At 40.3% G+C, this 144,179-nt stretch overlaps 1 protein-coding gene and 1 long non-coding RNA gene across 2 annotated transcripts; both read left to right on the top strand.

The window, feature by feature from the left end:
- Positions 1-45,981: 45,981 nt before the first annotated feature.
- Positions 45,982-60,596, top strand: LOC127395434 (uncharacterized). Its single transcript, XR_007891800.1, has 3 exons — positions 45,982-46,115; positions 57,841-58,001; positions 60,256-60,596. It is a non-coding gene; the product is annotated as an uncharacterized LOC127395434 (long non-coding RNA).
- Positions 60,597-88,844: 28,248 nt separating this feature from the next.
- On the top strand, positions 88,845-92,815 carry LOC127396013 (glioma pathogenesis-related protein 1-like). The gene is given in 5 exon segments (XM_051643562.1): positions 88,845-88,857; positions 88,860-89,023; positions 91,206-91,448; positions 91,858-91,970; positions 92,710-92,815. Coding segments are annotated over 5 exon segments (639 nt in total).
- The last annotated feature ends 51,364 nt before the right edge of the window (positions 92,816-144,179 follow it).

Genomic DNA, 144,179 nt, shown 5'->3' with positions numbered 1-144,179 from the left:
ACCAGCCATCCTGAGGTCCTCTGGTACCTGAGGTCAGCTGGAATGCAAAGGCGTTTAGTTTTGACTGAATTATTTTAGCCCTTTTGTAATGTGACACCATTGCATGTTATTTAGGCTATAAATTTCACATTAAAAAACCCCACAGAAACATTTTAGAATGATTTTAAAAAATATTGTTCCTATTCCTTTGTTTCATTCCACCACTTGTAGTAACATATTACTTGAAATAATTTTTACTTCTAGCATACTGAAATATTACTGGTTGAATGTTCATGAGAGCAGAATTCCATGAAGAGAAAACGTCAGACACATCTGCATTTTCTCACATTGTTCCAAATGCCACATAAATGACAAGTGGGTATGCCTCCAGTTATTTGAAGGGCTAATAACCTCTCATTCTCGTTTTCATATATGAAGTACTATGGAGGTTTTATTAATGCTTAGGTGATTTGACTTGAGCTCTCAGGTCTAAAGAAATACGCCAGAATTTTGCTTATAACCTTTAATACTGTGTTGCTGTGTGATCACCGACTCTGTATGCCCCATATTTTTTCATGTGTTTTTCTTTACCCCATCAATATTTGCTACTTTTTGGACACCTTAGTAAAAGGCTAATAGCCTTTTCACTGTGCATGGTCACTATCATAGCAAACTGAATGGGATCTCTGGTTATAAAGGAAGTAGAAATCATAATAGATTAAATGTTTTCTTTATTAAGCAGAGATGCATTTTTGCAGTAATTAACCTTGATTTCTCATAATTTTGTCTTTCTTAAAATATTTTCTTTGTGCTAGTGGAGGCTGACTTTCTCTATTTGCCTTGAAAAAAAAAAAAGACACAGCTAAATATTTCAGTACAATATTCCATTATTTTATTGAAAATCATCATTCAGTGAAAATTCTGCACCCGTGATGCTGTTTGTGATCTTGATAACAGATTCTTGGGTATTCCTTACTAACAACTTCAGCCTCATTTTCCTCACTGCTGGGTTCAAGAGTACATACAGGGATTGGCTGTGCTGGTTTTTGTGTGAGATTGGGTTGATATGATATGTGGTACTCTAAACAGATAGTAATTTGGATCAGGACCAGAATCCCATATGGTGACTGGCAAATGGTAGAGGTTCCATGTAAATATGAGGAAAATCTTTTTCACTGTGAGACTGTCAAAACACTGAAACAGATTGCCCAGAGAGGTTGTGGAATCTCCTTTGGAGACATTCAAAACCTGTATTCCTGTGTTATGTGCTCTAGGGCATCCTGCTCTGGCAGTGGGGTTGGACTAGATGATCTTTCAAGGCCCCTTCCTATCCTTAACATTTTGGGATTTTGTGATTTTCAGTGGATATCTTAATAATCTTTCATAATCTCATATTATAAAATCTGATCTCAGCAGGAAGTACTTCACTTCAAAAGCAGTGGAACCAGCTCTTCTCTTACTGTGTTTAGAAATATCTCAGGTTTGATTAATTCCATCTTAGGACCACTGGTATTCTCCAATATTCTTGATGTCTTTAAAAGCAAGTGGGGAATCTTTTAGTTGTTTTTGTTGTGTTTTTTGTTTTTTTTTTTCTATTTTTACCTTATTTAATTACTGTGGCAGGGAAATTAAGCAGGAAGATGCCACATTCCCACCATTTAGCTGAATCTTTTAATTTTTTAAGAATCGTAGCAGTCTGAAATCAGACCTCTGCCACGAAAGAGACATAGAAACAGCTGAAAGTCTTTTCTGAAGCTTACTTTTTTTTTTCTTTTTTGAAATAATTATCGTAATAGAAAATCTCGTGGGCATGAGTGCTTCTGCACCATAGCTTTGGAAATGAAGGGAATTCTTTTAGCTGCTTTGAGACTATTTCAAGGTCTCATTTTTCTAAAATAATATGCTTTGGTTCAACAACTTCAAGTTTGTTTTTTTTTCATTTATCACTAAGAAGCATAAGATTTCATAAACAATGTTGTTAACTTTTAAGGAATTAAAAATAAAAAATGAAATTTGTAATGAAATCTCAAAGTTACTACAGTATTAGACAAGTGAATATTCTGCAAAAAAATATAATGGAGAAGGAGAAAGTATACCTTTAACTAGATAGATAGATTGCAATTTATTCAACTGCTTTTTTTATAGTCTGAATAGAGATTCGATATTTCAAACTTCAAAATTTAATGAAAAATTATGGGTTTGGTTAGTCAATATAGCATAATGAATAGTGTGGCTCATAAAATTATGGGAAATTAATCTAAAAAATCTGGAAAAGTTGTGCAATTATGCAGATTTCTGCAGCAATTATCAAGTTATTTTAGAAATCTGCTATGCATATATTTTTAATGTAGATTATTATTGCCATGCAAATATTGAACTTTTTTGGTTTTCTGGTCTAATCAAACAGCTGGAAATATAATTGTCTTAGATCAACAAAAAAATAATTACTTTATTTCTTTGTGTGTTTTTTTGTTGTTGTTGTTGTTGTCTGGTTTTGGGCCAAAAAATAAATTTCACCTTTTTTCAAAGAATCTGACACCTTTGAGAATGTCAGTGGAATTTTTTTTTTTAATTTTTTATTTTAAGACTTCTGTGAATATCAGTTTTATAAAGTTTGCAACAATTCATTAAATGTTATAGCCAACTCAGGTACACAATTTTTATTTTGCCTTTTTTTTTTTTTTGCCATTTGTAGTGACAGTAAATATTTTTCTGTACATCATTAGAAGTAATTAAAGATTATGAATTCATTAATGCTCACTAGCTGATGCTAAACAGGTGTTGCAGATGAGACTAGTGTGCCAGCCAGGATTATGCTTATTAATATAAAGAGAAATAAAAAGTCTGATACTGAAGGGATATGAAAGGCTGAAAAAAAACAACCTATTTTGATTTGCTGTCATACATATAATTGTGAGACTGTTTCCTTTTACCACTGACAAAATTATTACAGCAAGCTGAACATAAAGTAGTAGGATAACCAAGTCACCTGCTTTCTTTGGAGTGGACTCTCCATTTATGCACGTGTTGGTTTTGACTTCTGAGAGCTGGGAAGTCTGGAAGGTTTGTAGTGATAAAAGCACTGGTAAAATTACATACAGCATTAGTGACAGAGAAATTAGAATAACAATTCTTCTTTGGTTATAAATAAATAAACACTCTCATATGGTAAACAGTAATAGTCTTACCTTCCTTGTGAGTTCGAAGTTTCAGCAACAAGACAATCACAGCTCATGATGGGCACTGTTTATGCAGAATTATAACCAAAATCTAGTCTGATAGAAATAAATGTAAAATATTTAATGTCTGTATTTTAACAATGACTGAGATAATAAAGAAATTCATCTCTTGTGATTAAGCAACAAAATCTGAAAGACTTTGTTGAAATAATTTGAGAATATTCAATAAATAGCTCTGTTTACTCAGCCAAAATGTATAATCTGTTGCTTACACATTGGTATTCATAGAGTATGTAATACAAACCCTACAGGACTCACAGAAGAGGCAGGACTGCAAAAGATCCTTTACTTTCTCAGCCATCTTCATGAGGCCTAACAGCATTTCATGACATGCAAATGAGCATTAAATGCACTTCAGGCAGTGTTTCAGATTGACTACCTCCAAGACTGAGCCACTTCCAAGAGTTTATTCTACATTCTTTCCAATACACTGACATCATTTTGGATTTTGCTGTATTTTTATTCTTACTTGAGTCATACAAAGTGTAACTGTCAGAATGCAAAAGACACATCGTCTAACACAACATAATAATAGCTATAAGAAGGGGAAGGACCTTTTATCCTTTGAATTATTAGTACAGGTGTTTCCTCCTATTAACTGAGTTACAGAGTCATTGAATAATTTGTGTTGGGATTGACCCTGAAGAGCAGCACCCTTGCTGAAGTAAGGGCCAGCTCTGATTAATAGCTGTGCAGGGTTGTGTCCTGTTGAGTTTGAGTAACTTCCAGGACGACAGTCTTCTGGGATCCAGAAGGGCCTAAAGAATTCAAGAGAGATATCAAGGTGCTGGAACTAGTACTGAGGAGGGCAAGGAAGCTGGTGAAAGGATAAATTTAATGAAGAATGTTTGAAGGAGCTGGGAATGTTTAGTTTGAGGAAGAGGAGGCTGAGGGGAGACTTCATCAATCTCTACAGCTACCTGAAAGGACATTGTAGAGAGGTTGGTGCTGGTCTCTTCTCACAAGTAATTAGCAATAGAACAAGAGGGAATGGCTTCAAGCTGCAACAGGGTAGGTTTAGACTGGACATTAGCAAAACTTTTTTTCACAGAAAGAGTGGTCAAACACTGGAATAAGCTACCCAGGGAGGTGTTTGAGTCACCATCCCTGGATGTATTTAAGGGTTGTTAGGATGTGGCATTGGCGGATATGGTTTAGGGGAGAACTTTGTAGAATAGGGATGATGGTTGGACTCAGTGGTCCTAAGGGTCTTCTCCAAACTGAATGGTTCTATGATTCTATGATTTCATTATCCTCTGTGTGGAAATTTGCTTTCTAACATCTGATCAGAGTTTGTCCCAGGGTGGCTGTAGAGCTGCTCAGCAGAAAAGGACCTGTGTGTGCTGGTGGACAGCCAGCTAAACATAAGCCAGCATTGTGTCCAGGTGGCCAAGAAAGCCAGCAGCATCTTGGCCTGCATCAGGAATAGTGTGGCTAGGAGGAGTAGAGAGGTGATTGCCCTTCTGTACTCAGCACTAGTGAGGACTCACCTCGAGTACTTTGTTCAGTTCTGGGCTCCTCACTACAGGAAGGACAATGAGGTGCTGGAGCATGTACAGGGAAGGGCAACCAAGCTAGTGCAGGGTCTACAGAACAAGTCATACGAGCAGCGGCTGAGGGAACTAGGGATGTTTAGTTTGGAGAAGAGAAGGCTGAGGGGAGACCTCGTTGCCCTCTACAACAACCTGAAAGGAGGTTGTAGGGAGGTGGGTGTTGGCCTCTTCTCCTAAGTAAGTAATGACAGGACCGGAGGAAATGGTCTGATGTTGCATCAGGGGAGTTTTAAATTGGATATTAGGAAGAAGGCTTTACTGAAAGAGTGATCACGCACTGGAACAGCTTGCCCAGGAATGTGATGAAATCATCATCCTTGGATGTATTCAGTAAATGTGTAGATAAGGAACTTCAGGGCATGCTCTAGTGGCTGAGATTTTAGGTTGTATGTTTATGGTTTTTTGGGGGGTGTGTTCGGTGGTAGTTTTTTGTTTGTTGTTTCTCTTTTTGGTTTGGTTTGTTTTTTTATGGTCGGACTCAGTGATCTCAGAGGTCCTTTCCAACCATGACTTTTCTGTGATTCTTTGATTCCATTACCACTCTAAACATGAGAAGTGTTTGTGTCTGTTTCCTGTCTACCCTTCTACTAGGTATGGATACAGCAGTGAGATCCTTCCTTAACCCTCTTTTCTTAAAAATGATTAAATAATTTTTTCCCAGCCTCTTCTCATATGTTTGAGCCCTGTAATTACCTTTGTGGTCCCTCACTGGACTTGTTAATGTATGTCATGTCTTTTTTGCACTGCGAAGCTCAGACATAGTCCATGATCGTTACCTAAATGAAGTCGCTCATTGAATGTTTGAGGTCTCCCTCTGTTACTAGAAATGAGACAGAGTAGGAGAAATCTGTAGTGAAATTATTAAATAATTACATATACATACGTGAAAGCAAATACCTGAAAGTTCATTAACACGTTCATGTGTTATTATAATTAGATCAACATTCCTGTTCTTTAACAACAACACACCACCAGGTTTGATGAAGGTAGTGATAGTTGTAGAAATTTACTAAAATGATGACTTTGCTGTACTAAGTTAGCTGAAAGGGTTGCATTTAAACCATGTGCTTTGTGTCAGTTTTGCCAAGGATGATGCATGTTGTGATAACATCAAGTCTTCTAAGACCAGCAGTGCCAACAGACAACAATCATGTTGCTTCTGGACCCACCTGGCCAATCTACCAGCAGGACACTGGAGACAGAAACAGGATTGGAGACAGGACAAAGAAGACAAAGGACTAGAATTAACAAAGACCGCCACAGGAGACCCTTGAACATGCATAATTATGAAGATATTTAGTTCCAGGAAATAAAATGACTATGTAAAAGAATTCTGGGAACACATTGACATAAAACTGAATATGCATGTTTTTGGTGTATATTAGCTGAGGTGTTTTGCTAACTCATTGGAGTGCTTATCGTGGAGATATTCCCAGTGTTGCCCTAGTGCTGAAGTAAGGAATGCTTGTTCAATAACAGATTGCTCTTATTGGGTTTTTATTTCAGAATCCATACCTAGCCACACCTAGCCTCCTACTTCAATGAGACATGTTAGAAAGCTAGGGGGGTTGGAAGCTCCAAATTTTGTTTCAGTAGGAAAATAATCTCTGCTCTCTGAGTTATATCTAATAGGAAAATCTCCTTCTTTATTAAAAAAAAAATAAAATAAGTGAAGGGACCAAGCAGATCTGCTGTCTCTTTGAACAGTGTCCAAGCCTTAACTTTCATAAGTGAACCTGGCAGAGCAAGACAGTCCAAAAATCTGGACAAAAGAAGCAGAAAAGTCAGTGGTTGTTTAACGCTGATTTATCTTTGTATGGTTTTTAGGGAAGAGGATTTCTTGTTAAACTGGAACTTCACAGGTATGCGCCAATACTTGTACATTTTTCCTTATCTGATGCCCGTGATCAAGCACTCCTAGACTTGTTGTGTCAGGTGTAAATTTCCTGAGAAGGCTAAGTGGGTTATAGATCCCTGTGTAAGGACTGTCTGTATAGGATAAATATTCCAATGTTAAGTGAGAAGCTTAAGTCAATATACAAACTCAGTACGTCCTATGCCCTCTTCCTCATATGACTGCTCTGTGAGGTATTTATTTATTTTGAAATGTAAACTAGAAAATACCAAACCACGCCACAAAACACAAGCACATTTTTTAATTGATCAGCTTTCTTAAAAAGCAGAGCTTTTTTGAGGTAAATGTCATTAAACTCAGCCATTTTTCTCATATCGAATGTTTCTCACAGGCACATTGATATCCTGTAGTCATTGTTGAATCAATAAAGAAATCTACCTATAGAGCATTAAAAATGGAAAATTGCTTAGCATGTTTTTTCATAACATTTACTATGCTTGCTAAAGCAAAAAATTCATAGCATGTAATTTAATATATTCATATGTGACATTCGGGATATACGGTGCTTGCCTCAAACAATTGAAGAGATAGGCAGTTTTACTCAACTGATAATGGCAAGACCCACTCCCGCCTCTTCCCCACCCCCAGCTCTGTGATGTGGCAAATGCTGGAAGGCTAACCAGAGAGTTTGCTGAGATTGCACACAAAGAGGGACACAATCGGTGCTACAGCTAGCACTTAGCAAGGACATCTAGTGATAACCAGGCCTTGAATTAATCAAGAGGCTCAGAGAGTGCTTTCAGTAAGTTACCAACTTAGCAGAAAAGACAAAAAAGTCAAGAAGTGATAAAGAATTTTTACTACAAACAGAAAACAGTGATTGGGTAACTGCTGTAGCGCATTCCAAGAATTAACTGTATAAAGGTGAAGAGCACCAGACTCATGATGCCTCCTAGGACTGGACCACCACCCTGCTTATACTAGAGACCAACAGGATGCCACTGGAGCTCTGGGTGGTGACTTTCCTTTAACTCTTTATTTCCTTTTCTCATCTTTCTCTTTTGTAGCCAAGGGTTAGTTACCACATCTATTATAAGCTTATGACAAATATATAGTTATAACTCTTTACCAGCTGATCTGTAGCTAAGTAAGAGCCTATTTGTACACCCGATACTGTATTATCTTTGTTTTGCCCAGGTGGGATTGCAAAGAATCTCCACATATCTGACTATCAGATCATGACATCATAGTATAAAGTTTTCTTAACATTTTTAAGATACTGCACTCTCCTGTAATTTCTATCTCTGATCACATGATGGCTTTATATAATTTTCATAGGTATTGTTACTTTTGAAAGGACTTTTAAAGCTGGTTTCCCATCACTGACAGTGTGCTTCTAATGTCTCTGTTCTAGTATAATTTAGAAATGTTGAGTAGCATAGCACTTATGTTTAAACAATTTTAAAACAATAATCTATTAATTAATTACTGTAAAATTTGCCAGGTTCTATTTCTATTCAGAATCCTGTATTTGTTACAGAGAGTGGAGAAGACATAAATGTTTTTGTGCATCTTAATTACAGCTACATATTAAAAAACTTTTTGCCCCCTCTCATAAAGGTTTCAAACCCTCATGTATAACATGAAAAATTATGTAGGAAGAATTAAAAATCCTGGAAACACTAAATTTAGTATATGGCTATAACTTTTTTCTGTCAATATTAAAGTTATTCCCCTAAAACAAAAAATTAATAAGAGTGATAAATCCTGTGATTTCAAGTGGCTGAATCTTAGCAGAAAGATACATCATGTAAATACTAATGTTTAATTGTAAGTGGATAAAATAATTAACTATGACTGAAGATTTGCCAAAGATTTCTCTTTAAAAGATTCATAAAATAAGGAAAGTAAAATGATTTGAGTAAAGAGGGAATAATTTCTCTCTAGTGTTTGAGTATGCTGTCACAATCCAGTATGGTGAAACTAAGACACAAATGAGATCAGATGTCATGTGCACACCAAACTTTGTTGGAGTGACACAACAAAGCCCTAGAGCAGATAGGACAGAGAGCAAAACAGAGACAGAAAATAAAGAAGAAAGCAGAAATACAGAGGACAGTAAGTGATAGAAGTTACCACCACAGTTCAGCGATGTTGTTGGTGAGGAAGCACTTCACTGCACCCATAGTGTCCCAGATTTGTATAGGTGAGGAAGCACTTCACTGCACCCATAGTGTCCCAGATTTTTATACTGTTCTTGCCCACTGACCCCCTCTTCTCTCCCTGTACAGGGGAGAAAATCCTTCCACCTTCTCTGTGCTCCTCTGAGATAGGAGGGGCGGTATGGTTCAGGGGCTATGTCCTGCAGATAGTCTTTGCTTGGCTAATTAATAAGCCATTGCAAAACAGGAGGTTGAGACAACTGGCACCACAGGATTAGTTTATTGCAGTGGAGGTTTGGTCCTAGAAGGCAGCTTAAGACTGTCACTATTTTTCCTGCTAAGTCAGTGGTTTTCATGAAATCTCAAGGCCTGGTTATTGCTGGATCCTGCTTCCAGCACCAGTCATAGAGTTCCTTTGTCTCCAATCTCAGCATGTCCCACACTGAACTCCCCAGTTTTCAGGTACATATCACAAGGAGAGTAAGATGATTTGGTGGGTTGCTGAGACATCTCTTTAGTCCACCAAAAACTCCTATTTAACTCTTAGATGTCTCAAGACAAACAACAGATATCCTGGGTGCCTAAGTACACCACCTATCTCTGGCATTGTTTGAGACAAGCACTATACATCCTGAATGTCACATCACCCCATGGACTGGACAGTTCAATGCTACATCCTGGGTGGCTCAACATTGTGTTTTTTCCTGTGTGGTGGTTTTGAAATACAGACAAGGAAAATAGGAAATATTCATGCACTTATTGCCTGCCTGCCTGCCTTGGTGGCAGCTTGCTTGTCAGCTGCAGGCTAGCACATGCACATAAACAGGAGAAGAAAGAATAGAAAAGTAGGAAAAGTGCATCAGCTAAAAAACCAACAACAACAAACAAAAAAACCTGTAAACAACAACTATATCAAAATTCTAAGAACAATTACAAAGATAACCACCACCCTCAACCCAAAGTCCCCAAAGGTCCAAATAGATTTTTTTCTCTGCTACTATGCTCCTCGGGTCAATGATGTCTCCACTTTTTTTGGAGATATTTTAATTTATTGGGATCTGCCAAGAGGTCTGCAAGCAGCGCTCGCCTCTCACAGAGAAGCAGTGAACTTTGGCACTGACTTTTTGGGTGAGACACTTGTCCGATATTCACTAATGTTTCTAACAAAAGCAGCCAGGCTCCCAATTGGAATTTACGAATATACGGTTTATTGAGAGGATAAATAACCAGTTCGGGGCAGGAGGTTCAAAGAGGTGAAACAAAGAAAGTTCACCCAACAGTCTAAGTACTGTTAAGTCGGTATTCTTTATTCACGGCTCCAGATGCACAGGCTTGTAGAGGTTTTTTTAGCGAGCAATGGACATGTGAGCAATCCAGCCTTTACTGAAAACATCTGGGCTGCCAAACAAGGACGTTTTCAAGGACACCAACTGAGAAAGGGAGCAGCAAAGTAAACAACTCCCGGGTGACAAGCAGGAGGTGAAGGCAAAGAATCATGACTGTGCATTCGCGTGCTATGAGGCTAGGAACCAATCACTGTTTAGGTTGAGGTGGGGCTTTATGCCAATTGACCAATGACAAGAGTGGTTTGAGTGCGTGTGTATAGCAAAAGGCTATAAAAGTAAGGTTGGTGTGTTTAATAAACGGCATTCACTTGATCATATGATCTGTGTGTGTCTGTCCGTAATGATCTCCCTCACAGGCTCCTCCAAAAATATGTGCGCCTTACCGTGTAAGGTGAGAGATATATATACAGCTGTTATTTAATTATGTGTAATATTTCTAAGAAACAGTTTATATATTCATTAGTTTCCTGAGAAATAATTTACATAAATGTCGGCTCATTATTACATGCATGTTAAAGTCCATTAGAGTCTCCTGGAGGTCATTTACTTCAACCTTGAGTCTTCCTCACAGGAACCTTTGGCCAAGTTCTGTCTCTTCTCCCATTTATCTCTGCTTAGTCCACGGTAGAACGGGTTACAGCAGGCATCCCTAGTTGCAGTTGAATGGCTTCTTTCTTCTTCAAGGACCCTTGCATTTCTTCCCTGAAACTACAGATAAGCTCACACAAAAGGCTTTTACAACTCACTAGCAGTAGGCCTAGATGAGAGATTTACACCCTACAAGCGGTTAACTATTTGAAGTCAGACTTTGGTTGATGCTCTGTTTCAGAGAGTAACCAGGTAACAACAGTAGCAATAATAATAAGGAATAGTGGAAAACAACAATAATACTATCCAAGGTAATTTTAATTAACAACAACAGCAACAACACCCCATTGATTTAAGTGATATCAATAACAATAAGGAGAAAGGAAAGGAATGGGAAAGGAGGAAGTGGAGGGCACATCTAACAGATGGTTAAAGGGATCGAAGAGGGAATATTGATGGGGGCTGGGTAAATGGGTAAGGAAGGATTAAGGGCATGTTTTACCCAAGTCCCGAGATGGTCAGCTGTTTAATAGGTTTTCACTGTCTTCCTGCCTCACTGGCGGACAGGTTTAACTGCGCTGTGAGTGCATGAAGAACAGTGACTGTAGAGTCCCTTGATGGTCTGTAATCCAGGTGGACAGTCACTCGTCATTCTCCTCACAGGGAGGCAGCGTTCCCCAGGAGCTCACGGGAATTGGTAGGCCTTCTCCAGCACTCCCAAGGAACAGCAGTATCTCGCTTGTTTAGGCTGTCTGATCCTATCTCCCTTAATCTCTCCAGAGAGACAGTGGACCTCTCTGTACACTGACCAGCAGCACCTCCCCTGAAGTTCAAAAGAGCCAGCATGAGACTGGGTGCTGCAGTCCTTTTTATAATTGTTATAACATATTTCCCCATGCTGGATTGGGCTTTGCCCTCTTCTCAGGGCTATAATCCAATCACTGTGGGGTTGGCAGCAGTTTCTGGACAGTTCTTAACGTTTCCAGTGGATTCCCACCATAGGGTTTTCTGTTCCCACCATGGAGTCCAGTCTGCAGTTTGTGGCAGGGAGGAGAGGGCAGACAGGCAAAGTTTATGGGCAGCCATTTTGTGCTTACTCACTGCTGTGTGAGCCATGTAGTTTTTAGGAGAGGGATACCGTCATCCTACAGCCCACAAATCCAATAATGGCATTTTAATGCTCTAGTTCATTAGCTAAAGGGCCACTCTAATGTAGCCTCTTCACATATCATGTTTTGTTTAACTTCCTACATTTCTTTTGCAAATATTTTGACTGCTTCTTCTGTGATATCTAGACTGCAACATTTCTTCGTATATCTATCATCCACACTGATAGTGAGAGGCATAGTGTTTTCTTTCAGTTCGTTTTTCTCCTTGAGAATCTCTGTAGACCACTGAAAAAACATAATGCCTCTTGCAATACCTTTCCTGTTCTCTTTGGCGCTTACAGAATTGTGCTGGTTCATGTTAAAACTTTAAGGACTGATGTTTCTTTCTGCATGGTCATGTTGCAGAACCATAAATTTGTCTTTTTTTCTTCCAAGTTTCATAACTGAAAGTATGATAAAATACATGTTTATATGAATGTCCCTTTAACAAGATCTGCAAAAGAATACCCATTGAGGATATCTTCTCTCTGCAGTCTGAATTGTGATAAATGGTCCTGTGAATACTGAAAAAAGTCATGTTCTAGATCCTTGACAAAGACTTTTCATTGAACTCAATACCTCACTGTAAAGACAGTTCTAACTGTATGATGCAAATACACAGAAAACACAGAAGAATAATTATTTTATTAAGTTAGAACTTTCCTTCTCATCAGAGAAAGAATGAGAGCTGAATCTCTACTCCCATTCCTCAGTTCTGCTCTCCTAAACCTCTATTTTTTTCCTAATTACTAGTTTTGTACTAGTGCTTACATTTCTTATTATTTTAGTTTTCTGATTGTCTAGATCCTCTACAAGCTTCATCTAATTTAGAAATACTAAGCAGTTGCTTCTTTAATGATTTTCCTTATCTATTCTCATTTTGCCATGGCCTTTTTAAGGTAGGCCTAGTTTTTAAAAAAATGTATTACAATATTGCATGTCTTCATTTATGAATATTTAGAAGCTCAGAGATGAAGAAAGTAAGATGAAAAAAGAAGGCAGAAAATACAGGGGAACACTAGGAAAACTGACAGAAGGAAAAAAATGGTGGAGTACAAAAACTATGGCCAAAATTAAAAGCATAAAAGCAAAACTAATATCCCAGTATCTTGGAGAAACAATTAAGATAAAACCCAAAACCAAAACCACAAAACCACATTTAAAAAGTGCAAGATATATGTAGGCTAAAACTGAAAAGACTCATGTTCATGTAGAACATGCTTGTGATACTTTATTATTTTTCCATTATATTATATTTTTTCAAACAGCCATTATATTTGTAATAAATTAAAATGGTGTGGAGAACAGCCCATCTTCTTCCCCCACATAGGACTAAACAAAATGCCTTTTAAGCCAGCAGAGGTGCCTTTTTGCTGATTACCCAAGGACGTCCAACCACCGGCCTGCCTGGTTTTGCTGATAAATACAAGGGCAAGAAAAGCAAAACAAAGGTTGTGATTAAGGCAGAAAAATAGTCAAAAGGTTATGGACTGCTTCTAATAATTACACCCTGGCTCTGGACCCATGAATGCTAATTGGATCTGGGCCTTATTAATATGTTGACAAGGAGAATACATTATGGTGTTAACTTGAACAGTGACACTAAATTGAACAGTGATCCTTCGAGTATAAAAGGCTATGGCATTTACTGGTCAGTGGGTGGCCTGCGGCCTGCTCCAGACACTCCCTGCCTGCTGCTCGGACAGTTGCTCTGCCATGGGGCCTAATGCTCAGGACTGTGTGTGCCTGCCTGCCTTCCACCCTGGGAATTGAACCCAGATCATAATGGTGAAAGGGTCAGGTCCTGACCACTGGACCACCAGGGACCCTTCCTGCTGCCAAGGCCAGAGCCTGCTGCCACCAAAGCTTCCCGTTGCTGAAGAAATCGCTGCTGCACTAGAGGGGGGGCCACCTGCTGCCAGAATTGCTACTGCCCAGAAAGAAGATGCCACCTGGGAATATGCCCTCTGCTGAGACCCCCCCTGCTACTGGGACCCACTCTGCCAGTGCCTGCTTGCTGGAGAGCAGCCAGCTCACCCAACAAACCACCACTGTAGAGGCTGGGCACTGCTGCGAGATGCACCACTGCTGCCTCAGGAACGAAGCCACCTACCAGCCAGCTCACTGGAAGATCTATTTTCAAACCTGCACATATCGTGAAAGAGTCATGCTTTCATAGAATAAATAACTTAATTGGAAGAAATTAAAATTTATTAATCAATAGTCTTCTCTGTTTGCCTTTTAACTAACCACTATAGACCTTAAAAAACATAAGATCAGGCTGTTCAGAATATTCCCATGGGAGCTACTTCCTATTAATATTTTTTTCTTTTTTACAGATTGCAATTTACTCACCTATTTATAAAGTAAATACTGTACAGAAAAATTACAACCTCCTTCTTCAAGAAGTAGAGAATTTTCCTAGATTGGAAAGTAAAGAACAAGCTCTCTCTTCTTCTGCCTGCAAAATTACAAGTAGTATCCACAGGAATCTGAAATAAGAAGTGAAAGTGGATTTGGCAACAGATCTGTTAATCAAGAAAGAATATTTCAACTTCTGACTTGCTTTTAATATGTGTAAATGCAAAACAGTTGAAATCTTACTATTGAAGATAAGACTCTTCCACAGAGGTATCTAGAAATACACTTCCATCTGTTATTCCAGAAAGTCTTCCACATATTTTTATCTCTGATCATGCTTATTTAAGATGATACACATAGCGTGTAAGATCACAGAGAAGAGTTCAGTTAAGTGACAGATACTGTATCTATTCAAATTTGTTCACTGCTAGTGATTTTAAATGTTGACAGTAGGAACACTGAATGGAAGTGACCAGTGTTTCAGGAAAGAAAAATATCCTTTCCTGATGGCTGTAGAGTTTGAACAGAATCAGAATCACAGAATTGTACTGATTGGAAAAGACTTTTCTGATCACCAAGCCCAACCACAACCTAACTCTACCAACCATTAACCTAACTCTACTAAGTCTAATTCTTAAACCATGTTCCTAAGCACCAGATCTATACATCCCTTCAACACTTCCAGGGATGGTGATTCAATTACCTCCACAGGCAGCCTATTCCAGTGTTTAATTACCCTTTCAGTGAAGACTTTCCTTCTAATATCTAATCAAAACCTCCCCTGGCACAACTTGAGACCATCTCCTCTTGTCCTGTTACTTGTTCCTAGAGAGAAGAGACCAACCCCCACCTCAATACAACCTCCTTTCAAATAGTTGTAGAAAGCAATGAGGTCTCCCCTCTCAGCCTCCTTTTATCCAGGCTACACAAGCCCACTTCCTTCAGACACTCCTCGTAGGGCTTGCACTTCACACCTTTCACCACCTTTGTTGCCCTTCTCGGGAATATCTCCAGAACCTTGATGTCTTTCCTGCAGTGGAAGACCCAAAACTGTACTGGAGTTGTAGCCTGACCAGTGCAGAGAACAGGGGGAAAACCATTTCCCTAATCTTGCTAGTCACACTATTTCTGATAAAGAGCAGGATGCCATTGGTCTTCTTGGGCACCAGGGCACACTGCTGACTCATATTCAGTCAGCTGTCCGTCAAAACCCCCAGGTACTTTCCAGCCACTCTTCTCCAAGCATGTAGCATTGCATGGGGTTGTTGTGGCACAAATGCAGAAACTGACACTTGGCCTTGTTGAACCTCATACAATTGGCCTGGTTAATGTTAAATGACATCCACATCCTTCCCCTCATCCACTAAACAGGTCACCCTGTCATAGAGGGAAATCAGGTTTGTCCAGTAGGATCTGCCTTTCCCGAATCCATCCTGACTAAGCCTGACCACCTGGTTGTCCTGCACATGCTGCATAACGACACTCAATGTGATCTGCTCTATAATCCTCCCCTGCACCAAGGTCAGACTGACAGGCCTGTAGTTCCCTGGATTTTCTTTCCAGCCCTTCCTGTAGAGGAGAGTTACATTTGACAGTCTCCAATCTACTGATATCTCCCCTGTTACTCAAGATTGCTGGAAAATTGTGGAAAGAGGCTTGACGAGTGCTTCTGCCAGTTCCCTCAATACCCACGGGTGTATCCCACCTGACCCCATAGACATGTGTATGTCTAAGTGGTGCAGCAGGCTGCTATCTCCTTTTGGATTATAGGGGCTTCATTCTGCTCCTCATCCCTGTCTTCCATCTCAGGGGACTGGGTACACAGAGAAAACTGGACTTGCCACTAAAGACTGTGGAAAAGAAGACATTGAGTACCTCAGCCTTCTCCTCATCCTTGATCATTGTCTTTTCCCCCTGCATCCAATAAGGGATAGAATTGTCCTTAGTACTCCTTTTCTTGTTAATATATTTGTAGAAGTGTTGCTTGTCATCTTTGAAAGCTGCAGCCAGGTTGATTTCAAATGGGGCTTTGGCCCATCTGATTCTCTCCCTCTCCAGCCTCATGACATCCTTGTACCTATCCTGAGGGGCCTGCCCCTTTTTCCAAAGGCCACAAACTCTTCTTTTTTTCCATAAGTAACAGCCAGATCTCTTTATTCAGCCAGGCTGGTCTTCTTCCCCATCGGCTCATGGCTCCCTCCTGTGCCTTTAAGACTTCCTTCTTGAATAATGTCCAGCCTTCCTGGAATCCTTTGACCTTCAGGACTGCCTCCCTAGAGACTCTGTCAACCAGTCACCGAAACAGGTCAAAGTCTGCTCACCAGAAGTCCAAGGTGGCAGTCCTGCTAACCCTCCTCCCCTATTCTCAAAAACCAGAGAACTTTTAATGGTTACCATGCCTAAAAAAGACCTTTGATCATAACATCCTCCACAACCCCACCTCTGTCGACAAACAGCGGGTCCAGCCTTCCCCAGTTCACTCCCTCACCAGCCTTGTCACAGTTATCCTCTATACGCTCAAGGAACCTCCAGGGGTGTTCCTTCTCTGCTATATTATGTTGCCAGCTGACATCTGGGAAGTTCAAGTCTCCAACAAGGACAGCAGACAGAGATCAAGAGACCTCTCTCAGATGTCTACAGAATACTTTTTCTGTCTCTTCATCCCAGTTGGGCAGTCTATAACAGACTCCCACCAAGATGTCTGCTTTGTTGGTCTTTCCTCTGATTCTTACCCATAAACATTCAAGACTATTGTCACCATCATTAATTTCCAGACATTTGCAAGCACTCTCTAACATACAGGGCAACCCCACCACCTCTTCTTCCTTATCTGTCCCTTCTGAAGAGCTTGTAGCCATTGATTAGAGCATGCCAGTCATGTGACTCATCCAGCCATGTTTCGGTGATGGCATATCATAGTTTTCCTGCTGCACAATGGCTCCCAGCTCCTCTTGCTTGTTGCCTATGCTGCATGCATTTGTGTAGATGCACTTCAGCTGGGATGATGTTCCCACCATGTTTTTGCGAGGAGAAGTCCTAATTCCTAGCAGTCTGTTCCCAGGCACTTCTTTGGTAACTAAGAAACAGTGACCCATGCATCTTTTTTGCCACAAGAATCTCCATCCTCTTCCCCCTTCAATTCTAGTTTAAACATCTGTTCCACTTTGTCACAAGCTGATGCCACAGAGGCTACCAGCTGTCAGGGTGCTTCTGCAACTTCCCTCCCCAATGTGGAGGGGTTTTTGAATGAGACTGAGGGCTTACACATGGTGCTCACCTCTCACAGAGGAACAGCCACTGTGGGACTGTGTTTTAGAGTGGTGATTAGAGTACCACCCTCACCATGCTCACAAATTGTTACTGAGACCAATGTTTAGTTTATAAATTAACTGGTTTAATTAAGGGTTAACACAAACTGAGACACCAAGGGACCAAGGGGCCAAGGGACCAAGAGACCAAGGGACCAAGGGACTAAAGCTCAGGAGGGGTAGGCTAGGTATATATCAGGAAAATAATTTTAAAATACTATGGTCTTATTAAATGTACACTCCAAGGGAGAGGTGTGGAATCAATGGAGTAAAAGGGTAAGAGTTGAGCCCGGCAGGAAAGTTAGTGTGTGTGTGTGTTTACCCTTCTGTAGCCTGTGGTTCCTGCGATGCAGCTTCTTTCTGGCTGCCAGGGTTCATTTGTGAGTCTGTAGAGGGTCAGCAGGGGTGAGGCCGCAGCAACAGGCAGGAAGGCGGATACAGCTCCTCCATGAGACACAGCATGCTCCAGTCCTGGAACAGAGCAGCCGGTGAAGAGGGCTCCGCCTCTGGAGTTAGGCTCGAGCAGGCTTAGGCCTGGCAGGCTCAAGCTTGGTGAGCTCAGGGCTCTGGTGAGCAGCAATCCCTTGGGGGGTGGGCTGGCTCCTTGCAGAGCAGCTACAGGTGGCCCCCCATTGGCTTCTCTGGGTACAGGGCAGCCCCCCCTTCTCTCTCGGCTTCTTTGGACAGCAATGCTGGCATTCCAGGTAGCTTCTGTTACTGCAGCAGAGTCTCCTCCCAGGCAGGCAGAGAGTCACAGGCCTGCAGAACTTGCCCTCTTTTATAGATCAGAAATCACTGTTTGAGTAAAGTACCACTGTTCAAATTAGCCAGTTAGCATTGGCCAGGGACGTACTCTGTCAGAGGCAGTCTTTAACCTATTGTCCATTTTTCTGCCAGTTATCATAACCCTTATGCTCTTTTCTTGTGAACTTACCTGGTAGAGCAAGGGGCCTGTTCCAGTCCATCCTTGGCTAAATCAGCAAAGAGACACCACTCTTATTTTGCTGGCTTGAAAGGCATTTTGTTTAGTTTTATGTGGGTGGGAGAGGAAATGGACTGTTCCCCACATCTCACCCTGTGGCTTTTAAGGCAGCAGTAATTTGATGGCTTTTTTGTCTATCAATGTATGTATCAATCAGGCTTTTGTTCAAACCCTTTTTCTCATTAGATCCTTCCCCTCCTCGGGTGTAGAAACAAATGTAAAAATACTAATATGGTACAATCATCTATAACAACAAACAAGAGACATACTTCTAAAAGAAGAGTCTAAGATATATATGCAGTTTCTATCAGATTTCCTGTCTCAATTAAAGAAAGCCCAGTGTTTAATGCTGTACTTGAATATTTTCTTCAGCATGATAGCTTTCCTGTGTGCCTACAGGGTACACATACATTTCTTCTTTTAAACATGCTGAAATGCTTTGCTTGTGAGAGTGATTGCACAAAACAGAGTATCTGCTCTTTTTCTGTCTTGTGCATCCTTCAGTACTGTCCCTCTGTTATAATAACAGTTAATGAATAGCTGAAGTTTTTCTTTGTGTTCCACCACTCAAACCATATGTGTAACTCCTGTTTTCAGTAGTAGGTAACTATGTGACCTGACATCAGCAAACATACCTGTAGCCTTATTAATATCAATACACTTTCAGCCCAATACTCTGAAACTAATAGCAGATGGACACATGGAAGTCTATAAAAGAAACTAATTTTTATAACCTGTTAACTGAACAAAATAAATGCTATTCTTTTGGTTGCCATTCATTAACAACATTTTAAAAGCTTAAAAGCATTTTGTGAACCACTTGGCAGTAGAAAAACTAGTAGCAACAAACTAATTCCTACATGCTGTTCTAATAATAATTAGGAGAACACAAATATTTCTGAATAAAGAGAAAAATACGGTAAACAGCGAGATCTTCTAACTTCTTCCAACTTTTTTGGGGGGGAAAAATCTAAAGGTTCAATCTGTGAAGCTAGCAGAAAAGTAATTGTTCAGAACAATATTTCATGCAATAACAAAATTCACAATGCTTAATGAAACCAGAAATGTGGAATTAATTGGACTGGTGCGTTGACAGTATGTGAGGAACCAGCCCTTAGGACCTGTACGTGCTGGAAACTATATTGTAACCCCTTGTCTTTTTTGCATCCCAAAAGGCCTGCCTGAGAGGATGGAGTCAATGAGCCTGCATGTACAACAAGCAAGGGGAGGACTGAGGGAAGGATCAAGGGGTGGAGGGGGTGAAGTTCCACTCCAGATGCTCAGTCATATGACTCAATCAGCCTTGCTCATCCTTGGAAACAAGGAAATTAAGCCTATAAAACATGGGGTGCAATGGCAGGCTTTGGGAGCCTCACTGGCACCAACTCTCTCCTATTGGCTGGTCCAACACTGGATCCAGGACTGGTGATTTTCTATTATCTAACTCTCAGAACTTTTATTCTCCTACTGTCTCTCTTTTTCTTTGTAAAATCATTAAGTAACTCAAGGCCTAATGATTATTTTTTCTCAGATTGTGCAGCTTAAACATATATGTATTGTACTCTCATGATCCAAATATCGGCCTTTATGATTGTGCAGCCTAAGGCAGTAATTGAAGTATTCATATTCCTTCTGTAGTTTTAATTAAACCAAATATTCAAATACAGACCTTGAGTGTTGTTTCACCTCAAGGGGTATTGTACGTTGAGCATTTCTTCATATTGTGACATTTTACTCACTCTCCCTGGAATGGCCAGGTCTGAGACTAAGGTTTGATACAGCTGCACCTCTCTGAGAAGGAGTTTAGAAAGCAAGGGGTTCCAATCTGAATTGCGCTACCCAGGTCATGAGACAGTAGTGTAGGATTTGCCAGTCTGCGTATTTATGTTTGATGTGCTCACAAGTGGACTTGTTGTTTGTGTAATAGTGGTGTCTATCAATTACTTATCCCATTTCTCTAATGTAAAAAAAAGGGTTCTAAGTGGGAAAAAAACAATCCAGGCAGCAGATCACTTAGTGGATTTCTTTGTTTAGCTGTTACAATCCTGTCTTTCCTTAGGCATAAGTGGCATCAAAATGTAAAATTTTTGGTGGGCTTACCTTGGCCAGCAGATAAGCAGTGAACAGCTGCCCACTCATTCCTCACCACCAGTCAGGTATAGCAGAGAACTGGATGAGCAAAAGTGAGAAAAACTCATGGGTCAAGAAAAAGATAGTTTAATAAGTGAAGGAAAGTAAAAAGCAACCAAATAAACAAATTATGCAAAAGCAATCACTCACCATCTCCCAGAAGGAGACTGATGCCCAATCTCTGAGCAATGGCTACTTTGGAAGTCCACCCTGCCCAGTTTTTTTTGGGCATGGTATTTTCACAGAATTACAAAATCATCATGGTTGGAAAGGACCTCTGAGGTCACGGAGCCTAACGATCAACACAAACAAACCCTAAACCAAACCAAACAAAACCAACCAAAATTGTGCCCCCATACTCAGCACTGGTGAGGCCACACCTGGAGTATTGTGTCAAGTTTTGGGCACCTCAATTCAAGAGAGATATCAAGGTGCTGGAGCTAGAACAGAGGAGGGCAAGGTGAAGGGCTTAGAGGATACATTTTATGAAGAACATTTGAAGGAGCTGGGAATGTTTAGTTTAAGGAAGAGGAGGCTGAGGGAGGATCTCATCAGTCTCTACAGCTACCTGAAAGGACATTGTAAAGAGGTTGGTGCTGGTCTCTTCTCACGAGTGATTAGCGATAGAACAAGAGGGAATGGCTTCAAGTTGCAACAGGGTAGGTTTAGACTGGACATTAGGAAAAAAATTTCACAGAAGGAGTCATCAGGTACTGGAATGATCTGCCCAGGGAGGTGGTTGAATCACCATCCCTGGTTGTGTTTAAGGGTCGTTTGGATGTGGCATTGGTGGATATGGTTTAGGGGAGAACTTTGTAGAATAGGGATGATGGTTGGACTCGGTGATCCCAAGGGTCTATTCCAGACTGAATGGTTCTATGATTCTATGAAAACACACAACATGGTATGGTCAGTTGGAGCTGGCTGTCTGGTCTCTGTTTCCTCTCAGCGTCTTGCCCACTGCTAAGCCTACTCCTGGGGGACTGGTGGTATGGGCAGAGTGAGAAACAGAGTGGCCTTGATGCTCTGTAGATACTGCTCAGCTAGAACACTGGTGTGTTATCAACACTGTTCCGGTTGCAGATTTAATACACAGCACTGGTCTGCTTTCTTTCCATACTTGTATCCAGAAAAAAAAAAACAACAGACTCCAATTTCAGCAGCTGCTCCATGAAATTCTGTCTGTGTTGAGATCTCACTGGAGTAAATAGATGCTGTGCCTAGGCTGTAGACAGAAAGCTAAGGACTCATGCTCTGTGGCACCCAGGTAAGGCATCCAAATAAATACAGTTTTATAAATTTGACCAACATTAAATATATAAATAGTCATACTTTAGTTTTCAGTATACTTTTATTTAAGTAGAAGAAATGGGTTTTGTATAGAAGCGTAGTAATTTAGATGCATTTCAGATATCTTCTAGTAACACTAACTTGCTTTCAGTTGTTGCTCCAAAGAAATAAATCTCTCAAAGGTCCAATGAACCATCCATCATCCTTGTGAAGATGAATATCTCATATACAAAACATGTAAATACCTGTCTTTCAGCACTGAATCACAGATAGTTTATTTGTTTAATATGTCACAAAAGGTGTTGGGGGGTCTGTGAAGGAAGAGAATGCAAATCTTGGCCATTCTTTCTTAAACTCTTAGGGAATAATATTAGTATTATATTTGGTGAGAAAATATTTGCCCTGATTTCTGTTTTCAAAGTTTTGTCCAATACCTGTGTCAAGAAAATTAATGTTAAAATGTTAATGTAATGTAATGTTAAAATTTAGTCCCCTTTTATGATTAGAAGAGCTACACAAAACCCCACATATTAAATATGAAAAAATATATACACTTACATAGATAAATACATCTATAGATATATGCAGTTACATATATAATGGACACCCCTATCAGAGCTGCCAGGTTGTGTTGGGATGGGGTCAGGAAAGTTAAGGCATGGATGGAGCTGAACCTGACCAGGGATGCTAAGAGAACAAGAACTTCTACAGGTATGTCAAACAGAAAAAGAAGATCTTTTCTTCCCTGATAAGTGAGACTGGCAAATTGCTATCAACAGATGAGGAGAAGGCTGAAGTACCCAACAGCATTTTTGCTTTGATCTTCACTGGCAGCCTCTCTTCCCACACCTCTGGAGCAGATACTAAGCTGAGCAGTGTGGCTGACGTGCCTGAGGACCAAATGCTGTCCTGAGGGACCTTGACAAGCATGAGAAGTGGGCTGATGTGAACTTGGTGAAGTTCAACAAGGCTGTACCTAGGTTGGGACAATCCCTGGCATCAGTGCAAGGTGGGGTATGAAGGGTTTGAGAACAGCCCTACAGAAAAGGACTTGGAGGTGTTGGTTGATTAAAAGCCCAACATGAACCAACAATGTGCACTTGCAGCCCAGAAAGCCAATTGTATCTGGGGCTACATCAAAAGAAGCATGGCCATCTGGCCAAGGGAGATGATTCTCTTGTGTCTATTCTTGTCTCATGAGACCCCACATGGAGTACGGTGTCCAGTTCTGGAGTCCCCAACAGAAGAAAGACATGAACCTGTTGGAGAAAGTCCAAAGGAGGGACACAAAGATAATCTGAAGGCTGGAGCACCTCTCCTATGAAGACAGGCTGAGAGAGTTGGAGTTGTTCAGCCCAGAGAAGAGAAAGCTCTGGGACCTTTTTGCAGCCTTCCAGTACTTAAAGGGGGCCTATAAGAAAGATAAAGATAAACATTTTAGCCAGGTATCTAGCAATAAGACAAGGGGTAGTGGTTTTAAACTGGAAGAGGATATTAGGAAGAAATTATTTAGTGTGAAGGTGGTGAGACCCTGGAACAGGTCGCCCATGGAGGTTGTGGATGCCTCCTCCCTGGAAGTCTTCAATGCCAGCTTGGATGGGGCTTTGAGTAACCTGGACTATTGGGAGGAGTCCTTACCCATGGCAGAAGCTTAGAGTAGATGACCTTTAAAGGCCTTTCCAACCCAAACTATTCTATATTTGTACACTGGTCAAGTAGAGGAACAGTTCCTTGGAAACAACATTGAAAATGTTCATGCTTCTTATTTATCTTAGGTTTTTTATGGCTTTACATTTTTTTACCTATACTAAGGAATTAGTATCTGTTGATTTTTGTTACAGCACTATATTAATGGATTTACTGGAGATTTTAGGGTCTTCTAAGAATAACAGTGGTTTGCTCAAATCTACGAAGTGATAGTACAGCTGTTCTGCAGTTTTTGCAGAAAAACACTTAAAAAACCCAAAAGTTAGTCACAGAATGATGCAGCTTCAAAACAGGTGAGTTATCAAAATGGTGAGCACTAGATGTTTGTTTGAGAGGGAGTCTTCAAAAATCTGAAAAAAAAACAACCAGCAAAACCAAGAAGATAGTTTGGTTCCTTTGGGGGTGAATAAATACATAAATAAAGTTTTGAGAAACTTGAAATATTTACAGGAAAACTCTTTATTTACATAAACAATTTTTAAAATAAGTATTAAAATAGAACTGTAATAGAAAAAAATCTGATATGTCAAGTTCATCAGGCCCCTTTCTACTCAATCCACCTTCTATCTGTGTTTACTCAACCTGAGTTAGCTATATTGTCTTTTTTCCTGTAGGCCAAGATATCCCAAATGATTGCACACTAGTACCACTTTCTGCTCTTGCAGTGATCCCTGCTGCTGACAAAGTAAACACCACAAGCAGGGAGGGTAGGATAACAGCAGTGTGAGCTACAGCTTCTCCTGACAACCCAGAAACTTAGAAAGCCAAAGAATAATGTTAGATCAAGACTGAACCACATCTAAACACTTTTTAAAGTGAAGAAAAAAGTAACTGGCTTTTTTTGATAGTACTGTAGTTAAACATTTTCAACTAATTTAATAATTTTTATAATATATGCTTATGAGACATATTTCTGTATATATATACACAAGCGTCCTTTTCTATATGTACTACATGTATGTCACAAAGCATGTAAGGAATATTGACTTAAAGAGGAAATTGATCTCAAGATAAATTTTCTGGAAGTATGTGACATATTAAAAATTATCTTTATTCTATGTAATTTTTTTAGTAAAACTGCTTGGAGGCACGTATATTCTTTCCAAGATATGAGTCCATTTCTGAAATTATCAGAATGGATAAAAATATTCAAATCATTCTTTGAAATGTATCCAGCTTGCTGAGCTTTGAAATGCCTGGTGCACGTGGAGAAGATAGTACGTAATCTGAACACTACTTATCTCCACTGAGGATGACTCTGTAGTTTGAATTCTAGTGGAGATCTCTAATAGAAATGGAAAAATATCTTGGCTGCCAGAAGATAGGTAAAAATGGATGAATGTAAGGCTCAAAGGTCACTAAATATGTCTTCTCTGTTCCAAGAGATAAATTTGTTGTATATATTTAGCCAAATATTTTATTGTAAAATATGTGGAGTCTGTGTTCCATTTTTATGGACCTTCAGCTGTTGTTTTATTCATTCCCTTGTCATCTTTTTTTAGCCCTTCTACTATACATGGAATTTAAGACTGAATTGAGGACTAAGACTTGTACCTTTCATCTCAGTACCATGTATTGCAAAAATTGCTTAAGGCTAGTAATAACCTTCTGAGCACCACAGAGAAAGAAATGGCATATGGATTTAAACTGCCCAGCTATATGTACTTAATTAAAGTGTTGCAGTCAGGAGTCAAGTTGCCTTTGACTTCCTGTATTATCAATAGAGGAAAATATATATGGTGCTTCTACTTTTCCCAGGAACTGTAACATCTTTGAGAAATCTAATCTCTATAAACTACTTGGAGTGCTTCAGTGAGGCACTTTGAGCTACTTATGAATCATACTTCATATATGCTATGTTTCCAGACTCCTTACAGAAAAACACCTTAGCAAACAGAAGCAGTATATAGCAAATCTTTGTAAGGTAAACTGTACAGTGAGAACAATGTGTGAAAAGAAGCACTGACACATGCATATATTTGGGTTGGGTGCATGAACCATCTGGCATAAACTAGGAATACATGCGTTAGGTACTGTTTTGCTTGATCTAAACTTGTGGAATTTGTCTTTGGAAATCTGATTGCCTATTGATTTAATGAGTATTTATAAAAATGTTCTCATTCATCTTCTATGAAATGAAAATTTCAGAAACTCTGCTTTTTCAGAGTTTGAATTTCATTTTATTCTTACAATCTTATCATCTTGTCTTTTATCTTATCTTTCTAACTGAAATACATATTTATGATAAAATTAAATGTTTTTCAATCTGTTAATTAAAGTTTTAAAAGTTATAGTCCTGCTGTGTATTATTTTTTATTACATAAATACTGGTTACATAATATTGAGAATTAACATAATATGAACAGAATTATATAAATGTTGTCATTTATCAAGATGAACTATGTAGATCCCAGTCTGTATGCACACTGTCACTCCCGTGTCTTGACATGACACTCATGCACACGGAATCGTTTCACTCATTTATGCTGTATTATGGTGACAGCAAGTCAATGAGGTGTTCAGAGGAAAATTCATTTTGTAAGCTCCAAGCTCCATGAAATAGATAATGTCAAATAACATACACCGTTGTTTGTAAAAACTGTATGTTTTTTTCAAACAGAAAACACAACTTTTTCTTACCAAAGCATTGTCTATCATTTCCTATTTTTCATTTATATTTTCAGTATAAACAAATGCCATCTGGGGAGTTCATAGAATCATAGAATGGTTTCGGTTGGAAGGGTCCTTAATGATCATCTAGTTCCAATCCCCGTACATTAGCAGGGATGCCTCCCGCTAGAAGGCTGCTCAAAGTTTCATCCAATGTGGCCTTGAATACTACCAGGTAGGGGGCATCTACAGCTTCCCTGAGCAACCTATTCCAATATCTCACCAGCCTCACACCAAGGAGTTTCTTCCTAGTGTCCAGCCTAAATCTCCCCTCTTCAATTTTTAAACCATTGCCCCTTGACCTATTAGTAAAATGTCCCTCCCCAGATTTCTTGTAGGTTGCCTTCAGGAACTGGAAGGCTCTATGAGGTCTCCTTGCAGCCTTCTCTTCTCCAGGCTGAATAACCCCAACTCTCTCTACCTGTGTGCATAGCAGAGGTGCTCCAGACCTCTGATGATCTTTTTGGCCCTCCTCTGCACTCCCTTCAGAAGCTCCATGTCCATATTATGTTGTGTGCTCCAGAAGTGGACACGGTGCTCTAGGTAGGATCTTAGGAGAACAGAGCAGATGGTCGGAATCGCTTTCAGTGAGGTCTTGCAAGCTAAATTCTATGTATTTTTCTCTGTTAGGAGTATTAAATTTCAGATTAACAAATCTTTCAGTTTTTACTTCATCTTTTGATTCTCTTTAACCTCTACACTGTGTTCATAGTTATATTTGGATTACAGACAGTGCCAGAGATCAATGCCAACATTATATGAGTAGATAACAGTTTGTTCCTTTGGAAGAGAAGATATAAAATGTAAACAAATTTCTGCTATTGAATTAAGTGAGTGAATCCAAGTCTTACCGACATCCATATTTGCCATATCAATGACGTGGTAAGAACTAAGCAGAGATGAAAAATATTGACGTGCCTTCACAGGGAGTAAAATATAACTAATATTATTTTACTTCTCAAGTCAGTTATTTAAAATGCTTCAAGTCACTGTGCAAAGTATTTTCACTCAGACTCATGGTGGTCTTAATTAAATTTTATTTCTGATAACGCCACAAATGATTTAAGTATGTGGCACTGAAGGATCTTCACTTCAAAAAGGAAGTGTTTACACAGGGATTTAATGTGATTTAACAAAGCCACATTAAATAATTTATTTAAATCCCCCAATAGAAATGAAACCTAAGATATAGCAGATATTTTCTAATGTAAGATAGTAATTCAGATGTCTGATGATTTAAAGTAATCCTTTGAGTTGTTCATATTACAACTTGTTCTCTCTTACTTGTGATGCAAAATTACTTATTGAAGTAATCTCAAAAAATTACTGAAACTTTTACAATGGAATAGCAAACAAAATGATAAATAATGAAAAACTAATAAGTAAGAATTAGTGTTCTGTTCTCTCATGAATAATGACATTTATATGAAGTAGAGAAATTGCTAAATGTTTGTTTCAATACACAGACTCACAGATTTATTGCATGATTAGGTGGTGAATTATTTTTCAAAGTCTAAGAATGCCTAGATGTCCTCACAGCTACTCTAAACAAGTGGACTGTATTAAAACTGTAAAATATGTCTGTTAAAGAAGTTTTTGTAACAATTTTCTTTATGACCAAAAAAAATTAAATATTTTCCTTTTGTTTTCTCCAATTGCCATTTAATTTTATCTTGTAGAATTCATATTAAATGCTGATGGGGAATTCCAGACTGTTATTTCTGAAACGTTTCTTCAGTGGCTGATTCATTATGAGATGATCTTGTAGCTAGCGTATTACCTGTGGATATTTTGTCTGGATCGGTTATTAATTAATTCACATAACTATTTTCTCTTCAAGTTTGTTTTTGTTTTGTTTTGTTTTGTTTTATCAGGTTTGGAAGGGACCTTAAAGACCCTCAGGTTCCAGCCTCCCTGCTATGAGGAGGCTGCAGAGAGTCGCATCCAACCTGTCCTTAAACACCTCCAGGGAGGGGGCTTCCACAACCTCAAGGTGAAGAATATCTTCCTGATGCCTAAACTATATCTCCTGTCTTTCAGTTTAAAATCATTATGCCTTGTCTTATCACTGCCCTCTCTGGTGAAAAGGCCCTCCACAGATTTCTTGTAGGCCCCCCTCAGGTACTGAAAGGTGGCTACAAGGTCTAAAGCCTTCTCTTCCCTAAAGCTTTCTCTTCTCCAAGCTGAACAGCCCCAGCTGCTCAGCCTGTCATTATAGCAGAGGTGTCCTGGCCTTTCATGGCCCTTCACGGTGACCTCATGGCCTTTCTCTGGACCATCTTCAATAGCTCCATGCCTTTCCTGTGATGAGGGCTCCAGAGCTGTACACAGTTGTAAGGGTTATGCCCCTTGCCACGAAAAATATATGTCTCCCATAAAACTATTTCATCATATGGACACTGCCCTTGCATGGTGCCTGTGGCACCAGGCACGGTTCAACATCTGAGGCACTGGCTTCTTCTTTCCAACTTCCAACTGCATTCTGGGTCACCCCAACCTGAAGAGAAGTCACAGGACAGTGGTGGGAGGATTCTGCCTCTGTTGAGATGAGAGCAGAAATCATTGGTAACCTACAGGCACGCTACTCTGCTGCTGCCTGGCAGATCTTTGTGGGACCCAAGGAGAGAAATAATGGCTGAAATCTGACTGCTATTTAAGAACAGAGAGCTAAGACGCCTGCCTGCTTCCAAAGAAGAAAGGAGGAGCCACCCAAGCCTGGAGCTGCCACAGCAGCCCCACAACCACAACCACCTGAGTTGCTGCCACCTCTAGAGAGCCCAGCCAATCCGAGTCCAGCTGAGTCAGAGCCTAGCCAAGCCAGGAGCAGGACCACACCAGAGCCTAGCCAAGCCCAGCCCTGCTGAGCCAGAGCCCCGCCAACTGAGTTGGGAACTGCCACCGCTGCCACCACTGTGCCTCTGCCTGAAGCCACTGGAGCCAGCAACGCTGCCTCCAGGGAGGCCTGAGCCCTGAGTGCTGTCATGCCGCTGCTGCCCACGTGGTGTGGGCCTGCGGCTTTCAAGTGCAGGAGCCAGCAACGCTGCTTCATTCAACGCACTGGGATTGTAAGAACCCCCATCCTACTTTCCTAGTGTTCACTCCATGGGAATAGTGGTTGGCCCATGCTCACACGGACAGCGGCGACCCCAACAGAAGGAAATTGCGACGCACTCTAAATCACCTCCCTTTATCATAACAATCCTCTTCCTGCCCTTTGCACCCCATCAGTGGCTTGTATTATAGTTATATATTTGCACACCTCTATTTTCTTTATAAAGTATCAGCACATATAAACCCCTCACTCAATGTCCTCATTCCCTTTTTGAGCAGGAGTACGTACTACCTGGGGGGTGGTGGTTTCTACGTAAGGTGGAGAGGTTAACTGCTCGAACTTTCCCTTGTTTTACTTTTGAACCCTTACAACAGTACTCCAGGTGCAGTCTCACCAGAGCAGAGAGGCAGAATCACCTTTCTGGCCCTGCTGACCACACTTCTTTTGATGCAACCCAGAATGCAGTTGGCCCTCTTGGCTGCAAGTGCACACCAGCGCCTCACGTCGAGCTTCTCATCTACTATCACCCTCAAGTCCTTCTCCTCAGGACTGCTCACAATCCATTCTCCCTCCAACCTGTATTTGTGCCTGCAATTGCACTGACCCAGATGCAAGACCTTGCACCTGGCCTTGCTGAACTTCATGAGGTTGGCACTGGCCCACCTCTCCAGCCTGTCAAGGTTGCTCTGGGTGCCACCCTTTCCCTCTAGGGTGTCAGCTACTCCACACAGCTTGGTATTGTCAGCAGACTTGGTGAGGATACACTCAGTCCCACTGTCCATGACTCCAACAAAGACGTTGAACAACGCTGGTCCCAATACTGACCCCTGAGGTACACCACTCGTCACTTGCCTCCACTTGGACACTGAATCATTGATCACAACTCTCTGTGTGTGGCCATCCAGCCAATTTCTTATCCACTGAGTGGTTTATCTATTAAACCCATGTCTTGTCAGTTTGGAGACCAGGATGTCATGTGGGACAATGTCAAAAGCCTTGTACAAATGTGGGTAGATGATGTCAGTTGCTCTGCCATTATCCATCATCTCTGTAGCCTTGTCATAGAAGGACACCAAATGAGTCATGCATAATTTGCCATCAGTGAAGCCATGTTGGCTGCTGCCTATCACCTCCTTATTTTCCATGTGCCTTAGCAGATTTTCCAGAAGCATCTGTTCCATGATCTTGCCAAATACAGAAGTGAGACTGACTGACCTGCAGTTCTGCAGGTCTTGCTTTTTCTCCTTTTTAAAAATAGGGGGTATGTTCTCTATTTTTCTCATCAGTGGGAACCTCACCAGACTGCCATGACCTCTCAAATATGATGGGCAGAGGCTCAGCAACTGCATCTGCCTGATCCCTCAGGACCTGTGGATGGACCCCATCAGGTTCCCTAGACTTGTGCACCTTCTGGTTCTTTAGACAGTCATGAACCTGTTCTCCTACACTGGGGGGGTTCTTGGTTCTAGATTATCTTAGCTACAGAAATAGTTTAGCTCTAATATAGAGAAAATATGAAATAGAACAATTTTACAGTAAACGTGAAAAACAAGAAGTATAAATGAACAGTTAATTGGACAGACATACTGTGAATGACAGAGAGCATGAAAGCTACAAACTGCTGAAGTTCTTGGTTTAGTGGGCTTTTTTGTTCGTTTCGGAAGGAAGTAGGTAAAAGTTTATTCTATTTTAGAAATACAAAGGGATTTTAATCAATAATATTCCATAAAATGTGCAATAGCTTGAATGTCATAGTTCTATCCATAAATGGCCAAGAAATAAGTATTACTCATTTGCAATAGGAATACTTCTGTATTTGATAATACTGTACAGGAATACTTTTGTAGAAAGAAGATCAGAAAACGATAGTTTGATTTTGAGTGGGAAGTGTGGAAGATGTCTAATATGATGGAATAAAATAACATACTGTCTAGAAACAAAGTATTCAACAAGTATCAGAATAGCTAAACTAGCTATACAAATATCTAAACAAAGCATAATACTGGAGATATCACTGTGGCCATGGTGGTAGAGAACTTAAACTAACACTGAGGCCCTCTGCTGCTGACTTAAAGGATGATAGAGACCAGCTTTTCAGCAGAGCATCCCAGCATATTACTTTACTGCTGCAGCTAAAAGATCAGTCTCCTCTTGGTGGTAGAAACTGTGTCACTGATCCACAAAGAACAGAAGAATCACAGAAACAGAAACATAACAAAGAGTTTCTGGAGGTTGTATATACTTCTTATACTGCCTAATGAGAAACAAAATGTGAGAATGTGGAAATGGCCCTTGGAGTAATCAGTCTCCTAATTCTGAAAACACATCTTACTTTTGAAATGTAAAGAAACTTTTGCAGATAAAAGTGGTATCACTCAACATAAGGATGCAGCAGGTTAACAAAAAATTAAAATCACATAATTGGCTGTTTATGTGGTGAAAAATACACCTTTCTCCACTCTTAGGACCAGGCAGAATTATATGTTTTGACTACCCACAGAGCAGCCTTCTTTAGGTCCTCATGGAGATCATGAAAGGGACTGACTGTCTCTCCCCTTCAGGTGCATCCTCAGGTGAAGCAAGGGTGGGGAAGATTTTTTTTTTTGCTGTGAAATGTGTGTCCTTGGCTATGGCTGGCACAAGCTGACTCTCATCCATGGACAGTGAACCTCAGCAGCCATCATTCAAAAAGAAGTGGTGCAAAATCAAAGGTGGTGGAAATCAAAGGTAAGTTTTTAAGTTTTTCATGAGGCCTGTTACTTAAAGCCACCTCTTCCTTTGTAGATTAACATTTACATAGCCCTCTGTCTGTATTTAACGGTAGTGACAAACATCAACTCAATCTATTATCATGTTCAGGTTATTGTCATCCAAGGAAAGACAAGAAGAAAGATGGAAAAGAAAAAAAAACCACATATGGTTTACTGTAAAAAGCTAAACATATCACACATATAAGTGTGCTACAGTGGAAATAACCTCTCACTTTACTAAATACATTTGTAATTTTTCCATAATTTTAAAATTAGCACTCATTTTTAATGACTGAAATTAAAAAATCACACTTTTTGTGTTAATATCCATGACGTGAATATTTCATTAATTCAAATGTGGGGTACTATTGACAATTAAGCTTTCTACAAAGATCAATTATTTAACATCTTTGTGTATTTTTGTAAGTTTATTTCAAAGCTTATTAAAAAGTGTTGTATAGGAAATACCAGGCTTCAGTTATTTTTCAGTACTTTGAACAAGTAGAAAAGTAATTTTTAAAGTCAAGCTCTAACCCGTTGAGAACTTTTTTTTTTACTATAAAGCAATTAGGCTTGTGTAGTAAAACTGGTAGTGTCCCTAACCTTTCAGTCATTATTAAATAAAAGAAAAACTTTGTATCTACTTTTTCAATGCCTTCAGCCATGACCTTCATCATTACATGAAGCATGGCTTGAATTTATGTGCAAGTGCTGAGAGCAGAGTTTCATAAAATAGTGGTATTTTAGAGATAATTATGTGAATCCTTTAAAAAGATAATAACGTGAAATGTGATTGTTAGGGAACGCCACATAAAAGGCCTGTGAACAGCAGTAATTTTATCAATACTGTTGTTCTGCAGAAACAAATACTCATTCTCTCCTCACAGTTTTATTTATATGTGAAGTGGAGAAAATAAGCAGGATGTTTCATAGAATCATTGAATGGTTTGGCTTAGAAGGGACCTTAAAGATCATGCAGTTCCAACCTCTCTGCCATAGAAAGAGATACCTTCCACTAATTCAGGTTAGTGGGAGTATGGTGGCAGTAAATAAAAGAATTAAAGGTTGCTTTGGGTTGGAAGAGACCTTAAAGATCATCCACTCCAATCCCTCTGATACAGGCAGGAACACCTTCCACCAGATTAGGTTACTCAAAGCCCCATCCAACCTGACCTTGAGTACTTCCAGGAGGGGGCCTCCACAGCTTGTCTGGGTAACGTGTTCCAGTGTCTCACCACCCTCACAGTAAAGAATTTCTTTCTAATGGTCTCTCCAGAGCCTTCTCTCCTCAAGGCTGAAAAACCCCAATTGTCTCAGCCTGGCTTCATAGGAGAGGTGCTCCAGACCTCTGATCATCTTTGTGGCTCTCCTCTGGACTCCAACAGCTTCATGTCTTTCTTGTGTTGGGGGTCACCTCGGCTGACTACCTCTCTTGACCTGCTGGCCATGTTTCTTTTGATGCAGCCCAGCACATGGTTGGCTTTCTGGGCTGCAAGCACATATTGCTGACTCATGTTGAGGTTTTCCTCAACCAACACCCAATTCCAAGTCCTTTTTCTCAGGGCTGTACTCAATAAATTCTCCACCCAACCTGTAATTATGCTTGAGATTGCTCCAACCCAGGCACAGGACCTTGCAATTAACCTTGTTGAACTTCTTGAGGTTTGCACAGGCCCAGCCTCTTAAGCCTGTCCAGGTCCCTCTGGAAAGCCTCCCTTCCCTCCACACCACACAATTTAGCATCCTCAGGAAACTTGCTGAGAGTGCAGTCAATCCCACTGTCCATGTTGCCAACAAAGATGTTAAGAGGTGCCAGTCCCAGTACTAACCCTTAAGGAATGCCATTTATCACTGGTCTTCACTTGGACATCCGGCAGTAGACTACTACTCCTTCAGTATAACTAGCCAGCCAATTCCTTATCCACTGAGTGGTCCATCCATCAAATCTGCATCTTTTGAATTTAGAGACCAGGATGTCATATGGGATAATGTCACCTTGCAATGGGTCTTGTACAAGGCTAGGTAGATGATGTCAATTGCTTTCCACTTGTCCACCAATGTTATGACCTCAACATAAAAAGCTACCAAATTTTCCAGGCCTTATTTACCCTTGGTGAAGCTGTGCTGGTTATCACTAACCACCTCCACATTTTCCATGTTCCATAGCAGAGCCTTCAGGAGGATCTGTTCCATTATCTTGCCAGGCACAGCAGGGAGACTGACTGGCCTGTAGTTGCCTGGGTCTTCCTTTTTTTCTTTTTTTAGTGAGTGTTTAGACCTGTTAAACAAAATTAAAAAATAAAAAATTAATCAATAAAAAAAAGACAAAACAAAACCAAGCAAAGAAACAAAAGGATGGAGAGAAGAACCCTCCCATAATCTAGGAGGATGCAGTCAGAGACTGCTGCATCACGTAGACACTCAAAAGTCTATGGGGCCAGATGGGATACACCTGACAGTACTGAGAAAGCTGGCAGAGGAGATCACCAAGCCCCACTGTATCATCTACCAACAGTCCTGGACAACAGGGGAGGTTCCAGATGACTGGAGGCTTGCCAGCATGATACCTATCTATGAGAATGGGCCAAAGGAGGATCCTGGGAACTATAGGCCTGTCAGCCTCACATCAGTACCAGGGAAAATCATGGAGAGGCTCATCTTGAGTGCGCTCACATAGCAAGTGCAGGACCTTATTGCTCTCTACAACTACTTGAAAGGAGGTTGTAGGGAGGTGGGAGTTGTCCTCTTCTCTTAAGTGGATAATGACAGGACGAGAGGAGAAGGCCTGAAGCTGTGCCAAGTGAGGTTTAGACTAGATATTAGAAAGAATTTTTTTACTTAAAGAGTGGTTAGACAGTGGAACAGGTTGCCCAGAGAGGTGGCGGAGTCACTATCCCTGGAAGTGTTTAAAAGAAATATGTAGTGCTTAGTGACAAGATTCAAGCACTGAACAGGTAAATGAGGTTATGGTAGGGGGATTTAGGTTATGGTTGGACTTCATGATCTTCAAGGTCCCTTCCAACCAGGATAATCCTGTGATTCTATGAAAAGCATTCTTTTAAGTTTGCCAACAGATATAAAATGAGTCTAAACCCTGGAAAATTATATTGGTAAATTTGTTCTGTTTATTATCATAATATCAAGAAAACAAGGATCTGTTTGAAATAGAAGTGTCTGAGGGTGATGATCTAGAAGGCAAATCTAAGCCAGGAAATGCCTGGGGGTTATTGCAATCCTGTTTATTTTTGCCAGCCATGTCAGTAACACAACAATGCAAAAGAGCACTCTGCCAGCTTCAGACTGCCTTTTGTTCTGCTTCATCAGCTATTTCTATAGATTAATGTTTGCAGCTGGGATTAATGAATCCAGTCTGAGCTACCCCAGCTGTGGTCTTGTTGATATGCATTAGCTAGATCCAATTTGTATCTAGTTATGTTGTGAATAAAATCTAAGCTCATTTTGAGATGTGTGTACCAGGAACAAAAAAGGACAATACTAATGAACCTCAGAAGTGGGGACCTCAGCAAAGCAAGAGCTCTGCTTTTCTTGCAGGCATTGCTGCAGGGATGGGGAACTTACTGAAGTAGGTTATTAATACAGCTTTCTGGACCTTTGTAAGAGTCTTCTTTCAAGGATTAATAATGTGCAAGTGAAAAGGACAGAGGTCATTTATTGAGAAGGAGTAAACATCCAGAGGAATCCTAGTTACTTCAAAATTAATCTTGATAATTAGCTTGGAAAGTAGTCTGTGAAGTGCATACCTGCATCTTGTGATGAATGAGATAAAGAAAAGACAAAAAAATAATAATTACAAGAAGAAAGGTGACCTGAAAAACTGCTGAACTTGGAAAAAAGTAGTTGTTGAAAGGCTTTTTATGCTGGTGCTTACTGGTAGAATATAAATCTCTGTACCACAATTTTATATGTTATGATTCTGACAAGTGCAATTTTTGTTTACCTTTCTTTGTGCTTTTTACTGCCCTGTCTAAAAGATGGTGGACAACAGATTTAAATTAATTGGCTGTTATCTTTTATTCTGTTGTTCATAAGAAATTATCAGTGAACCTGTTTCCAAATCCAACAGTCTCCACAGCTACATTCTCTCTTCTTTAGCATCTTAGACATACTGTACATTTAAGAATCTAGTTGCCATTGTAGAATTAAAAACCAAGAAACCTAAGAAACATATATAGAGCCAAAACACCCACTCTACTCCATATCAAGGTTCTTATCAAACAGAGAGAACTGTCCTTGACAAAGGATCCTTTGGTTTATATAGCATTAGTGAATGTTTCTACTAAAGTACTCATATTCATGCAATGAATAAAAATTACAAGAAAAATAAATTACATGGGCTAGAACACCTCTCCTAAAAAGACAGAGAATAGAGGTTGTTTAGCCTGTAGAAGAGAATGCTCTGAGGAGACCTTATAGTGGCCTTCCACTGCCTGAAGAGGACCTGCAGGAAAGCTGTGGAGAAATTTTTTAAAAGGCTTGTAGTTAGAAGACAAGGAAGATTTAGGTTAGACATTAGGAAGAAATTCTTTAGTGTGAGGGTGGTGAAACACTGGAACAAGTTGCCCAATGAAATTGTGTGGCCCCTACCTCGAAATGTTAAAGGCCAGTTGGGTGGGACTTCAAACAACCTGTTCTACTGGGAGGTGTCCCTGCCCATGGCACAGATGTTGAAATGTTACTATCTTTAAGGTCGCTTGCAATCCAAACCGTGCTGTGGTTCTATGATTATTATTAGGGTTGTCAAGACTCTAGTGAGCTGGTTTACCACTTCTAATTGGGAGTGACTTTATACTTTTTGAGGTCTGCAAGATACTTACATTTTATAGCTGACTTAGGATATATTTAAGAGCAAATTATGATTCAGAACCTGTAGAAACATTGAGACAAGAAAAAAAAATCAAAAAGAAAGTAGACTTACCAGTATGAGGATAGTGGTAGACCTGGAAAAGACCCACACTAGTTACCTTTCTCAATGTTTATATCAACTGAATTAATTGCTTCTGTAGGTTAACTGTGCAAAAAACCCATGAGATGCTCTGAATCTTAAACCGTGTAGAATCCTTCATTTGCCTAGAAAGTAAATTTTGGTTCTTGGAACCAAGTTGGTATTTCAACTGCCTTTCAGTGAAAACTGTAGACAGTTCTGCATCTTAAATAAAGATTTGCTGAACAGCTAGGACGAATTGTTGCTAAATAACACAGCTATCCTTTAAGCATCAGAGAAACTTGTAGTTTTCTGTGGTGTAGCAACTATTGTGCAAGTAAACCATTACTGCTTCAATTTTATTTGCTCCTATGATGTTTAAGAAGGCATACAGCACACATGCATTTCAGGGACTTCTGTGTTTTCTTCTCTTTGTATTCCAATAAAGCTAGAGAATGTTTAAATACAGTAACTGAGGTCACAGATACATGTTTCAAATTTACTTGCCTAAAGTTTCCATGGTGTCACAGACTGGACAGACAGCAGATGAGACATATATGCACAGGTCAAGATTTATTGCATATAACATAGGGGTCTTAACTCCTTAAATTAGAAGACACAGGTACAGTAAAAACACAGGGAAATTGGGAGATCGGAACAAAAGCTAAAGCTTGAATGCAAAGGTTTCTTAACAGTGCATTTTGCTACTTATAGTTAGATCAAACACCAAAAGTTAACCATTAAAATGCTAGCAACTTACTTATTATAAAATTCTATACTAGGGCTTAGAACATTACTTACCAATCTTACAGGATTCTACAATCTTAAACTTAATTATGAAGATTACTTAACATTAAGTTTGCTAATACAGACAATGAAGGAGTTAATAGCTCTCACCCTTGCCTAGCCGCAGCTAGGTGTCCTTGGGTGGATCATAATACTTAAGAATTAGTCTCTCTAGCAGGTGTCCCTGCTAGATGGTCCATAAACCTTCTGGGAAAGTGTATGGGAAGTCCTATCAATCAAAGACGAGACCAGGCTTTTATAGAATAAAGTGGATTGACCACTGTCATTTAACCATTAGCCAGACCTCCAAAATCTCTCATTGGAGAATAAAAGGAAGATAGTAGAAAAGAAACATGAAGGCCCTGTTCTCATCAAACAAACTCTTTTGTTTATCTGTTCATTATTAATTTGTCTCCATTGTGGCTGGGCTGAGCTCCGTGTTCTCCAACAATGGTGCAGCTGGTGCAGCATCATCTTGGCCTCTGTTTGTACCTTTCAAGGTTGTTTCACTTTCTCATGGGAATCTTTCACTTCAGGCCTGGGCCTGTAAAACTGAGAGACAAAAAGCAGCTGAATCATAGAGGGAAACTGAGGCAGGCATATTGAGAGGTGGATCATCCTGCTATGCATGGAACTATACTTCACAGTGTGTCAGAAATGGAAGATTTTTATAAGTTACTTGAGAATATAAGAAAACCTAGCTGCAAAGTAATGAACCAAGAAAAAGAAAAAAAACCAGCACACTAATTCATTAACTATGCAGTTGCATTCATATTAAAATGCTATAATTGTGAGGAATGTTCTAGGAATTCAATTAGCATTTAATACAATAGCCTGTACCAAATGAATTAGATATCACTTATCTTACAGACAATCACGATTAAAAATTCCGACCTTAATAATTACAGCTTGCTAACATTCTTTGGATTATTCCATATTTAAGCGTGTGCATCAGTGAGATGTAAAGCTAGTAATTTGTTTGACCTCTTATGACCAAAGGTTAAACCATAAATAAATAAATAATTGACTGCTTATTTGAGTGATTGCATAACCTGCACGTTTTGTTGAATGCTTTCACTTTCTGTATTTCTGTGTGAGTATACATGATATTAATTTACAAACAAACTTACAAAATAAAAAGTTTACCTAAACTATATGAATCATTTTTATATACATAGACTGTCTTGCCTGATTTTGCACTTACCTTGACCAAAACTTTGCACCATCCAGATGGTAGCTGAACTGGCCATGCACACTGAAATACTAGAAATGTAAAAAAAAATAAAATAAAAAATTGTTTTAGAAACAGAACACGCATTTTTTTCTTATTTTGTCTCAGATTTTCAGATATTCAGATATTCAGGCATGCACAATTCCATTGAAGTATGTCATTATATCTTTGTGAAGCCAGGCGATTGTTACACCACCAACGCAGAAGCTGATGTATTCTTACTCTTTCTGAACTATATGCATACTATCTACACCTCCACCTTCTTTATATTGCTAATTTTTCCCCTAGACTCCTTAGGCTGCCTTTAGCAATCTTCAACTTTACAAGCTAGCATCCCACCACTTCTGGGTCACAACTTTGTAACATAATGAGAGTATTATAAATGGTTCTTGTTTTACACACAAAAATCTCTTTAATCCCCTAATACATCAGTGAAGCCTATGTAGACTGAATGGTACACATGTCAGAGCAGGAGAACTGCTGTCATAGAAGATGTTAAGATATAGCTTTCAGATTCCCATTTTTCTCTGCTTGTTTATGAAGACATCCATTAAAAAAAAAAAAAAAAAGTGTTTTTTTTTCTCCAGTTTGTTTAATCGCTTTCTGGATTAATGAACTTAAAAACATGGCTTTTGCTGTATTATCCTGCATTGGATAGCCTGCTTCTGAAAAACAACAAGTGAAAAATATCTAGAGAAGTGTGTTAGAAGTTTTGCTTTTCTTTAACCATTCAGATAATTTTACTGTAAGTGTTAAAAATCCTGTTTTAAGACATGAGATTTCATTGCAAGAAACTTGCAGATTATATCAATAGAAAAATAAAAAAAATAATAGAATTATGTTAGGAAATGTCAGTTACCAGGTCCCATATATTTAATACATGTATCTGAAAGAAGGATCAGTGCACAAAATCTGGAGGGCTTGTTGATATGTAGCTCATAGCAGAAATTGTATGCAAACATTCTAAATGAGTAAGAGAAAACAATAGCAAAATTACTTGGGAATTAAAATCAGGCAATCAGGATGTTAAGAACCTTTTATAATCTAATACTTTATTAGTTACTGTGAATAAATGTTTTTAAAATAATTATTAACTTGTATGACATACAGCAGGAAGAAAAGTGGAAAATAACCATAAAGTTATTATCTCATATTAGTAGGCTGGAATTTTTAGACATTTTTTTTTGACAAACATATCTGTCCTGCTTCCTAGTTTTCCTTAAATTAATCTTCTTTTTTCCTCAAGCTTTGTCTATGAAGGAGGTAATAGAAATACGATGAATAAGAGGTTTAATGCTGAGCATAACTTCCTAGCTAAATTTTGATATGACAAGTACAATTAGGTAACTTAAATAGAACCCAGATATTTAGTAGAAAATACTTCAGAGCAAATGTAGTGGTCTTGTGTCTACAAATTGCTGTAATTTTTTTTTCTAAATTTTTTTTTAAATGTAATAATAGATGAAAAAATGAAAAAAATACTGCCATTGAACTGCAAAACTAAAGAAAGATTTTGAAATGTCCTCTAAGTAATATGAAATGGAATGTGTCTGTTGAGTGCCTCTAACAGGAGGGTACAGATTTTATTAAGTGAACATGAAACTGATGGTTACTGGGGACTAGGTGTCTCTTAACCAGTGGGCAGCCTACTGTACTGTACTGGGGCTTGAATCCCCTAGAGAGGGAAGATCGCCTCACATTTGTAGAAATTGTAGATCAGTTGGTAGAGAGTGCGCAGAAAGCAGCATGTTTGCAGATGTTGTATGATCAAAGGTTGGTATTTGTGTCATTAATTTTAGAGGGGTTTTTTATGGTTGTTTTTGTTTGGTTTGGTTTAGTATCAGGAAGCATTTGAAAAGGTTTTTACCATCTGTGGATATATAAAACTAACTTTTTTTGTTAAAATTAAAACTACAGGTTAAAGCACATGTAAAATCAAAGGCAGCAGATCTATAACAAAGCAAATAACATGACTTTTAACAGTTTTCTTAATCTTTTACCACAGTGTTAAAGCCATAGCTGCCTAGTTACTTTTATATGTCTTTTTAATTTTTATATTTTTAACTACTGATATTGTGTTGGTTTTTTTAAAGTTTTTGAGACTGGGAAAGAAACTGGGTCTCAAGTGTTGCACTGTGTTGGAGTTTTTGTATCTGCAACCAGGATGATTGGTGGGGCCATGGAAGAGCAAGAGGTATACAAATGCTTCTGGCCACCCCTCTAATCACTCTTGCACACGTCTGCAAATTTCAACTCTAGTGAAACAGTATAAAAGCCCCTAGCTCTGTCTCTAATCAATGTTTGTCTTTATTTCAGTATTGTTGTTGGGTTTTTTGTTTGGTTTTTAACAAGAATTTTTTTTTTTATAAGTAGTAATCTGTTTGGGTTTTTTGTAATTATTTAAGTTTTTCACAATTTTTGGTTGTTTTGTTGTTGTCTTATATATGTTTTGGATTTTGTTATTATTTTTTTAAAAACCACAACTTGTGTGTTGATTTTTATTAAAAGGTTTATTTTTTGGATCACAGTCAGTAGTGTCAAAGTATTTAAAATTACTAGATTTATTTTCACTGACACTCAGCATTACTGAAATCAAGGTGTAGTTTTGTGGAATTACCACCTAGCACCCAGTCTTGCGTAACGCTGGAATAAAACAATACCTCAGCTCTGTGTGTTCAACTGGCATAGTGCACACCAGGTGATGATCCCCAGATTTGGGATAACAGTTTTGGAGACCCAAATGAGATTGCACTGACAACCTTGCCTGTTTCATCTTGCTGCATCTGACAGGGAAAAGAAACTGGAGTGGACTCCAGCATGTACCAGCCTGTTGACTGGGGAGTCTCTCAGTTCTTCTCCCTTGTCAGGCAGTGAGCAACACCAAGTGTAATGTTTGAATTGACATATTGAGGCAATTAAGAGTATTTAAGGAAAGATAAACAATATATCCTTTGTATACCTTTAGAATGCATTCTAAAACATTGGGACAAATTTAGAAGACACTGCCTAACAAAAGAAAGATTAATCAATGGTGGCCAACATATCAATTAGAAGATAATAAAAATAGCCTAAAAATAGGTGTTGTTTGTTTGATAGGGTTTTTTTTTAAAGTTAAAATAATTGTGGAATAATTTAGTTGATACAATTGTGATAATCACAGAATCACAGAATGTTTGGAGGTGGAAGGGACCTTGAAGATCATCAAGTTCCAACTCCCCTGCATGGGCAGGGACACCTCCCAGCTAGAACAGGCTGCTCAGAGCCCCATCCAACCTGCCCGTGAACACCTCCAGGGATGGAGCCCTGGCAACATTCCTGGGCAGCCTGTTCCAGTGTCTCACCAACCTTACACTGAAAAATCTCCACCTGATCTCTAACCTAAATCTCTCTTCTTTCAGTTTACAGCCATTACCCCTTGTCCTCTCACTGCTAGCCCCTGTAAAAAGTCGTTCCCCAGCTTTCCTGTAGGCCCCCTTCAGGTACTGGAAGGCGACTATTTTATTTTTTTTTAAAATCTTTAATTTTTTGTTCTAATGGTAAACATTATAATAGTAAAATAATCAATAAAGAACATAAAATCTATTGTGATTGTTAATAATCATTGTGTGTAACACCATCAATAACTTTTGATGGGACAGTATAAAGTGCCCTATATTTATTAACCTTTGTGAAGGCCGTCCTTAAACACCAAGCCTGTTACTTCTCATGTATAACATCAGTTTGTGTTAGAAAATGTAACTTGAAAAGCATACCTTTTGAATACTTAGACTAAATATAGTTTTAAAAACTAAATTTACAGAAACACAAGTCCAAAAAACCGATGTTTTAAAACCACTTGGCTTTGAATATAAAACTGACTAAAGAACAAAAGTTTTCTGGAATGCTAAATTTTTGCACAAATACAAATACAAAATACAAAATGCCACCATGTAAAAAGAAGAAGCTTGAGTTAAGCTTGTAGCCATCATCCATCTTACGATCTCTAAGATCTCTAGGACTCACAGCATGGAGAACATGGCTAATAAAAATAAAGCCAACTTTGTTAATAGGTTTTATACTATTTTAAAGCCAACTAGATGGCTGCCACTCTCGACCTATTAGAAAACCAGGCTACACAAATTCAGACAGCCATATTGCAAGACTGGATGGTTCTCAATTATAGTAGCAGAAGAGGGTAGGTCTGTAAAAAGTTCAGTGACTCCAGTTGTTTGAGGATTGATGACAATGGGAAAACTGTAAAAGAAATTACCCAAGGAATCTGGAAGCTAGCCCATGTCCATGTCCAAAACTGGAAAAGCTGAGCATTTTATCCCTTCTCCTGGCTCCCAGGTGGCCCAGGAGTTAAATGCCTTCTTTTTTTTGTTTTATGTAACATAGCAACATTGTTATTTTTACCCTGTATTACTCCGTATTACTCCGTGTTCAATACGATTGATGCAAAGTATAGTAACAAACGTTGCACACCATTTTCCCTGATATATAACAGCTTTGAGTTATATATTGAGCATAGTGACCAGAAATACAAATTGTGGAAGGTGGGTTTTTTTGGTGTTTGATTTTGGTTTTGGGTTTTTTTGTAAACACATGCTCTTTTCTGTCTATTCAATTCTATTTTTTAAGCCACCATGGAACAATGTTGAACCATGGGGTGGTTTAAGTAACTTGAACTGTTGTCTGTTGTTATGCCTCAGCATTGTTCCGAAGCAAACCACAAGGCTTCCATAGGTAGGATATGGAGCAAATTGCAAGGCTTGAACAAACTTTGTATCCAAGCTTGCTGCTATATCTTAATAACAATATATCTTGTTAGTAAGCAAAACAAGACAGGATGTGCTGGGCCTATTAGCCACAGTATCTGCCAGGTGTGCATTGTCTCAGAGCATGTGTGCTCCAGACGAGGTAAAAGCTGGTTACAGTGAAGAAGACTTGGAAGATGAAGATGAAGGCAAGTCATGAGAGCCCCCCTGGCAACCCTGCAGACATCCCATGGTGGCCCTGAGAGTGAATGCCAGAGGGACAAAATAACGCAGATCTGTTCCAGGTACCTTCAAACCTTTACAGAGAAAAGGTGGAGGCATCAATCATAAAAGGAGCTACGGCCCAACAGCACATCAGAGATCTCCCCTACTGACCAACTTAAATTTGCAGACCATTGGGACACCACTGGATCCCTGGAGTGGACTATCCTGTCTCTTGCACCTCTCTGTATTTCTGCTATGGTCCTTACCTTCCTTGCCTCCTCCTATCTTATCTGCACCTAAGGTTGCTGTTGTTGTGTAACTTGCATACAGTTTGGTGTGTATGTGACATTTGACCTCGTTTATGTCTTAATTTCTCCATTGGGATCATCTCAAATATCCCTTGACCCAGTAATGACTTGAGACAACCCCTAAATGCTTTGGTTCTTTCAGAAAGAACTGAAATTTCATGTATATTAGAGTGAAAACATCTACAAAATTGTATCCTGTGCATCCACAAAGCACTGCAGAATTCATTAATTGTGAACTCTGAGGTTCACAATTAAACTTACTGAACAGGAATATGTTTAGACCTTCCCACCTATTTATTTGTCACTAGTATAAACCAAAATTATGCCACAGATTTGCTTCTGGCTTTCAGAATAGTTGCTCAAGTGTGCATCCGGAAGCCTTTATCAAACGTGAAATTAAGAAATTAATTACAGAGTAAATTCTTAGTGCATAGTAGTTAACTTTTCTAAACTGATGACATAACTGTGACTGGCTAAAACAATTTGAGATAAGGGTACACACAATTAAAAATTAAAATTAAACAAGAAAAAATATCCAGACATTGGATTTGGTACCAAAAATCTTGCTTTTCTTTTTCCCTTGCATCATATATGTATATATTCCTTTTTTAAAAAAACAGTAACATCTTGGTAACTAAGCTCAGTTTTCTTGCATGTCTGTAAAGTTATCTTTTCAGCAGGAGAAAGCAATACTCTTTTTAGAATATAAAATCAAGAAAGTGTTTTCCTTCTCTTTTGTATCTGCTTGTGGCTGCCACTGAGAATGTACAATGCAAAAACATCCATGAAGACTCTGTAAGAAACTTCCATTGATCAAGAAAAAGAACCAAGGATTGGCTTAGCTCAGCCAGTCAAACTCACCAAATCTGAATGGTCTTGGAACTACATATTTGGATTTAACATTTTCCTCATCCATATGATGTGTTTCTTTTTTTCCTAAATAACTACATGCAAGCAAAGATCTGTTTTAATAAAAATAGCTGCAAGCTGAGGACTTCTGTGGGAAATAGTTCTTCTTCTTCTCTACATAAGTCTATACAAAATGCTTTTAAGTCAGCAAAGGCTTTCTGCTGATTATACCCAGCTAATGGACCAAAACCAGGCCTGCTGCTCAAAGACAAACGAAAGCAAGTGTGATACAAGGCAACAAGTTATGCATTGCCCCTGCTAGTTACTGCCCTAACGTGGGGCTCATGGATGATAATTGGCTCTGGACAGTGACACTGACAGGACAGGGGGGATCACTGGGGTATAAAAGGTGGCGAGTTCAGCAGGTGAGGACATGGCCTGCTCGGACACTTCCCGTGTGGGATGCACCCCTGCTCTCCCTCGGATTTGCCCTGATACAGAACCTGGTCGCGGGACTCTGCGGGCCTGCCTGCCTGCGGGCCCCGGGGATCGAGCCTGAGCCTTAACGGTGAGCGTGCCGGGCTTCTGACCCTTGGAGCACCAGGTCCTTCCCGCAGCCGCCGGGGCCGGAATCCCCCCCGTTTTGCTTTCCATTGGTGGGGAAACCAAACCGCTGCCGCCACTGCCGAACCGCGAGCCGCTGTCCCCCCGAAAGCATGGATTTCGACATCCTTCCGTAGCTGCCTGCCCGGTCCGATTGCCACTCTGCCCCGGAAATGGAGCCTGCTGCGTCCGTCTGTCTGCCTGTAGCTGGGGGCTCACCCCTGTTACCGGGAAGCCGGCCGCCCTACGGACCTGCTGCCGAACCCCTCCAGCTGTAAAAGAAGCCGCATCCCAGGAGCCACACGCTACGAAAGGGTAAACACACACACACACACACACACACGCTCTCTAACTTTTCCTGCCGGGCTCAACTCCTCCCTCCCTCTGCTTTGATCCACAACCCTGTCTCGGAGTGACCGCCTTTAAAGCACAGAACTTTTTGCATTACTTCGCTAAAGGACACATTACTTCCCTGATATATCCCTGGTAGTCATTTGCCATTTTTACATTTTCCCTAAACATCATCCCGCAGTTTGTGTTAACCCTTAATTAACTGGTTAATTCGTAAGCTAAACATTGGTCTCAGCAGCAATGTGTGTGCGCGGTGGGGGTGCATTCTAACCTCCCCTCTAAGACACGGTCCCGCTGCAGCCGTTCCTCTGTGAGAGGCAGCGCCACGTGTGACCCTCGGTGCGCTTTAACAACACCTCCAAACTGGGGTGGGGGGAAAGTCGCAGAAGCATCCTGACAGCCAGTAGCCCCCCTGGCATCGGGTCGCGTAACTTCATTTAGTCATTCTTGGGAAGTTATATGGATCCTGAATTTAAAATGCCAAAAAATTACACAAGTCACTGGGAAACATGGAATGAAGAAGAAAAATCTGAAGGTGACTCGTGTGTAGAATTAATTTGTCTTACCTTTTTTCCCTGGATAAAGAAGTCAAAACAAACTTAGATGTATTCTAAGTTTGTATTTCTATTTTCTAAGTGTTTTATTTCTTTTCTCATGATTCACAAACCAAAACACATTTAAACAGAAAATATATGTCATAAAATGACTACTTTTTCAAAGTCCTGCCCTGACTGAAAGGCAGTTCAGCAATGTAAAAGGAAACCTCATAGCATAGGCATGATAAGTTACACAGGGAGTTGTCAGCTCCTACATTAAATTAAAATGGAAATATAAAATACTTTGCATATTTTGTGTTTAAGGATTTTTATTAGACATTGGCTTCATGGCACATTTTTCTGGAGCTTGTGTTTTAGAAAGCAGACCAAGAGAAAAATGCCATTGAGTTTACTGTGCTTTCTAGCCTCACGTTTCAGAGACTCTTATCTGTCATATCACAGTGTTAGCTCACTGTTTTTACTAATGATGCTTTTTTAAAGAATCAAAACCCCTTGATATTTCATCTAGAAGTTTGAGTTTTGTGACAAACAGGTCATATATTTTACTAGCTCTTCTTAAAAAAATGTATTCTTGGTGGAAACTTACTTTTCCTTTTTTTTTTGTTTCTTTCTTTTTCTTTCTTTATTTTCTTTTGACACTGTCCCTATGGTAAGTGTGGATTAGAATTTTATCCAGATAAAACATGCTTTTTTAATAAGAACATAACAAACTAGAAGAAAAGTTATCTTCCTGGTATATGAAACGTTGCTCCTGTTTTTAGGGTACTTTTGGAAAATTCTTCTATCATTTTAGGTTATCAAACTTGATATAAATTAGAACTTGCCAAGTGAAAAATTTTAAGCCAAAACATTTATAGAGAGTAAATGAACTGAACAAATAAGAAAATTAAACAAAAAAAATCTGTGCTTCACTTCTATTCATTTTAGGCATACATACTTGGTTTTATCCACATCATTATAAGACAAATTTAAGATTATTCTTTAAAAATGCTTAAAATCTCCAGACACAAATCAGTATAATTTTATATATTTTTGAACATTACTTCTGACAGTTTATACTGTGTGTAGCATACTACTTATATGTGGGGTTAATGTGAAGTTATAAGAGGCGTATCAGAGTTTTGGAGAAATGGATTAGGATTAGGAAGTAGGAGAGGTTCCTGTTGTCATTCCAGTCTTCTCCCCTGTACCCTCTCCTTTTCCTGAGGGTGGTGAAAAAATTCTACTTCTGAGTCAAACAGAAGTCCTTTATTCCATGCATATACAATATTGTGGGATCCTGTCTACTAGTCGTGCAAGCAGTTTTTGTTGCACAAGTAACTGCTCATGTTGAAAAGGAAATACTATTTATTGCATAGCCTCATACACCCCATGATGACATATATGTTCATGTACCTATGTGTATTATAGTTTAGGGAGAGATTACTGCCATTCAGTACAAAGAATGCTTCCTTAGGTCCAAGTCCTGATAAAGAAGATACTCAGCCTTAAATATTGATCAAGGAGCAGGGAGAAGGCAACTGAAAAAATCAGTATTTTCTCTAATCAGTTTCTGTGCTATGATCATGTTTGCTGTTCATAATATTAGTCTTCGGTACATTACAGTCAGTGACTGAATCATAGAATCATAGAACCATTAAGGTTGGAAGAGACCTGTCTTCATAGGAGAGGTGCTGCAGGCCTTTGATCATCTTGGTGGCCCTTCTCCAACAGGTCTATATCTTTCTTGTGCTGCAAGCACCAGAACTGTATGCAGTATTCAAGGTGCAGCATTCCAAGTGACTGATTGTAATTGCTGAGTCTTCTTACATGGGAGCGTTGGAAGGAAATGTTTATTAGTTAAGCTGGAGTCAATTTTGCTGCTAGCTTCATTGTTGACAATCAGATTTTTTAATTATTATTTGAAACCTGTTACACATTATATGGTTTCAAAACTTTGGTTGTACCTATAAATGATGCAAAGAAAAGTTGAGAATATCCAGCATCTTACAGCATTTTTTATTAATTAATTTTTTGCATGTATAGTTCAACCCTTCACTCTTGAACAGTTTATCTGTCATTGGTTTTCTAAATTATATATAAACAGAAAATATATCATGGCAGAGAGGGTAATTGCACTGCTGACAAGCAGTAATAGCATAGTTACCATATGAGTTATCACAGTCATTTTCAAATTAAGTCCTGATAACATCATTTTCTCTATCTCATAAAATGGAGTTAGAGGTAGAAAATTTATGTTGGGGAAGCAAATGAAAGATTGCTGCTTGTGTTCCTTCCATACTTCACTCTTATTGCATCTTACTTACCAGTAAACAGAAACAATTACACTACTGTCAGAAAACCTGAGAGGACAAATTCTGCAGCTTTTATGCCCACTTTTATAGTCATTTTGTAGTACCATACAAAATCAAGAAAATGTGCACCTCCATATGATATCTTTTGTCTTAGTTTGGTTAGATTAAACAGGTTGCAGTCACCTCTGGTTTTGATGGAACCTTCACTGAGGGAGAGATGGTAGTACACAGAAGGCAAGCCCTGTTTGCTTAGTAAGAAATCCATTAAGAGAGTGGTATTTAAGTTAAATAGATAATGCTAGGTGAATGCTAAAGAGATGAAAACAGAGGTTAGCTGTCTTTCTCCAAATACTGGGATATAAGAAAGGACATGGGAAGTAGATAATATAATTTTTCCACTCTGGCTGCATGTCCTGACTTTATTCTTACATGGAGGAGACAGAAAAGTATTTCCCTACAGGTTGATAAATTGTGTGGCAAAATGGTCTTCCTAATGAGACTGAAAGAAAAGAAAATAGGAGTTTATTTTCATTCAGTTGGGGGATCATTGCACCTTTTTGGTATTGCTACTCTATTGAGAAAAGCAATAATAATCTCATCTGTATCATGTATTCATGGAATGATTTGGGTTGGAAGAGGCCTTTAAAGATCACCTAGTCCAACCCCCATGCAGTGAGCAGGAACATCATCAACTAGACCAGGTTCCTCGAAGCCCCATACTAATTTCACTGTTGGTACTTCAGAGTAGCAGATTTTTTTTTTTTTGAGTTTTGTTTTTTTCTGCTATAGGGTCTGAAAAGTGTGTTAGGTTTAGCTGTGTTTGTATTTTGTATTCATGGCCCAGAAGATCTGGGGTAACGTTCTTTCCTTGGATACTATAGTGACTAAACTGATTTGCTCTCTTTCAAGTATTGAACTGATTTGGTTCAAAACATACTCTGAAGCAGTTCCTGGGAGCAGAAAATTTCACGTTGTCCTTTATTATAGGTTAGTAGCTTCACTGAATATGATTTTTTATTTTTGTGCATTGTACTTAGCAGGAAACAGGAGAAATACAGAAAATTATTAATTACTACCATTTTTTAATTATTTTTTTTTCAGTGGTGTTCACATCTACTACCTCAAACCACTAATACAAACTTGTATGCTGGATGAATTTCATCCACAAAATGAGTTACCCTGAATTAGAAACAGGAAAGTTTTAAATGAAGTGTGTTCATAATATCTGGATTAAACTTTGAGATATTTCTTAATCATTGTTGTCTTCTGCTTTTCAGGATGTATCTTTTTAGGTAAAGGAGTAAAATAACACTTGCATTTGAAGCTATCTATGTTACTGGGTAGTTCAGTGTAAGAGGTGGTTGCTCAGAGGTGGTAGTACCTCCATCTTTTAAAAATGCTCGGAACTGGAGTGTTCTCTTTGACTCATTGGAGCAGGAGGTTGAACTAGATGAACTCTTGTCCTCCCCTTATAAACTGATCAGAATACCAGCAAAGTAAGTAAGTAATAGTTAAACTTTTAAAAATCTGTATTAAAAATCACCTTATTTAAATCTTTGTCAGTGATTCTTTAAGCTACCATAATACCTTCCACTCTCATCTGCAACAAGTGCACCCTCATCAGTTTTGCAGAGGACACCAAGCTGTGTGGTGCAGCTGATTGGCTGGAGGAGGGGGATGCTATCCAGAGGGACCTGGACAGGCTTGAGAGGTGGACTCATCCAACTGCAAGAAGTTCAGTGAGGCCAAGTGCAAGACTTGTACCTGGCTCAGGGTAATCCAAGCACAATTACAGGCTAGGTGGATAACGGATTGAAAGCGGCCTGCAGAAAAGGACTTGGGACACTGTCTTACAAGGAAAGGCTAAGAGACCTGAGGCTGTTTAGTCTAGAGAAGACTGAGAGGGGATCTTATAGAGTGTCAAGAAGAAGGGGCCAATCTCTTTTCAAACATGCCCTATGGTAGGACAAGGGGCAATGGATGCAAGTGAGAGCACAGGAAGTTCCACCTCAACATAAGGAAAAACTTATTTACCGTAAGGGTTACGGAGCACTGGAACAAGGTGCCCAGGGAGGTTGTGGAGTCTCCTTCTTGGGAGACTTTCAAGAGCTGTCTGGATGTGTTTCTGTGTGACTTGCTCTAGGTGGTTCTGCTCTGTCAGGGGCGTTGGACTCGATGATCTCCAGAGGTCCCTTCCAACTGCCCACATTCTGTCATTCTGTGATTCTGCAGTGTTTCTATGATTGTATGATTCCATTAGTTGTAAACTGTGCTGGTATTTCAGACACTTGCCAAATTACGCTATGCTAAGAATTACCATTGAAATTGCATGCAGTGGATTTAGCTCTATCTTTTAACTGTTTACGTATCAAGAATTTTTCAGACCTTTCAGTGATTAAGTACTGTGATGAGACTTCTATTTATTGATTCTGAACATGTCTAAAGACTGAAACACAGCCTAAATTACACGCACACATGAAAGAAAACAAAATAGCAAATCCTTGTATCACTACCATTGTTTATCCTGTCCTGGTCTGAACCAGGATTAAGCCAGTTTTCCTTTTGATGATTTTTTTCCCCTTCAGTAAGCTCTCTTTTAACTAGCAGCAATTGTTCCAGCTAGTGGACTGATAACACTAGAATGTTTATGTTACTGCCGAGCCTCCAAGGTCACTTCTTTGCTCTGCCACCTTAGATGCTTCTGGGAGATCAATGGCCTCCCCGTAGGGGAGGCTGAACTAGATGGACAGCAAAATTGACCAGGGATATTCCATTCCATATATCTATGTAAGCTCAGAGGAAGGTCAGAGATCACAGAAGACAACTTCCTTCCTGTTTCTTCTTCTCCTCTGTTCCATCCATGGCCAGCACCCATGGAGGACTCCGTCCATCCATCACTGTCAACCCAAAGGCCTGTCCATTTCTGACTATCATAACTTTATGCTCTCTCTAGCAGTGGTCCAGGACTTTTCAGGACTGTTCACAGCTAAGGAGGGTGCTGTGGGAGTTTCTGGAGTCAGCAGGAGGCAAGAGGCTTTTGCAACTTCCTGAACACATTTGTACATAATTGTACATATTTTCTTTTATAATTAGTGTTTATTTAAAGCTGTCTAGTTTAGTTTTCAATCCAGAGAGTCTCTCTTACTCATTCTCTCTCTCCTTCCCTACCTGCGTGGGAGGGGATCGTGAGCATTGTTGTCTCTGGTTTAGTTGTAGCTAGACATCCACAGAATGGCTGAGGTTGGACACTACTTCTAGGGATCGTCTTGTCCAATCCCTTTCTTACAGCTAGAGCAGGTTTCTCAGGGCTGTGTCTCAGTTTTGCATGTCTCCAAGGATGTCAACTCCACAACGTCCCTGGGCAGCCTGTTCCAGTATTTGACCACCAACACTGTAAAGAACCTATGCTTAAATGGAATTGCCTGCATTTCAGTTTGTGCCTGTTGCCTCTTGTCCTGGCACTGAATAACACTGAGAAGGTCTACTCCAGTCTTCTAATCTCTGTCTCCTTTTCTGATCACATATATATATTAAACGTGAGCTTTCACTTTCGCAGGCTGAACTATCCCAAGTCTTTCAACCTCTTCTTATGTGTCAGGTGGTCCAGCCCTTTAATCATGGCTCGATACTAATCTCAATCCACTATATCCACTTGTTTCTGGTACTGGGGAGCTTTAGTCTGTGCCCAGCACTCCAGATGCATTTCACCACCCCTGAGCAAAGAGGAAGGATCACCTCTATTGACCTGCTGATGATGTGCTTCCTAATTCAGTCCAGGAAACTGCTGGTCTTTTATGATGCAGCTGTGCGTTGCTAACTGCGCTTCTTTTTTCCCTTTTTTTTCTTTTTTTTTTTTTTTAAAAAAGAATCCAGCCAGTATTTGTGCCTCTATTTTTCCAGTTGCATGATATGGCATTACCTTTTGTTGAACTTTGTGAGGTTCATCTCTATTTTTCCAGTATGTCAAGGTTCCTATGAGTGACAGCAAAAATATATGGTGTATCAACCACTCCTTCCAATTTTATACTATTTCTGAATTTCCTGAGGGTGTGCTCTCTCCCATTATGCAAGTAATTAATGAAGATTTTAAACATTATTGGTCACAGTATTGAACTCTGAGTATGTTATTGTGGGGAACGGTCCATCTTCTCTCCCACCCACATAAGACTAAACAAAATGCCTTTCAAGCCAGCAAAGCCAGAGTGGCAGCTTTTAGCTGATTTAGCCAAGGACAGAATGGAGCAGGCCTCTTGCTCTACCAGGTAAGTTCACAGCAAGAAAAGAGCATAAGGGTTGTGATAACTGGCAGAAAAATGGACAATAGGTTAAAGACTGCCTCTGACAGAGTATGTCCCTGGCCAATGCTAACTGGCTAATTTGAACAGTGGTACTTTACTCGAGCAGTGATTTCTGATCTATAAAAGAGGGCAAGTTCTGCAGGCCTGTGACTCTCTGCTTGCCTGGGAGGAGACCCTGCTGCAGTACCGGAAGCCGCCTGGAACACCAGCATCGCTGTCCAGAGGAGCAGAGAGGGAAGGGGGGGCTGCCCTGCAACTGCTGCTCGGAGAAGCCAAAGGGGTGTCCACCTGTTCCCCCTCCATGGGGATCCAGCCTGCTCCCGAGGGACCGTTGCCCACCGGAGCGTGCACGGCTGTAGCCTACCTGGCTGGAGCCTGGCCGAGCCTAACACCGGAGTCAAACTGAACTACAGCCCGCAGCTGCCTGCCCGGTCCATGTCTACCATTCTGCCCTGTGATTGGAGCTCGTCGCAACTCACAAAGGAGCCGCATCTGCCTGCCTGCCTGCTGCTGGGAAGTCGCCCCTGTTACTGGAAAGCCGGCCCCCTATGGACCTCCTGCTGAGCCCTGGCAGCCACATCCCAAGAACCACACACTACGTAAGGGTAAACGCACACGCACACACTCTCTGATTTTCCTGTTGGGCTCAACTCCTACTCTTTTACTCCATTGATTACACACCTCTTCCTCAGAGTGTACATTCAATAAAACCATAGTACCTTTGAATTATTTTCCTGATATATACCTAGACTACTTCTCCTGAGCCTTGGTCCCTGTCACAAGCCCAATGTCAGGATGCTTTAGTGACTCCCCCCTCGCCGATGTAGAGGGGTTTTTGAATAAGACCGTGGGTCACACGTGGCGCTGCCTCTCATGGAGGAACGGCCGCTGTGGGACCGTATTTCAGGGTGGTAGTTAGAGAGCACCCCCACCACGCTCAGAAATTGCCTCTAAAAACAAGGTTTGCTCCACAAACTAATCAGTTTATTAAGGGTTAACACAAACTGAGGGATGATGTTTAGGGAAAATGCACATGTGAATGGCTAACAGGGATATATATATACATATATCCCTATATATAAATATCCGTATGTATATACGTATATACATATATATATATATATATATATGTATATATGTATATATATTTGCAGTGAGAAAGTGTCCTTTAGGGAGGCAATGCAAAAAGGTCCTTTGCTTTTAAGGGGGAGGGTTAAGGACCAAAGGGAGGAGGGAAGCTAGCCCGACGTCAGTCCTCCTTAAGAGGTCGCGCTGTGTGTGCGAGTATGAGGAAAGGAATGTGTGTGTGTGTTAGGTGATGTTAACCTCCGGCGGCTTGTCCAGCGGCGGTCGGTGGCCGGAAGGCAGGACAGCAGGTCCGTGGTGTCGGAGGGGCAGCCTCTCGGCACCGGGTGCAGCGGCCGCTGGTTTCCCCTCAAGCGGCAGCAACACGGGGAGGGGGCTCCGGCCCCGACCCCAGGGCTCGGGAACCCGGCACGCTCGGTGCTGAGGCTCAGGCTGGACCCGGGGCAGGCAGGCAAGCAGGGTCCCAGCACCAGTGTCCGCAGCAGGGGGGTGTCCCACGCAGAAAGCGTCCGAACGGGCCTCAGGGGGGAGGGAAGGGCCCACCTGCTGCACTCACTGCCTTTGGTACCCCCGTGACCCACCTGTCCCCTCAGTGTCACTGTCCAGAGCCAATGAGTGTCCATGAGCCCCACTTTAAGGCGGTGACTGCCAGGGGCACAGGATGGCTTGTCACCCATCCTTTCTGTCCCGTACATCTGTTGGTTTGGGTTCAGTTGTCCTTGAGAAGCAAGTCTGTTTTAGTTCGTTAGCTGGGCATAATCAGGAGAGGCCTTTGCTGGCTTAAAAGGCATTTTGTTTCTACTTATGTGGGGAAGAAGAGAACAGTTTCCCACAGTCCCTTAGTTTGTATTAACCCTTAATAAACCAGTTAATTCGTAAACAAAACATTAGTCTCAATAGTATTTTGTGAGCATGGTGAGGGGGTATTTCTAATCACCACTCTAAAATGCAGTCCTGCAGCAGCCGCCCCTCTGTGTGACGCGAGTGCCATGTGTGAGCCCTCGTTTTCATTCACAAAGCCCTCTGCACTGGAGGGGGACATCACAGAAGCATCCTGACAGTCAGTAGCCCTCCAGCATCTGCTCTTGACAGTTATCTACTGGCCTGTTGCTGGTCTCTTTGCTGCTGATCCACCATCCTTTGAACTGACGGTTCAGATAGTTTTCAGTCCACGGAGATAAACACATCCAGCCTCCTCCCCTGCCCACCGATTCCATCTTCTCACTGGAGAATGTTATCAGATTTATTAGGCATGTCTTTTTAGCATAGAGGGGCCTTTACTTCTCTGGTTTTCTCCAGGAATGGAGGACTGGGGAAAGTGCCACAGCTGATCAGTCTGAATCTGGTTGTGACCAAAATTTCATTTGTCACTCTTAATGCTGAGTTTTATATGATGAAATGCCACCTTCCCTAAAAGCTTTAAAGAATTCTTTTAATCCCTTGGCAATTTTTCAAATTAAGTAACTTAATATGTCATATATTTTAACAGATTGGACAATTTCCCGTCATCTGCAAATACACCTAGTTGGCAAAAAGCCTATTCTATTTATTTGTGATACTCTCACTGACAGTAAGACAACATTGGCATATTCACGTTTTCCGGCAGCTTTTTCAACTGCCTCTTTTTTTTTTTTCCCCTCTGCCTTCCATCTGCTGTGTCTTTTCATTTTGTCACTCATAATGATGTTTGGAAAGATATTTTATATATTCTGAGATGGAGATCTAATGTAACAACATAGAGATCACATGGATAACATAGCTTCAATCGATCACTATTAACCTACCAGAAAAATTCTTATACTGAATATGTTAATTTTTTAAAAGTTAAATAACCATGACAAAATATACTAAAACTATTTATTTATTTGCAGTATTTATTAGGAGTTTGCCTGAACCTGGAGTGGGGGTAAAACAGAAAGCTTACCTTACAAGGTTTTTAATAAGTGAAATGTAGGATCTTCATAAAATGCCTTGGCAGTGAACAAGTATTACATATTACATAAATATTTATTACATTACTGTCGCGGGCCGGTATCGAGTGCTACCGGCTGTCAGGATGTTTCCGCGACTTGCCCCCCCAGTGTGGAGGGGTTGTATATAAGACCGAGGGTCACACGTGGCGTTCCCCTCTCGCAGAGGAACAGCCACTGCGGGACCGTATCTTAGAGGGTAGATTAGAATATCCTTTCACCATGCTCACAAATTGTTACTGAGTGTGTGTGGGTGGGTGTGGGTGGAGGTGGGTCGGTGGCGGTAGTTCCCGGGATGCGGCTGGCAGGGCTCAGCAGAAGATCGGGGGAGGGGGAGGGCTTCCCGGTAACGGGGGCGACCACTCCCAGCAGCAGCAGCGAACGGCTCTAATCCTGAGGCAGGGTGGCAAGCGCAGGCTGGGCAAGCTCCTACTTCGGTCCGGCTTGATTTAGGCTCGAGCAGGCAGCAATCTCTCAGGAGCGGGCAGGCCTTGGCGATCGGGTTTGAATCCCCATGGAGCAGGCAGAGTCCCCGGGGAGCGGGCACAGGCGCCGCCCCCCCCGCCCCCTTTCCGCTTCTCTGGGCAGCGGTCGCGGGGCAGCCCCCCCTTCCCTCTCTGCTCTTCCGGACAGCGAGCTGGGGTTTCAGGCAGATTCTGGTATTGCAACAGGGTCTCCTCCCAGGCAAGCAGAGATCCCCAGACCTGCAGAACTTGCCCTCTTTTATAGATCAGAAATCACTGTTCGAGAAAGTACCACTGTTCAAATTAGCCAGTTAGCATTGGCCAGGGACATACTCTGTCAGAGGCAGTCTTTAACCTATTGTCCATTTTCCTGCCAGTTATCATAAGCCTTATGCTCTTTTCTTGTTGTGAACTTACCTGGTAGAGCAAGAGGCCTGCTCCATTCTGTCCTTGGCTAAATCAGCTAAAAGCTGCCACTCTGGCTTTGCTGGCTTGAAAGGCATTTTGTTTAATCTTATGTGGGTGGGAGAGAAGATGGACCTTTCCCCACAATTACATTACATTATTACATTATATTATGTTATATTATACTGTATTATATTATGTTACATTACATTATTTTAAAAACTAATTTGAATTCCTTACCTTAAATAAAGCTAAAAGTTTTTAATAGAAGCGAAAGTTCAGAAATCAAGGTGCACGAAGTATGCAAAGAAAAGACAAAGTCTTAAAGATTGAATAGCCTGTGTACTGAGTTGCAACAAAATTGGCACTTTTGTGTCAGTTCTGGCTGCTGTTCCTGTTTTGATTCTCACTTCTCAGAAGTAAAGTAGTTTTCTCAGAAGTATTATTTCTGATTTAACATCTTATTTTTATGTCAACATTCACCTAATATATTAAAAAAGTCTTTGTCTTAATTTAAATTCTCAGCTTTGTAGGCAACACCACTATTTATATTAAAAATACTGTGGATACATAATTCCCTTTACTCAAAGTTATTTGACCACCATTATTTTTCAGAAGGAAGGGTCCTGCTGACTGTCAGCTGCAGTGACACAAGTACATGTTGCCTGCTGTGCCACACCAAGGTGCTTTCATTGCATCCTCACTCTCTTATGATTGGTTGGAAGAAAGAGCTCAGATGAGCACCACCCAGAACTACAGTCAAGCCCTCATTTATGGTTAGACTTTATGTCTTAGTTATAGGAATTCTCAAACTTTAATTAATTTTTTTTCATTCTTGTTTGTTCCTTTTTTTAAAAGTATATATTTTATTTGTCCCTGTAAAATAATCCTCCTACAGAAATATCACTTTGCTATCCTGTGCTTTTCTCCCTTTGAAATGGAGAAACAGTAAGGGGCTGGGCTGGGGTGTCAAATGCAGAGATTAAGAGAGCATCTGCTTCTCATTTACATCTTCAGATGTTTGGTTAATCAGGTATCACATTCATGTTACACAATGTCATTTTTACACATAACAAACTGGGCCCTTTTGTGCCACTTACCTACAGTTATATCCACCTCATTTTTTCTACCTAAATGTAAAAACTTATTCACTCAAGCCAGTGCAGCCCTGGAAATCACCTGCTAGAACAAACTTTCTGTGAGGAATTAATCATTAGCTGACATAATTGCTATACTAGGCTTTGCTAGAGAAGCATTTTTTTTTAGCCTTTCTCAGGCCAGAGTTGGAACAATAATAAATTTAAATTGCTGGTTATTTCTGCAGTTTTCAGATGGTGTTTTGTCTGACCAATTACACTGTGCATGGAACAGCTCGTCTTTCTCCTACTGATTTTTTTTTAAAATGGCTTGCTTTGGGTGCAATGGTGATCAAAACAGAAGGTGATCAAAACAAAAACAAAGCAAATATTTTCCATATATAAGGTAATTTCATGGAGTAGGATGAGAAAATAACTCAATGTTGTAACCAAAACATAAACCTAAAAGCATTTTCTGATCTCAGTTGATCCAGGCTAGTGTTTACTGTTCATTGAAGTATGTTTCCTATGTTTATTTAATGCAGCATTGTCAGACAAGAAATTTGATTCTTAAAGAAAACAAACAAACAAATAAATAGATTTCACAGGGCAGTTCAGTAGTAATTTTGTATTCATCTTTGGATATCTGGTATTGACTACTTCAAGGAATACTGGAGAATATAATAAAGTTTTGAATACAAATAAACACAATTACATATTCTTTCCTGTGGAAAGGATCTCAAGTGAAAATAATTTTTAAAAAGGCTGTAACTGTTGTAGGTAAAAAGGTTAGAGAAGAGCAAGGACAATAACTTCATCTCTGTCCTTCATAATGCAGGTTATTACTTAATATTCTGCTCCAAAATGGAAGTACCATTGACATCTGAATACTCAGAAATTTAATAAATATCATTCTTCATGGAAAAGGTTTGATAATGTTTCCTATATTAAGTAATCCAGAATCTGATAGGATGAAGGAACTTCATTTTGAATCAGAGGAGCACCTGGATTCTAACTGGATTAATCCCATGGAAAGCTGTCAGTTTTATAACCTATGAATCAAGGTTTTGAGACTGCCACAACGAAAGCAATGAGGAAATGAGTCCTCGAGGTCAGCGTTGCAGACAACATATTATGAGATACCCTGAAGTATGAGATAAGGCAGCTGATTCTAGAACTATTATGTATACTTAGCTTTTTTGACCTTGGTAAATTATTTCATCATTTCCAACTTCCTTTTTCTGTGCAAGCTTCTGTAAGGATAGTGATTTGTATCATTGCTGAGTGTTACCTGAGGGAAATATTGCAAGCTGCCTTTGTGTTTCAAATAGGATGTGCAAAGAGTAAAGGATTCTTACATCTCAGATGAAATGTATTACATTCAAGGGAGGGTTCATAAAAGCTGTGGACACAATCAAATAAAGAGTGAAGGGAAAAAGAGTGGGAGAAAGTCAGGAAGGAGGTATTACTCTCCTAGCATTTCAGATGTGTAGCTAAATTTGATTTTGATTTACTTCAATGAACTACACCATCTCCAGAACTCAATTTTCACAATTCTACAGCTTCATGAATTGCATCTTTTATGATTAAAATATTTAATTTTTCTGTATATAGACTGTATTCCCATTTTAATATACTATCACTGACTAGAAGAAGAGAGCACTGTGGAGATGCATAAAAAAATAATTGTTTGTTCTAATTCTGTTAAACACATACAAGTATAAAAATCTAATACTGAATAAAATTTAGGTACTAAATATTGGCTGATGAAATGAGAATTGTTGCATTTTAGTAGTAGTAGTAGCCAAGAAAAAGCTTCACAGTTTGATTTTTTTTTAAATAAGTTGGTTGTAGAAAGTGAAACAGACTGATGTTTAACTGCAGTGAATTATCTATAGAGAGCTAATAAGTACTATGGATAAAAACTTTTTTTTTTTTTTTTCTTTCCCAACAGTAAAATGACTGAAAGTGACAATGCCAAGTACAGAGGAACATTTAGAGGACAATACTGAAATACTGGAACTAATTTGCATATTTGTGATGACCTTATTTTACAAGCTTACACCACGTTCCATATGTAGGTCTGGAAGTTTTTGGACATAGATGAATAACCTCCACTCATGTCCAATGTTAATACAAGAAAGTAAACCAAATACCGGTACCTTGAAGTGAGGTTGCATTTCTATTCATAATACTTCTCCTTGCCCAATTTACTTTCTCCCTTTTTGCTGCCATGGCAAACTGACATATTAGGATCAAGTTCCCACATAATCTACTGACTTGTATATCACAGGAGAGTTAATGGTTAGTTCCATGTTAACCAGCATGACAAATCTGATAAGAACGCACAAACTAGTTTAAAGAAAAACAAAATAAGAACTGAAATTTAATTAATGCAATAAATTGGACTGAATTAAGACACTCAAGTTTGCTACTTCTTTCAGTCATGTCCATTCTTTGATAGTCTTTTATGACCAATTAACTTCAATGGTTTTGGTTGGTTGGTTGGTTTTAATCAACTACCCTTACTTTTCCTTAGTAATCTAAGGACTGATTTGTTGAAATACCAATTTTCCAGTACAGATTTTCGCTCCCCTTAATTATTCTCTTTTGTGTGTCTGTGCTTGTTTCTTTGTGTATTTGATTTATTTCTAGTCAACTGCAGTTCCTCAGGCTATGTGTGAATGAAATTCAGAAGTATATTTGCAGCACATGTATCAATACCTGATCTAGCTTTAACTTAACTTGTTTGTTAATGACAAGAATGAAATAACTGGTTATGCATTCAATAGTGGATGTCCTTACAGGTGCAGACACACTTCTATGAGTAGCCAGATAAATTACAGATATATATCTCTCTGTACTGCAATCAACTTTGGCAGCAGCATAGGTATAACAATATTTAATAGAAACATAGCTCAACAATTAGACAATCCATAAAGTATAAGAATGTTTAGGAGTAATTTCTGAAATATTTTGTAATCTGTACTATGGTGCACACTCTCAAAGAAAATCAATAGCTTATTGCAAGGAAATGAAACAACAGTTACAAAAACAAGAGACTGAAATGAGACTAATAGAACGGAAACCTGAATTTAATGTTGTTGTACCCAGGAATGTCTGATAAAAACTTATATAAAAATATTTCAGGTTGACATGTAAGGAGTAGGTTTTCTGTATGAGCTTAAAGCCTTGGCCCAGTCCCAGAGATTTGACATTACTGGCATATGTGAAACCTGATTGGAGCACCCTATTGGATGGGTACAGACTTTTCAGGAGAGATAGGCAGGGCAGAAGAGGCGAGGGAGTGGCTTTGTATGTAATGGAAGGGCTGGAATGTATGGAGCTCACAGTTAGTAATGGCACAGTTGAGAGTCTTTGGGTAAGAATCAAAGTACTAACAAATAATATGGATGTCATTGTGGGAATATACTATAGACCTCCTGGGCATGATGAGGATGCAGATGGCCTGTTCTTTGAGGAATGAAGGGACACATCCATGTCAACTATCCTTGTCCTTATGGTGGACTTCAACTTGCCAGAAATCAACTGGGAGCAACATACAGCAAGCAAAACCCAAGCCAGAAGATTTCTAAGCCACCTAGATGGTAACTTTATGGAACAGGCCATAAAGACAGCCAACTCAGAAGAATGTAATCCGTGATCTGCTGATCATCAGCAGAGAGGATCTTATGAGTGAAGTGGAGATTTAAGGTTGTCTCAGCCACAATGACCACAAGGCGATTGATTTCAAAATCTCTGTTGACAAGAGGAAGACTGCCAGTAACACTGGCATGACTTCAACATTGGACACGAGGAGAGCAGACTTCGAGCTGCTCAGGGAGCTTCTGAGTCAAGTCCTGTGGAAAAATGTTTTTGCAGGTGCTGGTGTTCATGAGTGCTGGTCACTCTTTAAACATCACCTCGTAAGGGCACAGGAACAGACAATCCCAAAATGTTGAAAGTCAAGCAGACAAGGCAGAAGACTGGCTTGGCCAAACAGGGATCTGCTCTTGCAGATTAGGCAAAAAAAGAAAGGTGTATGCCCGGTGGAAGCTAGGTCAGGTGATGTGGGAAGAATACAGAGATTCTGGTAACCACTGGAGGGAGAACATTTGAGGGGCCAAAGCTCACATGGAGCTAAAACTGGCCAGAACTGTGGGGGACAAAAAAAAGAGTTTTTTTCAAATACATAAATGACAAAAGGCGGTGTAGAAACAACATGGGTCCTTTTCAGTGTAAGGACAGTCACCTCACCAACAGGGATATAGACAAAGCAGAGGTATTTAACGCATTCTTTCCCTCTGTCTTCAACACTGATGGTGGACCAACAACCAAAACTGGAGGACCATGACTGCAACAAGGATCAACTCTTGGCTGCCCCTGAACTTGTGCAGGATTTGATGCTTCAGTTACATCCCTACAGATCCATGGGACCTGATGGAATCCACCCAAGATTCCTCAAAGAGCTGCCTGATGTCATCACTAAGCCTCTCTTGAGGCTTTTTGGAGGTCCTGGCAGTCTGAAGAGATCCCAGTTGACTGGAAACTGGCTAATGTTGTTCCAATATTCAAGAAGGGCAAGAAGGAGGACCTTGGAAACTACAGGCCAGTCGGTCAAACTTCCGTGCCTGGTAAAATTATAGAAAAGTTTATTCTGGGAGATACTGAAAAATGCCTGGAGGACAACACAATCATCGGTCACAGCCATCACTGCTTCATGAGGGGAAAGACCTGCTTGCCAAAATTAATTTCCTTTTATGACAAAGTAAGCCACCTAGCTGATCAAGGGTAGCCAATGGATGGAATATTTCTGAACTTCAGCAAGGATTTTGATACTGTCTCTCACAGTATCTTCCAGGACAAAATGTCCAGCATACAGACAAACAAACATACCATATGGTGGGTGAGCAACTGGCTCATAGGTCGAGCACAAAGAGTGACAGTTAATGGGGTAACATGAGGCTGGCAACCGGTCACAAGTGCGGTCCTGCAGGACTACCTCCTAGGTCCGGTGCTCTTCAGCATCTTCATCAATGACTTGGATACAGGACTCAAATGAATTCTAAGCAAGTTTGCTGATGATACAAAACTGGGAGGAGCTGTCAACTCCCTTGAGGGCAGGCAGGTCCTGCAGAGAGACCTCAACAGGTTAGAGAGATGGTGTGGAGAACTGGCCTCCAAAATTGTGTCTCTTACTGAATTTGACTGAATAGAGAGATGTAACAGAAAAAAAACTAAATCCATAAATTCAGGATAGCCTTTTACTTATTTTGGTGGGTCTGTCCCTGGCTGGGTACCAGCTTGCTTCCACCAGATATATAACCAATTGAATATATAATTTGGTGTCAGAAAAACCTGATAAACAAACAGGACGGTTGTGCCCTGAGATAAGGCAGCTTCGACCCAAAACCAGGCTCAGACCACGACATCTGAATTTGGTGTCAAGAAGTGGGATACTGATTGTATAAGCCTCTGGATAGTAGACTGAAAACACACACAATGAACATATTACACAATGGGAATTCTGAATTTCATTTGTTCCATGCAAATTGAGGAACAAACCTGACCATCATCCCCCTTTGCAGAGGAGTTTTGGTCTTGTCTTCTCGTAACCCCCTTCTATGACCACATTAAATCAAGGAATTATGCTTCTTCTAGGCACTTTTATGACCTAATAAGGAGATTTTACAAAACGGACAATCTAGACCAACTGTGCAATGAGCTAAAGTATCTACAAGATCAATCCAATCTGACCCAAAACTAAAAACTACAAAAACATGATGTAGATTACTACAATGATAAAGCTTTCCTTACTTTGGCAGTAGTAATCTGGTGGAAAAATGAGGCTTTGAAATATGAAATTAGAAAAAATAATCAAGAACTGAAAGCTATAATTGAACCAAGTGCACCACATGAATCAGAGATTATCTCAGACTCTGGAAGTGGGGAGAATAGGGAACATCAGACACTTGAACCCAGGAAAATAAATAGAATTCCCCAAAAGAAGGGTAAACGTTGATTTTCCATCAGACTCTTCAGAGGAGGAAGAAATACCTCCCATGGTACAGCCAAAACAGCTGGTAAAATCCAAAACCCAAAGAATGCAACACAGTAAAACATCAAAATGCAGCCAAAATGCTCCTTCTGCTATTGATAAATTAGAGGCAGATATAACACAGCTCAAGCAAAACATCCCAACATTAGAACAAGTTATTAAAACTGGACATAAAGAAATAAAACACACTGAGGATGGTTTAAAGAAAATAATTTTAATTGAAAGTGCTTCTGCCAGCTCCTCTAGTAAGCACACTGATTATAGTAATAATGACAGCACTTCACATGCTGTTTTGCAGCGGGTGATCTGCACTGACTATTCATATGCTGATAGGTGGCACCGGTGGACTAACATTAGACACAAAGAAGCTCCTTACAGCCCCCTGGAGCTAACTAATTTAAAAAAGCAGTTTAGCTGGCTGCCCACTGAAACATATACAAAATATGTGATTCCAGTGTCTGCCTCCAGAGGGGACAACATTCAACTATCAGAAAAGAAAGCCTCCAGGCACTGGATGCCTTACTAACCACTGGAAACCACAAGGCTCCATGGCGATAACCCAGCAAGCTACTTATATCATTGGACTAGTAGACCCACTGTCCAGGGGTGAAACGTTTGTTTTAAAGGGTGTGCTTCTGCAACCAATGGAAAAAATTCACAAAGCTGCTATGATACAACTGATTCACCAAAACAATCTGGTAACAGGGCAAGAGTCTCCATTGATGTTGCAGGTACACCCAGGGAGAATGAACATTTTAATCAGGGGTTTACTGGGTGAGCTGAAAATTATGGCCATCCAATTAAAAGGAAAGACTCAGACCCCAACAACAATTCATTCACCTGGGGAGAACATATGGGTGAATTTTTCTGGCTCAGTGGGCCCATGACACTTCAGGTCATAAGGGCAGAGATGCAACATATGAATGGGCTCATGACCGAGGGGTGGATCTAACCATGGACACTATTTTGCAGGTGATCCAAGACTGTGAGACATGTGCTGCAATTAAGCAGGCTAAACAGTTGAAACCTTTGTGGTATGAGGGGAGGTGGTAAAAGTACAGGTATGGAGAGGCCTGGCAAATTGACTACATCACACTGCCTCAGAGCCGCCAGGGTAAGCACTATGTGCCTACAATGGTGAAAACAAGTACAGGATGGTTGGAAACATATCCTGTGCCTTATGCCACAGCCCTGGATACTATCCTGGGCTTGAGAAGCAGATCCTGGGGAGACATGGTACTCCAGAGAGAATTGAGTCAGACAATGGCACTCACTTCAAAAACAGTCTTGTGACTGACTGGGCTACAGAGCATGGTATCGAGTGGATCTACCATATCCCATACTATGCACAACCCTCAGGTAAAGTTGAAAGGTACAAAGGTTTGTTGAAAGCTACCCTATAGGCAACGGGTGGTGGAACTTTCAAAAACTGGGACAAAAATTTGGCAAAGGCCACCTGGCTAGCTAATACCAGGGGATTCAACAATCAGGCTGGTCCTGCTCAGTCAGACCTTTTACATACTGCACATAGGGATAAAGTTCCTGTGGTATGTGAGAGAAAGTGTTTGGGTCTATCCTGCTTTGGGCAAAGGTAAACCTGCCTGGGGTGTTGCTTTTATTCAGGGGCCTGGAGATACCTGGTGTGTGATGATGGAGGATGGTGAAGTACAATGTGTACCTCAAGGTAAACCACTTATAGCCAAGCCCCATTCAATTGCAATTGGATCAGATGGGTGTATAGGACCCAACATCTGATAAGTTTCTATTTCAAATACTCATAGCTGTAAAGCTTCTTCTTGGACTTGTGTCCATTCCCAGTATCAGTGTTTTCTCAGCAAATCATACAAAGGTCTAGCAATAATAGTTAAGTCTGGAATGTGTTTTTGCCAGAATTGTAGTGTGCCCAATACTTCCTGCAATTCTTTTTTGTTTTCAGGCATTTTAATGTCGCTTAGATCGGTTAATGTATCCACTGGTATATTCTAGGTACCTTTCTTCCACCAGATTCTGAGGAATTTTACCTCAGAAGCTGGTGGTTGGTACGTTTCCTCTGGAATGTAAATGCCAATAATATGCAAATGCTGAATGATGTCATCATAGATTTCTTTATTCTTTTCCTCATTAGATCTGCCAGTTAAGATATGTTCTATATACTGATACACTTTAATATCTTTATTTTCCTTTAAGGATTGTATTTGAACTAGTTCTGCTGCCAGAGAATGGTAGACTATCATGGGCAAGTGTTTGTAGTCCTGTGGTAATCGGGTAAAAGTATATTAGTTCTCATTCCAGGTAAATGCAAATTTACTCCTATCATCTTCATCAATAGGGACCATGAAGAACATATCTTTGATGTCCAGAACAGCCATGATTGGATGGGCAGCCTCTTGAATTTATGATATTAGCTCAGCCATGCTGGGGATGGCTGCTGTTAGTGGCCCAGTATTTGCATTTAACTTTTGATAGTCCACAGTCAAGCACCACTTGCCATTAGGTTTTTTTACAGGCCAAATTGGGGAATTGTAGGGTGAATGAGTGCTGACAGTGATGCCCTTTTCTTTACGATCATGAATAATTTCTTTCACCAGAGAGATGTGCAAAACTACTGTATCAGCTTGCAAACAGTGTGAAATTAGACTAGATGAACACTCCCTCACTAAAGAGAATTTGCATATAAGGGATTATAAAAAGTTGTGGGAGACTTGGCAAATGGAGTATATCGGTCCCTTTAGAAAGTCAAAAGGAAAATGCTACATAATTGTAGCTATGGGGGTTGTCTCAGGTTGAACATCTGCAGAATGATGTTCAAAAGCTACCGGGAACAACACTGTAAATATTTTGGAAAAAGTTTTTGGTATACTACCTAAGCCACAAAGTATTCAATCTGACAACGGATCTCACTTTACTGCACTCATTAATTAACACGGGTTAATTAAGAGCATTTTAAAACCCCAACATTCCCGACGGGATGAAAGGTTGAATAAAGCATTAACGATAGTAAACAATCTTTGGGGAATTAAAGGGTACTCCCACCTAAAATCATTCTATTCTAATCCACCATCGAAACTAGTTGCTAACAAGCATGGGGTGAAAGATTCAGAAATTTCTATATAACAAGAAGAAAATCACATTTAACCCACGACAAAATGTTTTAGTTAATCTACCCAATATGGGTAAAATGAACTTAATATTAAACATGCCTATCAATCAAAATACATGGAGAGCACTTAACAAAGAAGGAAAACAATACAAAATTAGCACTAACTGGATAATTTGTCTTAATTAACATAATGACTAATGATACAGACCTGCCTAAATTTAGAGAATCACCTGTTTAACTGCAGAAAGCCACTCTGGAGTTCAACCCTTTCCTCATCTGCACCTTGGAAAAGGATCTGTTGGGTTATGTAATGCAGTGAATGTGTATAGCTACTACTTTTTAATTCCTTGGGTTGAATTAGTTTTTAATATATTGTAAACAATATATACATAATGTAGTTACATCATTAACACTCTGGAACTCTGAGAAACGGTGTTTATCACAGACCACTCAAAAGACAACTGACCACCCTCTAGAGAGTGATCTAGTGATACTGTGTATTGGGAACGGGTCATTCCTGAACACAGAATAGTAACATCACAGTAGCACCAATGATTAGAGTTTCCAGAGTGTTGATAATGGCACAATGTATCCCAGTGACAACACCAGACTTGATGCTACTATGAGTTCATAAACCAATATGACCCATGGGATAAGAACGACTTTATTAATTTCCAACAAAATATCGGCAACATTTTTTAATTTCAGTAACTGATGGATATGTACAGGTCAGCAAGTGTGGATATTTAACTTATTGACTCCTCCCCAAACTCTGGAAGGGAACATGTTATATAGGAATCTAATCAAATTATATAAAAGGCTTAGCAAAACAAGTTAAAGAAGCTGCTTATGTTCCTGTCCAGACTTGGGAAGGGGTCAACTGGACTAACTGGTTTTAGTTTTTGATTGGGTTTTTGGTTTTGTTTTCCTTTACTAGGGGGAGTTGGGGACTGGTTTTATTTAAGTGTTGGAATTATTTTATTAACTTATATTTCACCTTTTATTATGTCCATATGTAATCTAATGTCCAACAGGGCAGTGAAGAGAACTTTGGAAAAGAGGATAAAAACAGAATAGATGTTTAAGATACCTTATAAGATGAAAGTTCTTTAATGCACTGTTTAATGTTTATGCAAAATATTGAAAGTGCAATGGCTCTTTTTCATGGATATGTGTTTGAACTTCTTAATGTAGTTTAGTGTTATTAAATACATAATTGCAATTTTTGTAAGCAACTTCCAGAGAGAAGAACCCCAAAAAGTTATTAGGTATCAATTTGGTGAGAGCCACGAGGTGAAGTGTGGAGAACTGGCCTTCAAAAAAGTATGTCTCTCAGGAAAAATTGACTGCAATAGAGAGATGTAACAGAAAAAATAAAATAAAAATAAAGGAAAAAATGGTGGCAATACTGCAGGGTAGGGGCTGCGGCTGGGACTTTATCATGGGCTGCGTGTGGCCACTGGGAGCGGTGACCTAAGACTTATAAAGCAATGAATGTGAGGCCCATAATGACAATTGTTGTGTGTCGTTACCATGTTCATTGTCTGCTGCTGCTGGTGCAAAGGAGGGAGAAGAAAAGAATCATAGAATCATTATGGTTGGAAGGGACCTTAAAGATCATCAAGTTCCAACTGCCCTGCCATGAACAGGAAACCCTACCACTAGACCAGGTTGCACAAAACCTTGTCCAGCCTGGCCTTAAAACTTCCAGGGATGGGGCATCAACAACCATCCTGGACAAACCATTTCAGTTCCTCACCACTCTTATAGTAAAGAATTTCTTCGTAATATCTAACCTAAATCTCCCCTCTCTCCATTTAAACCATTATCTCTTGTCCTATCACTCTCTTCTCTGATGAAAAGCCCCTCCCCAACTTTCCTGTAGGCCCTTTTCAAGTACTGGAAGGCCGCTACAAGGTCCCCTTGAAGCCTTCTCTTGTCTAGGCTGAACAAACCCAATTTTCTTAGCCTGTCTTCATAAGAGAGGTGCTCCAGCATTAGATCATCTTGTTGGCCTTCTCTGGACCCTTTCCAATAGGTCCATATTTTTCTTGTGCTGAGGGCACCAGAACTGTACACAGTATTCCAGCTGTGGTCTGAAAGAAGACAGAAGAGAAAAGAAAAGAAGACAAAAGAGAAAGGAGAAGGAAAACCAAATAAAAGGAGCCGAGCTGAAAGCAGCCTTCACTGAGATCACCACAAGCCATGACTTTGCCACCACATGTGGGTACAGTGAAGAAAACAGCTCGTCAGACCCCTTGCCTCTCCAGTGCTCCTGAGATCATTGAGAAAGAAGAAAAGGAAAAAAGTTCTTAAGGGCGATAGGTGAGAGTGGCCCTGCAACCCGTGCCGTGCCCAAACTCCAAACACAGTGGTCACTGTGTGCCCAGGCAAACAGTAGCTCAGCTACCAGCCAGAGGCACGGATGAGGAAAACAGCCTGCTACAGCCTTGTCACCCCTGCTGTCTCTGCTGCTGGTGCTGCACTTACTCCATTTGTGCCACTGCTGCCATGACTTGCCTCACCTGGCTCCAGGAGGATGTGAACATAACATTGCTATTCAAAGCTTTCATCTCTAATGCACTCTCGCCCCGGGTGTGTAATTTGCCTCTCACTTGCACTCACTTCTGTCGACCCGCAAGGGAAAGCCTCGGGCTCGTAACCAACATCTCTGTTATTGGTTTAATGCATACACATTCCCTGGTGTATTTACGACATCTCTTTCTGCTCTCCACTGTTCTTTTTGATATTTTAGTAAAAGTTGAAACTTGCCTGTGTATATGTGTGTGTGTGTCATTTCAAGAGGTACTTATGAATGGGTTATACATCCAGAGGAAGCAAGCTGGTTCCCTGCCAGGAATGGACCCTCCAAAATAATTAAAAGGCTATCCTGAATATATAATTTGGTGTCAGAAAATCCTGATAAACAAACAGGGTGATTGCGCCCTGAGATAAGGCAGTTTCGACTCAAAACTGGGTTTGGACAGTGACAGATAGGCTGTCATCAACCACATGAAGTTTAACAATGGCAAGTGCCAGATTCTGCACTTGGGACAGAATCACAGAATCATAGAATCATCATGTTTGGAAAAGACCTTGAAAATAATCAAGTCCAACCATTACGTAAACCCACCAATCATAACCTAAATATACCCATTCAGTACTTAAATCATGTTGCTAAGTGCTATATCTATGTTTCCTTTAACATGCCAGGGATAGGGACTCCACCACTTCTCTGGGCAACCTGTTCCACTGTCTAACCATTCTTTAAGTAAAAAAATTCTTTCTAATATCTAGCCTAAAACTCCCCTGGCACAGCTTTAGGCCTTCTCCTCTCATCCTGTCATTATTCACTTCAGAGAAGAGGCCAGCTCCCACCTCCCTGCAATCTCCTTTCAGGCAGTTGTAGAGAGCAATGAGGTCTCCCCTCAGTGTTCCTTTCTTCAAAATAAACAATCCCAGTCCCCTCAGCCTCTCCTGACAGGACTTGTTCTCCAGACCTTCCATCAGACCTTTCTGGACATGTTCCAGCAACTCAACATCTGTCTTGTTATGAGTGGCCCAGAACTGCTCATAGTACTCGAGCTGTGGCCTCACCACTATCAAGTACAGGGGCATAATCACCTCTCTACTCTGGCCGGCCACACTATTCCTGATGCAGGTCAGGATGCCATTGGCATTCTTGGCCACCTGGGCACACTGCTGACTCATGTTAAGCCGGCTGTCAACCAGCACCCCCAGGTCCTTCTCCACCATGGAGCTTTCCAACCACTCCTCCCCAAGCCTGTAGCTTTGCTCAGGGTTGTTGTGACCAAAGTGCAGGACCTTGTTAAACCTCATACAATTTGTCTTGGCCCATCTATCCCGTCTGTCCAGGTCTCTCTGCAGAGCCTTCCTACCCTCAAGCAAATCTACACTTCCATCCAGCTTAGTGTCATCTGCAATCCTACTGAGGAAGCACTCAATCCCCACATCTAGGTGTCCTGGTTTGAGCCAGGATAAAGCCAGTTTTTCTTTTGCTGATTCCTTTTTTCCATTTCAGTGAGCTTTCTTCAAGTATCAACTGCGTGTTCTGCTAGGTTGATAAGACACTGGAATGTTTTTATAATTGCTGGGCCCTCAAGGTCGTGCCTTTGCTCTGCGGGCTCAGACACTGTGGGGGATTTGTGACCCCCCGTGGGAGGCTGGGTTAGACGAACAGCAAAACTGGCCAGTTATATTCCATCCCATATATCTACGTAGGCTCGGGGGAAGGTCAGAGATGACAGAAGAAAACTTCCTTCCTTCCTGCTTCGCTCTCTCGCCGCTTCGCTTTGCCTCTCTGTCTCCCTTCCTTCTTCTCTCTCTCTCTCTTTCTTTTGTTCGTGGCCGGCATCTGGGAAAACACCATCTGCCCATCATCGTCGACCCATCGACCTCAAGCCCTTCTGACCCTTGTAACTCTCTGCCTTTCTCCAGGAGCAGCTTCGGGATTCCTCGAAATTGTCTCATCTGAGGGAAGTGCTGTGGGAGTTGCTGGGGGTGAGGGGAGGCAAGAGGCTTCTACCCACACCTTTGTATAATCACAGAGAGTTACGAGGGTCAGAAGGGTGTCATCTAGACTTTTGAGTGTCTACGTGATGCAGCAGTCTCTGACTGCATCCTTCTAGATTATGGCATTCACTGAAGCTCCATCCGAATGCAATTTAAAAACTTCTCCTCTCCTCTCCTCTCCCCTCCCCTCCCATCCCTTCCCCTCCCCTCCCTTCCCCTCCCCTCCTTTTCCTCTAATGTAGTCCAAGAGATTTTTTAAAAATGCCTTGTGCAGAATGTGTACTAAATAAATTTAAGAAAGAGAATATGAAGGGTGAGTTGTGTTGTATTCTGGACCCAGATGTCACCTAGCTTTATATCTCATGTTCATTTAACCCTCTGAGTTTATTTTAATAAATCACCTCTAGTTTGACATAGACAAAGGATGGAAACTAGCTAACTCATTTTCAGCAACTTATGCTCTATTAGTAAGGTGCCCATTTTTATTGTGTTTAAAATTTACACCACTGTTTAAGAAACACCAATAGTACCTCAAGTAGGTATAGAGATGACAGCCCTCTATAGAGAGCTTGGATTTTATAGACTTTTTTTTTTGTTTCCTTTTCTATATATCAGTGCAGGTTTGGCATGTGACATGAGGTATCTTAAGTGGATAATGCATTACTGTGCAATACATAAAAGCTTACAGAAGGGAATAATAGCTTACAAACTCAACAAAATATAGCCATGATTTAAAATCTTGTGAAAAATACATTCTAAAATACAACAGATTAGAGCTCATTAATCGGAGATTTATTCCACAATTACGACTCTGAGAAGTGAAGTTAGCTTTAGATTTCTATTTGTGTAATAATTAAGACAATTGTTTTAAATGCACAGCTCCTGTGATCCATTCAGAAGGAAAAAGAAAAATAAAATTATCACAGCTCAAAGGTCAAATAGCTAGGTTTATGTAAATAGGTTACATTTCTGCATTGCTTTCCGTAATACATAAAACAAAAAGCAATAGTTACCTAAACATATATGAGCACAAAGAACTTTATAATCTACATGGATAGAATCCTCCAACTCCATAAAGACGAGCTTCTTAAAACTAAAAATACAACACAACAGAATACAGCTGAGGCTCTAAGTATAAGAGCAAGGGAAAGTTAAAGAGATAAATGTGTTTAGAAAATATAGAAGGTCTTGCATTGTCATATATTCTGCAGTCTGGATGGTGAAAGGTTTAGTAAACTTAAACTGAGACAAGTTTTAATTTTTAGTGTTACATCAAAGTGGAATTTTCAAGACAGAGTTGCAATACCACAGGAATACTCCATGAAAAAGAACACTTTAAAATAATGGATTGTCCTTTTTCTGTTTGTGTACTCATTTCTTCTTAGAAATATTTTTACAGATACACATCAAATTAGTGTGCAAAATCTGACAAGCAGGTGACATGAACTGGCATAATTATACTGGATGTTAGAAAAAAAAGATACAAGACTTATGTTCAAGCAGTGCCTAAAGGTATTTTTCTTCTATCTGTTTAATTAGTGTTACAACTATGTGACCAAGTTTCTTTCTCATTTAGGTCACTCGTAATTTTTTGTATGTTTTGCATTTATAGAGTTCTAATGTGACATGTAAAACCTAGGTATTTGATTTGTGTTATGTTCACTCAGTGGGGTATTGACACTAGGAATAACACTAATGAAATTTCATGTATCTTTTGAGGTGAAAGTTGAAGAATTTTTACACATTTCTTTACAGAACAGTAATATTCATATAATTTTTAAGCATTTTTTTAATAAAGTTTGACTTAGTTTATGTAATTCAGTTTATTCTTTAAATATGGAGTCTCCATATGTATTGTATCATACTTTGAGAGTTACTGTTAAGAATTACTGTTAAGAATTCAGATCCTCAAAGGTATTTAGAATATTTCCCAAGGATTTTAATTTAAAAAAAAAATACATAAAGAAGATATAACTTGTAGTTTATATTGCTAAATCTCAGAAGGGAGAGGAAGCTACTGTGTCTTCCTTGTGGTTTAGGATATTTCACATTTTTTATGCATGAGGAGCAAAAATAATGAAAAAATATAATTTAAGATAGAAGATTTATTATTGATATGAAATATTGCAGAACTTCAAATGAAAAATGTAATAATTTAAATATTTATTTTATAAAAATCTACAGAACCACCCCCATAATTCACACTGAAGTTCTCATTGCAAGTACAAACATATAATGAGAGTTATTGTGGGATAAAAAGACAAGGGGGACAAAGAATTCTCTGTTGCTAGTCTAAGTTACACTTCATTGGTGTATTTAGTCTGGCTGAGATGGGGTTAATTTCCTCTATATCAGCCCTCATAGTGCTGTCCCTTTATTGATAGCTAGAAAGGTGTTGGTAATTGAGCAGTGTTCACATAACATTAAGGCTGTCTCGCCAGAATTTCTCCTTGTGGGAAACTGGCTTGCGACACTCCTTCACCCCCAAAGGCCAGCAGGCTGGAAGTGGGCAAGAGCTTGGGAGGGAACACAGTCAGGACACTGACTCCAATTGACCAAAGGTATATTGGGTTCCAGGACCATAGCAACAAAAGTCCAGGTTGATGGGGACACTAACCTGCTGTCAGTGAAGGAAGTGTTGGTGTGTCAACAATTACAGGAGCCCTGCGCATAATCTAACTGGACTTCTCCAAGGCTTTTGATGTGGTCAAAACAGCCTCCCCACAGCCTTCTCTTGGAGAAGCTGACTCATTACAGCTTTGACAAGTGGTCTGGGTGGTGGGTGGGGAACTGGCTGACAGACCATACCCAGAGGGTGATAGTAAATAGTTCCTCCTCAAACTGGCAACCTGTCACAAGTGGGGTCCCCCAGGAATTGCTATTGAGCCCAATCCTGTTTAACATATTCATAAGTGACCTGGATGTTGGGATCAAGAGCACCCTGATGATGTTTGCTGACAACACCAACATGAGCTGAGGTTAACAATCCAGAAAACAGAGACACCCTCCAGGTTGACCTGGGCAGGCTGGAGGAGTGGGCTAGCAGGAACCTTGTGAAGTTCAGTGGGGAGAAGTGTAAGGTCTTGCACCTGGGAACAGATAACAATGAAGTGTAGTTCAAATTGGGATCCACCTGGCTGGAGCACAGCCCTCTGGGAAGGGATCTAGGGGTCTTGGTGGATAACAGGCTCAACATGAGTGAACAGTATGCTGCAGCATCAAAAAAAGCCAAGAGGATGCTGGGCTGCATCAACAAGGGCATCACCAGCAGAGATAAAGAAGTAATCGTCCCAATCTACTCAGCGCTTATCAGACCACACCTGGAGTACTGTGTTCAGTTCTGGTCCCTGCTCTACAAAAAAAGATGCAGACATGGTGGAGAGAGTCCAGAGAAGGGCCAAAAGGATGATCAAAAGACTGGAGGACCTGCCATATGAGGATAAGCTGAGAAAACTGGGTTTGTTCAGCCTTGAGGAAAGAAGGCTTAGGGAAGATTTCATTACCATGTTCCAGTACTTAAGGGGTGGCTAAAAATAAATGGACATTCCCTATTTACAAGAGTCACATGGAAAAGACAAGGAGTAATGGGCACAAGTTGCTCCTGGGGAGATTCCAGTTGAACACAGAGGTGAATTTTTCACCATGAGGACAGTCAAATATTAGAATAGTCTCCCAAGGGAAGTGGCAGATTCCCCCACATTGGACGGTTTTAAGTCTCAATTTGACACAGTGATGAACCATCTCATATCAACTATAGTATTACCTCGAAAGGTTGGACCAGATGATCCTTGAAGTCTCTTCCAACCTGACATTCTGTGATTCTATGATATTACACACCTTACAGCATCTGCTCAACAATAGAAGCTAAAAGAAAGGAGTTAAAGGTGCTGGGAGACATTTGTTATTATGATACTTGTATTCCAGAGCAACTGCTATGCATACTGATGACCTACTTTGTGGGAAGTGGCTGGCCAATCACCTGCTGATGGATAGTGAAGAATAAGTCTTTTGTTTTCCTTTGCTTTTCTGTGTGGCCTTTACTTTTATTTATTTATTGAACTGCCTTTATCTTGACCCATGAGTTCTTTTTCCTCTTATTTTCCCTCCCTCTGTCCCGTTGAGGAGAGTAGTGACAGAACAGAGTGGTGGGCACCTGGCAAGCAGCCAAGATCAACCCACAGACATTCTAAAAGCATAATGAAGTTTTCAGTTACAAGCAAACAAAATAATCCTTTTGAAGCACTAATTGTAGTGCAGTTTTCTGAATTAGTGCCATTATTTTTAAATTAAACATTTTAAAATAAATGTGAAAGGTATGGTTTGTTAGGGTTTTTTTTTCTCCCATTAGATAATTACAATGGAATGGTTTTTCAAGGGCTGGTTTCTTTGGTGTTGGGTTGTTGGTTTTTTTCCATTGATCTGCAGATTCTGAGACTTGAAATGTAGCTAAAGAATCCTTTGAAAAGTAACAAAAAAAACACCTGTACAGAAGGGACAGATATAGAAGCACAAATATAGAAACCCTCCACAACTAAACTCAAAACCCTTTAAGAGAAAATTGTACAGGAGAAAGAAGTAGTGAACTGAATTAAATCTACTGTGCTCCATAACAAAACAAGATGCAGGAGAAGAGAATAAGCTTTTTTTTTTATGCATCCAGATTTTAAAAACTGACAGTGTTCCATAGAGCTCAGGGAGACATGTGGTGGAAAAGAAGAAGGTAGTGTGAGCTATAATCAAGCTTTCTAGTTACTCTTTTAGTAGTTGAATTTTATTTTTAAACATTGTTTATTGTATGCAGGTATACATTGACCAGCTGTTCAACTGCAGAACCTCTTATACACAATCTTTTTTTTTTTTAAATAGCTCCTCTTCTTTGCCTTATGTATTGCTTATACATAACATTTTTTTCAGCAACATAGAATGGAAGGAGGAATTTTAAAGAGTAAAGGCATCCACAAATAACGTTACAAAGAAATGTAAGAAGCTGATTCTTATTCAAGTTGTTTGTTAATAGGTCTTACTACTCACCTGAAGGATTTTTTAGTCACAGAAAAAGTAATCTTTGAAAGATGATTGATTTGCAGGTTACTAAAGGTGTAAGTGTTGTGTGTATAGCTGTGTCATTAACTTCTACTAGCTGCCTTTGTTCTCCAATATTCTCCTACTAAAAGTACACTGGAAGCTGACCACCTTCTAAATACATGGTGGATCTTCCGTAAATTGAAATGCAGTCATACCTGGAGGCTTGCCTCAGACCACAAGGAGTGTGGAGAGGGACAGTGGCTAGCTACTGGAAAGCAGTGGAGAGGGTTGTGTGAGAGGGTGAGTGTGAGGGGAGGAATCGGTAAAACCAGTCAGTGAAGAAAGGAGGGTTAAGTATGGTTTCCACTCACACAAAAGCTGTTGCCAGGAGGACTGTGGCAACCCAGATGGAGGTCCCTCACAGACATCTGAGGGTCCAGGTCTCTGGCTGCAGGGAGCTCCTGAGCCTGTCGTTCATTCCGGAAAATGGCAGAGAGACTAGTTGTGTGAGTGCAAGCAGATAAATTATTTACTTGGCATCGCTGCACAGCCAAAGGAAGAAGTAGACAGGCTAAGGAATATCAGAGAGTGTGAGAGGGACATAGACCATTGGTGTCATGACTTAGCCTCCCTGAAACAGGACTAACAGTCAGGAGGGGTTCATCATGCAGAGCACTCCCTGTCCCCTGTCCACCTGGCCAAGCATGGTGGCCTACAGGATAGCGAGCAATGGCAACAAGTTCCTGCACAGTGCAAAAGATGTGGTGTGTCCCTAGGGTAACTATTCCACCTCCCAAGGTGACCTTGCAAAACAGATATGATGTTCTACAAGAGGAACCAAATGGTGATGAGGATGATGGTTCACCAAACTTGGAGATGCCAAGTCAGACTGTGCCTCTCATCAAAACCACCTCAGTTAAGAAAAAAAGGTGGGTCTTTGTCATAAGTGACTCACCTCTAAAGGGAGAGGAAGGCCCTATATGCAAGCCAGACACACTTAGGGAATTCAGCTGCCTCCCTGGGGCCAGGATTAAGGATACATGGATGAAACTCCATACCCTAGTTCAGTCCTCTGATTACTACCCATTACTGATGTTTCAAGTAGGCAGTGATGAGGTAGCTACCAGAAATCTAGGGGCAATGAAGAAAGACTTCAAGGCCCTGGGACAGCTGGTTAAGGGATCAGGAGCACAAGTAGTGTTCTCCTCTATCTCACCAGTTGCAGGGATTGATGAGGGGATAAACAGGAACAGACTCCTGGCTCTGAGACTGCTGCATCTGGCAGGACTTTGGTTTCTTTGATCATGGATTGATCTACAGGACACCAGGCATGCTGGCAACAGGTGGGGAAAGGCTAACCTGAAGGGGGAGAAGGATCCTGGGACAACATTTAGCAGGGCTCATCAAAAGGGCTTTAAACTAGATTTGAAGGGGAATGGGGATGAAATCAGGGTTACTAGAGTGGAGCCTGGGAGCTGCATGCCAGTGCTTGTGGGTAACAGTGCTAGCAAGTTCTTGCAATCTGTTGACCCAGTGGAGGTGGGGTATGGTGATCCATGTAGTAGAAAAGACATGAGGGGCAGTGATAGGTTGGTAACTGAAGAAGTGTCTGAGCATGGTCAGGTGGGACTCAGTGCTTATTCCCCCTCAAAAATGGCAGGACAATTAGCTCAGCTGAAGTGCATCTCCAGCAATGCACACAGCATGGGAAGCAAACAGGGATAGCTGGACGCCATTGTACAGTAAGAAAACAATTACATAGTTGCCATCATAAAAATGTGGTGGGAAGACTTGCACAACTGGAGTGCTGTGATTTATGGCTACCATCTTTTCAGAATGGGTATGCAAGGAAAGAATTGTGATGGTGTGGCACTCTATCTTAAGGACAGATTTAAATGCCCAGAACTTAACAATGTGAATGACAGTGTTGAGTGGCTATGGGTAAGAATCAAGAAGGCTAATAAAGTAGACATGTTGGTGGGAATTTGTTATAGACCCCCCCAGCCAGGATGCAGAGGCTGATGAAATATTCTATAAGCAGCTGGTGGAGGTCTCACAATCACTCACCCTTGTTCTCGTGGGGGATTTCGACTTCCCAGATGTCTGCTGGAAATATAACACAGCAGAGAGGGAACAGGCCTGGAGGTTCCTGGAGTGTGTGTAAGACAACTTCATAACACAGCTGGTAAGGGAGCCAATAGGGGAAAGCACCCTATTGGACCTGCTGCTTGTTAACATGGAAGACCTTGTGGGGAAAGTAAAGGTTGGAGGTTGTGTTGGGCAGAGTGATCATGATACAATAGCATTTTCAATATGTGTTGAAATTAGGAGGGTTCTCAGCAAAACCTCTACCTTGGCCTTCTGGAGGGTTGACTTTGGTCTGTTCAGGATGCTGGTTCAGAGAGTCCCTTGGGAAACAGCCTTGAAAACAAAGGGGCCCAGGAAGGCTGGCCTTACTTTAAGAATAAAATTATGAAGGCACAGGGGCAGGCTGTCCCTATGTACTGACAAATGAGGGTGGTGGGAAAGAAGACTGGCCTGGTTGAGCAGGGAGCAAGAACTCAGGGGAAAAAAAAAAAAGCGTATCAACTTTGGAAAAATGGGCAGATGTATCAGGAAGCATTTAAAGATATTGCAAGGTCATGTAGAAAGAGAATGAGAGATGTAAAAGCTCAGTTAGAACTTGATCTGGCCATTTCTGTTAAGGACAATAAAAAGTGTTTTTATAAATACATTAATAATAAAAGGATGGCCAGAAAAAATGTCTATTCCTTATTAGATAAGGGAGCGAACATAGTAATGGAAGACAATGAAAAAGCTGAGGTATTAAACACCTTCTTTGCCTCAGTCTTTAACAAGAAGACTGGCTATCCTCAGGACAACTGAGCTCCTGAGTTAGTAGACAGGGATGGGTAGCAGAATACCCCTCCTGTAATGCAGGAGGAAGTAGTTAGTGGCCTGTTGAGCCACTTAGATCCTAACAAGTCTATGAATCCAGATGGGATTCATCCTAGGGTGCTGAGGGAGCTGGCAGAAGAACTGGCTTAGCCACTCTCCGTCATTTATCACTGGTCTTGACTAATCAGGGAGATCCCAGATGACTGCAGGTTGGCCAGTGTGATGCCCGTCCACAAGAACTGCTGGAAGGCGGATTGGGGAAACTATAGGCCTGTCAGCCTGACTTCGGTGCCTGGCAAGATTAATGAGCAGATCATCCTGAGTACCATCAAGTGGCATGTGCAAAACAAGGGGACCAGGCCCAGTCAACATGGGTTTAGGAAAGGAAGGTCCTGCCTAACCAAACTGATCTCCTTCTATGCCTCGGTGGCCCACCTAGTGGATGAGGGGAAGGCTGTGGATGTGGTTTACCTTGACTTCAGCAAGCGCTTTTACACATTTTCCCACAATATTTCCCTGGAAGAGCTGGCAGCCAATGGTTTGGACAGGTGCACCCTTCACTGGGTTGGATGACTGGGCCCAGAGAGTGGTGGTGAATGGTGCTGCATCCAGCTGGCATCTGGTGACTAGTGGTCTCCCTCAACCACCACTACTGGGCCGAGTTCTATTCAACATCTTTATTGATGACCTGTAGGAGGGGATTGAGTCTACCCTTAGTAAATTCAGAGATGACATCAAGTTGTGGGGGAGTGTCCATTTGCTGGAGGATAGGAAGGAGCTACAGAGAGACCTGGACAGATCTGGGTTGATGGGCTGAGGCCAATGGCATGAAATTTGACAAAACCAAGTACAAGGTCCTGCACTTTGGCCACAATAACCCCAGGAAACGCTACAGACTTGGGGAAGAGTGGCTGGAGAGCAGCCCAGCAGAGAGGGACCTGGGAGTACTGGTTGACAACCAGCTGAACATGAGTATCACCATTTGACTCAGGTTCAACAACAATGCTCTCGATCCCCTCCCCCTCCCACCCAGGTAGGGAAGGAGAGAGAGAAAAAAAGAGAGAGACTTGGCTGGATTGAAAACACAGTATTAATTAAATATGAATTATATAAGAAAATATATTCAATAATATACAAATATGTTCAGGTATGTGCAAAAGCCTCTTGCCTCCCCTCACCCCCAGCAACTCCCACAGCACTCTCCTTAGCCGTGAACAGTACCGAAAAATCCTGGACTGCTGCTGGAGAAAGTGGGGAGTGATGAGGGTCAGAAGAGCTTGAGCCTAAGGGTCAACAGTGATGGATGGACAGAGTCCTCCCTGGATGCTGGCCATATATGGAAGAGAAGGGAAGAAGAAGCAGGAAGGAAGTTGTCTTCTGTGATCTCTGAGCTGATGTAGATATATGGAACGGAATATCTCTGGCCAATTTTGCTGTCTGTCTAATTCAGCCTTCTACAGTGGGGTTATAGATCTCCCCATAGTGTCTTGTGACCTTGAAGACCCAGCAGTTAGGAAAACATTCCTCTCTTATCAGCTTTAGTCAGAAGGCTCTGAGGCTAGTTAAAAAAAAGCTTACTGAAGGAAAAAAAAAATCAGTAAAAAGAAAATTGGCTTCATCCTGGCTCAAACCAGGACATTCCACCCCTTATTGCATACCATATATTACATATAGGCTCTACATTTTACCAGCTGGCAAATTAAGGATTCTCCCTGGAGTCAGATTACCTTGAGGTACACATAGTACTCCACCATCCTCCATCATCACACACCAGGTATGTCCAGACCCCTGAGCAAAAGCAACACTCCAGGCAGGTTTACCTTTGCCTGAGGCAGGATAGACCCAAACACTTTTACCCAGCAGGTTTCTCTCACATACCACAGGGACTTTATGCCCATCTGCAGTATGTAAACGGTCTGACTGAGCAGGAGCAGCCCAACTGATGGATCCCCTGGTGCTTTCTGCCAGAGGCTCCAGTTGGAACTGTTGTGTCTGGCTGCAGTGCAGAGCACATTCTTGATGTCTGGCCCCACTCGAACTGGTCCACTGGCCATTGCCTACACAGTCTCCTTTTTAATCTTCTCAAAAGCTTTCAGTTGGTCAGGACCCCATTTAAAGTCACTCTTCTTTTGGGTCACGTCATAGAGAGGTTTCACAATTTCACTGTAACATGGAATACGCATTCTCCAGAAACCAACAGTCCCTAGAAAGGTTTGAGTGTCCTTTTTAGTAGATGGCGGGACCACAGCTGTTATTTTGTTAATCACATCCATTGGGATCTGGTGACATCAGATGGGGTTCACCTCCCCATCTGTTTGACATCTTATTCTTTCTGTCAGTCATTTGTTCAACAGCTGAGGTGTGGAACTGATGGGAATCAGAGATTATGTTTCCATACTGTTGTGCTTTGAAAGCCAACTCACTCACAGTTGGTCTTGTGTAATCCTCAAAGCATCCCATGAAGGAGAGTACACGGGCATGTGCTTCTGGTACAGCCTGTGCAAACCTCTGGACATTTATGTGTCACACAGAACATCATAAGGGTTTGCAAGTCCATCTTTATCATAGATCACCTCTCGCACAGCTATTTCTCTCAAATATGTGATGGATTTCTCAAGAGTGGGTGTTCTGCTTTGGTGCCATTCGATGTCACCCTTGTGGGGGTATCTCTCTCTGACAGCCGAAAGAAGCCGGTCCCACAGGGTGGTAGTTCCCATCTTACTACTAAGTGCTCTATCAATACCAGCATTTCTGTCCAAGGATCTCAGCTGCTTGGCTTCTCTCTCACCCACCTTGTAGGTTTCAACACCACTATCAAAGTATCAGAGCAGCCAAGGAAGAATTCCCTCACCATCAGTGTGGGTGAAGTCCTTTCTCACGAGGTGCAGTTCTTTCATAGAGAAAGGCTGGATAAGGTCATTGTTGTCATCTAATTGAGGAGGGCCTGCTGCTCTATCTGCTTGAGAGTGGTCTGATTTTTTATCTGTTTGAGAGGTATCTGCTCCATCAACTCTGTCACCTCAGTTTCAGCCTCTGTTATTTTAAGAAACTCTGGATGTCTCAGGGAGGAGCATTTTGCCTTTGCCTTGCTCCTGGTCACAGGATGAACCAGCTTGATTTGAAAGGGAGTGGACTTTATCTTTGTAGAAGCTGTTGTTTTTGTAGCAGCACTTGTAGAACCAGCTGGTTTTGAAGCAGTATGAGTGGTCGTGTCAGCAGCAGTGATGTTGGCAGTATCACGGGTGGCAGCAGCAGTGGCAGCAGCATTGCCTGTGAAGGAGTGGCAGTGAGTGGAGCAACATCTCACCCTATGTATCTACAATACATTATAAACATTCAGCAGAAGCATCCCTACTGCAACAATGCTATTGAAATCAAGAGCTGGGAGATTCAGCTTGAAAGAAAATGGAGAGGTAAAATTGAACCTGCTACTGGCATTACCAACATGGACCGTTCCATTTACTTTAGGAGTGGTACCATTAGGATTCATACTGTAACTGTACACATACAGTGCCCCTATAAAGAACAGTATCATAACCCCTAGGATCAAAACATTCCTCTCTTATCACTTTAGTCGGAAGGCTCTGTGACTAGTTAAAAGAAAGCTTATTGAAGGAAAAAAAATCAGTAAAAGGAAAATTGGCTTCATCCTGCCTCAAACCAGGACAATGATACAGCAGTGTGCCCAGGTGGCCTGGAAAGCCAATGGCATCCTGGCTTATAACAGGAATAGTTTAGCCAGCAGTACTAGGGATGTGATTCTCCCCCGTACTCTGCACTGGTGAGGACTCACCTCGAGTACTGTGTGCAGTTCTGGTCCCCTGACTTAAAGAAAGATATTGAGGCACTGAAGCCAGTCCAGAGGAGAGCAATGAGGCTGGTGAAGGGACTAGAGGGGAAGTTTTATGAATAGAGGCTGAGGGAGTTGGGGTTGTTTAGCCTGGAGGAGACTCAGGGAGGACCTTATCACTCTCTTCAACTATCTGAAGGGAGGTTGTAGTCAAGTGGGGGTCAGGTGCTTCTCCCAGGCAACTAGTGACAGGACAAGAGGGCATGGCCTGAAGCTGCTCCAGGGGAGGTTTAGTTTGGATATTAGGATGCACTTTTTCATGGAAAGGGTGATTAGACATTGGGATGGACTTCCCAGGGAAGTGGTGTAATCACCATCCCTGGAGGTGTTTAAGGAAAGTCTTGTTGTGGCACTTAGTGCCATGGTCTAGCTGATGTGGTGGTGTTACATCATAGGCTGGACTTGGTGACCTCAGAGGTCTTTTCCAGACTCAATAATTCTGTGATTCTGTGATAAATACTTCAGCATAAATGAATAAAAAACTGTTAAGCAAAAAATGAGATGACTGTTTATTTCATACACCAAGCAGCTGTCAAGCAATATTAATATCCTTTAGTCAATAAAAGACTGTAAAACAGCTGCTGAAAGGTCTATGATAAACAGATGACAAGAGCAGTGGAGTCAAGCGGATATCGATTTATCCACCTTTATACTATTCCTCAAGTTGTGTCCAAGGGGAAAGTCTTGCATTGGAAAATAATTTTTAAAGTGAACTTTCTCCTTTACAGCACACAGAATATTACTGAAAACAGTAAATGTCTATCTGTTTTTTTTTAGTTAGGTGCCAGGCATGTATAGAATGAATGGACCACTATTGGTATCAGGAAGTAAATGGTTGAAAATTGAGAACTTTACTTATGCTGCTAGACTACATAAGACTCCACAGTTTTTTTGAGAGTGCACATGTATTTGTTGTTGGTTTGAAAGAACTGTGCTTAATCAGGTGGTTTGGGGCTTTCTTTTGTGTTTTTTTTGGGTTTTGTGGTTTTTTGGGTTTAGGGTGTTTTGTGTGTGTGGTTTTGTTTTGGTTTACGTTTGGGTTTTTTGTTTGGTTTGGGGTTTTTTTGTTGATTTACAAATTATTGGTTATTGTATTTCCAGAGCAGTGTGAAAATATCAGTTTCAGTGTTGGAACTCGTCCCTTCCTGAACCCTAGGGGTTTGAAGCTGATATGTCTTAGAGGAGATCCTACTACCATGCAACATTTGTTGCTCAAGACTAATTGTCTAACTTTTGTTTTCCATAAAAATATAATGACAGATCCTAAAGTAACTTTCATTTACTCCTCAGGTAAACTTTTGAATAATCACTGTAAAACCAATTTGAATAACATTTGCTTCTGCTCCTGGTTTAGCTGGGTACTAACTGAAATGATTAAGAACTTTAAAGCAGCATACCAAATTTACTTTTCTAATATTGGGCTTTTTTAATATAATTTATGCAATACAATATACTTGCATTAGTCAATTTGTAATTTGGATAATGGAATTAAAGAAAAAATAAAATAAAATCCATATGATTGGAACTTCCTGCATGTGGAATATATGTGAAATTAAATTATAGGGTTGAGATTCTTACATTAATTAGTATATGTCGCAAGCCGGTACCGGGGGGCTACCGGCTGTCAGGATACTTTTGCGACTCCCCCTCTCAATGTGGAGGGGTTTGTGAATGAGCCCGAGGGCCACACGCGGCGCTGCCTCTCACGGAGCAACGGCCACCGCGGGACCGTGTTTCAGGGTGGTAGCTAGACAGTACCCCCCCCTCCACCACGCTCAGAAATTGCCTCTAAAGCCAAGATTTACTCCACAAACTAACTGGTTTATTAAGGGTTAACACAAACCGAGGGATGATGTTTAGGGACAATGCAGGTGTGAATGGCTACCAGGGATATCAATATGTATGTAGTGAGAAAGTGTCCTTTAGGGAGGCAATGCAAAGGTGCTTTTAAGGGAGAGGATTAAGGACCAAAGGGAGGAGGGGAGGAGGGAAGGAAACCCGACGCCAGTCTTCCTTAAGAGGTCGCGCTGTGTGTGCAAGTATGAGCAAAGGAATGTGTGTGTGTGAGGTGATGTTACCCTCCGGCGACTTGTCCAGCGTTGGTCGGTGGCCGGAAGGCAGGACGGCAGGTCCGTGGTGTCGGAGGGGCAGTCTCTCGGCAGCGGGTGCAGCGGCCGCTGGTTTCCCCTCAAGCGGCAGCAACGCGGGGAGGGAGCTCTGGCCCCGACCCCAGGGCTCGGGAACCCGGCACGCTCGGTGCTGAGGCTCAGGCTGGACCCGGGGCAGGCAGGCAGGGTCCCAGCACCAGTGTCCGCAGCAGGGGGGTGTCCCACGCAGAAAGCGTCCGAATGGGCCTCAGGGAGGAGGGAAGGGCTCACCTGCTGCCCTCGCCACCTTTTATACCCCCTGACCCACCGGTCCAGTCAGTGTCACTGTGCAGAGCCAATGAGCGTCCATGAGCCCCACTTTAAGGCAGTGACTGCCAGGGGCACAGGATGGCTTGTCGTCCATCCTTTCTGTCCCAGACCACAGCTGTTGTTTTGGGTTCAGTTGTCCTTGAGAAGCAAGTCTGTTTTAGTTCGTTAGCTGGGGATAATCAGGAGAGGCCTTTGCTGGCTTAAAAGACATTTTGTTTAGATTTATGTGGGGAAGAAAATAACAGTTTCCCACAGTATAGTACTCTCCCAATAGCATGGAATATATCAGCAAAGCTGTTAATTAATTATACACAGCTGTAAGAACCTCTTCAGGACAAAATGGGGCAATTCAGTTGGGGGCCATTCAGTTGTTTAAATAAGAACACGCATTACAGTACAGTATCCTAGGATATCTGAGATCCTTTCACAGGCTTTTAAGAAATGGTCTGAGCTCTACACACAGCCTTGTAGTCTTCTCAATCAACAGTTAATTCTGATATGGGTGATCATTACGTGTCTAAAATGCTATTGGATTCTTCTGCTTGGGCAATGATTTTCACTGTAAAGTGTCCTGATTTGAGTCAGGATGAAGCCAATTTTCTTTTTACTGTTTTTTGTTTTTGTTTTGTTTTTCGTTTTTGTTTTGTTTTTCCTTCAGTGAATTCTCTTATAAACAGCACACTTGCCAAAATTAAAGGCAAGATTTCCAGCTGGTGGACTCATAACACTTGAATGTTTACAGTTACTGCTGAGACAACAAGGTTACCTTACTCCATTTTTTTTTGGATCATCTGCTTCGAACACGAAAGAAGAAGAGTTGTATCTACAGCTCTCCCGTAAGGAGGAATGGACAAGACAGATGTCAAAAATAGCCAAAGAGATTATTCCATCCCATATATACATAACTCTCAATATAAATTGAGGGATCACAGAAGTCAAGCCTCTCTGTCCATGGCTGGCAACTGGGGAGGACTCCATCTATCCATCTCCTTTGATTCCTAGGCCCATGTTTTCCTGACTCCTGTATCTCTTCCCTCAGATGCTCTCTGCTTTGCTGTTATCTCTGGAAGAAGTTTGGGGCTTTTTCAGGACTGCCCTGGCTCAGGGAAATACACTGGGAGTTGCTCTGGGTGGAGGCAAACAATAGGAATTTTGGAAACTCCTAAATAAATCTGTATATACTTGTACATATTTCCTCTTATCACTAGTAGTTCATTGTGAGAATTGTATAATCAGTTTTCAACTCATCTACATATTCAGCAGAGGTGTTCCACACAGCCATCTTGGGGAATCCTCCCACCAGAGATGCAATTCTAACTATTCAGCCAATAATTTCTTTCTCAACTTTGATAAATCTTTTATTTAGTTGTATGATGACTACACTGCCTTGCTGCCATCTGACAGCAGATTAACACTATCCTTCATGCTGAGCTAACAGAAAGCAACAAATTGACTTCCTGAAAATTTAACTAGTACTCAACTTAGATACATTTCTGGGATATTGTACACTCCTTGGCCTCTGCAAAGGCTTTTCATATGCATCCAGACAACAATGTACAGTGACACAACAGATTTGAGCAACCTGATCTACTGGAAGTGTCCCTGCCCATTCAGGGGGCTTGGAACTAGATGATTTTAAGGTCCTTTCCAACTCAAACCATTCTATGATTCTGTGATTTTACCAAACATCTGGCAATATCATGTTTGGCCTTTTTTGTTTTTTCCCTTTTAACACTACCTAATAGCAAGACAACAGCAAAGATGACAGTACATAGCTATTTACGTGTTACCCATATGGCGTCAATCTTCCAAGTACTTTTAAACCAACAGCTTTAAAAGATTTGCACCCTTATATATCATTAGATTATAAACACTTTTATGAATGCTTGGCCCTAAGGCAGAGTTACTGTCAAATCTCCTTTATATGTTTCCTATATATTTTTTCTAAATGGAGCCAACAGTGTCATGTAGCACAGGCAGGTCCTGCAGTGATTTCAGGCTATCAGATAATGGCAAATGGATAAGGAAGAAGAGAATCTGTGCATACTCAAGCTTGGCATTTCCAAATTGTACTTTTGTTACACACCAAACGAGGTCAGAAGGTCTGTTTTGCAGCAAGCTGCGGTTCAGGACCTTTTTTGTTTTTCTCCTGCTGAGGTGCACTTTTCCTAATTCTGTTTATTCTCTGAGTAATTCTGAAATGGAAGCAAGGTACCTGCAAAATAATTGTAACTGAGCTATCAGGTAGTAAAATTAGCTGAATTGCAGATTTGTATTTTGTCAAAGCTGCAATTTCTATGGTTGAAGCAGGTTTTAGGAAAGCTGTTCTGCAGCATCCTTCAGATGAGACCTACAAGCACAGAACAGCTTGGCAGTCCAACAGAATGGAGCACACTCAAAGAAGAGACAGAAGTATTCCTGGAGTGTTGAACCTTGCTGATATGCATGACTGACGCCTGTTTCACAGTTTACACTTTGACAGCCAGCTATGATGTCAGCTAGAGATGTGCCTTATGAAGCAATTTTACTTCCTGTTACTTAGAGATTTTCAAGTGCTTCCATATCCAGCAGACAACCTCTGAAGAGCTGCTTGCCAGTGTTACCTCCAATTAAGAGATTTTTCTTTCAAAATCTGGAAGAGTACTGAAAGCATTGAAGAAAAATGAAAATCACATTTTTTTTGCTCCATTGGTCTTACTGGATCTCTTGACTTGCTGTCATGCTTATCCACAATATCCCTTGCCTGACATAGAAGATGCAAAGTTCATTGAAAATTTTGTGAGAGCTCACAACACATTTCGATCCAAAGTGAATCCACCAGCCAGCAATATGTTGCACATGGTAAGGAAGCGTTGGTGAACTCTTTGAAAATCAATATAGATTGTGCTGCTGATTTAGACCATCTTACTCCTCATTTACTTTTTTTTCCCTTTTAATTATTTCTGTTCTAGATATGTTAGTTCTGTGTAGGAAATAGGCATTAATTTTCACAGTGTTGTTCAGTTTCAATAATTGGAAGGGAAGTCTTTGGGGTGGGATTGGTACTTATCTGTTATATGTTAGTCCAGGTTTCATTCAGGGAAGCTGTTTGATATTAAAAAGCTCCTCAATAGGCAATCTGCACAAAAGGATTTGTTGAAAATCTATCATCTCCCCTTGTTTCTTCCAGTTTAGAACATGTGTTGAAGAAAGATTTGCCAGGACAACTGTTTATATACCTTATCTTCATTTGCTGTAGCAAGGTTTGAAAAGCAGACATACTATCTGGGCTGCAAAGCAGACCTTCCTATAAATACTATGGGTAGCAGAACAGGCCATGAATAGGTCTCATCTGGTTTGGTGGAATACAAAAGGAAAAAGGTAGGTAGATAGCTGAGGGAGGTAACCCCAGTCAGCTCATATCATAACTCTGAGCCCTCCAGGAGTGCTGCCTCTCTGGACAGGAAGTTAAAACCATAAATCACATGCACAGTATAAATCATTTATATGAGAGGAAACTCATAGTAAACGGGTAAAATTCTGACTAGTGATTTTAATTTCTTGCTGTTTTAAACAATGTTTCATTTTAAATGCTAGCACACGAGAACAAATAAGCAGCTCAGACCAAATACCCAGCAAGTTTGGAATAACAGCAGATGTATAGAAACCTCTTGAATCAAAGATGTTGCCTTGTATTTAAAAGCACTTGATAGACTTTTCTTGTATGATTTTTTTTCAGCCTTGAGCTCATCTAAGTTTTTATTGTCCCTAGCATTCTCACAAGTTGTGAGAAGATACCTCCTTGCGTTTGATTTGGACCTGTTAATTCCTAGCTTGCTTTGGTAGTCTCTGTTTTTTGTATTGGAAGGAGTAAGTAATCATTGCTCATTTACCTACTTCACCCAGGATGTCCAGCTGTCTCTGATCAGAGCTGCAGAGCACTCTCTGTTGCTTTATGAAAGCCCTCAATACTTGAGGATGGGCGTCCTCCTCCATGTTCTCTCTGCCCTTTCCATTTCTATTGTCTTCTTCTTAAGGTGGGGTGCTGTGCTGCACACAGCATTTAACAGGACTTGCACAGTGGTGTAATTATATATCTGGTTTTCTCCATTCCTTCTCAAATAATGTATAACATTTTATTTGCTTTTTAGACTACTACTAAACATTGGCTTACAAGTGGCAGTTGCCATCTCCAATCCCATCATCATGAACACAAAGTCAAAGTTGTGTTTTGTTTTGTTTTTTTCTCAAATCCCTTAACTTATATTTTTCCTGCCATTTTATTGCCTGGTCATTCAGTGGCATAAAATCTTTCTGCAAGTCTTCCAGGTTCAGTCAGGATGGGCATGGTTTCTCCTCAGCCCAACAGAGATGAGAGAGCCTTTTCTTTTCTTTGACCACACATTGAGGAGGCAGAAGGGGATGGGGAAGGGAGCAGCTGTGACCTCTCTCCATCCTAGCCAGCAAAACGGAATTTCTATCTGGTCTAGTGATAACTGCAAAGTGCAAATCCCTGGACAGCAAACAGCTTCTAGGCACAAAGTCCCGCAAGCCCCTCTGAATCTGGGAATTTCACCCATTTACCTCCTTTTGGGTACAGCAGCTTAGAGGCTGCAGCCCAGCTCTGCACAGAATCATAGAATTGTAGAATGTCTTGGGTTGGAAGGGACTTTAAAGATCATCTAGTTTGAACCCCCCAGGCATGGGCTAGGACACGTCCCACTAGACCAGGTTGGTCAAAGCCCCATCCAGCCTAGCCTTGAACACTGCTAGGGAAGGGAACAACCTCCTTGGGCCACCTGTAGACATATTTCAACAAGTCAGGACAATGGATAGATAGTACATGTCCTGCAATACGTAGGGGAGAAAAGAGAAAAAATAGAAATGCTATGGGAGTAGAAATGTCAAGTCAGAGAATGAAACGGAATGCAGGGATGGGAAGCAGAAAAGGGAAAAATAATCCTTTCAAGTTTCTGTTATAAATTGTTTGAATTCAGCTAAATAACTGCAGTGCAGGTTATTCTGTTTTCTTCCTTTTCTACAGTCCTGGGATGCTGCCTTAGCTATGACTGCCAAAGCGTGGGCAAAGAAGTGCAAGTTTAAGCACAATATCTACCATATGCCAGGGAAGGTGCACCCCAGCTTTACCCCTTTTGGAGAAAACATTTGGAGTGGCACAGGAACCATCTTCTCTGTGGATGCAGCTGTCAGTGGCTGGTTTAATGAGGTCAGCAGCTATGATTTCAACACAAATAGATGTACTGGCATGTGTGGTCACTACACCCAGGTGAGTCTTATGCACCCAGTGGTTCATGGTGTAATGGTTTCATGGAAAATCCAAGCAGAGGCTTGGAAGACACTGCTTTGAAACATGAATTACAGCAGGGGTTTTCACCCACCAGTTTATTGCTTCGTGATATTGGAAAGAAATGCTCTGAGCCACAGGGATGTCCAAGTCCTCTTTCCAGTAATGGTAGAAAGGGATTAAGCCTTGACAAATTCATGGGTTTGGGGGAGCCATGTAATAAATGCAAAAACATCTATCAATCAGTCATTTGTACCAGCTGCCCTTTGGGTTGCTCCTGTGACAACTGTTCTAAATTTCCACAAGATCCTTCCTTTCTCCTTCCTCCCTTAATGTTTTTGATTTTTCAGTCTTTGAAAAGGTGTATTACACATTTCCTTTTGCCCTTCAGGTCATTTGGGCAGAGAGTTACAAAGTTGGCTGCACAGTTCACTTCTGCAGTACAGTTGAAAATTTTCCAGGACTATTGAGAGAAGCATATTTTGTTTGTGACTATGGGCCAGTGTAAGTTAATTACGGCATTTGTGGGTTTCCTTTATTTTTAAAATATTCTATAACTGACCTGGTATCAGATGCCAACAATCATGGGAGCAGTTGTAACGAATTTCAGAAGAAGCTATGTACATATGTCAGCAGACCAAGGAAAATTTCCTCTGGCCATTGAGAGCAGAATCTTCTGGACATGGCTGGAGCTGCAGAAAATCCCCTTCTTGCAAAAGCAGATGAGCACATCACAGCTGAAATCTGTTTTGACTTCATTCACTGCAGGAAAAGTGGGGAATGTGCAAGCTTGCTGCTTGAGAAAGATTGCATCTTTCTGTGCTCCCACCCAAACTTCAAACAAGGTATTTTAATTGAACAAAATAAAAGGAAGATAATCCTTTAGTCTATCTTGCACCTTAGAATTTCTGAGCTTACCTTTTACAGATTTGTTTTTAAAATAATACGGGTGGATAATGAGGGACTAAAGGCAGATTCTTCTACACTTGCACTGTGTAATACGGTATTGCTTGAGAAGTCTCATTAATTTATAGTGACAAGAGTCATCAGGGAGCTGCTCACCTGGGGCAGTGAGAGCTTTAATCTAATCTAAAAGGTATTTCAAACAATGGCAATGATCAGTTTTTGGAAAAGGGATTTCCTCTCTCCCCCACACACCTCCCTCCAAGTAGCTTTTCATTCTAACATGATTTAAATTGCTTTTCAAACAACTGAGCTAACAAAATATTCTTCTGCTTTGCAGGGGGAATTACCCAAGAAAACCATATAAAGCAGGTCAACCATGCAATGGATGCAGTAATGAGAAGTGTGTAGACAAGCTCTGTGGTAAGACCAAACTGATCAACTGAGAAAACTGCATAGAAATAAAAGTGGCATAATTATCAGTGGAAATATAATGATTAGTCAGTTTGCACCAGTTACATAGTAGGTCTGTAGCCCACCACACAGGAACAGTATGAAACCCAGGTAAGAACAGTCTAAGAAGGAATTAATTGAAATACTTTGCTGTTGAAGGCTCTCAGAGGTAGAAGCCAGAGTGTCTGGGGAAGAGAAATACCACTTAGACTGTTTTCCACTTTTAGTTGATCTGGAAGTCAAATCTAAAAGTTTAGCCCCCAAAAATATTCCCTGTTTGGTTCTTCTTTTTTAGCAGAAATTGTATATTTAACTTCTGCTTTCTTGCTTGTTTACTATGTCCTATCACATTTTCCAGACAACTATAGCTGAAAAGTACACTTACAAATAACTTCCACAGCTTTCTGAAATACAGCAGTGAGAGCTTGTTTTTCCACAGCAGTTTGCAGCTGTGGACCTGTATGTCCCACACATAGCCCTAAATTAGTCAGACATAGTGTCAGAAATTAAAAGATATGCAACAATGTCTCAAATCAAATATGAATTTTAAACAGAGTTTCAATGGGAATGGTCTCTACTAGTCAGGCTCTATATAAGTTTCAGCTTCAGAAACAAGCATTTGGAATTCACATTTCCTTCCATGGTAACATGGCAGACACATCTTGAAGTCTCAGACTGATAAATCACAGGAAAGGCAGAAACATCTCAAAGACTAGGAGGAGGGAGAGGAAGAAGAGAGCTTTTAAAACTTAAGTGCTAGATTATACAATACATTTTCTCCTATAAGGCAAATACGTAATTCCAATAGAATGCACATTGGCTATCCTGCAAATGCATCATAGCTCTTAGGAAAGGTGTGCTTCTGTGATAAATTTAGTAGTTAGTAAACTTTCTTTTGACTAGTAGCAGAGTGTTCCAATTAAGACTGATAGTGGTGGAAAGTTTTTCTAACTGCTGGGTCTTCAAGGTCACACCTTTACTCTGCCAGCTCAGACACTGTGGGGAGATCTATGACCCCCCGTATGAGGTGGAATTAGACAGACAGCAAAACTGGCCAGAGATATTCCTTTCCATATTACCTACGTCAGCTCAGAGGAAGGTCAGAGATCACAGAAGACAACTTCCTTCCTTCTTCTTCCCTTCTCTTCCATGCATGGCTGGCATACGGGGAAGATTCCGTCCATCCGTCACCATCAATCCCCAGGCTCGAGCTCTCCTGAACCTCATAATTCTGTGCTTTGTCCAGCAGCAGTCCAGAATTCTTCAGGACTGTTTGCAGCTAAGAAGAGGGCTTTGGGAGTTGCTGAGAGTGAGGGGAGGCAAGAGGCTTTTGCACACATTTGTATATAACTGTATGTATTTTCTTTTATAATTAGTGTTTAATTTAAGCTGTGTATTTTAGTTTTCAATCCAGCCAAGTCTCTCTCCTTTTCTCTCTCTCTTTCCCTACCTGGCTTGGAGGGCGAGAGGATCAAGAGCATTGTTGTCAAACCTGAGTCAAATGGAGACACCCTCCCTCTACCCCCCACCCAGTTGTGCTGAATTTTCTAGGTTCATCTAATCACCAGTTCAGTTCAAGGTGTGCTGCCCCATTTGCATACCCATCAGGCTGCCTGGATAACCCAAACATACTGGCAACTCTCAGAGGCTGTAAGCAAAGAGGCAGAACAGCTGTCTGAAGGCCCCTGTGAAATAATACATCAACAAAAGGTGCTCCAAGGATTCAGGAACAAGAATGAAAACCAGGTTGCAAACTAAATATTTCCAGGAAGAACACAGGAGAAACAAAGCAAGCTCTGTTTAAAACAATGGGAAGAAATGGTGCTCTTTGCTTTTAATTTCTACAGAACTGAAATTGGTAAAGAGAAGACAATAACATAGCTAATGTATAAAACTGCAGGGAGCCTAGCTAAAAATAAATATGTCTCTGAATAAACAGACCATACTTAATGATCAGAAGAGTGAAATTATTAAATTACCTATGAAAACAACTACTTATGCCTTGCATTTTTCAGGGAAAGGTCAAAGAAATTAATGCTGAAGCTAAACTTTTTTCATATACTGGTATTTCTAAGAGATTTCAGGGAAGAAATCTTCTGACAAAAAAAAAAAAAAATCCATATTCACTGGACATAGTTAAGCTCTGTTTTCTTTCTTTTATTAATTTTTTTCTCCCTATGACTAAAATTAAGGGTGTTGCTAGCTTGTCAAAGTCTGCCACTGCTATGTCTCTTCAGAATTTTCTGTTCTTTTGGTCTCTTCAGGCAATTTTCATGCATGTACAATGAGTCTGAAATAAAACGAGAGAAGGACAATGGAGCTAAAACAGTTTTAAGAACACCAGAACTGCAAAATCAATTTTTAAAATTAAATACAGGGGGTTTGTGGGGTTTTTAGCAGCTTTTTTCTTATTTTTCTTTTCTCCTATCACATCCTGTAAAATTCAAGAAATTCAGATGTATGTATAAATTTTAATTTATGAATTAATTTTAATCGCTGTTTTACTGCCAGGTGTTTTTCAGTTGATGCTTACAGAAGGAATTGTTGAGAGTGACAGCAATCTATTTTAAAAAGTTAAGTGAGAGATAAAAAGAGGCTAGTTGTTCTTATTATTACCTGTAGGATTTTGGAAGCTCTAAGTGGGTATCAAGTCAAGACTGCTCAATATTGCATAAAGGCACAGAAATAAGCCCCAAAGAGCTAACCAACTCTGTATAGAATAAAAAGAAAGAACACAATGATACAAACACATGGAAATATATAAAGAGACAGTATAAAAATACTGGAACTGTCTCTGAACTTCAGAATCTGGAATAGTAAAATTTATTGTTAAGCAGCAGAGTATTTGGAAGAGTAAACTGAGGCATTTGTATACTTACTAATAGTAAGTTCCTTTGCAGTAATAAGAGCAAGTGCAGTAAAAAATATGATTCTCAAGGAAACAAAGATTTATTTGAAAAGAACCTGTAGGAGACTAGTATCATGGTCAAATGAAAAGAAATGAATGAGTTAACAGTAAATGAAGTATGTGTAGCAGTTACAGTGAAGGCTGACAGGCTGCAAAGGACTGAAAATGAAAATAAGTGGCATATTTGCAAGTTAGATAAAAAAAAAATAAAATCATAACATGGTGAAGGAAAGGTGACATGGCTGATATGCAGGCATTCAGAGTGGATATAACATATAATGAGACTGTATAATAATCACTCACATCAGCTTCAGAAGAATAACATGGGGGAAAACAGAGAAACAAACCAAACAAAAAACCTTAGTCCCTTACGCTTTTTCTCCATACTTACTCCAGATTTTGAAATTGTTCTCAATGACTAATTACACACTACTGCTGTTTAGCAACTTCCATTTCAGGCTCTTGATCCAGACATCACCCAGACTTGTTTAGCTTCCACTAGCTAAAGAAAAGAGATTCCTGGAAGGTGAACCTTTTTACTTTGTTTGCTTTCCTGTCAAAATACTTTATGATTTCTGAGGAACAGTAACGAAACAATAATAGTTTTTTGGTCTATTTTTCACCCTCTGTAATTTAGTGGAACAAGAAAAAGTTAATCCTTTATAAACTTGGAAATATAGCATTGTCGTAATTTGGGCCCAACATGACAACAGAAAGAAACAGCCCCATGGCTCCTCACTCAACTCCCCCCCACCACACACACTCTGGAATGAGGAGGACAAAGCTCCTGAGTTGAGACAAAGGACAAGGAGGGTTCGTCACCGATTAAGGTCCCGGGCAAAGCAGACTCTACCTGGGGAAAAAATAATAATTTAATTGCACACTAATCAAACACACACAGCACACACCCAGAGCAGTGCTTGCATATGTTACCCCATCGCTCCCTTCTTCCTGGGTCCAAATCACTTTGCTCCTGGTTTCTCTGCCTTCATCCCCTCAGTCACACAGGGGGCACAGGGATGGGGTTTAGAGTCAGCTCACAGGCTGGTGGTTCCTGCCGATCTTTCCTCCTCAAGAAGAAGGATTCCTTACAGTCTTTCCCTGCTTCCCCATGGGGTCCCTCCCATGGGAGACAGTCCTCCATGAACCTCTCCTTCATGAGTCCTTCTCACAAGGTCCAGAGCTTCTCCAGCGTGGGCTTCCCACAGAGTCACTGACTCCTTCGGGAACAAACTCCCCTTGTGCTGGGGTCTTCCAAAGCTGCATAACCAGAATCCACTAGCAGCAAATCCACTGGCCACAAAATCCAAGTCCACTGGCCAAGTTCACCCCTCCTGGCACCTTCAGGGAATGTTTCACCACGTTCCTCCATGAGTGCAGGGGGACAGCTGCCATCTCACCATGGGTTGCAGGGAAACTTCTGGTAGGGCTCCTTCTTCCCCTTCTTCCTCATGAACCATCAGCATTGCTCTCCTTTCCCAGCACCGCTCTCCTCTCCAGCACAGCTCTTCTCCTCCAGGTGCCTCTCTGCTCAGATGTTCTAGCCTTTCTTTCGTATGGTCATCACTGAGGTGCATCTGTTGTCCCTCTAATGGATCTTTGGCTGGGTTTTTGAAGCTTCTTACCTGAGCCATTCCTGTGGCCCTTCCCTCGCTACAAAAAAACCCAACAAACCAAACCAGAACAGACATTCATTTAAAAAAATAATTTATTGGTTTAAAATGTTGTGACTAGAAAAACAGACAATGCCCTAGGGTAGTAGTAACAATGCATTAAGAAATTAGAGCCAAAAGTAACTCATAAGTTGTTTAATGTTGCCCTGCAGATCACTGAGTGGCAGAGCTATCGGAATCAGATATTTCAGACTCTGTCTGGTATATTTCACTAGTCATACTCAGTGTTAAGTAGTTTCATCCACTCCCTGCGGGTAAAGTCCATTCATCACCAGGGAATGTTTTATCTCCTCAGCTGAATTGTGTTTTTTTCATCTATACTTATTATATTTTCTATATAGCTATGATATAATGAGCAATCATATACCAGGGTTTACACTGAAATGAAAAAAAGTTGCAGGACATCAACATGTTTAAATGCCTTTCTGTGGAGGAATTTTTAATACAGCCAGTTGTGGAAGAATTTCTCATACAGAGGGGACATGATTTTGTGAGCTTGGGAGAATTTAACAATCCTTGCTATAGCAGCAGAGTATGAAACTAGTCATTGTTCTTCTTTAAAGCCAGGATTGTCTTTAGCCTTGGGAACCTGAGGAAATGTATCTTCTTTGGGCATCCAAGGATGGGAAGATGGATGAGAAGACTGCAGAATGTATCTGTCTAGTGCTTATAATGCATAAAGGCCTAGTGTAATGAATAAAGTCATAACGTAATGCCTAACCAATAGCAAAATAAAGTCTGCCGCATGAAGAGTGATATTTAGCCAATCATATAAGGTATCTGTCCACATGCACAGCTGTGTGGACAGTAACTTAAAGTATATAAGGAGTAACTGAACTAACAATAAACTGGAACGATATGCAAGATCATATTGGTGGTGGTGTCGTTACTCGGCCCTACTCCTGATCGGATTTATTGCAACACCTTTCCTCTGAAAAGTATCCTTGAAGAGAGGTTTTTGTCTAATTGTGTAACACCAGTGGACACTTAAAGTCTTCTCAGAGTGTGATTATGCCCTAATGTGATCCAAATTCCAGTTATAATTATGAAGGACCTTGGAGTAACCCTTGCAATCTGGAATTATTAAGCTGTTGATTGAGGATCAGGTTGTCAGTGATGAGTGTTTGAATGATGGCTACCGTTTCCCTTGCCTTCCTACTTCCTGTTTCACATACTTTGTAAAGATAAATGCTTGAAATCATCACAGAGAAGTTTAAAATTTTATGCATGTGTGTTCTTTTTTAGCACTATTTCTTAAATAGTAGCTGGAAAAACACTATTGAAAATCTGAGAGAAAACCAGGGGGTTTTGTGCTTTCTACATATTGCAAATATGATTTAGCTTTCTTCTTGTTTTTATAAGTACTGCTGTTAACTACACAATGCGTCCTAACGTACAACATGACAGTGTATTGCTAAATGAAGAGAATTTTTTTTCTTTTTTCCTACCCATTTTGTTATTTTTGCTTTTGGTTAATATTCCTTTTGGTTTTCTAGGCTTGATGTTGTGTTTTGTTTGTTGTTTGTTTTTTTTACAACCAGAAACTGATGTTACTTAGCAGCTTTAAGCTACATATTTTAATTGTATCAAGGAAAGTTACTAAAAGCAGACTTCATACTGGAGTATAAATTATTATCTTGATGCATCTTTGCATACATTTAGCAACTTTTTACCCTCCCTTTTCTACTTGCAACAACCTCTGATAATAAGAATTTAATCTCTGGTTGTGTGCTTTTGACTTTTCTGTTTGTCTGTTTTAAACAGTGTTTGGTTTGTGTCTGAAAGGTTAACCATGAGTAAAGACACAACTGAAACAAGTTTACAATAAAATTCTAGAGAGAAATCTGAAATATATAACATCTTCATAAAACACAGCTGTGTTTTGTGTGGATTTTTAATAGCAATGTTTTAAAATACTGTCTTGATGGAATAAAACCCTACTTCAACCAACTTAGGGTATGGGCACCTGACTCTTAAGATGTTGAGCGAATGTACTATTTTTGAAGTCCTGACCTTGACAGGGGTTGAGACATAACTATTCACAGTAAAGAATGCAATACCTCTAAAGAGGCTTCCCAAAACAAATGTTGTGTTTTGTCTCTACCACTTAGTAATGGTTTATGGTTTAAATTCATGTTTTAATTTGCCACATAAATGTTTATTTTTTTATTTCTGCTGTGGTGAAAAGCTGTGCTAGTCATGCTGAAGTCTTTGGAATTACATGACATAAATCATGAAGAACTGAGAGTACAGTCTTCTTTGTACTTAATATAATCTCTGCCTTCATTTTTCCATAAGTCCTTCTCAAATACAAAATAGGCCTGGGTATTTCTTTTGAAGAAAATAACAAGAGTGAAAGTTTTAATTACATAATTTATAACTTACACCCAGTATTGCTTTTGCACTTCAGGTTGAGACAGTATCTAGTTTTAATACTCTGGTCTTCGAGGAAAAAACAAATGTTCTGCAGGTTTTGGGGCTGCTAACCCAACACTGAGAATGGTAGATAACTAAAGGTAGCAAAACCATTCCTTCACCTGTTCTCTTTTCAGTGACTTGATCTGCTCACCAGTAAATAAATCTGACCATGAGTAACAGCTGTCTAAATTGCTTGAAAGCTTTTTGCTGTTTGTGACAAAGCATCAAATTCTAGGACCCAAAGTTCCCATGATGTGTAAAGCAATGATTTCAAAACTGAGAGGTTCTTTTAGATTTTAAATGAAGGATCAAAGCAGATTCACTGAGGAAAAATACTGTTTGTGAAGGAGAAGTTAATGGAGTGAGTAAACAAAATCAACATCCTCTCTTCCTCTACAAATTTACACTGGCTACAAGAAGCAGCAGTGGATTTTATAAGCAAATTATTTCCAATATCCCAATGTCAGTGACATTAATTTGTTAATTCTGGTGAAACTGTATTTGAAGAGTGCTTTTTATGGATTTTCAAATTACAGCTTTAATTTTAATGTGGCTTTAATTATTGATCAGATATTTCAGCATAGCATCCATAAATGCAACACGTTAATTACTATAGGAGTTAGCTGAGAAATTAAAAAAAAAAAAGCTGAATAGATATAAGCCTCTGTTTTGCACACAAAAGGAGGTGCCTGCCTAATTATTTGAAGCTCTAAATAGTGTGGTGACAGTCACCAAATGAATCAAAATTGGTTAGCTAGGTAGGAGAAACACTTTTGTCTGTTCTATAAAATGTAAGATACACTACTGGCTTTTATATCAAACTAATCACTCAGGTTCTATTTAACATATTTGTCAGAGATATGGACAGTGGCATTGAGTGCACTCTCAGCAAGTTTGTTTAACACCAAACTGTGTGTTAAGCTTGACATGCTGGAAGGGAAGGATGCAATCCAGAGGGCCCTTTATAGGCTTGAGCCTATGCAAACTGCATGAAGTTCAATAAGGCCAATTGCAAGGTTCTGCACCTGGGCTGGGCCAATCCCAAGCACAGATATACAGACTGGGTAGAGAATGGATTGAAAATAGCCTGGGCGAGACAGACTTGGGAGTGATGGTGGATGAGAAGCTCAATATGAGCTGTTAACATGTGCTTGCAGACCAGAAAGCCAACCATGTCCTGGGCTGCATCAAAGGATCCATGGCCAGTGGGTTATGGGAGGTGGTTCTCCCTCTCTGCTCTCATAAGACCTCAGCTGGAGTACTGTGTCCAGTTGTAAGCCTATAACATAAGAAGGACATGGAGCTGTTGGAGCTAGTCCAGAGGAGGGCCATGAAGATGATCAGAAGGCTGGAGCTTAGATGAATACTTTATGGTCATGTGCGAGTATCTATAAAATAAATTAGGACAGAATTTTTGGAGTAGGATCATAGTTGTAAGGTTTATAGTTAATAATCTTGCTGATTGAATAATGCTAATTATTTCTGATAGACTTTAGCAGTCTGAACTTCTTGTCAATTCAGTATTTCTAGGATTTAGATTAGCCTATCAGTCTGTGCTACATGATTAGAGCATAAAATGCAAAATATTAACTAAAAGTTAGAGACTCAAATTTCTTGCTTTTAGATGTCTAGAGTCAAAGGAAAAGTTCCAAAACATCCTGTTCACCACACAGATTTGTTGTGTAGTGCATGCAAAATATTAACCAATTTCACATGAGATCCAAAGAATAGGGTTCCCTGAACAGAATGGGTCTGAAGTCCATGCAGACACCAGGAGTGCTAGAATAGGCAATAGTTGAGGGGCAGAAAAAAGGGCTACTTGAGAATTTCAATCCATTCCTGTCCCATCTTGTGGCATTGTCTCAGTAGAATTCAATTTTTTTTTTCTGTTTTGATTTTTTTTTCTTGTCTTCTTTTTTTTGGGGGGGACTACAGGGAGCTGCTAGCCGAACACTGAGCATGGTCCATAACTATGGGTAGAAAACCCATTAATTCACAATTCCTGTGCCAAAAGGGAGATCCTCCTCTGTCCTATACCTCACAAGGTATTAAAAAAAAAGTTTATTGCTGTTTTTATGTGAGTAAGTTTTTTTGGGAAGCCAGTAAGGCTTAGAGGATCAACTGATTGTTCCTATCAGGGGTGATCTATTCTGAAGATGCTAAAAAGCAGGAGCCCAGGAGCCTAGGTATTCAGAAAAACACAAGTTAGCTGAGGATTTTTGATACCTGCAAAGTAAGGCAGAAGCCAAGAATAAATTTCTGAAAAAACAGAGAATCTTGATCTTCTTCTCTTTTAGGACAAAGAATACCCTTAAGTTTGCCTTAAAAATTTAGAAGTTATTTCAAGTAAACATCAGCTTGTGGAAGGGCTACAGAAACACCTCTAAGTCATGAGTGACCTGTAAACTTCACAAAGCAGTTAATTCCAAAATTTCCAGTAAGCTGCTCTGGTTAAAGATTCTCAGCAAATTTGAGAGTATTGGAGGAAGTGACTCCTATATCAGGAAAGAATACAGTCTTTATTATGGGACAGCTGCCCTATCTTTAAGGGTGATTGAGACAAAAAATATTAATTAAGAATCTTTTGAAGCTCTAGTAAGTGGAGATTTCACAGGAAGCATCCTGAAATAAGCACTTTCCAAGTCTCTAATTTTGTTCCTCTCATGATAGCCACCTTATATTGAGGGATATACTAGGAAGATACAAACAGGTCATGCATTTTTTTGTTCCCTTCTTCCCTTACCCCGAGGAAATTTATGTTCCTGGAAACCACAGCATAAAGCATGACAACAGAATTAATTGTTTCTGATAGCTTTAATTAGACAAGATGTCATAGAATCCCAGAATCATAAAGGTTGGAAAAAACCTTCAAGATCATGAAGTCCAACCATCTGCCCTACACCCCATGACCACTAAAACATCTTATGAAACAGCACATCTAGCTGTTTTTTGAAAACCTCCAGGGAAGGTGCCTCCACCACCTCCCTGAGAAGTGTGTTCCAATGCCTCACCAACCCTTCTGTGAAGAAATTTTTCCTAATATCCAGTCTGAACCTTCCCTGGCACAACTTGACCTCACTTCCTCTTGTCCTATTGCTAGTCACTAGTGAGAGGGGGTCAACACCCACCTCACTACAACCTCCCCTCAGGTAGTTGTAGAGAGCAATGGGGTCTCCCCTCAGTGCCCTCTTCTCCAGGCTGAACAGCCCCAGCTCCCTCAGCCTCCCCTCATAAGACCTGTTCTCCAGACTCCTAATCAGCTTAGTTGCCCTTCTCTGCACCCTCTCCTGCACCTCAATATCCTCCCTATGCTGCACTGCCCAAAACTGCACACAGTGCTCAAGGTGAGGCCTGAGTATAAGGGATTACCTCCTTGGTCCTGCTGGTCACATTGTTCCTCATACAGGCCAGGATGCCATTGGCCTTATCGGCCACCTGGGCACACTGTCATCTCATGTTCAGTTGGTTGTCAATCAACAACCCCAGGTCCCTCTCAGCTGGGCAGTTCTCTAGCCACTCCTCCCCAAGCCTGTAGTGCTGCTAGGAGCTTTTGTGGCTGAAGTGCAGGACCTGACATTTGGCTTTGTTTAAACTCATACAATTGTTCTTGGCCTATTAGTCAAACCTATCTAGATCCCTCTGCAGACCCTCCCTACCCTCAAGCAGATTGATACTCCCACCCAGCTTAGTGTCATCTGCAAACTTACTGAGGGTGCACTCTATTCCTTCATCCAAGTCAGCAATAAAGATGCTAGACAGGAGCGGCCCCAGCACCAGGCCCTGGGGAACACCACTTGTAAATGGCTGTCAACTGGATTTAACTCTGTTCAACTGTTTGGACCCAACCACTCAACCAGTTTTTTATCCAACAAATCGTGTGCACATCCAAGCCGTGAGCAGCCAGCTTCTGCAGGAGAATGCCATGGTGTCATGGTTTAAACCAGGACTGGCAATTAAAAGGGCAACAATAATGCTCTCGATCTCCATCCCCTCTGACCCAGGTAAGGAAAGGAGAAAGAGTAAGGAGGGGTCTTTCTAGAATGAAAACTAAACTAGACAGGTTTAATTAAATATTAACAATAAAAGAAAATATATACAAGTATGTGCAGGAATATGCAAAAACCTATCACCTCCCCAGACCGCCAGCAACTCCCACAACAGTCTCCTTACCTGTGAGCAGCTCTGAAAAGTCATGGACCACTGCTGGAGGTAGCAGCAGAGCAAAACAGGAGCTGAGGGTAGAGTTATGAGGCTCAGAAAAGCATGGGTCTAGGGATCAAAGATGGATAGATGAAGACCTCCCTGGATGCCAGACAGTACTAGAAAGAAAAAAAGGGTTGGAATTCCATGACACCTGAATTTCTATATGGGATGGAATACTTGGTTGGCCAGTTTTGCCACCTGTCTAGTCTGCTCCTCCCTATGGGAGGTTTGTAGATACGAGTCTTCTGCTTCTTTGATGTCCAAAGCAGTAGATTCAACAAGCAGAGGAAAGCGTCCTTGGTCCCTCAGCAGTATCTATAAACAATCCAGCATTATCAGCCCACTAGTTGGAAAATTTGCCATTACTTTCAGCGAGTGTGCTTAAAAGAGTTCACTGAAAAAAAGTAATAATTAAAAAGTTAAAACATCTCAAACCAGGTCATATGGGAAACTGTGTCAAAGGCCTTGCTAAAGTCAAGGTAGACAACATCCATATGTTAGACATAATGGATATCATATCTCAGAAAGTATTGGTTATTTGCTTCTTCAGATCTCTTTAACATTGCTTATCCTATTGGTTTAAGATCAAATTAATTGTAGGCTGGTGAAGTAAGGCCCCTTACAAAGCCCCATTTCCTGCTTTTTTTTTTTAAAGCCTTATTTTGAATCTAATTAGTTTCAAATAGGCTTTTGCAATAAACATTGGTTTGAAAAAATTATCAAATTACTTTAGGCTACCTCCTCTAACCACAGGGAATTACAGGATGTTACTTCTATGGCTGAGTTTCATTGTTTCTTTCAATCATACATGGCTTCCAGGTTATTTGAAAAGGAAGTTAACTCCCCTATTTCTTCCAATAAATATTCAGATGTTCCAGAATTGGGCTATAGATTGTATATTCTTCCCTTTTATTTTTAAGCCATCATATTGCTTTCCTGTGGTTTATTTTTTGTCTGATTCTGGTTTTGGCTTTTTTTTTTTTTTTATGTTCGTTTGTTTGTGAGGGGTTTTTTTTTGTTTCTTTGTGGTTTTTTAGTATTAAGCATTCTTATTAATTTAGTAGTGATTTAATATTAGAAGCAATACCTTTACTGAAGAGCTGTATAATGGAAAAACGAGTATGTAAATTAAAGACCTGTCAGGACACATTCCTGTATAATCTGCCCTAGGTGTTCATTATGTAGCATGGGGGTTGGACTCAATGATCCTCAGAGGTCCCTTCCAACCTCTATGATTCTATTATTCTGTGGTATTTCAAACATTTTCCCTGATAGCAATGGAAATTGAAAGGTTTTCATTATTTTTTTACAATTACCCCCTCCCCCCACCATACGTCCAAAGTATTTTTGATAGAGTGGATTAAATAAATTTTTAAAATCCAGATAAATGATGTGGAGCCAGAAAGGTGTCTTTATAAACTTTATAAGGTAATTCTCAAGAGAAGAGTGGCTGGTTTCCAATTGATTAACTCTACTTCCAGGATTGACAGTGCTGCCCAAAAATTATTGCTTGGGGTGACACAGATCACTGAAATATGCTTCCTAGTGATTTGAGAAAGCCATAAAATAAATTAAAACTAAGACTGCATTTTCATGTGTATAATACAATTTATTTATTTTTTTAGCATCCCTTGCAGGCTTCAATAATCAGAGAAATATTGAATATTCTTTTGTTTGCATCTGTACACACCACAGTATATTCTATGTTGTTGTTTTTGTTTTGCACTTGAGGGTATGACATAAATCACAGAATCAGTAAAAGCTATTCATTCCCTATGGATGTTTGGATCAGCTGTTCAACTTTCAAAATTCTGGAAATGCACAATGCAGAAAACAATTGACCTAATCACTCTTTCTGCATATTCAGTAGGAAGTGATCAGGAAGATAACTTATTTTCCCATGAGATAGAAAAATTCAGCTGATGTTTGTCTACACTTAGACCACTAAAATCTCACAAAAAATAAACAACATTGATAAAAAAATTGTACCCAGCTTTATTTTTCTCAACATGCATTCATATCCACCCACAGACTAAAGAGAGCTATTATTTCATACTTTTAGGTCACAATTTTATTTTAGTTCATGAAGGCATATCAGTAAGAAATATTTGTTGGTACATTATCATCTAACATTTAGAACCACTAATCACATAAATAAATCAGGAGAATGTATGGAGTAAAGAAAAATAAAAAATGTAGATTATAGAAGGTGGATTTTTTTCTTGAGTGCATTGCATGTTACCGCAAGTATTTAATCGCTAGACCCACCCAGCCTCATTGAAATAGATCTCATCAGCTTTTATTGTGAAGCTTTTTTCTTGAAAATAATATATTTAAACATCTAAGGGAGAACTCAAATTATTCCTGTATTTCCTGATATAAGACTGTCCATCTAGTCAAGCCTTTATTTGAACTGCTGTTAAATAATTTCAGTTGGCATATTGAACTGGGTTGTTTGTTTGGGTTTTTTTACAAGTAGCATAATTTGTGTGAATATTTCAATTAAACAGCATTCCATCAGATTTTTCTATTAATTTTAAATAAGTTCTAGGTTTGGAAAAAAAAAAAAATCTTTAACTTTTTTAGGACATACAATTATCATTATACCTAGTTGTAAAACACCAACAAAACAGAACATTTATAGGCTGATTTGTCACCAAAAATTCTGGCTTAATTTATTCAATGTTAATTTCCCTTTTTCTTTTCTAGCTTTTTTTTTTTTAATTATTCTGGGGTGTGGGAGAGAAGTTGTGTGTGGTCACTGCTGCTCTGCCATTCTCTGCTTGCATTGTTTTTAATATTGTAAATAAAATGTCTTGACTGAAAAAACCTGAAGTCAACAGAGTCAGGTTGCCAAGGACATCTGACTCTACAAGAATGACAATTTGTTAGAGAATACATATTTGAAACCTTTTTCAAACAATAGGATTTTCATTCTTTCAAGGGCCGTAAATAACACCAACACACAGACGACAACAGAAGTATCTAACCTGGCACTAGATGGCACCTTTTTTTTTTTTTTTTTCTTTTTCCCCCCAAAGCCCAGATACTTTGTGAATACTAGAAGGTGCAAACTTAATATCACATGAGAAGTCATACCTGCTGAGCAATTATACCCCTCTGTGCTATTGTATAACTGATTGTATAACCATAAGGATGTTTCAAATATTACAAACAATTTCTGTTGGATAATGCAGTATTATGCCATGAAATGAACCAGCTACCTGGACTCATTTGATGTGTGTCAGGGTCCAGTCTCCGAGTATGGGTTTTTTTTTTAATATTCTGCACATGGAGGGTGCAATATTTAATATCAAATTTAGTTGTCTGAAGATATTTGATGTCACACAGGATTTCTGATTTAGTAGAGTGACTAAAAATACAATGAAATATTAAAGCAATTTTAAGTTATACTTTGCAAAATAAAACAATTGCAGTGTAGAGTCCAATCAATACCAATGTGTTTCCATTACTGGTTTCTATTACATGCTGCCTGTCATGATGCTAGATTCCCTCAGTCACTAGAAAGAAACTGGAGGGCTGATGCCAGCTCAAGCCCATTGCTATCTTTAACATTTTTTTTGCAGGTGTCTGGTTTTTATACTCAATGTTGGGCTGTGCAGGCATTCACTCGCCCCATGTTGGTCTGGCTATGTCAGGGAGACATTCACACTGTTTTAATGAGCACAGGGAGAAACATTTACAACACCAGATGATAGATATTTATCCAAAACTAAGGCATCAGTTGCCCTTTGTGTTGAGATCAAGGTCATGTTCGTTGTAACAGTTGTGGCCAATCTCACCCTACATTGTTCCTTTAGCTTTGTAGGCACATCACACTTGCCCACCTCCTCTGATCCTTACTCTATTTTAGGGGTTTATTGATCAGCCACAGCATGAATCTAGCAGAGGAAATGGAAAAGCTGGTAAAATAAAATATAGAAACAGTATAGAAAGAAAAACAGAGAAAATTATATAACAATCTAAGCAGTGCAAAATAAAAGTGCATTTAAAAAAAAAAAAAAAGAAAAAATAATGCCTTTTTAACATTCCTTCTTTTTAAAAATTATTAAAATTAACAAACTGGGTCAAATCATAACTTTATTTCCAAATAATTTCCACAATACTGAACTTTTAAACAATGTAAAATACAATAAAAATGCAAAAGAATCAAGATCACAGCAATAAAATTAAGTCATTGGAAAAAAAGTTTTAAAAAATAGGCAGTAAGGATTAGAATTTATAGAATTAGGTTTTGGGACCAGCAGCTGTAAAATCAGATTTGCTTCTCAGCTTTGAATTACTGAAAGGATTACTCTGCTGGTCTGAGGACAAGTGCCTACCTGGACTCACTGATTCCACGCTGCCACTTTTGTTAGGTGTTACTTATTCTTCCTTTGAGTGATGGATTAGGCACATTTAGATTCTGGCTTTAAGCAACAATTTTGTTGTGTTTATGCTTGCAAAAGAAGTATCAATCACACTGACCCCACAGGTCTGTAACGTCTTCTCATGTCTCACTAGCTTAGCACAAATGATATATTTTGTAGAGATGGGTATTATTTTCAGTGGTGCCTTTCTATCATTGTGGTCTTTTCCAATTTGGAAAAGCTCACTGCATGCATTAAACTCTACCATGCAATAGGACAAGCTGATCTTAGTAACATCTATTATTTGGAAATTTGCAATTATTTATTTGCTGAATGTCAATCTTCCTTGACTTTTATGTGTCTAAAATTCTGTAATGAAAAGTTATACAGAAACAGTCATCTACCTAAGATGCCCTATATGGATAGATCATTGTATTTTTCTGTCTATTTTGGGGCTCTTATAGTTCATATAGTATAATTTTTTTTTCTATTAACATCTTGCCAAAAAAAGCCACAAAGCTTTCTATTTGGTATTGAGAAGAGACGAAGATCTGAAAGATTGACATAATTTTATCTCTAGAAATACAGATCAAAGAGAAAACATGTCAGATTTTTTTTTTTTTTTAACTGCAATAAGTTACTCATGTTGCTTGAAAATATAGGAATAAGCATAGAAAGATCATAGAATCATAGAATGTGTGGGGTTGGAAGTAACCTTCAAAAGTCACCTAGTCCAGCCCCTTCTACAGTGCACAGGGACCTTTTTGACTAGATCAGGTTGCTCAGAGCCTTGTCAAGCCTGCCTGTGAATGTTTCTAGGTATGGGGCCTCTATCACCTCTCTGCACAACCCGTTCCAGTACCTCACCACCCTTGTAGGAAATAAGTTTTTCTTGATGTCCAATCTGAATCTACCCTTCTCTAGTTTAAGACCATTGCCTGTCATCCTGTTGCTACACACCCTTGTAAACAGACCCTCCCCAGCTTTCTTGTAGGCCCCCCTCAGATGCTGGAAGGCCTCATCCCCCAGAGCCTTCTCCTCTACAGGCTGAACAACCTCAGCTCTCTCAGCCTGTCTTCATAGGCAGGGTGCTCCAGCCCTCTGATCATTTTTGTGGCCCTTCTCTGGACTATTTCAAATAGGTCCATGTTCCTCTTGTGTTGCAGGCTTCAGAGCTAGACACAGTACTCCAGGTGGGGTGTCACCAGAGCAGAGTGGAGGGGCAGAATCACCCCCCCTTGCCCTGCTGGACACATTTCTTTTACTGCAGCCTGGAATGCAACTGCCTGCCTTGGGCTGTGAGCATGCATTGCTGGGTCATGTCCAGCTTTTCAACACCAGTACCGCCAAGTCCCTTTCTATGGGACTGCTCTACATCACATCATTCTCCAGCCTGTATTGGTAATGAGGATTGCCTCTACCCAGGTGCACGACCTTACCACTTGGCTTCGCTGAACTTCAGAAAGTTCACATGGGTGCATTTTTTCACATGGGCTCCAGCTTTTCCAGGTTCCACTAGATAACATCCCATCCCTCTGCTATACCAACCACACTAGTCAGCTTAGTCTCACTGGAAAACTTGCTGAGGGTGCCCTCAATCGCACTTTCTATGACATTAATGAAGATATTAAACAGCACCAGTCCTAGTACAGACCCTTGAGGAACATCTCTTATCAGTCTTCTGCCTATGGACATCGAGCCATTGACCACTAACAGTTCAAGGCAGCCATCCAGCCAACTGCTTATCCACTGAACAGTCTATCCATCAAATCCGTATCTCTCCAACTTACAGAGAAGGACGCTGTGGTGGACCATGTCAAAGGCCTTGCAGAAGTCCAGAGAGATGACATCCACTGCTTTTTCCTTGTCCACTGATGTAGTCACTCCACTGTAGAAAGTCACTAAGTTGATCAGGCATGACGTGCCTTCAGTAAAGCCATGCTGGCTATCTCAAATCACCTCCTTATCCTCCATGTGTCTTAGCATAGCTTCTAAGAGGGTCTGTTCCATGATCTTCCTAGGCAGAGAGGTGAGGCTGAGCCATAGTATTTCCCTATGAGTATATTTTGGAATATGTATATTTTTTCATGTGCATGGTTATTTTACAAGGAAAATTTTCATCTATGCTACTGCAGTTGAGCAAATGATGTTTCCACTTATTGATGACACACTAACAATAAATAAATAATGTCTCTCATGAACTCAGTTGATTGAATAGAGAGACATAATAAACTGAGCCAAGGACATTCCTCAAGGACATAGCAACTTAATGATTGACAGGACTTGAGGGGGAAAAGTTTTCCTGATGAAGGATCAGAATGCCCTTATCTGATTGGTTGGCATGGATATTAATGAAGGATCAGAATGTCCTTGTCTGATTGGTCAGCACATAAACTAACAAGGGATTAAAACCCTACCAATCAGAGACTCAGGAGGGAAGTGGAAGTAAAGGGTTGCAGCCTGCTGCTGCCGCCTCTTTGTTGTGTGCTGCTGGCTGTACATGGTGTGTTCACTGCAGGAAGTGTTGTGGAGAACGGGCCATCTTCTCCCCCCACGTAAGACTAAATAAAATGCCTTTTAAGCCAGCAGAGGCCTTTTGGTGATTATACCCAGCAAATGGACAAAAACAAGCCTGCCTGTTCAAGGACAAGCAAAACAAAGGTTGTGATACAAGGCAGGAAAAATGGATAACAAGTTATGGAATATCCCTAATAGCTACTGCCCTGACTTTGGACCCATGAATGCTAATTGGCTCTGGGCCTTATTAATATGTTCATAAAGAGAAGACAGTAGCATGCATTGCAGCAGTAATCCTGACTGGGCAGGGGGTCCCTGGAGTATAAAAGGTGACAGCATTTGTGGGTCAGTGAGTGGCCTACTTGGATGCTCCCTACAGGGGACACCCCTGCTGCTGGCTGGAGATCTGCCTGGATGCCAGGACCTCACCTGCTATGGAGCCGAACGGCAGGACCCTCCCTGCCTGCCCAGGAATTTAACCCAGAATACAATGGTAAGAATGCCAGGGACCCTTCCTGCTGCCGCCTGGGCTGCAGTGCCCCCCTTCCACCAGAACTGTGTGTTGTCGGGGAAACTAGTGATGCCAGAGACCCTGCCACCAAGCTGCCGGGCTGCCGTCGTCCATGGCAGCTGCCACTGGGGACTGTGCCAGGTAAGACAGCCGCCGCAAGGGAGCTGCCCTCCTACAAGCCAGCTTGCTGGAAAGACTGGATGCCACTGGAAGCTGCACACCACTGGGAGTTGCACCCCGCCACAAGCCAGCTCACCACAAGAAAAGCTGTCACCTAGGAGATGCACACCACGACCTGGTAATAAAATTGTGCACCCTACTGTGATTCTGCTGCTCATACTTGCACACACTCTGTAACCTCTTAACGAAGAATTTTCGCTGGGCTTTACTTCCTCACTTTTACTCCTTTGATCCTTGCACTCCTCCCTTGGAGGCTATATTTAATACGGGCATAGTACTTTTGACTTATTTCTCTGACATAACCCTTAGCCTACCTCTCCTGAAACTTGTCCCTTAGTGTGTCTGTTCCTTAATACACCAGTTAATTTGTAAATTAAATATTGGTGCCCATGACAATTTGTGAGTTTGATGGGTGTGGTATTTTAGTTTCCACTCTAAGATACAGTCCCAAAGTGGCCATTGCTCTGTGCGAGGTGAACACTGTGCACAGCTTGGTCTCTTTTAAAAACCCCTCCACATTATAAGGGAAGTTGCAGAAACATCCTTACTTCTGGCGGCCTGTTATTAGTGACATCATCAGTTGGCAACAAGTGAGTTTGCTGAATCACCAGAGGAGCAGAAGAAGACAAGAGCTACGGCGCAGAAGCAGGCAGAAAACCCCCGAAGTGTGACTTTACCCTGAGATTTGGCTATTAGCGGCTCGGTTGCTGCCAGAATCTCTCAAGGGGAAAATAAATCACAACTGAGCTATCACTCAAATGACCCAACAGGGACAAAAGGCAGTAGTTAGCGCAGAGTCGCCAGTTCCAGGTCCTAATTGCTAAAAGTGCTGATAACGTAGCAGCCAAAGGCAGAGAAGCCATGCCCTGCTGCCGCCAGCTCCTCAACTCAGCTTCTGCACACGGCAACTCCGGAGCACTGTAGCACACCAGAGCGCCTGAAAATCCCAGCGCCCTTAAATCATTGCAGCGCTCTCAAACCAGGACACCACTCTCAAGTTGAGACAGCATTCTCAGCTCGCCGCAGATTCGTAGCCGCGTGTCCCAGCCACGTGCGGAAGCCACGCTGGAGCTGCCACTGCAGTACCAGCCGCAGCCACTTGTTGCCGCTGTTCACTGCAACTCGCCGAGGTTCACTGCAAACTCCTCAACCCACCAAACCATGGAATAGTAAGTGTGGTTGTATATCGGGTCTCTTATTTTCCTGCAATCTCTCACCCCGGGAAGATCATAGAATCATAGAATCATAGAATCACAGAATCATAGGGGTTGGGAGGGACCTCGAAAGATCATCTAGTCCAACCCCCCCTGCTAGAGCAGGGTCCCCTAGAGCACATCACACAAGAACGCATCCAGGTGGGTTTTGAATGTCTCCAGTGAAGGAGACTCCACAACCTCCCTGGGCAGCCTGTTCCAGTGCTCTGTCACTCTCACAGTAAAAAAATTTTTTCGTATATTCACCTTGAACCTCCTATGCTCCAATTTCCACCCATTACCCCTTGTCCTATCACTGGTCATCACTGAGAAAAGCCTAACTCCATCTCCCTGACACTCACCCCTTACGTATTTGTAAACATTGATGAGGTCACCCCTCAGTCTCCTTTTCTCCAAGCTAAAGAGACCCAGCTCCCTCAGCCTCTCCTCATAAGGGAGATGTTCTACTCCCTTAATCATCTTTGTAGCTCTGCGCTGGACTCTTTCAAGCAGATCCCTCTCTTTCTTGAACTGAGGGGCCCAGAACTGGACACAATACTCCAGATGCGGCCTCACCAGTGCAGAATAAAGAGGTAGGAGAACCTCTCTTGACCTACTAACCACACCCTTTCTAATGCACCCCAGGATGCCGTTGGCCTTCTTGGCCACAAGGGCACATAGCTGGATCTAGCCAGCCCTCATACACACGCAAAGCAACCTCCCGACAGGGTTCAGCGATGGGCATAGTATCCACCCCCCCTCTATCTGGTGTTGTAATATTCCACCTCTGCAATCCCACTTTTGCGGTTAATATCTCGAACCGGGAACACACTGAATTCAAACAAGACACCCGCATTTACGCTGATTCCTCAATTTCACTTAATCCTCTTAATGTGTTAATCAGAATTCATCTTGAGTATCCTTGTGTGTCCCTGCCCCTTTAATAAACCATAATTGAATTTGTTAAAGCAGACCATGGTTTTATGTTTTAATTTCAGCACAGGGGGGAGTGGGCTGTAATTAGTGGAGCTGTAACACTTTGATACCCAGCACATCCACGCTGGCCCCAGTTTTGGGCAGACCTACATAAACTTCTCAGTAATTTGTTTGGATGACCTGAACAGGAAGGCTGGTTGCTGTGATCCAAACTGGTGTCAAAACACCCTGGTTACAAGGGAGACCATGTCCTGGCGGTAGGCACAGCCTCCTATGGCATATGATTCACTCAAAGTGGCTAGAGCTTCTGGGTAGTTCACCCTCCTGTTCCTTTCTTCTTTTCCTTTAAAAAGTAACAAAATATTACACTGGACTGTTCCCATCTAATAAACAGTAAGATTGCCTCTAATCTTATTGCATTCATTAAATAGACAATTAATAACCTTGATTATTAATAACCTTTTTTGTTCATAACCATCCTTAGTCTATGGCTTACTCAGAAATCATGTTGCTGTCAAGATATGGTCACTAAGTTTACTTAAACAGAGGGATTAAGTTCATAGTCCAAGGACACTGTCCTGGTTTGAGCCATGATGAAGCCAATTTTTCCTTTTACTGATTTTTTTTTTTTCTTTCAGTAAACTTTCTTTTGACTAGTAGCTGAGTGTTCCAATTAAGACTGATAATGGTGGAAAGTTTTTCTAACTGCTGGGTCTTCAAGGTCGCACCTTTACTCTGCCAGCTCAGACACTACAGGGAGATCTATGACCCCCCCCGTAGGAGGTGGAATTAGACAGACAGCAAAACTGGCCAGAGATATTCATTTCCATATTATCTACGTCAGCTCAGAGGAAGGTCAGAGATCACAGAAGACAAATTCCTTCCTTCTTCTTCTTCCCTTCTCTTCTGTCCATGGCCGGCATACGGGGAGGACTCCGTCCATCCATCACCGTTGACCCCCAGGCTCGAGCTTTCCTGACCCTCATAACTCTCTGCTTTCTCCAGCAGCAGTCCAGAATTATTTGGGACTGTTCACAGCTAAAGAGTGTGCTGTGGGAATTGCTGGGGGTGGGGGAAGGTGAGAGGCTTTTGCACATACCTGAGTACATTTGTGTATAATTGTATATAGTTTCTTTTATCATTAGTGTTTAACTAAAGCTGTGTAGTTTAGTTTTCAATCCAGCAAAGTCTCTTTTTCTCTCTCTCCTTCCCTACCTGTGTGGGATGGAGAGGGGATCGAGAGCATTGTTGTCAAACCTGAGTCAAATGGTAACAACTTCCCAGACAAAAAACATTTCAGTATTTATCTATTAATCATCCACTCATCAATGTAACCTGCAGCAAGCATTGTTAAGTAGGCTTTTTAACACTTGTCATTTTCTTTAAAAGTGGTTGTTACAACCTAACCAGTTCAGTAACTCAGTAAAGACAGTAATGCAAAAGACATGATGGTGAATGTAGCATTCTTTCAAGGTTTTAAGTAAAGAAATATCTTTTGTTGATGTTTCATGTTGAAATTATCTGATCTACTTTGGGTGGGGAACCCAAATGGCTGTTAATGACTATTTATGTTTGTTGTGTTATTCACACAGAAGTAATTTGTGTCTATTGTGTATGTAAATGACAATTATTTGTCAGCATGGTGATTTACAACTGAGGCATTCACAGTTCTGGAGGCAGATGAGAGTACAGGAGAAGGCTGAAGAGATCCTCATTAGTGTGAGATTAGCTCCTAAAGATTTGTTTCATTGCAGGCCTTACTTTCTGAAATTAGGTATATGAATTGTTTGATAAAACAGAACATTCTGGAAATCAGTGATCATTACATCTAAAAAAGAATTCTGGTGGGTGTTGCTTTATGAACTATAGGATGACCAAATTGCTTTTAGAGTATGATTTTGAATTTGTCACTGAAAGATGGCACCTACATGTGTACTGCCTTTAAGTGTTCAACAAATAGATATACCTATATGCAGTTTTGAATGTTAAATTTACTTCAGAAATCCACACTTGATTCTTTAAAACTGAATTCTTAATAAATACAAAACCAATATAATTTACAGAGTATAAGTTAAGTGACAAGATAAACAATGTTTATCTTTCTCTCTATAAATCCACTTTTTAAAACCTAAATTTTCATAGAATTATAAAATCTTCAAATTGTTAAATCTTTAAAAACCTGATTAGAATGATGTTCCAAGTAAAATTTCTTGTATTATAGACATTATCTGAATTTGTGAAGTTTTGGTTCACAAGCTATTAAGACCACAGCATCATTCCCTCTTTGAAAAGGCACTGTCAAAGCAATCTCTGATAGCTTAGTTTAAGGGACTTTACCCATATTGATAAAATTTAATCCAGGAGACCCAGGAAATTGAGGTACAGTTCACCTAAAGCTCAGTGAACAGTTGCTTACTCTTTTCAAATACAGGGACAAGAAAATTTGATCTGATTCTGTTCAGCTGACAGCTGAACTGAAACTACCTGTCCTTCAAGAATTTTGCTTTCTGCTGTTTTCATTCTTCTCATTTCCAAATCAGTTAAGGAAAAAGTGCTAACCTTTTTGTTTAAAGATGGAGATGTTCTTGACTCAGTACATAAAGGTGGAATAATGAAAAACTAAGATTCTGAAATCTGGCCAGAAGATTTCTGATAAATTATTTTTAAAATTTAAAATGTACATAAATTACATAGATATAAAAAAACAATATTGTGTTTTATTTTTAAAAGATGGTTGGATATTTAAGTAACTTAGATGATCTGGATTTTTTTTTTCTTTTGTCATATTGCCCTGGAGTTTCAAATACTATTGAGAAACTTTCAAATTTATGGACTAAAACTACTTTTTCCTTTTGTTGTTGTCATTTTGTTTTGTTTTCCTGCATATAATAATGATTTTCCTTCGTTTGTAGAAGGCAGTTGTTTCCACATGAGAGCAGTTTAATGAGAAAGCTGTACCATTTCTGCTTTACCATTATGCTATTCTTTGAAAACTTAGGCTTGGTTATCATAACTTTAATGTGATGCATTCTTCAAGCTTTCTATTTAAAAGTGAAGTTTGTTCATTTAAAACTGTTTTCCTATAACCTGAAATAATATTATTTCCACTCTGAGAGGAACAAGGAGCTTATTTGTAACACCTGTGCTAATATGGCCTATACATGAGGTGTGGCACTATTATACTTCTTAGAGATAATCTGTGTTGAAATACATCCATCTATTATAAGAATTAACTGGAGCTAGCCTTAGAAATTATAACCTGAAAAGTGGTATAGTATTAACAGCTTTGTGAGAAGTAAAGATAGGAGGCTTTAATAGAAAGATGCATTCATGCAATAAATGAAGACGTTAGGGAAACATTGCAGCAGATGAAGTTATTATTCACCTCACTGGTTTCTTTCTTTGAGATCAATGGAGATGCCATCAGGCTACTGAACAGCTACTTTAAGTACTGTAGATACATTTTTTTGAAGATTCAGAAATATTCTTTCCTATCTTCCTCACATGATATGGTTCCATTAAACCCTTTCGCTAGTTAAAGACTAATATACAAGTGGAAATCTTGATAAAGTGACCGGATTTTACATCACTATAAGAAGACCCCACTGACACCTGATAATTTGAAAATAAATCCTAATGGATAGGATCTACTACAGTTCTGTTTCTAGAAAGGAACAACTTGTTATCTCTTGAGTTTCCTTTAACAATTTCTGCCTCAGTAAAGAAAACAATAATTTAGAGCATCTGTCTGGATTCTGGGATGAATCTCTTCATGTTCCATTTCCATTGATCTTCCTAATCTATTTGAATAGCTGTTTAAACACAACTGTTCTTTCTTTTCCTGCCCTTCCCTAAAAACATGAGCAACTTAGTGGTCTCTTCAGCAACTCTTTCTTCTTTCAGGTTCAAGTTATGCTTTTGTTATTACAGCTCAACCAGTTTCCAGTTCTCCTGAAATTTGAAAATGTATTTATTTGCCTAAGTCTTTGATTCACTTGGTTGATTCAAACAAGGAAAAAAAATAAATCTATTCTAACCTTATACCATGCATTCAGTGTATCAGGATAAGAAGAACAAGAAATAGAATAAGAGAAAGACTAGGGTTTTTTATATAAATATTTGAAAAATTGTTGATGCTTTTCAGGATTAACTTTAGGGTATTTATTTTGCCAATATAAGCATTTAATTTCAGATCGTTATTCTTCTGAACGTAAATAAATGATAACTGTTGCTAATGTGATTTAAGAAACATCTACATGATATAAGTAGGCAGATTATCTGGTTGGAAACTCATAAAAAAATGGAGAAGTATTTCACATATTTAGATGGTAATGATGGAGCACTTCCTGCCCTAGAAGGAAAGGCTGAGAGAGCTGGGTCTGTTTAGCCTGGAGAAGAGGAGACTGAGAGAGGATTGTGCAAGGAGCAATTGTACTGCCAGAACACTATGAGTGTCACAGAATGAAGCAATGGGTGCTTGTGATGGGTGGCATTCTGTTAAAAGGCATTGAGGCCCCAATCTGCCAACCTGACAGGCAGTCGGGGGCAGTGCGATGCCTTCCAGGAGCTAAAGTCTGGGATGTTGCTGAACGGGTACCCCAACTTGCTAAGTGCACAGATTACTATCCATTATTGCTCTGTAACTTTGTCACAAATGGCACTGCAACCCGTAACCTAAGCAAAATCAAGAAAGACTTCACAGCTGTGCTGCAACAGTGAAAAACTTTGGGTCCCAGGTTATCTTTTCTTCCATTTTACCAGTCAGAGACTTGGGAGAAGACAGGAGGTGCATAGAGAATATCAGCCTCTGGCTACTTTACTGGTATGGTCATGAATGTTTTGGTTTCTGTGGTAACGGGATGTTCTTTTCTGATCATAACCTGTTAGGGAGGGATTGGATCCATCTTTCTAGAAGGGGAAAGGGAGTCCTTGGCAGCAGGTTGGTCTACTTAATTAAACAAACTTTAAACTGATTAACTTGGGGATTGTGGGTCAAAACAGCAACATTCAAGTCATTACATACAACTGGGGAATCAGTTCAGCCAATCAGAGTAATAAGAAAAGCTCCTCATCTATTTGCATGAAACAGAAGGTCCTTCACGCTTCTAGGGTGAAAGCTATGTGTTCAACTCCCTCTCTGAAATGCCTGTGCAATGCATGCAGCATGGACAAAGAGATGGACAAATAAGAGATTTATGTGTGGACAATTTGATCGCAATTGCAGAGATGTGGTGAGATAACTCCCATGACTGGGATGCTGTCATGGATGGTCATAGCATTTTTAGGAGAGACAGGTCAAACTGGTGAAGTGGTGGAATTGCTCTTTATGTAAGGGAGTAACCTGAATGTATTGAGCTCTGCCCAGGGGTGGATGAGGAGAAGGTTGAGAGTTTCTGAGCAAGAATTAAAGGGCAAGCTAATACAAGGGACACTGTTGTGGCTGTCTACTATAGGTCATCTGACCAGGATGATGAAGTTGACATGGTCTTCTACAGGCAGCCTGAAGTAGCCTCACAGTCACAGGCCCTGGTTCTCATGGGGGACTTCAATTGCCCTGACAATTGCTGGGAAGACTACAGTGCCAGATACTCACAGGCTAGGTGGTTCCCTCAGTGCATAGACAATAACTTCCTGACTGTCATGGTTTTGGGCCTAACATGACAACAAGGAAACAGCCCTGTGGCCACTCACTCAACCTAACCCCCCAGCCCAACCCCACACACACTGTGGGATGGGGATGACAAAGGCCAACTAGAAGCTCCTGGGCTGAGACAAAGGGCAAGGGGGGGTTCTTCACAAATTAAGGTCCAGGGCAAAACAAACTCAACTTGGGGAAAAATAATAATTTAATTTCACACTAATAAAAATGCACACAGGACACAGACAACACAAAGAACAGTGCTTGCATATGTTATCCCCAACCTCTCCCTTCTTCCCTGGTCCAAATTATTTTTTTCCTGATTTTTCTACCTCCCCTCCAGCAGCACCAGGGGACAGGGGTTTAGAGTCTGTTCACAGTCTGGTGGTTCTATCCACTCCTTCTCCTCAGGAGGAAGGATTCCTAACAGTCCACCCCTGCTTCCCCATGGGGTCCCTCCTATGGAAGAGAATCCTCACCTTCATAAGTCCTTCCCAAAAGGTCAGGAGCAAGGTGCTCCAGCTTAGTCTTCCCACAGAGTCATGGGCTGCTTCAGGAACAATCACATCCCCTGGCACCTGGATCTTCCACAGCTGCATAACCCAAGTTCACTGGCAGCTCACTGAGTCCACTGGTCAAGTTCACCCCTCCTGGCACCTTTAGGAAATGTTCCACCACTTTTCTCCATGAATGCAGGGGGACAGCCTGCCATCTCAGCATAGGTTGCAGGGAAAACTTCTGCTTAGGCACCTTCCTCCCCTTCTCCACCAGCCACCAGGGTCTTCACCCCATCACTGCCTTTCACCTCTCCATCACAGCTCTTCCTTCTTAACTGCTTGCTCTGCTCAGGTCTTCTATCAGTTCTTTTGTATGTTAATCGCAGAGACTCGACTATTGTCTCTCTAATGGCTCCTTGGCTTGTTTTGGAGCAGGAGGAGCTTCTCACCTTCTTACTGGAGCCACCCCTGGGGCCCTTCATCCACTACCAAAAATCTACCAAACCAAACCAGCACATTGACACAGGTAGTGGAGGAACCAACAAGACAAGAAGTGCTCCTGGACATCGTACTGATAAACAGGGAGGGACTAGTTGAGGATGTGAAGGTATGGGGAGGCCCAGGCTGTAGTGATCATGAGATGGTGGAGTTCAGGATCATGCACAGTATGCACAGACAGTCAAGCAGGATCCCAGACTTCAGAAGGGCTAACTTTAACCTCTTCGAGGAATTCCTTGGCAAAATCTCAGGGGATAAGGCACTAGGTGGAAGGGGGGCCCAAGATAGAGAATAGGGATAGAATATATCTTTTGCAAGTTCACTGATTGTACAAAACTAGATAGATTGACTGACACACCAGAAAGCTATACCGCCATGCAGCATGACCTGGACAGGTTGGAGAGCTGGTGGGCAGAAAACCAATGAATTTCAATAATGGCAAGTGTATAATACCCTATCTGGGGAAGAACAACTCCATGTACCAGTACAGGTTAGGAGCTGACTTGCTGGAAAGTAGCTCTGGGGAAAAAGACCTGGAATTCATGGTGGACAACAGGCTGACCATGAGCCAACAAGGTGCCCTTGCAGCCAAGAGGGCCAATTTCTTACTGGGGTGCCCTGAGAAGAATGTGTCCAGCAGGTCAAGGAAGGTTATCTTCCCCCTGTATTCTGCCCTGGTGAGGCCTCACCTGGAGTACTGTGTGCAGTTCTGGGCTCCCCAGTTCAAGAAGGACAAGGAGCTACTGTAGGGAGTCTGGCATAGGACCACTAAGATTATTTAGGGCCTACCTTATGAGGAAGAGCTAAGAGAGCTGGGTCTGTTTAGCTTAGAGAAAAGGAGACTGAGGGGAGATCTCATCAGTACTTATAAATATCTAAAGGGCAAGTGTCAGGAGGATGGGGTCAGACTCTTCTCAGAGGTGTCCAGTGACAAAACAATGGGCAATGGTCAGAAACTGGCATACAGGAGATTTAACCTGAATATGAGAAAATATTATGTTACTCTGAGGTTAACAGAGCACTGGAATGAGCTGTCCAGGGGGGTTGTGAAGTCTCCGTCCCTGGAGACACTCAAAACCTGCCTGGATGTGTTCCTGTGTAATCTGCTCTAGGGGATCCTGCTCTGGCAGCAGGCTTGTACTAGGTGATCTTCAGACATCCCTTCCAACCCCTACCATTCTGTGATCTCATAAATGTTTATAAAATGCTTAAAGGGTGGGTGTCAGGAGGATGGGTCCAGTCTCTTTTCAGTAGTGTTGAGTGATGGGACAAGAGACAATGGGCACAAACTGAAGCACAGGAGGTTAAAGCTAAACATAGTAAATACTTCTTTACTGTGAGTTTAACAGAGCACTGGAAAGGCTGTGCAGAAGGTGGTGGAATCTCCTTCTCTGGAGACGTTCAAAATCTGTCTGGACATGGTACTTTGTGATGTACTGTAGGTGATCCTGCTCCAGCAGAGGGGTTGGACTAAATGATATTTAGAGGTCTCATGCAACCCTGAGCACTCTGTGATTCTCTGTGATTCTGTAAAATCCTATGATAATTTCTTATACACTTCTAATACTTTGTTGTTCTTGTTGTTTGTGTATGAAAAAAAATACATTTCCTTTTTCCTCTTACAATTTTTTTTCCTCCACTGTCTGCATTCAAATTTTCTATGGCAAAATTTATGTGTAAATGAAACTTCTAACCTTAGCCCCTTTGTCAAGATGAGCTCTCTACATAGTGTGAATAAGGAGGACAAAATACTAGTTGTATTGAAATTCAAGATGGATACATTTAAAATAGACTAACATTTTTATTAAAATAATAAAGTATTTGAAAGTCTGCCCTAAATTCAATGAACTATCATCACTCAGGAAACAGCAAGTGCTATAGAATCTCTACTGAAAGCACTGCAGTTTAGAATTACTTTAAAATATTTAAAACATTTAAAATTATTGTGGTCTACATGTATACTTAGGGAGATAAGTGGAAAGGAGCAAGTCTAGATAAGCTTTCATGGCTTCAGTTCCTCCCGGTCAGAGGTTTCCATATGATCATGCTTGTTTTTCCTATGCTAATCTAGCTTTACCTTATGTTAGGGTACACTTGTGTACAATATACACTATTTAACGTCTCTGTGCAAGGTAAATTCAAGTGACTACTGCAAATCATGAAGCATATGTTTTTTTAACAGAAATTTTTATAAACAGAAGTTAATTGTGACTATAAGTAAAAGCTTAATATAGAAGAATAACTGCAATTTAGTATTACCAGTTCATTTAGGTGTCTCTTGAAAACACAAAAGCAAGCATTTTTTTGTAGGCCCACCTGCAAAACATATATCTCTGTGAATACTCAATCACATGAATACTTCTGCTTTAATATTGTTTTCTAAAATGCTTGTATGGTCGTCTATAAATGTGTGCTTTGATATGGAACTTCTGAAGGCACCCAAAGAGAACAGAAACAACATTAATATATTAACCAGTTATAATTAAAAAAAAACTTGCTATAAGTAATTTACATTAACAGGCAGAGCAAAACCCTATTTGCTATTAAAATAAAATATTTTGGAGGAAAAATTTAAGAAAAAATAATTGTAGTTTGTTAATGAGTAATCAATGTTTTTCAGCTGTTAAAAACCAAATGAAGAAGATACTTCCAAATGAGCTATTTATTTTTAATTAGTTGCCTTTCTCTAATTGATGATTCTCTGGAAATTATTTCAAGAAATAAAATACTGAACTAGTCAATGAACTTTTGGCTGAAACATTTAATGTATTATCTCAGTTGATACAGGGCTGAAAACCTTAGGCAGGTTTGGTCTTTAGAAAAACATTACCTTTGAGTCTTGAGACACTTCACTAGATAAGCTTCTTATATGTTAGGCAAAGTGCTTTAAAATTTGCAACTCAAATATTTTGCTTCTGATAAACCTGGTAATTTTACAAATATTAGTAGCTATTTTTATTGCTTGCTGTGTGCATATTCATATGTGAATGCACACCTCATTCAGTTTTTCAAGTGCTGAACACAGGTTTTGCAAAACTGATGAGTGAATTTGTGAGAAAGAAATCTGCTTTCAATTAGTAAAAGCAATATTTTGTTAGACTTCAAAATAAAACTTTTTGTCAATTTTTTTTCTATTTTGTCCATAGTTACTTGGAACATTTCCAATGCCAGTCCCTAAGCAATAGCAAATAGCCAGAGAAGGATGAGGAGGCTTCTTTTCTTCTTCTTCTTCTTTTTTTTTTTTTTTTCCTTTTTTTTCTCTTCTCCTCTCTGTTATTAAAGTAAAAGAATTTATTTTTTTTTTTACAACTAAGACAAAGCTATATTCCCTGAACTTTAGAGTTCTGGAACTGCTGCCCTCAGACATCATAGTTGTGAGTGTAGAAACAAAATAATGAAATAATTTATTATTTCTGTTCTTTTGAATACTGCACTTCTGGCATTTATTGTACAAATACTAGCTCAGAATGCAGCCTAAACACCCACCAAAACACTATTTAGGAATAGTATATTGGGCACTGCAGAGTGGTATCTGGAAGTCCTTAAAAAATCCTATCAGTAGTTGTAGAATAATTATCTTGATTTTGTTGTAAAAGCTTACAATATTAATTACTGGTCATAATCTGTTTCTGGTTTTAGTCTGTTTACTGATTGTAATGTTAACCATTTTACAGCGGTATTGTTTTTGCTGAGGCTAACCTTTTATGGAACAATCATACCAAGAAACATTTGATCTTAAAATTCAAACAGTGAAGACAAGAAACTTGCTTGTTTCTGCTCTTTACCTTTATTCTATGGAAACGTATTAACCTATAGAGAGTAGGCTGCTTATTATTTAACAACATTAAAATCAAATATAATTTTCAGAAGTTATTTCTTGCTCATATTTTTTACTTGTGATTAGAAGAAACTTCCATCTATGTTAGTAGCAATTATACTTTTACTTGAAGTATTTTTATATTAATTGGTTGTGAATTCCCAGCTGGTGATACAAACTTAACTGTGACTGCAATGACTGCAGCTATTAATTCATTCTGTATGTTCAAAATAAAACAAACAAACAAAAAATAAAATTAAATAACTGAAATTATCAATTGACGTGTTCGAAAATGCCTGAAAAGTTCATTATGTTTCCTTGTCTATACACTTAAGTAGCATGAGATTGTTTCCTGTTATGATGTAAATTTTTTTATTGCTTTCTCACTTAGCTCTAAAAAACTTTCAAGAAGAGGCATCAGAACCTTTAATACAGTTTTGAATATGTTTATTGAGAACATTACATAATTTTTCTCTAGGACAGAAATTTCACTCTGAGAAAAACCTTTATAGATCCTTCAACTGCTGACAGGTATGTCTCAAACACCTGAAAGATTTTAATCAATTTATATTCTCCATAAAATAATTTTCTGCAGAAAAGTTCTGATGTTCTGTTCTGTTTTCCTCCAGTAAATGATTAACTTTAGACAACAGAACAATGAATGTGCAAAGTATAAAAAATCTGTTTGAAATTCATGACAAAAAACTAACTATACTTCAGGATGTCTTGACTTCAGTGTTTGATTTTTTAAATGTAATTTGTATTGTTTATTTTTTTGGGAAAGCAACATTGCAGTAAATTTTATTATAGCCTTTTACCGGTGGAAGCATTTGATGAATACCAGTTTAATTACTGCAGAACTGCCCCAGTCCTAGTTTTCAGGAACAACAGATAGGCAGGCAGAATTACAGATAGTATTGGGGTTCAGATTACCTAATATTTACTTAAATGTATCCAGAATTTTAGTGTTGGAAACAAGAATAGGTGCAGTAAGCTAGGTTTAGGTAGCTAGACTATGTGAAACATACCCTAATTCAGCTGCAGGTTGGTTGAATATCTTAACATCAATATAAAGCACAGGCAGAGGCTAAGGCACTACAGGGAAGAGCATTTAAGACATTCTTGAAAGAATGGCAAATACATATTAAACATTTTTGGTCTTATCAGAGTGTTCCTGGGATGTTTTTTTTTTTTGGTATGAGGTGCTTTTAAAACAGGATGCTTAGACAAATTTTCAGAGAATGTTCAGATTTACAATGTGCCTAAAGTTTTCCTCAAAGCCTTAATTTTATCCTTACAGTATACAATACTTACAATAGAGAAGTCTGAGGAAGTACTTTACATAGAGAAGTTTTTCCTTGGATTTTAACCAATAGTGAAGTTCTTACAAACGATGAAACAAAATGTAGTATTTTGGTTTAGTGCGGTGAAGTTTTTGTAGTGGGAGGGTCCCAGAGGTGGCTCCTGTGAGAAGCTACTGGAAGTTCCCTCAGTTCCATGTTTTAGCTGCTATAGCTACATATGGCTCACAAAATGCAATTCCTTTGAGAATTGTTTGGTAATGTTAGAGGTCATTTATGGCTTCAGTTCCTTTATAGCATGATTATCTTTTCATATTAAAAAAACTCAACATCTAACAATCAAAATCTCAACAATCATTATATTACTTCCCTTTGGTGTCTCATATTTCTCACTTCTATTAATTTTCAAACTCCTTTTTGGGCCATATGCGATTCCCAGGTGAATTGTTTGGCCATCTAGCAAGTACAATCTCTCTTCTGATTCAGTATCTTGTGTTCATCCTTCATGAAAATCTCAACACTATTTCTGTACTGAGTACTTTAGCTTTATAAAGATACATTTTAAAAAGCTTCCAGTTCTTTTTGTTGCATATTTTACCATTTGAGGAACAAGACTATTTATATTTAAAAAGAAATCTGTAACATTGTCACTGTTTTATGCAGAATTGGCAATTAAACCAGAGACAACGATGCTCTCCATCCCCTCCCCCTTCCACCCAGGTAAGGAAGGAGAGATAGAATGACAGAGAGAAACTCTCTGGATTGAAAACTAAACTACACAGCTTTAAACACTAATGATAAAAGAAAATATGTACAAATGTGTTCAGGGATGTGCAAAACACTATTTTCAGCCCCCACTACCAGCAAATCCCTTGGCACTCTCCTTAGTTGTAAACAGTTTGGAAATGTCCCAGACCTCTGCCAGCGAGAGCAACAGAACAGACAGGAGCTGAGGGTAGAGTTATGATGGTCAGGAATGCACGGGCCTGGGGATCAATGGTGATGAAAAGATGGAGTCCTCCCTGTATTCCGGCCATAGATAGAAGAGAAGGGAAGAAGAAGCAGGAGGGAAGTTGTCTTCTGTGATCTCTGACCTTCCTCTGAGCTTACATAGATACATGGAATGGAATATCTCTGGCCAATTTTGTTGTGCATCTAGTTCAACCTTCCCTAGGGGTGGATCATAGATTCCCAGTAGCATCTAAGGCAGCAGAGCAAAGAAGCAACCTTGGAGTCTCAGCAGTAACATAAACAATTCCATTGTTATTAGTCCAAGCTGAACACTTTCTGCTAGTTAAAAGAGAGCTTACTGAGTGGGGGGGAGGGGGGGGGGAAATATATATAAAATCAGTAAAAGGAAAATTGGCTTAATCTTGGATCAAACCAGGACAAACATTTACATATGAATACTGAATTTTGGCTCTGCTTTGAGCAAGGAGGTTGGACTGTGAGACAAAGTTTCAAAAGTCTTACTAAAATGAAGAAAAACTGCATCCACTGCATTCCCTTCATCCACTAGGCAGGCTACTCTTTCAGAGATATACCAAATTAGTTAACCAGGACTTTCGCTCTGTGAACCCATGCTGGCTGTGCAAAATGATTATGTTGTCCTTGAAATACCTTTCAATAGCACTCTGTATGATTTTTCCAGATACTAAGCTCTGTAGTTTCCTGGGTTTTCCTTCATGCCATCCTTGTAAATTGGATTATGGTTGGCTAGCTTCCAGTCAATGAGGACGTCTCCAAACTCACGAGACCATTGGCAGGGGGATACAGGGGTCCTGTTCTGATATCTGCTAAGTCCTTCAGTACTCTGGGGTGAATCTCAGCAGGCCCCACAAACGTTATGAACATTCAACTGACACAACTTGTTGCTTACAATTTCAGTGTCCACAAATGGAAAGTAGGGACTACTTCCCTGTAGTCCTGATATTCCAGTTGAGAGGAGTTGGCAGACCAAAATCTATCATTACTGTTAATGACTGAGGCATAAAAAGCACTGAATGCCTCTGCTTTTTCTGAATCCTTGTTTGCCGAGTGACCATCTTCAAGTGACAGTGCAATATTTTCCTTAGATCTCCTGTTGCAATACAGTGACAAAATTGGTTTTGGCCCTGCCTGTATTGATTAAAACCAGCACAACAAAGGAAGCTGAATGTCTTCCAGTAAAGTAGCCAACAAAATTGTAGCTACACTGCCTACCACAGGCTGTCTTAGAGTAACATCAAATGAACAATATTATCTTTAGGAGAAATGCTAAATTTGACTCAAGTGTTAAAACCGTGTTGTAAATAGAAAAAAATTCTAAATATTAAATAGAAATCTAAGAATAATTAAAAAGAAAATAAAGGCATAATTCATTTCATGACTGAAGCTTGGTTAATCATCATATTCAGTTATTTTTACAGTACTACTGAATGTCAAAGTTATAAAAGTAAATAAGTTAAAGAGACATGAATTAGTAACAGAGGAAAAAGATTATGTGGCAGAATTGAAACATATGCATTTAATGTAAGTGCTTTTGTACCCTTTCCCAAAATAAATTGAATTGATCTCTCTGCTCCTCCCTCAATCCACAGATAGTAAATATGTCCAAATCCACAGCTGGATCACATCTTTCTCTTTTTGCTCTCTATCTTACACATATTTATTTATGTAGCAATTAATTTATAAATAAATCCAGGCAACCGAGTGATTTGCAGGTATATCTGAGAGAGAATAAGACAAGGATAAAATAATTACTCTCAGTGTTTGGTATGGATCTGTAGCAGTAACTCATGCAGATGGAATAAGTATTCTGTGTACAGCTTCAGTTTGTTCTCAAAGTGCATATCTATAAAATTAATGCAGAAAGGTTATTTACAATACTAAAATGTTTCAGAGCACTCATGATAGTGGAACATGACCATTTTGGTATCACCTACAACTTTGTTTTTCCTTGGCATTCAATGTTACCTGGTTTAATTAACTACTGCATAAACTCCTGAAAAACATTACGTTAGTCTAATCTTATTTCAACTTCAAAAAGATGCTTCCTTTCAGCCCTGGAAGAACATTTTTGAGAGCTATACTTGTGTGTTTTCTTAGTCTGAAAAATCAACATTTCCCCCAAGAAACAGAAGCTCTCTGTTTAGGCATTTATTTAGACATAAGGAGAACATAGAATCACAACTAAAAGAATATCAGATGTTAATCTAATTATACAGGTCCATTTATTTCACTATAAATTAGCCTAAAACTAGTCAAGATAGACCAGGTAATAATTCCACACTCTGAATTAGTAATAATTTGGTGATTAATTAGTCCGCAGTTGTGGTAGTGCAGACCTCCTGCTCAGCGAGCTACGTTGTGCTATCAGCAGCAGTTAACATTGTTCTTTAGTTACAAGGGCAGTGGGCCTGACATTGTTCTTGTTTCTGTAGCAAGTGCAATGGGCTGAGATAATCTGAGAATTTCTGACCTTGCCTACTGGAGCAGTGAGTTGAAGCTACAGGGTACCTTCTAGATCTAGGGCAAATACAGCGATTTGGGGCAATCAGGGTCTCCTTAACCATATCCAGAACTCTGTTGCCTAAGAAATATACCTGAGATCCTTCCTGCTGGGATCACAAGCTCTCTCTGAAACTTGCCAAAGAGTACCACAGAGCAAACTTCGGCCTCCTCAATCAATTGTTAAAGGAAGTCCCATGGGACAGAGTACTAGAAGGTAAAGGGGCTCAAGATAGCTGGACAACATTCAAGGACCACTTCTTGCAAGCACAGGATCAGTGTGTCCCAATGGGTAGAAAATCTAGTAAGGGAGCTAGGAGACCAGCGTGGTTAAAAAAGGAACTGCTGGGCAAACTCAAATGGAAAAGGAAAACCTATAGATCATGGAAGGAGGGGCTGGTTACTTGGGAGGAATATAGGACTGTTGTCAGAGAATGTAGGGAGGCAACTAGGAAAGCTAAGGCCTCCTTGGAACTTAACCTTGCAAGTCGGGTTAAGGACAATAGAAAGGGCTTTTTCAAATACATAGCCAACAAAACTAATACCAGAGGCAATATAGGCCCACTGCTGAATGAGGCGGGTGCCCTGGTGACAGAGGATTTAAAGAAGGCAGAGGTGCTGAATGCCTTCTTTGCCTCTGTCTTTACTCCTGCAGGCTTTCCCCATGAACCCCAGTTTCATATAGCCCCAGTAGAAGTCAAGATAAAGGAGGAGTTTGCCCAGGTAGATGAGGATTGGGTTAAGGATCAGTTGTGTAATCTGGACATCCATAAATCGATGGGTCCGGATGAAATGCATCCAAGGGTGCTGAGGGAGCTGGCGGAGGTCATTGCTAGTCCACTCTCCATCATCTTCAGTAAGTCATGGGTAACAGGAGAGGTGCCTGAGGACTGGAGGATAGCAAATGTCACTCCAGTCTACAAGAAGGGCAAGAAGGAGGACCCGGGTAACTATAGACCGGTCAGCCTCACCTCCATCCCTGGAAAGGTGATGGAACAACTTGTCCTTGGCACTATCTCTAGACATATCAAGGAGATGGGGGTCATCAAGAGCAGTCAACATGGTTTTACCAAGGGTAAGTCATGTTTGACTAACCTCATAGCCTTCTATGAGGAAATTACTAGGTGGATAGATGATGGTAGAGCGGTGGATGTGGTCTATCTTGATTTCAGTAAAGCATTTGACACTGTCTCCCACAGCATCCTTGTAGATAAGTTGATCAAGTATGGGTTTGATGATCAGGCAGTGAGGTGGATCAAGCACTGGTTAAAAGGAAGAAGTCAGAGAGTTGTAGTCAATGGGGCAAAATCTAGTTGGAGGCCTGTGACTAGTGGAGTCCCTCAGAGGTTGGTACTGGGACCGGTGTCGTTCAACATCTTCATCAACGACCTGGATGAGGGTACAGAATGTACCCTCAGCAAGTTTGCTGATGACACCAAGCTGGGAGGAGTGGCTGACACACCAGAAGGCTGTGCTGCCATTCAGAGAGACTTAGACAGGCTGGAGACTTGGGCGGGGAAAAACCTGATGAAGTTTAACAAGGGCAAGTGTAGAGTTTTGCATTTGGGGAAGAAAAATGTCATGCACCAGTACAGGTTGGGGGCTGACCCGCTGGAGAGCAGTGTAGGTGAAAGGGATCTGGGGGTCCTGGTAGACAGGATGATCATGAGCCAGCAATGTGCCCTTGTGGCTAAGAAGGCCAATGGCATCCTGGGGTGTGTTAGAAAGGGTGTGGTTAGTAGGTCAAGAGAGGTTCTCCTCCCCCTCTATTCTGCATTGGTGAGGCCGCATCTGGAGTATTGTGTCCCGTTTTGGGCCCCTCAGTTCAAGAAGGACAGGGAACTGCTTGAAAGGGTCCAGCGCAGAGCCACAAAGATGATTAAGGGAGTGGAACATCTCCCTTATGAGGAAAGGCTGAGGGAGCTGGGTCTCTTTAGTCTGGAGAAAAGGAGACTGAGGGGTGACCTCATCAATGTTTACAAATACGTAAAGGGTGAGTGTCAAGAAGATGGAGTTAAGCTTTTTTCAGTGATGACCAGTGATAGGACAAGGAGTAATGGATACAAATTGGAGCATAGGAGGTTTAAGGTGAATATCAGAAAATTTTTTTTTCCTATGAGAGTGACAGAGCACTGGAACAGGCTGCCCAGAGAGGTTGTGGAGTCTCCTTCTCTGGAGACATTCAAAACCTGCCTGGACGCCTTTCTGTGTGATGTACTCTAGGTGACCCTGCTCTGGCAGGGGGGGGTTGAACTAGATGATCTTTTGAGGTCCCTTCCAACCCCTATGATTCTATGATTCTATGATTCTATGATTCTACCTGACTGGAATTGTAGCACAAAGAAAAATACTGACCATAGCACCAGATTGCTATCTCGTCTCATGAGGGAAGTCAGTCTATCCGATGGAAAAGAGTAAGTAGTCTGCTACTTCAAATTTGAATAATTTACTGTAATTCTGTCTTGCAGACGTATTGGCAGGATATTTCACAGCAACTTATTTTTGAGCAGTTTGATGATCATTAGGTACCCAAATTTAACACCTTAACATAGGTCAGCCTCTGTAAATTTCCTCTAAATTAACCTCTAAAACTTTCTTAAATCTTTAGCTGAATCACTGTACTTTATTATAACTAAGGGATTATTGATTGATTAAGTATTACTACAAAATAATATTGTTTAATTTTTTGATTAATCTTGATAGTGTCAATCAACCTCAATTTGATGCTATGCTAAATCATACCAGACCCATGTTACGTATTCAATTACTACACTGAAATCCCTACACCTAAAACCTTTATTGCATATGAAACTGTTGAACAAGTGTGGAACTAAGTCTGGATCCAACTGTGCCTAGAGTCCTCGCTGAGGAGTTTAGAAAACAAGGGGGTCCATTTTGAACCCCATGACTCAATAGAAGTGCCTTCCTCATTCTTGTCCCTGATCCCTGCATAATTTCCTTTGATCCCTGTGTAAGTCACAGCAATCCAATTCCAACCCTTACACATCCCTTTCATATATTAGGTAATAGAATGAATCTTGCCACTGAACTCTGATAAGTTGTGCTTTCATAAATCTATATTAAAATCACCTTTCCCTGATATCTTTGCCAGTGCTTCTTTAGAATCATAGACTCATAGAATCAAAGTCATCAAAGTGGGAGAAGATCTACAAGATTGTCAAGTCCAACCATCATCCTTACAACCCCATGACCACTAAACCGTCTCCCAAAACACCATGTCCACCTGGTTTTTGAACACCTCCAGGGACTATGCCTCTACCACCTCCTTGGGCAGCCTCTTCCAATGCCTCACCACTCTTTCTATGAAGAAATTTTTCCTGCTACCCAATCTGAACCTCCCCTGGCACAGCTTGACCCCATTCCCTCTTGTCCTACCACTAGTCACTAGGGAGAAAAGACCAACACCCACCTCACTGCAACCTCCTTTCAGGTAAGAGCAATGAGGTCTCCCCTCAGCTTCCTCTTATCCAGGCTGAACAGCCCCAGCCTCTCCTCGTAAGTCCTGTTCTCCAGATCCCTAATCAGCCTAGCTGCCCTTCTCTGCACCAAGTCCTTCTTATACTGCAGTGCCCAAAGCTGCACATAGTACTTTAAGTGACTTTTAAAACCTCCCACTCACTTCCACACACCAATACAGTGTTTCAGAAATATTCCTACCTAAAAAGTTAAATTGTGTTGATTAATAAAACATAAAACATATATGCATATACACACACAAATGTATACATATACATGAGTGGACACATACGTACATGTATGTGAGACAACTCAGTTTCCTCTAAATTTCATTCATCCCAGTGTTCAATAAAATTAATTGATACCTTGGAACATGAATATTTCTCAATAATACTAGGTGAATATTTATTCCAAATAAACTTTACTAAGAAGAAAAAGTGTGTGTGAATTAAAACCTGAACATTGTCTGCTAAAAGTTAAATTGTTAAATCTGACTTGAGAAAAGGCAATCACTGGGAAAGACAAAACTTGAAAGACATAGTTTTAACATATCACAGCTAGTTTGTTTGTTAAGTTTTAGAAAATTCTTCCTATTCCTGTGCTGCAGCACTTGCAACAAAACATTCTATTTTATCAATTGTACAAAGAAGCCTTTCTTCTTAATTTCATTAATATTAGGGCTACATTCTTGCATCTTGCCTGATGATGCATGTGTGATACTCAGATCAATATATGTAGAATAAGGAAATCGCAGTGACACGTTACTTTGAAATTCTCCTAAACTAATAAAAACCTGAGGTGATTTAAAACCAGAGTAGCAAGTGGCTTAGCTGTATCTATCACCTTTAGAATTCTGAAATGTTTCTGAACAACTTAAAATTAGTAGAATTTAAAATATGTCAAATTGGAAGAGATCCATAAGTCCAACTGCTCATCACAGGACTACTTAAAAGTAAACCATATGTCTAAGAGCATTGTCCATACACTCCTTGAAACTCTGACAGGCTTGATGCCATAACCACTTCCCTATGGATCCTGTTTCAGTGACCATTCACTCTTTCTGTGAAGAATCTTTTCCTACAATCCAATGTGAACTTTCCCATGATGTAGCTTCATTCCACCTCCTTATATTCAGCTGCTGGTAAACAGAGAGAAGGTATCAGCATCTCCTCATCTGCTCCTCCACCTTGAGGAGCTGTAGACTGGCATGAAGTCACCCTTCAGGCTTTTCTTATGCAAGCTGAACAGACCAAGTGATCTCAGCCTTTCCTGTTAAGTCTTGCCCTTCAGACCTTTCAGCATCATGGTTGCTCTCCTCTGGATATAGTCCAGTATTATGAAGTCTTCTTGTGGAATAATAGAATCATTGAATGGCTAAGGTTGGAAAGGATCTTAATCATCTTCAGGTTCCAACCTCCCTGCTATGAGCAGGAACACTTCACAGTAGATCAGGCTGCACAAAGCCTCATGCAACACTTCCATGGAGGGAGTTTCCACAACCTGCCTAGACAACCTGTTCCTGTGTGTTACTACCCTCATGGTGAAGAATTTCTTACTGAAGTCTAACATAAATCTACCCTCTTTCATTTTAAAACCATTACCCCTTGTCCTATCATTGCCCCCTCTGGTGAAATATCCCTCCTGAATTTCACTGTAGGCCCCCTTCAGGAACGGGAATGCTGCTATAAGGTCTCTCTGGAGCCTTCTCTTCTCCTGGCTCAATAGCCCCAACTCTCTCTGCCTGTCTTCGTAGCAGAATAATATACTGAGGTGCTCAAAATCACATGCAGTGCTTGAGGTAGGGCTGCACCAGTGCCATGTTGAGTGGAACAATCAGCTCCCTCAACCAGCCAGCTATGCTGTGCTTGACTCATCCTAGGACACAGCTGCCCCTTTTGGCTGTCAGAGCATACTGCTGACTCATATTTGACTTGCTGTCAATATATATCAAATTATAACCACGGAATAGAAAAATAAAAGCACGACGGTGGTCAGATATTCTCAGATAGATGAGTTACCGTTAAGATGAGTAACTCAAATGTGATTATAAATCATCAGTAGTACTGGACTACAGATTATGGTGCTGGAAATATACCCTTGATCTGTTCCTCATTCCTAGAGCTCAAAGTGTTAAGCAGAGCTTAAGCTGTTTGAAATGCCTCATAGTATGTGTTTTCTTACATTTCAATATGTTCACTCATTAACATCTTGTTACATTCATAAAGTCATATGGAATTTTAAAGAAGGACAAGATCAATATTACAAGGTTTAGGGGTTTTTAAAATACATTTTAAGTCTTATAATCAATTTAACAAACATCAGATTAAATAACTATACGAGTGAAAATAATATACACAGTTTGACAGGTAGAAGAAGGAGAATTTTAACAATTCCTTATTTAGAACAAAACAAACCACTTGCCTCAGCATGGATTTTGCATATAAGTGTAAACCTGCAGTATACCAATAGTAGTTAATATGTAACATTTATCAATTACTGACATTGTTACCCTCCTAATTGATGGTATGGATTTGATTCTTATAAACAAATTACAGTGTCTCTTATCTTCTTTGGTTTTGTGCTTTTAGAAATTTGAGTCTCCTGCGGAGCTGTAAGAGTTGAGAATTAAACCAATTTTTAATAAAGTCTAAATTACCAGGCATTAGTTTTAATCTGTTCTCAAAGACTGTAATTTATGTGATTACCTGTGCTGATCATAAAGATGTCTTTTCTTAACAGTTCAGACAATTGTCAACATTTCTTCTTTTCAAATAAGAACAATATTAAAAATAAGGCTTTATTCAGGCTCTTAAATGAAATACAGAAAGAAAACTGTTCTGATTAATTATTAAAACTAACAAGCCTGGGACATTCTATTCTACAAATTACCTCTGCCTTTTAGAGACATTATTGTTACCTTTAAAAGCAAATGCTAGACTGATTTTTTTGATAAATCTGGAAGCCTAATTTTGACTTGTAATAGAAAAAGACAATTGAGTGCTCTCATATAAGACAATAATGCTCTGTCCCTTGCAAAACTTTCTTTCCTATGTCAGGCAGAAGTCAGCAAAGCAGAAGTAGAGTATGGTAATGTAAGTATTACTGACACAGGAGTTCATACATTGAAATATCAGATCTCTCTTCAGCCAAGCCTTTTTCTTTGCGGTGGGTTTATCCCAGCCAGGAGCTAAATCCATTCCTAGTTTCTTGCTGACTACCCCTCAGTGGAGTAAGGGTAAGAATTCGTGTGCAAGCAAAGCAAAATAAAGAGTTTCTTCAACACTTCCCATCAACAGCCACTCCTTGTGAAGCGAGGTCTCCGAACACATAATAGTTGCTTGGGAAGACAAATGCCATAACCACAAGCGTCCAGCTACTTTCTCCTTTCCCCAAGATTTTATGGCTTAACATGATGTTATATGCTATTGGATAGCCCTTTGATCCATTCATGTCGGCTGTATGTTCCCTCCAAAACTCTTTCCCACACCTAGCCTACTCACCATAGGATATTCAACGAAGGAAAATAACAAGAACAACAACAACAACAATTAAAAGAAAGTTTTCATGTTATGCAAGCACTGCTTAGCAATTAGCAAAACTCTAGTGTGTAAGCAAGAGTGTGAATCCCAGTACAGGCAAGGCTGCTAACAGCTGGTGCTGCTTGACATGAGTTGTTGCAGCACCTGACATGTCTGCTGCTATGGTTGCAGCTCACAACTTGTCCTGCTCTCCACATGCTGGCAGCTGACATAGCATCTGAGAGGTTGCTTATGTTTGAGATACAGTCTTTTTCTTGTAGCCTAGCTGTTGTATACTATAAAATTAAATCTTGGTCCAGGTCTTCCAAATTCAATCTGAAGTATGTATGTGTTGGGGTTTTTTTTTTGCGTGTTTTTCTTTTTTCTTTTTTCTTTTTTTTATACCATATATTTCAGGAAGCTGACTTTTGCAACTTGATCACCTTATTGTTGGGTTGAAGTTCATCACAAACTTCTTTTCCAAGGCACATGTGTTAAGTTTCACACAGAGTTTTATTCTGCAAATGGTTCCCCATCTAGATGATTAAACATCCATTAACAAAGACATAATTGTTTACCCACTTACTACTTTTTTGGTATTTTTTGCTGGGAAGTGATGCTTCATCTTATCATTCTCTTTTGCTAAATTAAAACTTCCAGTATTTCCTACATTTGTCCTCTCTGAGCTTCAGTCCCACATGAAAAAGAAAGGAACTATTTTAAAATGCAACTGGTAACATTAATTACTAAAAGACAAAATGTCTGAAAAGGATGATAGAATTATTCATATGTGAGGCATTTGAAAACTGAAATAAGCCTAAATTAGTGCTTAATACTCCTGATCCCAGACTCCTGGCCTATTATTTTAAGATGTGTGTTCACACTCTGATAGATGTGTTGTCTAACAACTCTGGGGTTAAAAAAACCCACAAAAATAAGCTACATAAAATATTATATTTGTGGACTAACTGAGTTTATTTTTTAAGTACATATTCAAAACTTTTTTTCTCTTTCTGTTAAAAATTTGCCATTTATTTTTAGGTAGGCAAACATCTGAGTCTCTAGTGTTCAAAAAAATTCAGGATTTGTTCAACAAAAAGTCAAGCCATCCCTGACACAGAAAACATGTGTTTTAAATTATATTTTAGTTTCAACTTAAAATTTTAACAAAATCTATCCATAAGTTAAGTGTATTTGTTATGTATCACAAGTACTTTAAATTCCTCAAAACAATAACATGTCTTGATCTGTCATGACCCTTGGCTTTTGAAGGATACTCTAGTACCCTTTCATCCACCTTATAACTTTTTCAGTCCATCTTGTACACGTTTTCATGTGCATTGATGCATTTTCATTTTATGAAATGAAAGCATTCTTGATTGTGTTTGCTGTGGGTACAGCACAAGCACGGTTGTCCAAGCGTGTATGGGTGCTGTTTTTATAGGATATTCATATTCCTGCATCAAAGCATGTAAGCCCCTAGGCATCAAAAATTTCTATGTAATGATCCCCAACTGCTGTTAAGCATATACAGATAGTGATATAGTAAAAGCATACTGTATCTCTTGTAAAAGCAGTGAAGATAGCTTCTTTTTCTCTTCAGTTCCTTTACTTAAGAATTACCCCTGTGAGCAACAAAAAATTCTGAAATATATATAAAGTATAAGATGCATTATGCATCATGTTCTGCCCACATGTAACAAATTATAATAAATATTTGAATGTGATTGAGCTACTCAAAAAACTAACAAACAAATGACAATATGGGTAGAATAAGCATGATGTTTAAAATAATTTTATCTTTTAAATACACATAGATACTCACCTAGAAATCAATGAACTGTTTTATGAATTACAGCCAAAGGAAAATGTCTGTCACTGGTCAGAAGCTTTGAAGAAAAATGTAACACAATTATGACCTTTCTGTCTTCTCTTCTTGTACTAACCCTATTTCCTATTGTATACTAAACTTTTAGTAGTTAAGTTGATAATATAGATCAGAGATCTCCAAGTGTTACTTCATAGTAACACCCAACAATTTGAATAAGTTTTCTTTCAAGCAGAAACAACTAATTTCATTCATGCTACAAGGAAGTCTGCAGTATTCTGAAGCAAGTGTACAAAAGTGCATGTTTTGTGGAAGACAGAAATGTTTAAGTCCCTATAGTGTGGTAAAAGGTATACTGAAATACTTGTATAAATTTTGCAGTATATCTTTTAAATATCAATTTATTATCTTATAAAAAGTTATTAAATTATGTGTTTTATAACAAGTGTCCTGCACCTGGGCTGGGGCAATCCCAAACACAATTGTAGGCTCAGGGGAGAATGGATGGAGAGCAGCCCTGAGAAGAGGAACTTGGGTGTGTCAGTTGATGAGAAGCCCAACATAAGCAGGCAATACGCACTTGCAGCCCAGAAAGCCGACCATGTCCTGGACTGCATCAAAAGAAGTATGGCCAGTAGGTGGAGGGAACTGGTTCTACACATCTTGTCCGCTCTTGTGAGACCCCACCTGAAATAGTGTGTCAAGTTGTGGGGCCCCCAATGAAAAAAAACATGGATCTCTTGGAGTGAGTCTAGAGGAGGACCATGAAAATGATCAGAGGGCTGTAGCACCTCTGCTATGAAGACAGGCTGAGAACATTGGGCCTTCCAGCACCTGAAGGGAGCCTTCAGGAAAGATGGAGAGGGGCTTTTTAGAGGGGATGTAGTGATAGGATGAAAGGGAATAGTTTTAAGATGAAAGAAGATAGATTGAGATTAGACATTAGGAGGAAATTGTTTATCATGACAGTGGTGAGACACTGGCCCAGGTTGCCCAGAGAAGTTGTGGATACCCTCTCCCTGGAAGTGTTCCAGTGCAGGTTGAACGGGGCTTTGAGGAACTTGGCCTACTGGGAGGTGTCCCTACCAACGCAGGGGGATTGGAACTAGATGATCTTTAAGGTTCCTTCCAACCCAAACCATTATATGATTGTATACATAACAACTTGTTCTTCAGGCATGAAAGATAAATTTATTTCAATTCCAGGTCACTGAATCCATCCACAGGCCCAGGACAATGTTACCCTGTTGCACAGGGTTGTTGTGACTAAGGTGCAGGACATGACACTCAGCTTTGTTGACTCTTATACAATTTGCTTTGGCCCATTGATCCAGCCTGTCCAGATCCCTTTGTAGAGCCTTCCATTCTCAAGCAGTCCAATACTCCCATCCTTTTAATCTGCAGTTTTCTGAGAGTGCATTGGATCCCCTAGTCCAGACAACTGATAAAGATATTGAAGACAACTGGCGCCAACACTGAGCCCTGGGGAACACCTTGTAATTGGCTGCCAACTGGAGTTAGAGCCATTCACCACAATGTTTTTAGCCCAATCATTCACCCAGGTCATTGCCTATATAAGCCATGAGCAGCATGGTCCTGCAGAAGAAATAATGTCAAAAGCTTTACTAAATGGACAACATTCATGGCTTATCCCTCATCCAGTGAGTTGGTCAGCCTGTCACAGAAGCAAATAAGGTTAGTCAACCATGGCCTACCTTTGATAAACCAATGCAGACTGGACTTGATGGCCTTTTTGTCCTGTACATATGTGGCGGCACCCAAGATGATCTGCTTCATAACCTTCCCCAGCACCAAGGTCAGGCTGACAGATCTCTAGTTCCCTGGATCCTCCTTCCAGTCCTTCTTGTACTTAGAGGTCACATTTGCTAACCTCCAGCCAACTGGAAGCTCCCCAGTTATCCAGAATTGCTGATAAATAATGGAAAGTGGCTTGATTAGTGTCTCATCCCACTTGGTGGGTTTTGAGGAAGGTCATACCTCAAAAAGTGGGCAAGTTCCATCTCTGCAAGAGTGCACAGTTAAAAAAAAAGCCAAGGTAAGTGGCCTAGAGGAAACACATAAAAAATGTTTTATTGAGAGCTCACTGCTTAAGTGCTAATGGCAGGCAATCTGAAGACATTAACAAATGTTCTAACCATCTAATGGAGCAAACTAGGGAAAATGGCTAAGATTTTGTAACCCTTTAACTCGTAGTAGAAAAGGAAAAGAAGAAAGAAAGGAAAGATGGAAAGACAGATGAGAATATAGGACAGATACACTACCATCCTTTTGTTCCAGCAAGGTCTTTTTGGAGTGTCGTCCTGCTCTGCAAGCCTCTAGCCTCCAGTCCCAGTCCGCAGGTCAATAAGGGTGTGATGCACTTTCACCCCTTTTTATAAATTCTGTCCCCAAGGGACCACCCTAGGGATGGCAAAATGCTTTTAAGATTTGTACCTGCACAGTTCTTTTGCTGGAATGTTCTGAGGCCTGCAGCTGCAGTCAGACATTACAGAAAGTTCTGGAATGGGGTTGGGGAGGCCTTCCTCTAAGGGTCCAAGGCGAGCCCTGGTGGCTGGCACATGCACAGAGCAACTGCTGCAAATTTATCAAAAGAGGCAAGCCAGAGAGGAATGGGGGCAGGAGGAACCCTGTGGCTCAAACACTGAGTTAGACAGAGGATGTCTCTTGGAGTTCTTCTTCCAAGGTGGTGATATGAACATAGCAGGCATAAGGAGAAAGGAGAGAGGAGACAGAAGATAGCAAATGAGTTATCCTATATCTAACAATGACTGTTCCAATTATAAAGAACAAAAATCCAATTAACAAAGTAAGCCAAATTTTTATCAACCATTTTCCCCACCCTGTGAGATCAAATGACCTCAGAAGACAGGCAAACCAGGAGTTAAGTGGGAGTGCATCAAACCAATCTTTGAGTTGGAGTGAGTAGAATAGTTCAGCAGTTTGATTCTTACTGATCGTTTCACTACTACAAGATTTACCAACAAAAAACAAGAATCCACACAGTAACCTAAGAGAGATATTTACAAGCTATTTTCCATTCATTCGGTGCTGTCTTCACAATCCTCACACCAAAATGAAAATAATATCACAATACTGAATAAAAATGAACAATTTATACACAATAGCATCATAATTATAACAACTGAGATTCCTCATGATTATTCTAACTTTGACAACACATATTTAGGCTATTTTTACTACCTTCCAATTGATGTGGTCACCATCATTGATTCACCTTTACATTTTAGGATCCCTTCTTAATTTGTTGCAGTGTTTCAGGATGCATCCCAGAGGGATGCAAGGGGTATACTCTCACTTTTCCCTTAATTATATTTAATTGCAGCAGTATCTCAATTCAAGCATTGCACCTGGTGTTGGTTACTGCCTGACGAGGGCGAGGAGCTGAAGAAGTACTCAATCAATTGGCCAGTGCATGCTGGAGTCCACTCTAGTCCCTCCTCCCTGTCAAATGCAGCAAAATGAACTGAGGAAGGCTGTCAGTGAGATCCCATTTGGGTTTCCAAAACTGTTACCCAAAATCTGGGGTTCATCACCCTGTATGCACTGAGCAAATTAGGCACACAGAGCTGAGATATTGCTTTATTCCAATGCTGTACAAGGCTGGATGCTAGGCAGTGATTTCGCAAAGTTGCAGTTCAATTTCTGTAACACTAAGTGCTAGTGACAATGAACTTAGTAATTATACTAGTAATTATAGATACTCTAGCACCACTGACTCTAGTCCAGAGAACGAAGCTTTAGATAAGGATCAGCATACACAGATTACAAGAAGTCTGTTTGTTTTTTTTCCTAGTTCTCCTTTTTTCAGAAATAATAATAATTAAATTAAATATTAAAAAAACATACACACAAAAAACAACAAAACAGAACAGCCACAAAGAATGACAAAAAAATTAAGTCTTTTCTCAGCTGATGGAGCAAGGGCTATACATACTTACTGGTCTGTGTGATTTCAGGCACGAAGGAAGCCTTAAATCAGTTGCCGTGCCGAAGTGGAAGAATCACCATTTTTATTCCCTCTTACGTCCCTCTTCCCCCATGATTGTGGAGAAAGGAGGCATATTGCCCATATTAACCCACACATATCAAAATTTTATAAAGCAACAGCAAACATTATAGTAACAAAGCTAAAAGACTAACATTTACAACTATTTTATTAATTACATAACACTTGTAATGAGCAAAACTGGATAGGTGAAGGTCTGCTTCTCTTCCTGTAAGAGAAGAAAAGAAAGCTCGGTTCCTTTGCACTGGTTTGTTAGAAAGATGAGACAATCTACTTGGTGTTGATTTTTTACCCTTTGCTGTGGGCATCTGTGGCTACCCAGGTATGTCTGTTCAATGGGGTTTTCAGCAGAAGTGGGACTTGTCCAATTTTGGGAAGATCTACTAGGACTGCCTGTCTAGGATGGTGTAGTTCTCTATAGGATTTACCTGCTTCTGAATGGGTAGGGATTATAATTCCCCTTTCTTGCAAATCTGAAATCACTGATGTGATTCCTTCTTCCAGATTTGGTTCCTGGTTGGTCCCATTCCTGATTTTCTTTTTGGGGGTTTAGAAGATCAAGGCTCCTCCTAACTTCCTTCCCATTGGGTTCAATTCCAGGGATTCCTACCCCTTGGCTATAATGAATTAGCTCCCGGGCTAACTTCCCCCACATGGCAATGGGGTCTGCGCACCAGGGCTACTGCTACTTGTAAACAGTTTTTAATGGAGCTTTTTGGTACTGCTGTTCAACAGTTGTGCAATTAAACGACATGAAGTTTCAAGGATGCAAGGAAACCTTGTATTAAGTAGGTCAGGGCTCCAACTTTAGTTTTTTTAGACATATTGGAATGTTTATGTTACTGCCGGGACTGCAAGGTCACCGTAAGAGTAATTTCTGCAGCCCTCCAGTAGTGAGCAATGGACTGTGCAATTCTCACTAATTGGTGAATGTTAAAAATTACACATCTCATTAGAGGAATCCCTTAGATAACCATGGGCAATGATTCTGCTGCATACACTGATGGGTTAAAAATGGAACAGACACTTTCTTCAATGTTTCTGCTGGACCTTTCTCCCAACAGGCAATCATACATGTGGTATGGTTCATGACCATCTGAGGAACTTAAAGATATGCAAGTCCATGGGACCCAAAGAGATACATCCCAGAGTCCTGAAGGAATTGGTGGATGCAGTTGCCAAGCCACTGCCCATGATATTTGAAAAGTCATGGCAGTCAGGTGAGGTCCCTGGTGACTGGAAGGACACGTTACACCCATATTTTAAAAGGGTAGAAAGAAGGACCCTGGCCATTACCAACCTATCAGCCTCACCTCTGTGCCTGGGAAGATCATGGAACAGATCCTCGTAGAAGACAGGCTAAGGCATGTGGAGGACAAGGAGGTGATCCAAGACAGCCAGTACGGCTTTACCAGGGACATCTCCTGCCTGACCAACCTAGTGGCTTTCTACAACAAAGTGACTACATCAGTCAACCAGGGAAAAGCAGTGGATGTCATCTGTCTGGGCTTCTGCAAAGCCTTTGACACAGTCCCCCACAATATCCTTCTCTCTGAATTGGAGAGATACAGGTTTGATGGGTGGACTGTTCAGTGGATAAGGAATTAGCTGGATGGTCACATCTGAAGGCTGTGGTCAATGACTCTAAGTCCAAATGGAAAACAGTGACAAGTGGTGTCCCTCAGGGGTCAGTGCTGGGTCCAGTGTTGTTTAATATCTTCATTAACAATATTGACAGTGGCATTGAGAGCACCCTCAGCAAGTTTGCTGACGACATGAAGATGAGTGTCTAAGGCCAGATGAGTTGCACCCAAGAGTACTGAAGAAGTTGGCAGATGCACTTGACAAGCTTATTTCCATCATTTACCAGCAGTCCTGGCTAACTGGGGAGGTCCCTGTGGACTGGAGGGTGGGAAATGCTGTACCCATCTGCAAGAAAGGCTGAAAGGAGGATCCAGGGAACTACTACTACTGTCAGACTGACCTCGGTGCCAGGAAAGGTCATGGAGCAGATCATCTTGAGTGCCATTACACAACATATAAAGAGCAACCACATGATCAGGCCCAGGTAGCATGGGCTTATGAAAGACAGGCCCTGCTTGATGAACCCAATCTCTTTCTATGACAAGATGGCCTGCCTGGCCTATGAGGGAAAGTCTGTGGATGGTGTCTACCTGGATGTCCATAAGGCCTTTGACACTATTTCCCATAGCATTCTGACGAAAACAGTAGCTGCTCATGGCTTGGACAGACAGACACTCTGCTGGGTAAAACACTGGCTAGATGGCTGGGCCCATAGGCTGGCACTGAATGCAGTTAGATCCAGCTGGCAGCCGG

This window comes from Apus apus, chromosome Z (assembly GCF_020740795.1).
Source record: "Apus apus isolate bApuApu2 chromosome Z, bApuApu2.pri.cur, whole genome shotgun sequence".
In the NCBI taxonomy this organism is placed as follows: Eukaryota; Metazoa; Chordata; class Aves; order Apodiformes; family Apodidae; genus Apus; species Apus apus.
This window is presented reverse-complemented; position numbering and strand designations above follow the sequence as displayed.